Raw genomic sequence first — 144,179 nt, forward strand, 5'->3', positions numbered from 1 at the left:
TTTTTGGGATCAAAGTTTTTACCCTTGTACCCAAAATTGGATTGTGAAGAGGCTCTGGACCCTCCCTCCTGAGCAGGTTTTTGGGGGCCCTATAGAAGACTCTTTACTTTTCCCTTTGGATGTCTCAACACTCTTCCCCTGAGGAGTCTTTGTGACCCCTTTCTTTTGGTCACCCCCTGTGGAAGTCTTGGTCACCCTAGTCTTGACCCAATGGTCCGCCTTCTTTCCCAATTCTTGGGGAGAAATTGGTCCTAGGTCTACCAGATGCTGATGCAGTTTATCATTGAAACAATTACTTAACAGGTGTTCTTTCACAAATAAATTGTACAGCCCATCATAATCATTTACACCACTGCCTTGAATCCAACCATCCAGTGTTTTTATTGAGTAGTCAACAAAATCAACCCAGGTCTGGCTCGAGGATTTCTGAGCCCCCGTGAACCTAATTCTATACTCCTCAGTGGAGAATCCAAAGCCCTCAATCAGGGTAGCCTTCATGAGGTCATAGGATTCTGCATCTTTTACAGAGAGTATGAGGAGTCTATCCCTACACTTTCCAGTGAACATTTCCCAAAGGAGAACACCCCAGTGAGATCTGTTTACTTTTCTGGTTGCACAAGCCCTCTCAAAAGCTGTGAACCATTTGGTGATGTCATCACCATCTTCATGTTTAGTTACAATCCCTTTTGGGATTTTCAACATGTCAGGAGAATCTCTGACCCCATTTATGTTGCTGCCACCATTGATGGGACAAAAACCCATCTCTTGTCTTTACCTTTCTATGGCTAGGAGCTGTCTCTCTAAAGCCAATCTTTAGGCCATCGTGGCTAGCAGGAGGCCCTCTTCATTGAGGCTATCGTCAATGATTCCAGATGTGCTGGACTCTCCAGTGAGAGAAGCAGCATCTCTGACTATCACTTGTGGAGACAGGGTTTGAGGGACCCTGTGCTCCCTAACTAGGACTGGAGGTGGAAATTCCTCCACATCACTAGCTTCCCCCTCTGGGAGGTTATCCTCAGAGGGGTTGTTCTTAGCAAACTCTGCCAAAAGCTCCTGGAGCTGTGCTTTGGTAGGGTTTGAACCAGTTTTAATCTTTTTCGTTTTGCAGAGAGACCTTAACTCTGACATCCTAAGATGCAGGTAAGGGGTGACGTTGAGTTCCATCACACTGTCTTCTGCATTAGACATTATGGGGGTCATTCTAACCCTGGCGGTCGACGACCGCCAGGGCTAAAATGACGGGAGCACCGCCAACAGGCTGGCGGTGCTCCCATGGGCATTCTGACCGCGGCGGTACAGCCGCGGTCAGAAACGGGAAACCGGTGGTGTCCCGCCGGTTTCCCGCTGCCCTAGGGAATCCTCCACGCCATTGGGATTCCGACCCCCTTACCGCCATCCTGTTCCTGGCGATTTTCACCGCCAGGAACAGGATGGCGGTAACGGGTGTCGTGGGGCCCCTGGTGGCCCCTGCAGTGCCCATGCCAATGGCATGGGCACTGCAGGGGCCCCCTAACAGGGCCCCACTAAGATTTTCAGTGTCTGCATAGCAGACACTGAAAATCGCGACGGGTGCAACTGCACCCGTCGCGCCCTTCCCACTCCGCCGGCTCCATTCGGAGCCGGCATCCTCGTGGGAAGGGGTTTCCCGCTGGGTGGGCGGGCGGCCTTCTGGCGGTCGCCCGCCCGCCCAGCGGGAAACTCAGAATAACTGCGGCGGTCTTTTGACCGCGCAGCGGTATTCTGACGGTTCTCGCTTGGCGGGCGGCGGGAAATGACCCCCTATGTTTCTAAAAGTTGGAATACTTTTTAAGAATCTAAAACTATCTCTAGAACTTAATTAAAACTTTTACAAAACTTTTAAACTCTAAAAGAAATGCTAACAGGGACTAACACAAGGCCCTAGCAGGACTTTTAAAAATTTAGAAATATAGCTCAAATTTCAAAAATCAGTTTCTAATGACAATTTTTGGAATTTAGTCGTCCAGCAAATGCAAAGTCTTGTACCCCACCGCTGATCCACCAATGTAGGAAGTTGGCTCTGTATGTACTATTTCAAAGTAAGAAATAGCATGCACAGAGTCCAAGGGTTCCCCTTAGAGGTAAGATAGTGGCAAAAAGAGATAATTCTAATGCTCTATTTTGTGGTAGTGTGGTCGAACAGTAGGCTTATCAGAGGGTAGTGTTAAGCATTTGTTGTACACACACAGGCAATAAATGAGGAAGACACACTCAAAGATAATTCCAGGCCAATAGGTTTCTATATAGAAAAATATATTTTCTTAGTTTATTTTAAGAACCACAGGTTCAAGATTTACAAACAATACTTTAAATGAAAGGTACTTCACTTAGGAACTTTAGGAACTTTGAATTAGCAAAATAGCATATACAGTTTTCACACAAATGGCAATAAGCTATTTTAAAACTAGACCAAGTGCAATTCTCAACAGTTCCTGAACGGAGGTAAGTGTTTGTTAGATTTGCAGGTAAGTAAACCACCTACAGGGTTCAAAGTTGGGTCCAAGGTAGCCCACCGTTGGGGGTTCAGGGCAACCCCAAAGTTACCACACCAGCAGTTCAGAGCCGGTCAGGTGCAGAGGTCAAAGTGGTGCCCAAAACGCATAGGCTTCAATGGAGAAGGGGGTGCCCCGGTTCCAGTCTGCCAGAAGGTAAGTACCCGCGTCTTCGGAGGGCAGACCAGGGGGGTTTTGTAGGGCACCGGGGGGGACACAAGTCAACACAAAAAGTACACCCTCAGTGGCACGGGGGCAGCCGGGTGCAGTGTGCAAACAGGCGTCGGGTTCGCAATAGGTTTCAATGGGAGACCAAGGGGTCTCTTCAGTGATGCAGGCAGGCAAGGGGGGGGCTCCTCGGGGTAGCCACCACCTGGGCAAGGGAGAGGGCCACCTGGGGGTCGCTCCTGCACTGGAGGTCGGATCCTTCAGGTCCTGGGGGCTGGGGGTGCAGTGTCTTTACCAGGTGTCGGGTCTTTGAAGCAGTCAGTCGCGGTCAGGGGGAGCCTCGGGATTCCCTCTGCAGGCGTCGCTGTGGGGGCTCAGGGGGGTCAACTCTGGCTACTCACGGTTTCGTAGTTGCCGGGGAGTCCTCCCTGTAGTGTTTGTTCTCCACAAGTCGTGCCGGAGGCATCGGGTTCAGAGTGCAAAGTCTCACGCTTCCGGCGGGAAACGTGTGTTCTTTCAAAGTTGCTTCTTTGTTGCAAAGTTGCAGTCTTTGTGGAGCAGAGCCGCTGTCCTCGGGAGATCTTGGTCCTTTTAGATGCAGGGTAGTCCTCTGAGGCTTCAGAGGTCGCTGGACCCTGTGGAACGTGTCGCTGGAGCAGTGTCTTTAGAAGTGGGGAGACAGGCCGGTAGAGCTGGGGCCAAAGCAGTTGGTGTCTCCGTCTTCTCTGCAGGTTTTTCAGCTCAGCAGTCCTTCTTCGTCTCAGGTTGCAGGAATCTATCTTGCTGTGTTCTGGGAGCCCATAAATACTCGATTTAGGGGTGTGTTTAGGTCTGGGGGGTTAGTAGCCAATGGCTACTAGCCCTGAGGGTGGCTACACCCTCTTTGTGCCTCATCCCTGAGGGGAGGGGGGCACATCCCTATCCCTATTGGGGGAATCCTCCATCTGCAAGATGGAGGATTTCTAAAAGTCAGAGTCACCTCAGCTCAGGACACCTTAGGGGCTGTCCTGACTGGCCAGTGACTTCTCCTTGTTTTTCTCATTATCTCCTCCGGCCTTGCCGCCAAAAGTGGGGCCGTGGCCGGAGGGGGCGGGCAACTCCACTAGCTGGAGTGCCCTGGAGTGCTGTAACAAAGGGGGTGAGCCTTTGAGGCCAGTTCCTGCAGTGGGAGGTGAGAAGCACCTCCACCCAGTACAGGCTTTGTTACTAGCCACAGAGTGACAAAGGCACTCTCTCCATGTGGCCAGCAACATGTCTGGTGTGTGGCAGGCTGCTAAAACTAGTCAGCCCACACTGGTAGTCGGTTAAGGTTTCAGGGGGCACCTCTAAGGTGCCCTCTGGGTTGTATGGTACAATAAAATGTACACTGGCATCAGTGTGCATTTATTGTGCTGAGAAGTTTGATACCAAACTTCACAGTTTTCAGTGTATCCATTATGGTGCTGTGGAGTTCGTGCCTGACAGACTCCCAGACCATTAGTGCTGTAAGGCCTGCTAGAGGGGTGACTTATCTATACCTATAGGCAGTGTGAGGTTGGCATGGTACCCTGAGGGTAGTGCCATGTCGACTTAGTCGTTTTATCCCCACTAGCACACACAAGCTGGCAAGCAGTGTGTCTGTGCTGAGTGAGGGGTCCCCAGGGTGGCATAAGACATGCTGCAGCCCTTAGAGACCTTTCCTGGCATCAGGGCCCTTGGTACCAGAGGTACCAGTTACAAGGGACTTACCTGGATGCCAGGGTGTGCCAATTGTGGAAACAAAAGTACAGGTTAGGGAAAGAACACTGGTGCTGGGGCCTGGTTAGCTGGCCTCAGTACACTTTCAAATCATAACTTGGCATCAGCAAAGGCAAAAAGTCAGGGGGTAACCATGCCAAGGAGGCATTTCCTTAAAGGCATCTAAAAGGGTGCCAGTGCAGGGGCACAGACAGGAATGTGCTGCATTGCCTTCAATAGGGCGCATTCCCTATCATGCAGTGCAACACAGCAAGGTGATTTGCTGCTCTGCATTGCGTGACATCCCCATAAACAGGCCCCTGGAGGAAGTCGCACCGCACGATTACACGACTGGACTTAATCTGCACTGCAGGAACATTGATCTCTAAATACAAGAGAAGACTTTAAGTATTGGTGTAGTGTTGATTTTGACGGCTAACCTTTGACATTGTGTGTAAAAAAACGTTGTTTAAACTTTCAGCATTGTATTTGATATACCTGCTTGCACTGTCTATATTTTCCATTCCCTACACTGATATGAAACTTGATAATATTTGCTGAGCTGTAGCATAATTGAAGTTGATATGGTAACTGTGAACACCACTTAGGTATTTATATACTTTGTTGATAAAGAAAGCTATCTTCAATATCATGCAATAACATTCCGTAGTTCTGCATACATTCAATGTAACAGGTTGACAACTGTAATATTAAATTATATTGTTTGCACTTGGTAATCATATGTTTGATATAAAAAATGATCTTCATGCCATACTTGTCTAACAACAAGAAGTCTGTTCCAAGGAGATTCCACTGACTTCCCTATGAAAGTGATACAATGAATATTGAATCCTTCATCCCAACAGATAGCTTCTTGTGGAAATAAACATGTACAAACATCCTTAGTCCTAACTCCTCATCCCTACTTCTCATTCCTGCTTCTCACCCATCATCCCTACTTCTCAACCATCATACACCATCCCTACTTCTCATCCATCATCCCTATTTCTCTTCCATCATCCCTACTGATGGAAGATGGATGAGAAGTAGGGATGAGAATCAGGGATGAGGGATGGGAAGTAGGAATGATGGAAAAGAAATGGGGATGATGGAAGAGAAGTAGGCATGATGGAAGAGAAGTAGGGATGAGAAGCAGGGATGAGTGATGAGAAGTAGGGATGATGAAAGAGAAGCAGGGATGATGGATGAGAAGTAGGGATGAGTTATGATGGATGAGAGGCCGGGATGAGGGGTGGGAAGTAGGGATGATGGATGAGAAGTAGGGATGATGGATGAGAAGTAGGGATGATGTATGATGGATGAGAAGTAGGGATGATGGATAAGAAGTAAGGAAGATAGAAGAGAAGCAGGGATGATGGATGAGAATTATGAATGATGTATGATGGCTAAGAAGTAAGGATGATGGATGAGAAGCAGGGATGAGAAGTAGGGATGATGAGTGAGGAATGAGGATGTCCTAAAATGGATGCTGTACACGTACAAAAAAATATAGTTCATAATCCTATTGAATCACTCCTTGTGGAAATAATGTGCAAAAATGTAGTTTCTAATACTAATGGAGGAGTCCTTGTAGCAATATCTATATACTTTTCAAGTGTTGTGTGAGAATATTTCTCTGATTCCAATTATGTCATTGGTCAACTTCTCAAAATAAGTTGCAAACCCTGGCTGCCACAAATGCATCTCATGATTGCCTCACAAGGTCGCTCTGGGACCACAAGAAACTATACTCAAAGCATCCAGTATGGCAGCCACTGTTTGCAAGTTCTGTGAGAGTCCTGTTGCTCCATTGGACATCTCGTACTTTCATTTTCTCAGGTGTTCACTGAGGTACACCCCTCTGGGAGGCAATGTTGTTGTTCAGGTGGCACCAGTGCTCTTCAAACTTTCCAACTACTTCTGGTCCTTGAATACATGCAAGTACAAGAGCTTAGAGCAACGTGTCACACAGGATTGACATGGAGAGGTAAGCGTGTGGTGCAGTATCCTGACAGGGAAGTAGTCAGAGAGGTATAGAGAGAGATGTGAAAATGGGTGCGGTCAGGTAGGCCCAGGGATAGGAAGAAAGAGAAGCACAGAGCTAGAGGTAAACGGAGCGAGGTTGATATAAAAAATGTGCCAAAGGTGAGAAAGAATAATAACTTTGCTCAGAAGGGCCACAGAAGGTGGAGCTCTATGCAATCACCCTCTTTGCTGATGTCTTACAAAGACCAGAACTCATCAGTGCATCACTGGTACAGAGGTGTCCTATCAGCTTTGAGAACATAAAAAATGCAATAAATTAAACATTATACTTTGATGACTGCTTGACAATGTCTGCTACAGTGGACACAAAGAAATTAGGGGCATATTTACAAGAAAGTGGCTCGTTGGTCCTGATGTGCTACTTTTGTTGCGTCACCCCTGCCCCACCTAACAACACCATGATTGCACCGTATTTACAATACGGCGCACAATGGCGTTCATTAGGAAAGAGCATAAAAAATGTTGATACTATTGTGGCGCTTTGTCACAAGGCCTCCTTAATACTGTGATAGCATAAAGAAATGATGCTAGGGCAGCTCAAGGCGGCGCTAGGGGCTTGTAAATATGCCCCCCACTTCTTTGCTGGCCTTTAGCTTTGTGTGACACAAAATGTATACTCTTAAGTGCTCATGATTTTTTGCTAGAAAAAGTATTGCTGTGTTTAAATATAATTGTGTATTTATTACACCAGTATTCTGTCCCACTCACTACCCACTACCCCCTTTTACTTCAACATATTGACAGACACATTATTGGTTTCATGTTCAAAAAAACAGCATGGTCTATTGTAGGATTCATTAAAGATTGAATGACAGTCCAATAGATGTAAAGGTGTTTTCCTTGAATGCTTTAATAAGAGCAGAGTTGTTAACAGGGACAGGCTACAGACAAATCTACCCGGGTGGAAATCGGCTTCCAATTAATAGACAAATGTAGGCAAAATTAATGGGTCTGGTTTTGGTTTAGGCGTCAGATCAAAATCAAATCTAATTAGAGTTTGTAAAGTGCAACTACTCAACCATAAGGTCTCAAGGCACTAAGGGGGGGTTTGCCCTCTGAGCTTCAGTTGAAGAGCCAGGTTTTAAGGTAATTCCTGAATTTAGGAAGCAATGGTGACTGCCTGAGGTGCAGGGGCAGGGTTTTCCAGCTCTTTGCCACGAGGTAGGTGAAGGATCTTCCACCAGCCGAGGTTTTCCGTATGCGGGTTACGGTGGCTAATGCTTGTTGAGCGGAGAGGTCTGGTGGGGAGTAGAAGGCGATGCAGTGGTTGAGATAGGCATTTCCTAGGTTGTGGAGAGTCTTGTAAGCATGGATGATGAGCTTGAAGATAATTCTTTACTCAATAGGAAGCCAATAGACGTCTCTTAGGGGATTTGAGATATATTTGCGGCAGGGAATGTCCAGGATGAGTCTGGCGGAGTTGTTTTGGATGTGCTGTATTTTCTTCAGGTTCTTCTGGGTGGTATAAGCATAGAGAGCGTTGCCATAGTTGAGTCTGCCGGTAACCAGGGCATGGGTTACAGTTTGGCAGCAGTCCTTTGGGATCCATTTTTAGATTCAGAGAATCCATTCGGAGAAGTCAGAGTGTGTAAAAGCAGGAGGATGCAACTGAGTTGACTTGGCGGGTCATGGTGAGCGATGAGTCCAGGATGAAGCGGAGGTTGCATGCTTGGTTTGTTGGGGTGGGTGGGGTGCCGAGAGTCAGTGGATGGCCACCAGGAGTCGTCCCAGGCTGATATGGATGGTCCCAGGATGAGGATCTCGGTCTTGTCAGAGTTGAGTTTGAGGCAGCTGTCCTTCATCCAGGCGGCTACAACTTCCATCCCGTTGTGGGAATTCTTCTTGGCAGTAGTGGGGTTTTCTGTCAGTGGAACTCCGCAGCTGATCTCCGTAGGTTCTGACAGATAAGGCGGGAGTCTGACTCTGTGTTCTGCCATACAGGAAGGAGTGTATCCATTGTAGGGTCTTTCCACGAACACCGGCTGTGTGGAGCCTGGAGAGGTGGGTGAGGTGTGAGACTGTGTCAAAGGCGGCCAATATGTCCAGCAGGATGAGGGCTGATGTATGGCCACAATTGAGGAGCGAGTGGATGTCATTTGTGGCAGCGAGGAGGGTGGTCTCCATGCTGTGATTGCTCCGGAAGCCTGATTGGGAAGTGTCCAGGATGTTGTTGTCCTTGATGTGCTTACAGAGCTGAGCGTTGATGGCCTTTTCAATGACCTTTTCTGGGAATGGCAGCAGTGAGATTGGGTGGTAATTCTTGAAGTCCAGGGGGTCGGCAGTGGGTTTCTTCAAAGGGGGCGGATCTTGGCGTGCTTCCAGTCTTCTGGGAAGGTAGCTGTCTCTATGGAACAGTTGAGGGAGTGTCAGAGCTCGGTGTGATGGATGTGTTGGCCTTGTTGAAAATATGGTGAGGACAGGGCTCTTTAGGGGCTCCGGAGTGGATGCTGCTCATGATGGTGTGGGTCTCGTCTGTGGTGAGGGTGGTCCAACGGTGGAGGGTCTGTGGTGGTTCGATGAGTCAGATCTGGGAAGTTGTTGGAGGGCTCCGGGGGGGGGGCCTTGGGATCCAAAGCTGCTACATATGTCTTTGATTTTCCAGTGGAAGAAGTTGGCTAGCCTGCCGCTGAGCTCTTGAGATGGAGGGATGCTTGCCATTTCTGATTGGGGTTTGGCAAACTCTCTGACCATGGCGAAGAGCTCTTTGGTGTTGTGAGGGTGGAGCTGACCCGGCCCTGCAGGGCGACTTTCCTGGTGACTCTGATGAGGTGGTGGTGGCATTTGGTGGCAGCTTTGAAGGCCTCAAAGTCTTCTGGGGACTTGCTGTTCCTTCATCTTTTCTCTAGCCATCTGCTGTCGCGTGGGCTCTCATTATCCTAAATGAGACTACTGGATTTTGAGGCAGCAGGATCGATACCGGTGTGGGGGACTGAGTCTGTCCCACTTGTAAAGAACTCTGTCACCCTAAATCCGGTTTTTGCTCCGGCTAACTAGCAGTACCTCATTTCTCCCAGGGGGAGGAAATGATTAGGCAGCCGAGCGCATGACATCTTTGGAACTTCTCAGGGAAGTCGTGGTCACTCAGATCCAAACCAACTCTCTCATTTACAATATGGTCTCATATACAAATGACAAAGACAGTATAAGTTTTATATAATGTTTTAATAAAACGACTGTATTTTAGATAATAAGGCGTGAGCCGCAATAACCAGAACAATACAACATAGTAGGATTGAAATAATCACCAGGAGAGTAAAACATAAGAACAAAGCTATCATATTGCCTAACAGTTTCTACTCTCCCTCTGCTTGTTCTATTTAGAGCACAGCATGTTAAGCTTCAAGCTTGCCTTTCTGAATCACTGGGGAGACATAAGCCCTCATACCTGAGCAAAGGCCTGTGATCTGGTTCAGCATCTGCAACAAGGCAGTCAGCGTCTAGCTGTGGGTCTCTGGTCGGAATCTCCCTCTTGCATGTATTGGGACAAGGAAGTGATTTTATAACTAACATGTCATCGTGATCACAAAATGTCCCTACGCAGGAATGCCAAATCTAAACTCCTACCACGTCTATCGGCAATGTACCAGACTGTATCCTTGACTGAAGCACAGAGTGAATATGTTATGAAGAACTCCAGTGCTGAAGTAGGCAAAACAGTGTGATATGAATAAAAAACAACACCGTAGAACTGGCTATTTGAAAAATAACAGTACAAAGCCTAATAAAAAGCATTTAGAGCAAAGTGCACAGAGGCTCTAAGCTGTCAGCAAATGAATAAAATACATTCAGGGCAAAGTGCACAAAGGCCTAAAGCCTGAAGCTAATGCGCAAAATATACGTAAAACTAACCACACTACACCCTCCCCTTGTCGGAGGCAAGTGGTTCCAATAATATAAAAACATGTCCCAAATATAAACAATATATTTCGACAAGGTAAGAAGACAACAAAGTCATAAATTTAGAAAACATGTGACGATAAAGCCAAATTCAATATAGTGTCAATTTTGCCGAAGAAAAAAATCCAATTGTTAGACAGAAGCAATAGAACGTAGGAGCTCCTCCACTTCGATATATGTTAATATCGGAAGATCCACGCCACAAAGTACCATGGAGCAGGTGTGTTCCAAAGCCCCAAAACCATTCAGGGTGGCACCCCGTGCAGGGCCAATGAAAGAGACAATACCATCTTCCTCCAGGAAGGGAATCTCATAAACCGCTTCACGAAGCAAACGCAACCATAGTGCACAAGTCTGGGAATGAGCCCTAATCAGGAACATCAACAGATCAGGATCGACCACTGGAGGGCGCTGCAGTGAGAGACAGAAAGCTAGTGCATGTTCAGACGAGCACCAAAGGCACCGAAACACGGGTTGCACACAATCCAAAACCGGTCTGAATGACAGAGACCAGTCACACTCCAAATGGCCCAGGAGTGTAGCTCCAAAATGCTGCATCACGCGTTCACGACACAGCTGCGCTGACGGGAGCAGCAATATAGGATCTCGTCGTGGCGGGACAGCCATTGCGAAAAAATAGCAACAATAGCAAGACTCCAGCCACCAAAGCCAAAGTAATCGGGAAACCCCCAAAAATGCTTCCGAAAATAGAGTGTATAGCCGAAGGTATCAAACCGAATATGGAAGAGAAGGTGTGAGCGAAACCAACACCAACGGCTTTGAAAAAATGAGCAATACCAGCAGTGCTGGATGCATTAAATATACGTCCCACAAGTTCACCGAAGTGACTTGGAAAGTTAGTATTCAAAAGGGACTGTATCTCCGCCGATGACCTTGCCACCTGAAGTGCGTGGGTCTCACGAGCAGATGTAAGGGCCACATGCTTTTGAAACAATAAAGCTTTCAGCCGACTCAACTTGTCGAAATCAACCTTGGAAGTAGCAATACGAGGCCAGATGTCCGCTACCTCCCTAATTTGAGTGGGGGGAAACAACACATTCCCGCAGCACGTATCGGCCTTGTTGACAACGACAACGTAAACTATTCCGGCACGCATGCCACAGCAGCGTTCACTGTTAAGAACAATGTAACTGCCATTAGAAAGCACCTGGAAAGTGTTTTTAATAACCGGGACTGGAACACCCTTCAAATAACAAGCTAAGTTAGCAATCGAAGCGTTACACGCTCCGTGCAAGGACAGCTGTTTACAAACCATGGAATGGCTGACAGAAGCTTCGCATTCGCTACCGCTAAGAAAAACCTCCCTCAAACCATTAACACATCTGTATTGAAAGGGAAGCTCCCACACCTCGTGTATGTAACTGTCTCCCAATAGTTCATATCTACCCACCGGAATGTGCTTCAAACAAGAAGTAAATTGCAGAGTGGAGATAGGCAAATTAATAACCCCATGAATCAACCACTCAGCTGACGGAATCTCAGCCACCGTGAAAGGCAGTTTCTCCAATTTCTCAATATTCAACATAACATATGTCGCTTCCGTTTTAGTCATCAACTGTTGTTGACGAGTCAAATTAAAGGAGATAAAGATCTCTCTGGCACGAATGTGCTGCCATGGAACGCGACCCGCCTTCAAGGTCTGAAGAGTCCAACCCAGCTGCATGATGGACCGTGTCTGACTCTGCCCATGATATAAAGAAGACATGTCCGATTTAATAATATCAATAGCAGAGGAAACAATGCTGTCAATCGTGTAAACACGGTCAGAAAGGGTATGCATGCCATTATCAACAACAGACAAAGTCTGCAGCAGATTTTCCTGATCAATCTGCCTCAACCGGGCTGCAGCCTCCTGTTGTGAAAGTTTCCAAATCTCATTATAAACTTCATATAAAAACCTTTTCTTCGGAGGTACCTTGGGACCTGACAAAAAATCTTGTAAATCAGTACCATTAGACAGTAACTTGAGATGTGACTTAACTGCATCCAGCGTGGATGACTTCAACCATTGTTGACAAAGCTTCCCCACGCTGTACGTAGTTATAATATCAGCATGTTCTGGTGAAATGTAACGAGGGTCTGCCCTACTAGTCCTGAACCCCCCTGAAGAGGTGACAAAACGTTGATGACACTCATTAGTGTCTATGGGCCATAATAACCACCCGCCCAGATGTAACGATGAAGTGTTAAGCGTACCATTCTGGACCCAATGCGTAAATTCACTAAAAGTAGCATTCACATAGTGCTGCCAGTTGTTTAATTTGGAAGGGACAGGTATACTAGGCAAATTCAACTCTCTAATTGTCGCCAAGCCCAAACAGCTAGTCTGTTGTACCGTGTCATTGAGGAAAATCATCTGCACAGGGATAAGACATGCTCTAAATAATGTATCCCTGCCTTGCATCTGCCAATTTTTCGTACCTCAAACACTTTTCAAGTCAACAGTCTTTAACCAGTATTCATACCCCTCGACCGAAAGTTTAGATACAAACAAATTTGAATATAGTAATTTAGTATTGGTCAATAAAATTTGCTTATTAGAATACGGTGTAACTTTAAAATAGTAAGACTTAGCATTCCGCTGATCATGCCCAGAAAAATATGCAAATTTATCATAATACGTTTTCGAACTCCCTTGTGGAGGAGTCGAGCAATGTTCCCATTGCACATAATTAAATATGGACTTAGGGCTACTAGCTTTATGAATAAAGTGGTGTCCATAATAGTTGTAGCAAAACATGTCACCATGATTATCTCTAAATTGGTAAGCATCTTCATCGTCATAGACAGTATAATATTGCAAATCCGTTAGCATAGAATCTACTGTCTTCACATCCCAATCATCAGAAACAATGCCTGGTATAACAATATCATTCATTGATAACTTGAGGACATACGGTATTTGAATCAATTCAGTAGGACCATATATATCAAACATTACTTTATCCCACACAATCCCATCCGGAATCGGTATTGCAGAAATGTTCACATTGGACAAGTCTCTTCGAACCATATGAGACGAAAAATGTGGTCTCAACACAGTCTCCACGTGCTCAATGTCCGATCGATCAGGAAGAAAATGACCATGTATTACCAGAAAAAGTAACCACAAATCCCAACCATAAAAAAAGAGTCATTACAGCCATAAAAAGCCACAAATAGTTCCAAGGAAAAACAAAATATGTAAGTTTAAGCCAACTCAGCAGCTTACGTGGACCTCGGACAGAAGACATCGAGGACGAAGAGCTGGACACTGCTTCATCAGCGTCGTTGAAGCAGCCAGAGGCAGTTCTTGCAAAAGGTGCAATTGTGAACAAATAACCAGAAGGAGGCTCTCTCCTAGGCACGCTATAAACCACATGTTCAGAAACATCAGTAGAACGTACAGCAACTTGATCAAAAGATTCCATATTAATCGTTGTCTGTGGAACAATTGCAAGATCATCTTCCACCCTCCCCAAGCTCGGAGAGGAAATAGCGTCGGTGTAAATCACCTGCAGCGGGACTTCTTCCCCAGTAGTGAGAGGGATGCCGGAACTACTGGGTGTCCCTCTTGGTCTGCTGTGCAGAATCGGCCACATGTTGTAACTTGACATTATCAATAGAAACAAAGCGATTTCCTTTGGCCCCTTGCAGCGGCGGTAAAATCACAGTTCTCGTGCCGCTCACCCCTAACACAGGGACAGGTGCTCGATAAGAAGGACCAAATTATTTCTTTACTGCGACCTTTTCACGCACTAGATCCCCAATCCTGGGAATCCAACCAGTAGGTGTTACTGGCTCATCCTTAATTCCTGAAGAGGCAGCACTTGCAGAAGAGTTATCTTCACAGAATTGTTGTAAATCCTGCAAAACAGTGACACGATCATTTATGTCAAAGGGCGTAACTGCCGCCTCCACACCAGGACCATCTAGATCAGGAACATACATTTGTGTTCCAAACAGGCACTCATATGAAGTACGACCCCCCAGTGACCGTCTAGGCAAGTTATTAAGTGCTCTCTGTACTCCATATAGGTGGGCTAACCAACTACGACCCGTACCTATAACTCTGGCCGTTAAGGATTGCTTTAAATCACGATTTAAACGCTCCACGACAGAATTTCCCTCGGGATGAAATGGAGACGAGAATTGGAGTTGGACCCCCAACGAACCCATGGTGTCCCTGAATGCCTTAGAGGCAAAAGCAGGGCCCTGGTCCGAATGAAAAGCCGCAACTGCAAATGTATCGACAAAGATGCGCAAATCTTTAATAACAGTCCGAGCGTCAGCCGAGCGTTGTGGCCATACCCACACAAATCTGAAGCACGAATCTACAGCAACCAATATATATTTGTATGCACTATCTGGCGTCAACAGACCACAATGATCCAAGTACACACACTGTAAAGGTTTGTTTGAAATCAGAAGGGGCGTCTGCTGCGGGCGTCTAGCCGACGAAGCTTTAATTTGTTGACAGACGTCACAACAAAGGACATACTGCTTCGGCTCTTTATAGAGACCAGGCCACCAGTAACGAGCCTGTAAAAGTGAAATCGTGGCAGCCACACCAGCATGTGCAGATGCCACCCCCTCATGTGCTGCAGATATTAATCGAGGTCTCTCAATTCTATTGGGTAGTTCACGAACACCAATGCCTGGTATAATAACAACAGCATGTAGCGCACTACTCAAGCAGTAACCATATTTAGAAGGAAATCCTTTAGGAAACAGCGTGCCATCAGCCGTAGCTTTTATGGCAGCCGAAATCTCTATGTCTGGTTTGGAACTCGAACGAGTCACTGCGGCCACAGTGGCGACAGCCAATGCCGACTTTGCGGCTTCATCAGCCAAAGTATACTCAGCAACGTGTATTCCAACGCGCTGGTGTCCAAGTGTATGCACAACATGGACCTGAGGAAGCGTTTCTTTCAGATCCGCAACCTTACCCTACAACAATTTATGTTTAATGGTGTTGCCTTTAGAATCTCTGAACCCATTCAACTTCCAATAATGCAGATATTCATTGAAAGACTGAACACAGTAGTAGGAGTCACAGACCAGCAAGGTCAAAATCGCAGGATCCGCGTGCTCCAACGCTAACAATAGAGCTTTGAGCTCAGCCAGCTGTGCCGTGCAATCTCCCAAGGTTTTAGTATAAGTATGTCAGGGGGAGAACACTTCCCCCTCCATAGTGCCGCTCACCACCGCACATGCAGCAGAATACTGTTGTTTAGTCCCAACCGCTGGTTGCGCAGAGCCATCGGTATACATGACCACTTGATATTGGTCAATAGGCAATGTGCCAGCAGGAACTGGGTACTCTATTTCATATTGAAGAAATTCTTGAGTCTGCAGTTTAGGGTCAAATATATAATCTACATCAGTGGCTGTCAAAGACGTAGCCCATTGTATCCATCGCGGGTGTAAAGCTTTCGAATTAGGAACACTCGCTTTTGTAACAGCCTCTAAGGCCGGAATCGGGGAAACGACAATGATGCGTTGGCCCTGGGCAAGCGGTCTTTCTTTGATCACAGCCACCTGTACTGCAGTGAGTATTTTCTCAGTCTGTGCAAATCGTTGTTCTGCAGCAGAATACAAGTGGGACTTGTATGCAATCGGGACTGTCTCACCCTCATTAAAGGTGACATACGTAAACCCAACAGCCCCAGGTATCACCCTGATGACTAAATGTGTCTTATTGTCCCGTGTGTAAGTGTTTAACTGCTAAGAGATCAGTCTGTAATTCTCGCAGTATGTGTGTATGCTCAATCGTCCAAAATCTACTCGAAAAATTCGGGCGAATCAGTTTGTATAAGGGTTTTATACGCGTAGCATAATCAGGAATGTAAGTTCTGCCAAAATTCAGAAACCCCAACAATGACTGGAGCTTCCGAACTGTATTAGGAGGCTGCAATAAAGCACATTTCTCCAAAAAATGTGGCGCTAGGCTCTTGCCCTCACTCGATAACTCATATCCCAGGAAAATGACGCTGAGGAAGGCAATCTTTGATTTCTTAAGATTAAACTTATAGCCAATATCAGCAAATCCCACAACAATGCGCGCTACGCGCCTTAGATGTTGCAGAATCTCATCGTCTGTCAAATATATGTCATCAACATATGATAACGCTTCAGGGTCCAACTCGTGCAGCATTTCAGTCACACGAGCCGAAAACAGTCCTGGGCTATTTTTATACCCCTGAGGCAAACGACAAAAAAAATTCTGAGAGCCAAACGCACTGAAACTGGTATAGTCCCGACTTTCGGGCGCTATATTATGGCAGAAAAATCCATTCGAGATATCCAACGTTGTCTTGTATTTTTTACGCACTATATTGTTCATAAGCGCTGCGCTATGTGAATTCTGTATTGCATATGTGCGCGTGTGACTATTCAAATGTCTGTAATCCACCACTATCCTATATGAATGGTCCGGTTTAGCAACCGGAAATAAGGGATTATTCATCGGCGAGACACAGGGCTCAATTACACCCTGGTACTCCAATTGCGTAAGAATTTTCCGAACCGATGCCCTTGCCTCAAATTTAATAGGATACTGCGGCTGTGGCTGAGGTGTGCCCTTTATTGGAATTACATGATAAGGTGATTGTCTATCCCACCCCACGTTATTTCTATATAGGGCGGGAGCCTGTGCTAGAGCCCATGTTTTACCATAGGACTCCGCTAGCTCTCTCGGAACAAGTGGTGAGAAGGAAGGTAATATAACATCCTCCCCAACCGGACAGTCGCAAACAAAGTCAGGGGGCCAATCCTGTTCGGCCAACAGAACATCATATGATTTTACCACATGGTCCCAAAAGATGGCGTGTACAATGCGGTCAATGTCCCCTTCTAATCGTAGAGTCACCTGATATACTCTATCAGGATCAGAGACTCGCATATCCGCCGTTTCGACTTGTATGAAGTCATCAGTTGCTTTCACCTCCAGATGCTCTAGAAGACTCCGGCGAACTATTGTGACCTCTGCCGCGTTGTCTAACAGTGCTAATGCCCATGTCTTGTTCGTCAAGAGAACTCTCTTCTTGAGCGGCATGTCTAACTGAGACTGCTGCCACTTTTTTCTTTTTCAATTGCTGTTTTTGTTGAAGCGGTTTCTCTTCTTGTTTAACAGAAACCTCCGCTGAGCGTTGTGAATCCTGTCTCGGTTTCACGTACTCCATCCTCCGCTCTGACCGCCCACCTCTCTCACTTCTCTTTTCTGAGGAGTCCTGAAAGGAACGATATTGGCGTGTATCAGTATATTGATATCTATCAGGCGTCTTCAAATTATCCCTATTCCTGAGATTATACCTATTCTGCAGGGTCTCCGGTTGCGGAGACTGTCCCCCATCTTGTTTAGGTGTTTGCTGTTTCTTTTCCCAGCACTTTTTTGTACCCTCAGGTTGCTGTTGCTTAGCATTATCTTTATTATTTTTACCCTGCAATTGGGGTTTCTGCGGTCTAGCCCCTAGGCTATCGCGACCAATACTTGAATATGTCTCAGCTATTATTCTCGGAAGTTCCCGCTCTTGATTAATCTGCGGAACATCCCGAAGACGCATTCGCACGGCTAGTGCTACTGCCTCTCCCTTGAGATTACTCAAAATAATAGAAGAAACTGCGGCAAAATTGCCCATCAACTGCATGCCCAAATCTAAGGCTGGGGCAGCCCCATATTCATCTTGAATTTGTTTAAGCACTTCCGGTAAATTAGCCAAAGTCGGTGTACCGTGTGCCGTAGTGTAGAGCGCGGCAAACACCGTGCCCCAAGTATTACAAAGGTCCACCGGAGGAACCATCCCATACGGCAAACACATCGTCAAAATTCTATGTTTATCCTGAGGTCCCGTATGGGGAAATACTGCTTACAGCGTATACATTTTTTGCGCCAGCCAAAATGGAGTCTCCTCACGTTTAGCCGGTGCCTTGCCCATAACTGAGTGTACAGTGGCCGGATTGATTCCCGGAACCACTGCTTGTGGGTGCGCCAGAGCAGCACGCGCTGCATTAGTATTTAATGTCTGCATCACAAACTGAACCAGTCTTCTATATGTTGTTGCTAAGTCTATATATAAACGACGCACATCAGCCACTGCCAAATTTGCAACCGCAGGATATGGTGTGTAAGTAGCCAATAAAGGCCAGGTCGGACCATCATTACTCAACGGACCTAACCTCACCTGTGCTACTGTATGTGGGAGGGCGCCATCAAGCCAATTATGGTGTTCTTGATAAGATAGAGGTATCTCTAATTAAGCGTAAGCCCGGTATTGTCCAGGGACATTCGCAACAGTGTATTCGTGAAAAGTATTTGTACCCCCATCAGCTGCTGGAAATATGACCCAAGAATAAAAAAGTTCTGTTCTATAGGCTGCATGGGCGTCCACCACAAAAGTGACTGGACCCCCCTGGACTGTCAGTCCATGTGCTATCAGATGTCCTGTGAGCGGGTGACGCATATTGATTGCTATATTCACTACATTAGGATTCGCCATTTATAAAAAACAGCTCTAGATCAGGGAAGGCACACCAATATCGGGGTTTTTCCTTTCAAAGTTCAAGCTTGAACAACCAACCACTAAGCAATAGGACGTACCTATCCCGTGGTGGCGGAAACCCTCAGCCCCACGGACGTCTCCGCATACGGAACCGAGGAGTCAAAATATATATGAGACTGAGAGAGTCAGTCGGACCTAAACATTAGAGCCAGACCAATCGTTGGCGGCGCCATGTCGCGTGGGCTCTCATTATCCTAAATGAGACTACTGGATTTTGAGGCAGCAGGATCGATAACGGTGTGGGGGACTGAGTCTGACCCACTTGTAAAGAACTCTGTCACCCTAAATCCGGTTTTTGCTCCGGCTAACTAGCAGTGCCTCATTTCTCCAAGGGGGAGGAAATGATTAGGCAGCCGAGCGCATGACATCTTTGGAACTTCTCAGGGAAGTCGTGGTCACTCAGATCCAAACCAACTCTCTCATTTACAATATGGTCTCATATACAAATGACAAAGACAGTATAAGTTTTATATAATGTTTTAATAAAACGACTGTATTTTAGATAATAAGGCGTGAGCCGCAATAACCAGAACAATACAACATAGTAGGATTGAAATAGTCACCAGGAGAGTAAAACATAAGAACAAAGCTATCATATTGCCTAACAATTTCTACTCTCCCTCTGCTTGTTCTATTTAGAGCAGAGCATGTTAAGCTTCTAGCTTGCCTTTCTGAATCACTGGGGAGACATAAGCCCTCATACCTGAGCAAAGGCCTGTGATCTGGTTCAGCATCTGCAACGAGGCAGTCAGCGTCTAGCTGTGGGTCTCTGGTCGGAATCTCCCTCTTGCATGTATTGGGACAAGGAAGTGATTTTATAACTAACATGTCATCGTGATCACAAAGTGTCCCTATGCAGGAATGCCAAATCTAAACTCCTACCACGTCTATCGGCAATGTACCAGACTGTATCCTTGACTGAAGCACAGAGTGAATATGTTATGAAGAACTCCAGTGCTGAAGTAGGCAAAACAGTGTGATATGGATAAAAAACAACACCGTAGAACTGGCTATTTGAAAAATAACAGTACGAAGCCTAATAAAAAGCATTTAGAGCAAAGTGCACAGAGGCTCTAAGCTGTCAGCAAATGAATAAAATACATTCAGGGCAAAGTGCACAAAGGCCTAAAGCCTGAAGCTAATGCGCAAAATATACGTAAAACTAACCACACTACACTGCAGGTGCACCTACAGTGTGGGGAAGAACTAGCTGGCCTTCTTGAAGAGGTGTTTAGCTGAGGTCTACAAAGGGGTGCTATGATGTGGCGCATTCAGAGATCCATTGGTGGGGGTTCTGCGCTTAGATGTCAGCATCTGCAGTGGAGGGCGGGGGAGACTTGCTGAGGGTATTGGAGAGCTGTTCCTCTGTGATCTGATTCCATTTTTTGCTTGGGGCTCAGAGTGTGTGGAGGTGGATGCTCGGTGAGGTGATGGTGAAATAGATGGAGTGGTAGTCAGTCCAGTGAAGTGTGGAGATGTTGTCAATGGTGATGATGTTGCTGGTGGAGAAAATGGCATTGAGAGAGTGTCCACAATGTGTGTTGATGAAGTGACCGGGTGCTTTAGTCATATTGCGGTGAGGTTGTCAAGCACGGAAGCGGTATTGTTGCTATTGTCAATGTGGTAGTTGAGGTCGCTGAGGAGGAAGTAGTTTGAGGAGGGGAGAGCGTGAGGAGAAATTATGTTGCCGATGGAGTTGCTGAAGGCTGGATGGGCTGTCGATGAGGGTGCTGCAGAAGGTTGACTTGGGTGTGGTGTGTTTCTGGAAATGGAGGTGCTTCATGAGGGAGGGTGTTCTTCTGTGTTGGTTTTCAAGCGTAGGGGGGATTTGTGTAAAATGGGCAGGCCACCACCTGGGAGAGAAGGTCAGTCTTTGCGGAGCAGTTTGTAGTCACTGGGGATGCTGGGTTTGTCCAAGTTTCACTGAGAAAGGCTATGTCCAGGTGGGTGGAGTCCAGTAGGTCCCAGAGTTCTACGGCGTGTTTGTGGAGCCAGCGAATGTTGAGGAGGATGCAGCTGAGATGCTCTGGGTTGGTGTTTAATGGCTCAGCGGCGGGAGGGTCCAGTACTTGGTGTAGGTTGAGGGTGCTGTGGCAGTGGAGGCAGGAGAACGGTCCATGGGTGTCTCTGGGTGATGCGTGATGGCAGGCGGTGGATCTTCCTGTGTTCAGCGCGTAGAGGGTCTCTGTATTGTAGAGATGAAAAGTCGAAGCACCAGGGTTTGTGGCGCTGGGCATGGTCCAGGTGCGGACGGACACAGATGGGCTTGCCTTTGGCGCACCTTTAGCTCGTCAGTGGTGCGCCAGTGGCACTGCCGTGCAGCGGATGCAATTAATATGTGATGGAGGCGGGGGTCCAGTCAGCTGGGAGGCGGGAGGGCGGGAAAGCGCATCGGGCCCGCAGGGACAGCAGCAGCACAGGAAATGGGGGGAGAGTGAAAGGCTGAAGGAGAGAGAAAGAGACAAGAACGAAAGAAAAGAAAAAAGAAAAATGAAAAATGACAGAAAAATAAGTAGAAGTAAAACAAGACAGCAAGATACTTACATACAGATGACAACTAGGCCACCAGGGATGAGGCGCAGGCAGGAGGCTGTGGATGGAGGTGGGTCTCGATCTGAGAGTCAGGCAGACTCTCAGTTCGAAATGCAGCAGTGGCAGCAGCAACACGTGGATAAACGCAGAGGAGAGCGAACAGGCACTGACCAGGAGGTCAGAAGAGTCACCCTCTCAGTGTGCAGCGGCTGCCATTAAGAAGGAGAAGAAGGTGAGGAATCTGGTCAGCTGTGAGGGCAGGAAAGCGCTTCGTAGGGAGGTAGGGGGTGGGCCGCATGGGCAGCAGCGGCGCCGGAAACATGGGGAGAGTGAAGGGCTGAAGGAGAGAGAAAGAGACAAAAAAGAAAGAAAAACTAAAAATGACAGAAAAATAAACAGAAGTTAAAAAGAGACAGCAAGATACTTACATACAGATGGCTACTAGGCCACCAGGGATAAGGCAGAGGCGGGAGCCTGCAGATGGAGGTGGGCCTCGAACTGAGGGGCATAATTATACTTTGTTCAAAAACGTTGACGCACATTCGGCGCAAAATGTGCACCATATTTATACTATGACGCCCGACCCAGTGGACGTCAAAATTCCTCCATGTGTGTCACTTTTTGGATGCGGGAAACTGCCTTGCGTTAATGACATGCAAAGTAGGCATTCCCGTCCAAAAAATGACTTTAAGGCCAGTGCGCCTTATTTATACTCCCCCGTCATTTTGACGCACAGGAGGAGGCGGGCCTTAAAAAACAGCGCCCAGCCTGATGTGCGCTGTTTTTTAACGCCTGGGTGAGGGCAGGGGTTAAGGGAACTGTGGGCTCACTTCCATGATCTCTGACCATGGAAGCAGTCCAGAGGTGCCCTTCCCTGCCCCCAGGGACACCCCTGCCACCCTCGCCCACCCCTGGAGGACACTCATGGATGGGGGACCCATCCCAGGTAAGTACAGGTAAGTTCAGTTAAGTATTATTTTATTTTTTAAGTGTCATAGGGGGGCCTAATTTCGGCCCCCCTACATGCCACTGTGCCCAATGGCCATGCCCAGGGGACAGAGGTCTCCTGGGCACGGCCATTGGGCAAGGGGGCATCACTCCTGTCTTTGCTAAGACAGAAGTCCGTTTCAAGGGGGGTTGTGCGCCAAAAAATGGCGCAAGTCCGGTTTGAGCCATGATTTTTTACTCAAACCTGACTTGCACCATTTTTTGACACACAACCCCTATTTTCCCCTATGCCGGCGCTGCCTGGTTTGAGTCATTTTTGTTTACTCTGACCAGCCCGCAGCGCCGGCTAACGTCAATCCTTAAATATGGCGCCCGCATGGTGCGTAGGAATGGCGTGAGCCAGAGGTAAAAAATGTTATGCAAACCAGCGCCAGCGCTGGTTTGCGTCAAAAAGTATAAATATGGGCCCGAGAGTCAGGCAGGCTCTCAGTTCAAAATGCGGCAGAGGCAGCAGCAGCAGCAACAACAGGGGGAACTGCACAAAGGAGCGCGAGACGAAGCTGACCAGGAGGTCTCTCCTGCTTTTGATTTGACGTGTCTGCTTTTGATTTGATAGCTTTCCCACTGATGGCTTTCCTACTGATTCTTGGGTTTGTCATGTCCAGAAATATTTCAGCCGATGCTTGGGTTTGTCCTGCCCAGGAATACTTCAGCCTCACAGTTTTTATTTGATTAGTTATATCCCTCATGCTATCTTGAAAAGAAGACTTCCCTTATTTTATCCCAACTTGTTCTGCTTTTGCATGTTTACCAAGTGCTTACTTTGATGATGATCAAGACAAATATGTAAATGCAAGATAACACGTCTGATATTTTTTTCAAGAAAACAGTTTTTGATATGCATAAAGAGCTACTTCAAGATAAACACGACATCAAAAAGAAAAAGAAATTGTTGAAAAATGAAGCCGGACAAGTTTGATAGTGTGCATACATACTTTTTGTGATCCTGCTGTGAGAAAATATGGCCCATATTTATACTTTTTGACGCAAAACTGCGCTAACGCAGTTTAGCGCCAAAAAAATTAGCGCCAGCTAACGCCATTCTGAAGCACCATGCGGGCGCTGTATTTATTGAATGGCGTTAGCCGACCGGCGCTGCCTGGTGTGCGTGAAAAAAAACCACGTACACCAGGCAGCGCCGGCGTAGGGAAAAATGGCGTTTGGGCGTCCAAAAATGGGGCAAGTCAGGCTGAGGCAAAAAAAAACGTCTTAACCCGATTTGCGCCATTTTTTTTTGGCGCCCAGACGCCATTAACATGACTCCTGTCTTAGCAAAGACAGGAGTCATGCCCCCTTGCCCAATGGCCATGCCCAGGGGACTTCTGTCCCCTGGGCATGGTCATTGGGCATAGTGGCATGTAGGGGGGCACAAATCAGGCCCCCCTATGCCAAAAAAAAAAAAAAAAATACTTACCACAACTTACCTTTTCTTCCCTGGGGTGGGTCCCTCCATCCTTGGGTGTCCTCCTGGGGTGGGCAAGGGTGGCAGGGGGTGTCCCTGGGGGCTTGGGAGGGCACCTCTGGGCTCATTCTGAGCCCACAGGTCCCTTAACGCCTGCCCTGACCCAGGCGCTAAAATCCGGCGCAAATGCGGGTTTTTTAGTCCCGCCCACTCCCGGGCGTGATTTTTGCCCGGGAGTATAAATCCGACGCAATAGCATCGGAGTCATTTTTTTAGACGGGAACGCCTACCTTGCATATCATTAACGCAAGGAAGGTGTTCACGCAAAACAATGACGCTAACTCCATGAACTTTGGCGCTAGACGCGTCTAACGCCAAAGTATAAATATGGAGTTAGTTTTGCGTCGAATTTGCGTCGAAAAAAACGACGCAAATTCGGCGCAAACGGAGTATAAATATGCCCCTATGTGTTTTATAATACGTGATGAAAGGCACATTTCCGAAATTTGGGCTATGTTGGTCCCAGTTGAAAGAATATGTGTTGTTTTCAAACCAAGGAGTAAAATAATACTGTGAAGCAGTCTGCAGCTGGAAAGAAATGTGGGTGCTATTTTGCAATGGAAAACTTTACTTTTATTGTGACATTACACAAACTCTAACGTAGGTGACAGCTTCTGAAATTAGTGTTGTTCATTCAGCAGATTATTTTGGGTTCCCAATCTGGTCACTCACAGCACGCACCCAACTATGGGCAGGACATAGGCAAGACTGCTGTCACGCGCCGGATTTTCTTTTCGATTTACACATGCACGTGAGTCTGCATGCATTCTTATTTTTTCAAGGTCTAGGCTGGAATTGGAAGCACAAATTATGCTCAAGCTTCTTTTGCTTTTATTTGAACACTATCTCAGTACCACAGTAAACAAACTACATCCAACATGGGTCAAACTTCCACTAAAAACACATGACCAAAATCCACCAATCAGTCCTTTTGAATAAAATTCTCTGCATGGTAAATGGGTATCCCTACCATGAGTGCCTGAGACCATGTGAAACTGGTATCCCAACTTTTATGTTTGGCCCTGGTGTCATGCTTATCTAGCATGTGCAGAGAGGTCTATGCTTGTACCTGGTATTGCAAGGTTCGTAACCTATTCTGTGACCTGGAGGGACACTCGAAGTGCATGTACGGAATGTGTGTAGCACATGAATGGAGGTTGGACTCGGTGTGTTGTGGGAGCCTGGGAACTAGGACCAGTATGGCCCCTTCTCCATGCCCCTAGTTCAGCACAGCACAAGATGGAGGATAGACATAGCTTGCCCACACAGTGGAAGTGTATTTAATGCATTCCTGTGTTTGGAGGGTGTAGAGCCAGACACTGAAGTGAGAACGCTACCATTAAAAAATCGATGAGGACCTTGTATGGAAAGGGCTGCTTATTCTTCCTGGGCACTGCCATGTTAAGGTTGGAAGCTGTGAGGGTTGGGACTTTATTCTGCTTTTTTGTCTGTCCCTGATTACTGCTTCAGGAAGGCTGACCCTAGCCAGCTGCAGAGCTCTAGCACTCCAATGTGCACTTATTTTGAATACTCCTGCTTGGCGCTAGCCCCATTTCTACTTGCTGTGACAGGAAATACATTGCACAAAGCTTGTGTCTGGGAAACAGTCAGAAAATTACGTTTGAATGAGAACCACCCAAATCTGCTTCCGATGTCTTAGGCAGTGGATCCATGTCCCTTGGCTGTAAAATACATATGAAGTGGGGTCCAAACCACCGCACTTTGTTCCTGTTTCAAGTGCCTCATGACCAAGAAAAGGTAGCGAGCAACAGCATACGTGAAGGACTTCTGTGTGACAAAGCTGGTGTCCGCATGGCAACCAGTCGTCTGGGAAATCGCTTGAAGTTTATGAGGATACAAGGGTCTGCCCAGTGTCTAGAAGATTTCCTGCTTGCCTGCTGTGAGATGGAAGGAGGCTGCCTGACCCTGCAGGAGGAGAGACTTTCCAGAAGGGAAAGCCCAGCATGTTTCCGGTGTGAGGGGCACTCAGAGCAAACTGACAGCCCTAAAGGACAAAGGTGGTCATTCCGACCTCGGCGGTCTTTTTTTCAGACCGCCGAGGCCGGGGGAGACAGAATACCGCCATTGCCGGCGGTATTCATGCCTCCCAATTCCGACATTTCCGCTGGCCCAGCGGAAATGGCACATCAACATTGCCGCCGGCTCGTAATAGAGCCGGCGGCAATGTTGATGTGCAGCGGGTGCAGTAGCACCCGTCGCGCATTTCACTGCCCGAAATTCGGGCAGTGAAATGCGCGATGGGGCTATGCCTGGGGGCCCCTGCACTGCTCATGCCAAGTGCATGGGCAGTGCAGGGGCCCCCATGGGCACCCCCAGTCCCCTTACCGCCAGCCTTTCAATGGCGGTGTTTACCGCCACGGACAGGCTGGCGGTCGGGGACTCATAAACCGCTGCCCTGGGGATTATGCCCGCCAGGCGGAAGCCTGGCGGGAAAGTGGAGGGGCCGGCGGTATGACCGTGGCTTTTCCGCCACGGTCAGAATTGCTGGCGGAACACCGCCAGCCTGTTGGCGGTGTTACCGCCAACATACCGCCGGCCGCCAGGGTCGGAATGACCCCCAAAGTGATGTTGGTTGGTCTCCATGACCAAATCTGACCCTGACCCTGAATTGAAGGCTCCTTCCTTTCGGTTGTCAACAGACCCTTATGCTTTATCAAGGTGATGAGATCTGTTGTTAAAACCCATGGAGTCCAAGGACATATGTATTTGGACTACATGATTCTCATGTTTCAAGAGATCCATGCAGCAGCTGATCATCACAATTCACCTCCTGCAGGATCTGGTGTTAATTATAAATGGGCTGACACAGAGCTGATCCCCAACCAATAGATGGAGATCTTAGGCTCTCAGACAGATGCTTGATCAGGGGCTCTTTTGCTTCCCAGTGCTAACATCATACAGAAAAGAAGGAACTGAGATCCATGTGCAGCAAGAACAAACCTCTCAAACAACTAGCAAGGATTATGGGCCTGTTATAATCGATTCAGGCAATGTTCCCAGAATCCTCCTACACAAAAGTCCTGCTATACGTGGACAAGATTTATCTTTCTGGAGAAGCTACACTGGAAATGATTAGTGATTAGCACCAAATCACATATGCTGAACCATTTTCGTACCACCCTTAAACATCGTCATTGAGTCTGATGCCAACAGGCAGGGATGGAGTGCCGGGTGCTGAGCCCTGAACACAGGTTAGCACATTAAGAACAGGAATTGAGTCTCCACGTAAAGTACCTGGAGCTACAGACTGGCTCCTCTGTTATCAAAATTCTCACAAGGAACAGCTCAAGCTGCTGTGCCACCCTGAACTGACAATCTTTCAGAAATACACTGTATCAATTAACTGGGGGGCAAGGGATCCAGAATCCCAGTGGAACTAGCAAAGGATTTTTGACATTATTGCTTCAGTCACAATATAACAGTGAGCCCTACAAACATGGAGATACTTGTAGCAATTGTAACAACAAGTTCCTGAAAGACTCCATTGAGTGGAATATGAAAACCTCCATTTTTCAGTTCTACCTCAGAATACCATTGCCTAAATATTGCCTGTCAAAAATATCATGGCCTAAACATCGTTACCAAAAAGCTGCAATATTTAAGACACACTATTTTTGTTAGATGTGATTTAGGCAACTATATTCCAGTACTATGGCCTTTTTCAGGCTGTGATGAGCCTTTGGGGTTCTTGCCTTACTGATCTGTTTGTGTCCCGCCTCACTTGCCAGCTTCCTCATTTTTTCAGTTGGCGACCAGATCTGAAAGCTCGAGCTACAGATGCCTTCCTCCAGGACTTATCTAGAGGACTCCAATATGTCTTTTACACCTTTGTAATGATTCTGAAAGTCACAGCATAAGTCGGGTGTCACCAAGCAGATCGGATGATGATCACATATTGGTGGAGATGTCAGGTGTGGTTTCCAGTGTTCTTAAATGTCTATTGCAATCACTGTTGCTGTGGCTCAGATGCCTCTTTTTCCGAACAATACACAGAGGCTTCAGCAGCCACTTCTGGTTCAAGCTAGCTACATTGATCTATGGAAATGTTCTGAAAATGATGGAGAGCTACTGGCCCTTTGCAAGAATCTTCTGAATTTATCCTGTAGACCTCGGCCAAGGGCATCAAGAGCTGATATATGTTGGCCAGAAGTAAATGAACCAATTGATGTTGAAAATGGAATTTCGATCTCGATGGGGTGGACGCAGATAACATTAAGAATTTTTTGCAAATCAAGGAAATTCTGGGTTTGTTTACAGGGCAGTTTAATTATACTGCTCATTATTATCAGTGAGTCAAGTTATCACTATGAATCTTCTGGTTGATGAAAATCCTTTTATAAGAAACCCCTTGAAAAAGCTGTTATGTCTTCGGATCCAGAATCAAACTCCTCCTCTTTATGAGACGCTAAGAAAGTGTTAACATTTTTGGAACATTGGCCCATGAATGCAGATCACTACCACAAACAGTGGTCAGAAAAAGTGTTTCTGTGCATTTTGTCTTTTTGCAGTGTCAGATGCGAAAGGCCACATTAATGATATTGCCTCTTCCTTAGCTCAGGTAGAATCTGACACCCCTGTACTGGCACAAACCAAAATCCCAATTTATTATTCGCTGATGGCACGCTGCTGATCTCAAGTACCCCAAGTGGGCTGCAGAAGCTCCTACATTGTTTTGAGGAATTTTGTCTCACTTGGGGTCTGGAGATCAATGCTACCAAAGTCAAGATGTTGTCATTCAGTCCCCGTAAGCCTCTCAGGAAGAATACCATTCTAGGGGGGGGGGGGCCTTAAGCTGGTGGACTCTTTTACTTATTTGGGGGTTTTGTTTACTGGCCATATTGGAAAGCTGTGGCAGCTAACGATTTTAGAAAGGCTTAGTCTTGCAAACTTGTTAGCGACTTCCTGGGCTTCAAACCTTTGATGAAGCGCAAGTTATTTTGGGATCAGGTAACTGACCCTGTTGATAGGAAATTATATTTCCAGTTAAGAGTGGGCACTCTCCTGTGGAGCTCTTTTACAACTAGGTGTTCTGGTGGGGCCATTGACGCACGCCCCACCTGTTCCTCTACAACGGAGAGTGTCGCCCACATATTCTTTGCCTGCCCAGCTTATGCTCACCCTTGTAAAATTTGGCTAGCTCTTATTTGCAGACACTTGGGTACCCACAGTTATTTTGTTGCTCTTTGCATCTTAAGGTCTGATTGTAGTTCAACATTTGCTATTCCAGTAGCCAGGTTTTTGGGCACGATGTGGTTACTTCGCAGAAAGGAATTAACTCTTTTAGCCAAACCAAATTGATGATCCTGTTTGCCCTGTTTTTATGTAAATATGTAATGGTTGCCGTCTTATTGGCACACCATGAATGCAATCCTTTCTTTTTTCTCTTTTACTGCAGAATTGGGATGTTTTATGCTTTTGTAATGTCAATTTTTGTACCGTACATGAAATATGAACCTGTTATGTAGCGATTGTAGAGTTTTAAATATTTATTCTGTATTTTTATATATGCTTTGTACTTTTCTGGCCCTGGTGGCCGAACTAATGTATTTTGATTGATTGAAAGTCCACAAATTGGAGGGGAGGCTTTCAATTATAGCAAAAAGGACCAAATCAGCCATCACATCTATTTCGTATACAGCCTTTTGGGCCAATTCTAGACTGTATATTGAAAGAATACGAAGAGAGAATGCAGCAGTTTCAGCATAAATGACCCTAACAATTCCTGATCCCGTTTGTTAAACTCTTTGCACTGGTTTCAACAGCTATCTCAGCATGCTGGGTGAAGAGGGTAATGTCACAAGCCTGAGAGGTGGATAGGTTTTCTTGGGATTCAGCAAGCCAAGTCAGTGCCAACAGGCGTGCATTGTGAGGACAGATTTAAGCCATTCTATTGGCATCATACATGGCATCTAAGCATTGAACCAGCACAATCCTCCCCGCCTGTGATAGAATGCAAAATTTCCTAGCTTTGCTGTGTCTAACATTTTCAATTCTACTAAGGATACAGAGGCGAGGAATATTCCTACAAAGTTTGATGTATCACTAGGTTGCTATTTTGCATGGACTTTATTACTGTTGAGTTAGATTGTCCTGGAAGCAGTAAACAAGAAAGGGGGTGGGTAGTGGTGATAGAAAGGGGCACACTTCCCACACGTTAAGCAAGTAAAGTCAATAGTAGTTCATGTCGAAAATCATGCAAACATGGGGTGGGTTATGGTGCTATGCGGTAAGATGCTCCACTACCCAAGAGCATACGGTATGCTTCCAAGAAACACTAAACATGAAATTTAGCACAGAAGCCGCAACACTCAAAACAATGTTCACAATAAAGATCTCCTCCAGTTGAGTTGGTTGTAGTGGATTCCTTTAATTAGTAGACAAGGGCATCAAAAGAGATCGGTTGAGCATTGATCTATAAATACAGCCAAGTAGTCAGTTGAGCATAGTTCCATAAACACAGCCAACACTTGTTTCGTCACAACAGGTGACTTTTTCAAGGCTGCAAAATATACAGAGATGTAGTTGCCCAGTCCAATATATCAAAATAGAAGATGATAGCAAAGTGGTTGCACGTGTGAATTCACTTAATAAGGCATGCGCCCATAATTATGTGACGGACGGGTGTTGACGTGCCCGTGCAAATCTGCACAAAGTGGCTTTGAAACAAGGCAATCTAGCCAGATTAACCTGTGTAAGTTAGCAAGAGCCACCTCTTCGAGTGTACCCACCACATAGCAGTGTCCTGATATCTATCACAAAGTGAGTAAACCATAACACCAGCACCGGGGCATTGGGAATTATGTGCTGAGAAAGCCCTAACATGATCAGACCAATTAGTGGGAGACCACGTATTAAAAGAAAAAGAAAATGAAAGGCGTATAAGGGGTAGTACTAGGTTGGTAGTACCTCCTTTCAGATTGGATTTTTATTTTGTTTTTGAGTTTCTTTTAAATGATGAAAGGCCCATTTCTGACATTCAGGCTATGTTTGGGAGGGTTTAGGCGGTTTTCTATAAGACTAGTAGACCTGAAGTAATAGAGCTAAATAGACATAAAAACAGAAAGAGCATGAGAAGAGACAAAGGAGAGGGACACGAAAAGTGAGTGTCTGTGAGTAAAAAGAGATGTAAAGAGGGAAGGAGAGAGTGAGGGGGAGAGCTGACGAGACAGTACTGGAGAGGGAAAAGAATAAACAGGGAGTCCAGGAGGGACAGAGAGCGGGAGGGTGAAAAAGAGAGAGATTTAAAGAGAGAGGACAGCCTGTGGAAGTGAGTGAGGGAGACTGGGAGAAAGAAAGAGACATAGTAATTTATTAAAGAAGGGTAGAGAGTGGCAAAGAGGGGAGGAGGGGAAAAGACAGAGAGGAGGACGAGGAAGTGGAAGCAGGACAAACTTTAGTGAAGCACAAGGTACTGACTGCCTAGTCTCTAGCGCTTGAACTGCTGCTGACACTGAGTGAACTAAAGCGCTAGAGGGAACATAAAGTTACTGGACATTGTGTGAGGGGGAAGCTGGCATCAGTGCCAGAGAGGCACAGCCATCCCTTCCTGAGCTGGGATGGGTGCTCTGTAATGACACTTCCCCTAAGTGTGGCAGTGGTGTACAGAGAGGCACATTGAGCAAGAAGTGGAAGGGGTGGGAAGGCCGAGGGAGGGAGGGGGCGTATAAAAACTCCTGACCAGTATGTGCGCCTGGTGGCCAAAGGACCGCATTGATCGAGGTCAGATGCGCAAGCCTGATGTTTTAAAGCGCTTCTGAAACCAGACGAAAGTGAACCCCCCAGAGCCGAGTGAGGGCTTTCCGTTCCTTTGCTGAGGATGGCCGTGCTTCTTGGCACTGTTCTGCTTGTGGCGTGCCTGGCCTCGACGAAAGGTGAGCGCTTACATGCTTTGGTCGTTTTGTTAAACATTTATTCGGTGAGTACAACACGGGCGCAGTTCGGAAAGGAGGTGGGTTTTGATTTTTAAGCCAAATAACTTCAATTCATTTGGGAATTGTGCAACTCCTTGGTCTTAAACTAGGAGTGAGGAGGGAGGATACTATGCCTCACGCATAGTCAGTCAAAGGTAGGGTAGCTCAGTGTACAATGCACGCAATGTGGATATCTATGTGTAACCCGAAGGTAGGGTCACCATGCATCCGGGTTTTGCCGGGACAGTCCCGGTTTTTCACTTGCTGTCCCGGCATATTTTGGCAACATTGGCTTATGTACCGGTTTTTAGAGGGGGGCGGCTGAAAACAGTGAAAGGCACTTTTTTGATGTTCTAAAGATGTGGTAGTTAGCAGATGTTATAAGTAAGCAATGCAATTAAGAGGTATGATGCTGTTTTTCAAAATTACTTATTATTTATTTTCCTAGTGCCTCTTCTGTGTTCTTAAGTTGAAGAGGGCTGTCAATCAGGGGTGCTCAGTTGACGTAAAATTGTAGTCCTTTTTCTATTTTTGCAAAATGTCCCGGTTTTTTGTTCTAAAGATCTGGTCACCCTACCTGAAGGGCACCGTTTGCTGTTTTCGGGATCTCATCCTTCTGTGTCTAGTGGCTAAACTGTTCTTAAAAAATCTGGAATATGAAATGAGCGCTGCGCGCGCTAATTTAAGACCAGGGGCCATATAACACAAAGAGAGGACTGAGTGCGCTAAATTAAGATGCGGTCTCTTCCTGAGTTTTGGGTTAATGGTTTTTCAGCAGGACCAGCTCTGTTGTATCATGTAGACAAGTAAATGGGCACTTGTTGGGGAATTTTTAAGACTTGTGCTGGTTTTGGCAGGAAATGTTGTAGCAACTTTTGTTGACGAGCCTAAACAACAAAACACAGCACAATAAAATACACAAAGCAAAATACAACACAATTAAAACATAAAATGACAACACAACATACATTGCAATAATGCAGCACAGAAACATAACACCAACAAAAAAAACACACCCGCCACAATAATAATCCACACAGTTAGGCACAAACTTTCTCGTCAGACATTGCTTCCTTCAGACACCTGCGTTCTTGATATGGTAGCCAAAGATGTTTACACCAAGAATTAGCTGAAATTACACCCCCACCCCCCTCAGCACTCAAAAATGGTTTTGGCTGCAGCCTCTGCATTCTATTCACAGACTCTGCAATCGACAATAACAATCTCGTTGTTTAAGCAAAATAGTTTGAGTGTGTACACGTAATATGTACAAACAAATCTATAATATTCTGTCCCAGCTACTCACTGACACCCTACCCTCCATCACACCCTGGCACGTGGATCTCATGTCGGGGTCGCGAGGGGTTCCAGCTGCGAACCCTAGCACGCCCCTTGCGACCCCTGACCTCGGACGGGGTGGGTGGGGTGCCTCAATAGAGGGGCAGCTCCTTCATAGTTCGCCCTTACGGATGTCCGTTGGGGCGCCATCTTCTGTGCTCTCAAGTTTTTATTACACTAATAGTGAAGACAATTACATTTTTCACCATTATTGTATTAAAATGGAGTACAATTAGCTGACATAGGACTTTTCCTTTATAGTAAAAATGTTTTTAAGTGTGTTTTGTGTGCGTTTGCAGGTGGGAGTGTGTTTATGTGAGAGTCTGTATGTGTGAATGTGTGTGCGTACGAAAGTGAAGGTCAAAGGGTGTGTGATGTCACTTCCGCTACCCCTTGTATTTTCATGAACTGATGTCCATGCCTGGCATCCGGTTCTATGCAAAACATCTCCTACAGCCATCACAACCATCTACAAGGTACACACCACTACCACTTATAAGAAGCCTACAAGTTCCCCATTGCAAATCCAAGCCTAGAATTATATCCCTACTCCAAACTTCCCCTTTCCAAACCCCTCCCTGTTACTTTGCACATACTCCAAACTCCCCGTTTCCAAACCCCTCCCTATCGTTCTACCCAGTGCTTAATTTGTGCTTGTTGTTTCCGGTGCTGAGCACCGGCACTTATTTCTGAGGGCCGGCTCTTAGTTTTCTGTCTCAAGATGGAGGAAGAGAAAAACGAAAAAGCGTCAGGAAGGGGAAAAGCAGGAAGCTACAAGAGTGAGCTGAAGGGGCAGGGAGTGGCTATAAATGGACTGATGAGGGCCGAGGTAGCTTCAGAATTACGCTGCCTCAGTATTATGTGCTCACACTTTTAATTGCAGCAGCTGCGTGTTTAACAGGAGAGCTTTGAGCACCAGCACCTTTTTATTTACAAATTAAGCACTGATTCTACCCCCAACTCCAAACTCTGCTAAACAAGCATGAGATCAAGAGCACAAACCTAACTCAGCCAATGCAGAATTAAATCCCAAAACACATTTACTAATCAACTAACTACTAATCTTTGGTTCCGGAGCAGCATGCTGATTGCCAAAAAGGTGCTCCAATGCCTCACAGGGGATCGTAAGTGGCATATAAACACATTTCACAATTTTTGAGGCGCTACTGCTACAACAAAAATGTTCTCCTTAAACCATATTGCTGTCTCTTGGTACTACAGTATATTCCTATATGAAAAAAAGGATGACAGTTTGGAGGATGTAGCTACTGTCATCATCTAGAAACTATTACACTCTGTAGTGTGTTAATTATTGCAATGGCTATTTGCATTTGATGAGAAATGTAGACTTATTCCCAGGGCTGGCTTTAGGGCAGTGCAACCGGTGCAGCCGCACCTGCCTCTGACTTTGGTGGCCGGCTTGTGTTTAAAAATAACTTTGGGTTTAAAAGCACATGAACTTCCCTGTGTCCTGCAGTTTTCAGACAACAATAAAAATGTCAAGATAACTCTAGTGACTGATGTTCCTACCAGTGAGACATTGGAAATTTGTCTAGTGCCAGTTTTGGCTGCTCATAAAGTAGTACAGAGGGTTAATGTGCCTGCTGCAAAGAACGTGTAGCATGCAGATCACTGGACCGAGTGTGAGTGAACTATGGGTAGCGCTATAAAAAAATGAAATGGTTGTCAGAGAGGGGCTATGGAAAGAGGAGGTGCACCGTCGGTGGGTGGTAGCGAGGGACTTCATGGAGAAGGAGGTCATTGGGGCACTAGAAAAGATTGTTGCGCCGGGCACCACCAGCGCTAAAGCCGGCCTTGACTATTCCGAATGTTTGCCTGGTTGTTCAGTTCATGATGTGCAATGGAAGATGTAGGCGCTAATGACAGAAAGAGTCAGAAAGAGCTGAGCATTCTGCAATGTAATGGACAAAGTGAGCCGCAAAAATGGCTTAGCGTGTCCTATGCAGGAGTTAGATGACCTTCGAAAAAGAAGCTGAACTTATTGATTGAACTGTGGGGTTTGGTTTTTAGGGAGCAGCTGTGGACTTTAGATCTAGGAGGTCTTGAGCTGGATCCCCGCTTCCCCTTTTCGCGATACTTTGTGATCCAGTGAAGATTACCTCCCGTTCTTGTGCCCTAGTTTGAAGACATCAAAAATTGGGAGATCTAAGGAAAAAAATTGAACTTCTGCATAAGGATGTACACAGTAACTGGATATTACAAGGTCACATTACATAGATCTGAGAAATTACATGGCTTCACTTCGTGTCACCCCATAGTTGGACCACAACCTTGTGACCTTCATATGACCTTGCATTTATCTGGCCATTTTGAAAGGTATATTTTCGATTGGATGTGCGGTATGCTTCTGGTCAGAGTCTGGCTTGAAGTAGTGACCCTGTCGCCACATTGCTCCTTCTCCCATTCTCTTCCTCTCTATCAGCCTTTCTAACAGTGACACCCTCTCTCCTGCTTCTCCTCCCTCTTGGTTACCCTGCAGACAGATGCTGGTCCCTCAGAGGTCCTTCTGCACACCGCAGATGCACATGCCAGGCTGCCTGAAGCTAACCAGTCCACCCCTAGAGATCGTCTTTGTCTCGCAGTGTTGCCCCAGAGCTTCAGAGTGTCTCCAAGTATCACAGTCTCCTGGTGCTCTTGTGTCCAATCGCCTATCTCTTGATCTCCATATCTTCCTTCTCCATGTCTGTCTAGAGTTTGCCTGTGGTCTTCTCTGGGTCTCCCCAGTACTTCCTCAAGTCTCCCAGCATCAGTGCCTACAGGGATCCGTGCCTCCATTATACATGTCTGTCAACGTCCATGTCTCAGTTTCCTTATCTTCCAAGTCCATGTTTACCTAGAGTTTGCCTGTGTTATGCTTTGGATATCCCCAGCATTTCTTGTGTCTCCCAGCGTTAATATCTCGAGGTGTCCATGTCAGCCACTACCCATGACTCTCAGTGTCCATGTCTCAGTATCCATATCTTCTTTGCCCAGGTCTGCCTGGGTTTTACCTGTGTCAGTCTCTAGGTCTCCTTAGAATATCCCAGTATTTCCTGGTGTCTTTCAGTACCAGTGTCTCCAGGTGTCCATGTATCCCACGGTCTATGTGCTTCAGCACCCACGTCTTGGTCTTCATATCTTCAGTGCTTATGTCTACCCAGAATTTTCCTGTGTCAGTCTTTGGACCTCTCCAGAATATCCTAGTATTTCCCTGTGTCTCCCTGTTTAACTCACACACGGTGTCCACATCTCCCACTGTCTCTGTCTTTCAACATCCATGTCTTGATGCCCATATCTTCCATATCCATGCCTAGCCAGAGTTTCTCCGTGTCAGTCTCTGAGTCCCCCCATAATATCTCAGTATTTCCCCATGTCTCCCCGCATCAGTGTCTACAGTGGTCACTGTCTCCCACTATCCACATCCGTGCCTTATGGTCCATATCTTACGTGTCCATGCCTACCTAGAGCTCTTCTGTGCCAGTTTCTGGGTCTCACACCAGAATATCTCAGTATTTTCCAGTGTCTGCAAGAATCACTGTCTCCAGATGGCTGTGTCTCCCATTTATCATGTATCTCTCATAAGTCCATGTCTTAATATTGTTATAGTCCGTGTCCATGTCCATCCAGAGCTTCCCCTGTCACTCCTTGGGTTGCCCTACAATATCCGAGTATGTCCCTGTCTCTCCCAGCCTATGTGTGTCTTCAGGGCTTCCAAGTGTCTCCAGGTGTCAGAGTCTCCTGGTGTCTGTTTCTCCCATTGCTCCTGTCTCTCAGCGCCCATGTCTCGGTGTCCATATCTTTTGTGTCTGTGTCTACCCTGAGTTCCTGTGTGAGTCCCTGGGTCTCCCCAGAATATCCCATTATGTCCCTCTGTCGCCCGGTGTCATTGTCTCCTAGTGTCCATTCCTGCTAATGTCTTTGTCTCCAGGTATACTTTTTCATCATTTGCTACATGTGAACGCGCCAACTTCCACTTCATACAAACATCCTGAAGTTGTGTATTTAATCTGTGCTAATGCGACCCAAGATGCTTTTTATCATCATCTTACATATTTCATATGGTGTGCTATTTTGGTCCATTTTGTTTGTGGAGGTTAGTGCTGATTTATAACATGGGTCAAAATAGAACACAACAACCAATATACATAGTAAACCAGTAGCAATAAATATAGCACACCATAACACATATATAACACACCACAACAAATATATAGCACAGCACTGCAAAAATATAGCACACTACGACCAATATATATAGTTCACCACTAAGGAAATATATAGCATACCACTACAAATATATAGTACACAACTACCAATATATAGTACTCCACTGCAAATATATATAGCACACCTCAACAAATGTATAGCACACAACTACCAATATATAGCACACCACTACCAATATATATAGCACACCACAACAAATATATAGCACACCACTACCAATATATATAGCACACCACTACAAACATATATATAGCACATCACAACAAATATATAGCATACCACTACAAATATATATAGCACACCACTACAAATATATATAGCACATCACTACAAATATATAGCACACCACTACCAATATATAGTACACCACTTCAAATATATAGCACACCACTACAAATATATATAGGACACCACTACAAATATATATAGCACACCACTACAAATATATAGCATACAACTACAAACATATATAACACACCACTACCAATATATATACTACACCACTACCAATACATAATGCACCACTACCAATATATACCAGATGACTACAAATATAGTGCACCACTACAAATATATATAGCGCACCACTACAAATATATATAGCACACCACTACAAATATATAGCACACCACTACATATATATATGTAGTGCACCACTACACATATATAGCACACGACTACAAATATATATAGCACGCCACTACAACTATATTTAGTACACCACTACCAATATGTATAGCACACCATTACAAATATATAGCACACGACTACAAATATATATAGCACGCCACTACAACTATATTTAGTAAACCACTACCAATATGTATAGCACACCATTACAAATATATAGCACACGACTACAAATATATGTAGTGCACCACTACAAATATATATAGTACATAGTACACCACTACACATATATAGTACACCACTACCAATACATATAGTACACCACTACCAATATATATAGTACACCACTACCAATATATAACACATCACTGCAAATATATAACAAAATGACATGTTGATCTTCCTCCATCAGAGAAGAAAGCCTTGAACTGTGGGGGTTCACGGGATTCTGTGTTGACCCTTTTGCACGTTAATCCTTACGATTCCCAGTCTTTTACCCACATTTTGGGCCATCTTGTTTGGGGAAAACCAGATCCAGTCCAATGTTAAAAAGCTCCGGATCACATTCGATGCGCGTCTGACTTTGCTCAACCAGATTAACTCCGATATTAGATCCTGCTTGCATAAACCACGCATGATAACCGTAGTGAACGTGTATTTGCATTGTTGCACAAAGAAAAGGTTCCGAGCACTTTCAGCAAACTAGATTGGGCATTTGCAGCGCCATCTACTTGTGTTCCCCTTAAAAGTGCCTCCCAAAGCTGTCGCCAGTTCAAACGCAGCAGCTGGGCTGGTTCTCAATCCGAAGACGTTCCTGCTTCTATGCCTAATCATGGGCGTCATTTAGAGGTCGCCAGGGTCGCACGACCCCCGGCACTGCCTTAGCGACCCCTGGCACTGCCTTAGCGACCCCTGGCATTGCTTTAGCGACCCTTGCACCGCCTTAGCGACCCTTGGCACTACCTTAGCGACCCCTGGCACTGCTTTAGCGACCCTTGCACTCCCTTATCGACCCTTGGCACTGCCTCAGCAGAGGAGGCAAAATCAGTGCCAGGAACACAGAGGCAGCTCGTCCTCAACGTCAGTTGGGGCTTCACCCTTTGTTTTCCGTCAATTGTTTGTTACACTAATAGTGAATAATAATATATTATTCCCTATTAGTGTAGTAAACATGCAGTACAATTAGCAGAAATTTGCCCTTCCAGCTGAGGTAAGTAAAACATGCTTTTTAAATGTATGGTGCTTGCGTGCTCGCGGGTGAGAGTGTGTTTATATGAGAGAGAGAGTGTGTGTAAGTGTGAATTTGTGCCTATGTGTAAACATCTGTGTATGAGTGAAGGTGGAGGTCAAAGGGTATGCGATGTCACTTCCGCTAACCCTGGCATGTTGGTGAATTGACGTCCATGCCTGGCTTCCGGTCAAACAGATGATTTTATTTAGAACTGTCTTTCTTTTGCTCAAGGCTACATATGATCCACGCCTTAACCACTTAACTCAGAGATGTGCCTATTGCCTGCCTCGGCATAAACGTAGAAGCGAGAAGGCAGCTTTGGTGAACACAGCAACGTGTTGGCGATCTGCTCTTGGAGGCCGAGCGTCTTCAATAGCGGAAGCCAAGCACTGGCAATCTGTACCACTTTCTGTCCACCTCCGAGATTCCTTACCAAAAATCAGGAAGTTAATAAAACCTGGCGCTTTCCAGAGTAGGCGTCGTTTCTGTCCGAGCTTGTTGCCTCCAGAACGTCAGACAGTTGTTTTTTAATTAGGTTTTAATGCCAAGAAACATTTGGGGGAATGTTCACGTATATAAATATGAAAAATGAATTAAATAGCATTTGTGTGCAAATTAGCATAGATTAGTAGCAGTGTACTGGAAAGTTTAGGTAGTCTGGCTCTGGAAGCTGATAAATACATTCGGGTCTTACTCATATATAATTAAGGTCCCTACAGCTAAGCTATGCACGAAATAATGAATGATTCTGATGCCTTTTCATATGTGGTTTTATGACAGCCACTTGCTGCAGTCATAGGCCAGGACCTTCCCCAAAATATGCGTTGCTTTAAATGGGCCGGTCCTGTCCGGCACAGAGTACCAGCACTTTTTTATTTTGAGAGGGAGAGTGCCGGAACTTCTCAAGAGAGGTGTAATACTTTTAATCGGAAAGTGCCAGCACTTTTCAGAAACGAGTAGATATTCTGGACCAGGGCACCTACTCATCTGTGTTTCCATTTGGAGCCCTGGATAGAAGAATAAAGGAGAATCAGGGTCACCAAGGAGCTGGTGGGTTAGGGATGCTCTCAGCTGTCAGCATCATACTCCAGGAGAGGCCTGGACCTCTGAAGCATCCGCCCCAAGTTTAGCGCTGGTAGGAGACACTTCTATTCTCTCAGCAACTACTTCGAAGGCAGTCATGTTTTTGTGCTGAAGCTGCATTTAATTTATTTATTTTCAAGACCATATATTTTAAATAATTGAAGTAAAATTCCTGCTTTTTGTAATAGGCTGATTCCAAAAACCATAGCTATTTCCCAGTCCTACTGCAACGTCAAGAAATCGCATTCCTGTGGATAAGTCCAGTGGAAAAGAGGGGGTGCAAGCGCCATAATTTATAACAAGCATTGCCAAATTCAATAGGTCTGGCTTATAAATGCACTCTCAAAGTAGACCTAAAAGTCGAAGTACGTTAATGATTGCCTCCTACTATCTATGCTGCTGCCAGAGAAAAACACCATAAAGTGTCAAGTTATCCAAGACTTTAATAGCAATGCACTGTCGTATGAATGCCAATTAAAGTTCAAGCCTAGGCAGCTGGATAAATAACAAAAATGATCACAGTTGTGTGGAGGACAAGCACTTTTTGTAAAACACCCAACTTCTGCCCAATCAAAACATGTACTCCTGGCTACCAACATGAGGGCGGAGCCAAAGCCTCTCTCTTTGTGGTTCTCACATAATTGTCTAGCGACAGCTGCGCTGTCTAGCCAGACCGTAAAAAGCATAATGGAAGGAAAAACACCTTTGATTTAAAAACAGTAAACAGTCAATCAGATGATGCATTTATAACATTTTCTATACATATTGCAGCCTCAATTTCCAGTATGTATATCAGTAAGGTTGCAACATTTTACCTTGGGGTCCAGAAAACAAACACCAACCTTAAACAGCAATAAAACCCTTCTTAATTTTCTAGCTCACAATTTATCTAAAGACGGAAAGAGCTCAGCACCCCCTAATGATTCCAAGATTAAATAAAAATCACATAAATGTAGACAATCTGTTTTTAGCGATGCCGTCCTTAATGAATTCCTAGGATGACTCTGACTGGGGAAAGCAACCCAACCAGTCTTTGACCCTTTCTCACTGTGAAGGTGTTTTATTGAGTGAATTCTTTCAACAGATTCACAAGTCCAACTCAATTCACTGTTGTTGAGATCTTGCCAACAGAGAAGAGATATCTTCTTCAAAGGGACCAGCTCTAATCAAGAAAGCATTTTCAGGCCTTTAAACTTGCAGTTAACGTCCAGCATGTGTTATTCACTTCTCTGGGCATATCTTGGCTCATAGACCCCGATGGAACACTTAAAATGTATTCTAGGCATTGTATATTTTACAAATGTACATAACATAGCAAAGGGTATAGCAAGATAAAGCCAACCCACTTTCTCACTTCAACCACATGCACAAATAAGATTCCCTCTTATGAAATAAAATATCCCTCACACACTTTGTGGCATGCTTCATCATTGGGCCTATCTCATTTATTGACATTTATTCTGGATGGGCTCGACCACTGAATGGGCAGTCTCAATATTATAAATAGATATCAGAAGCGTGTTTGGACCGAAATATAAAATTTTCCATAGCAAACTGAATTACTATTTTATTAATGGTTTGTGGGAAATATTTATTTTAGGTGAGGAATGAGTGATGGTAAGATGTTGGGAAGTCAACTAGGTACAGCCCGAACAACAACAGGACCAATACACAGCCCATTTTAGAGCCATTAGACACCATCATCTGAAAAGAAAGAAAACACTGCCCGTCGATCTCAATGCTCATAATGCAACCATCTCAAGATGGTGAATCTCCTTCCTGAAATATCCCATTGCTGCAGCTTGTACCACAACATCTCACAATCCACCAGGTCAAAAGCTTCATGAAAGCCGACAAAGCAAGAGCATAATAATCCACTGACATCTATGGCATCAATCCTAGGGAGAAGCAATGATCCACTGCTGAGTGGCCATCTCAGCTCCACCCTAGTTCTGCTGGGATTAGTTTTTTCTCAGTAAGATGAGATAGGAGAAGCTTTGCATAAATGTTAACAGCTACTTATAAAAGACTTACGAGATGATAGGAGGAGAGCTTTGCTGGGTCACTCTTTTTCAAAGTTGGCTTGATTATGGCTTCTTTCCAAGATTTGTGTATCAACCAATATAATGGAATGGAATGAACAGTGGACCAGAGTGGGGCACTCCACCTATCAACATTGTTGATGCAGGGAGACTCTCATCCTGCATCTGGGCCAAATTCATCAACAGTTGGTGATCTTTATAGAGGCCTCACAGTGCCCCCCTCCTTCACCCTCTAAGCCATGGCATGCCATTGCATGTCTTGCAAAATGTGTGCAATGGCATGGGATAGGAAATAGTTACATGCTAGGGAAAGCCACTCTGCTTTCCCAACAGGCCTCTGCAGCTAGCGGGAGGCCCAACCGTTCAGAGGGGCCCCTTTGAGCCCAAGACCAATGAATAATATTACAATTCGGAGACCCCTGGGTCCTTCATTACATTTTGCAGGGGTACCCCATCATTGTGCGTTAAGCCACTGGATCTTTATACCTGAAGGCAAGAGTTTACTCTCATGTGCTGTCTACATGCATATCAGTGCCGCTGTCTGACCAGTCACTTAACTGATTCGGCTCTTCTTTTTAGCAATGATTTTTTTCAAGAGACCCGTGTAATGTAATGTAAGATAATCAATGTTGGCTTCCCTTATAATGGAAGCATTTCCGGGTTATACTTGACCTGATGCAAAATAAATCACACAGAACACCTCCCAGTTCGTATGCACAAGATTTGAGTTAGGTGTCAGTCAGACTTCTAAAAATCTGGGATAAAATGTACTATTTTTAACAAAATGCAATCTAGTGCAGCAACCAAAACTGCTGTGCTGCGTTGCACGAAAGGGAGTGAGCAGGAGATATGGGGCCAGATGTATCAAAGGGTTTTACCCATTCTGTGTCTATGGGAAAATGTGTTTGTACATATGGCCCACGGTGCTGCTGCTCTCTCCTGGGCGCTGCTGCATTTTCTGGCTGAACCATAGTGCAAAGGTTTCTGTGTAAGCGCAGCATGGGTTTTGTACTGGAAGTCCACCATTCCCACGCACGTACTATGCTCCCACTTACATGTAAATGTTTCCCACTGTGTATGTGTGCTGTGCAGTACAGAACACATGCAAACTTAAAAACATTTGATGAACAGAAATCCTTCTCCTTTTTTGTGCCTGCCTCAAGGAGGTATATTTTTTGGCACAAAGCCATGTCTGCAAATGTTTGTAGGTAGAGCTGTGGGTCAATAACTATGGGTTGTTGCATGCAAACACCCATGCACCACCCAAGGGACAGCCCCCTGATGCAATGCAGCCCACAGTAGTGTATAATGCTACAGTGAGTTACTTTTAGGCACGCTGGAAAGTAAATTCCAAGTTAACAGTCTGCATTGGTTTGCTTCACTTTTAGAGCCTTTGAACCAGCACAAAGTGTCCATAAATCCAGTCCCTGGTTTAAAATTAAGGAGGGGCAGAGGGGCACGTTGGGGGTAATGTTGTTTACAGGCCTGCCTGACAGTTCCTAAGCAAGCTAAACATTATGCTTGAACTATATATGTGGATGAGGAACCATGTAGTGGTGTAACAATAGTCCCCGCAACCCCTGGGTTGCAGATGGGGGGTGGTGGAGCGTGCCGATGGGCCAAGCTCCACAGGCTCCCAACACGCTCTGTCCACGGGCGCAGGCCAGAGGGCTCCTGGTTGGGACCAGGGAATGGGGGCAGGACTGGATATAGGGTGGTCAGTCGGTGTACTGACTTTAGTGCAAGCGCTGTGTTTAGAGTTAACTTATGGTTTAGAAGCACGTGAACTGGCTTGTGCATCCAGCAGAATTCAGGCAACAATAAAAATGTCAGGATAACTCGTGATTAATGTTACTGCTGGTGAGAGATCTGTATTTTGTCTAGTGGCAGCTTTTACTCATCAAGCAGCACAGAGGGATAATGTGCCTGCTGCAAAGAGTGTGTAACCTGCAGATCACTAAACTGTGAGCGGACTATGAGTAGAACTTCAAAAAAGAAAAAGAAATGTGTGTCAGAGAGGGGCTGTGGAGAGTGGCAGTGGGGGGATTCGTGGAGAAGGACGTGATGGGACGCCAAAAAAGGACTGTCGCACTGGGCGCCACCAGGGCTAAAACCGAACCTGCGTGGGGGGGTGGGGGGGGGCCTTGATGTATTTTGCAGAGGTGGGGTCGCGACTCAAGTTTTCTTACGCCACTGGCATAATGGCAATAATATGGGAAACGTGAAACACATATGTTGTGTATAGCTTTCCAAAATAAAGTCAGCTTTCAGCTGCAACCAAGCGCATTCCTGGAGGATGGATTGCCCAAGAAGGAATCATGCACGGCTGGCAAGAGAGGGGAGCACTTGGATTCAGATCCCAGCCCTTCCCACATGAATCCTTCCCAGTGTAAACAGGGATTTCGTATCATTCCTCGTACGCAAGTTTTGCAACAGCTGGAAATTAACAACCTCAGCTAAAGAATCTACCGGGTGCGCCCTTGTTCGCTGGAACTATCTAGAATCTGCAGCACGTCCGTTGTTTACGTCTTTTATCATCTTTAGAGAATAGGAAATGTTTTCCCCCAAGTCCTGGGTGCTCACAAACATTTTCCCAGGGGCCAAAAGGTTTTGTCTGTGATTTGACCGAGGTCTGCATTGATGCAAGCTGCGGGGGGGGGGGGGGGGGGGGGGAAGGGGAGCAGGGACGGTATGGTGAGCTTAGGTAGAGGAAGCAAAGCCCACGTGACTGAATTGTACAATGTGAATCCAGAAAACCTAGTATTAATCCCGGCTTCCCCACTTTACAGAATGATGCGATCTTATACAATTGTTTAATTTCACCTTCCCTTCATTTTCTTCATTATCATATATAAAAGGACATCCAACTACATTACTTCTGGGTGTGCATTGTACTAAACCTTCTCCTGTTTTTGATTTAATAAACCATAATGTTTTTCATGTATAATAGGAGCTCAGCCTAAAAAGTGTACTTAATAACTGACTTGCATCTTAGTTCACTATTAACACTATTGTCAGGGTGGGGGGGGGGGGGGGTGAGGGAGATTGAATGTTTGAAAAAGATTGCTCTTTAAAAATATTTCTCTGCAATGATGTAAGTTGATGTGCTAAGGAGGAAAGGTTGTGCAATCTGGATGTTAATGAAATACAATTTTTAAAATTTAAGGGGACTTTATCATATTTTTACACTTTTGCTGCAAAATATCTGAAACAATAAAGGTGTTTCTGAAGTCAGATGTTGGGTGCAGGATTACCTAGTTACTTCCTTTATGTAACTTCGATTACTGTAATCTTTCAATAAAGGTTTGCCTGTTCACTTAAATTCTTTCTCAATGTTAGTGCTGAGTTGAGTAAACAGCAGCCCAGTGTTGCTGTTTTGCAGTGGGCCACAGGAAACGTCCTGAACAACGCATTGGGAACAACGCAGATGTTTCCCACGCAAGCGTAAGCACGCTTGCCGGAACAACACATGCCTTTTTCTCTGCCTTAACCACGTATGTGCTGAACTATGCCTATGCGTGGTTAAGGCAGAGAAAAAGGCAGAGTGGATCGGTAGAGGACTCGGTCAGGTAAGTGGGGTTGGGGTAGTTTTTAGGGGCAGGGTGGATAAAGGGCTTAGGGTGGTGGTGGGGGGGTTGGCCTATTTTTTTAGGGGCTTAGGGTGGAGGTCACGCAGGGTTGGGGGTAGTTGTTAGGGGTGGTGTAGATAAAGGACTTGGGGGAGGCTCTTTTTTTTTAGAGGCGAAGAGGGGGGATGTTTGGGTTGGCTTTTTTAGGGTGGATCGGACAGTGCACAGTCAGGTAAATGGGGCTGGGGCACGGTTGGGGTAGTTTTTAGGGGTGGGGGTGGACTAAGGGCTTGGGGTGGGGAGGTTGGGCTATTTTTTTAGGGGTGGGGGTAATTTTGTTTTTAGGGCGGGTGGGGGGTCGGGGTAGTTTTGTTTTTAGGGGTGGGGGTAGGAGAGTCAGGGTAGTTTTGTTTTTAAGGGCGGTGGTGGGAGGTCATGGTAGTTTTGTTTTTAGGGCGGTGGGGGGTTCGGGAAGGTTTTGGGGCTCAGGGTGAGTGGGGGGTGTAGGGGTAGTTTTGTTTTTAATGGTGGGGTGGGGGTTGGGTATTTTTGTTTTTAGGGGTGAGTGAGGGTTTTGGGGTAGTTTTGTTTTTAGGGGCAGGGTGGGGGGTCAGGGTAGTTTTGTTTTTAGAGTGGGAGGGGGGTCGTTTTTCTTTTTAGGGTGGGTGGGGAGTCAGGAAGGTTTTAGGGCTCAGGGTGGGTGGGGGTGTTGGGGTAGTTTTGTTTTTAGGGGCAGGGATTGGGGTAGTTTTGTTTTTAGGGGCTGGGGTGCGGGGTCGGGTAGTTTTGATTTTAGGGCGAGTGGGGGATCGGGGAATGTTTTAGAGCTCAGGGTGGGTGGGGGTGTTGGGATAGTTTTGTTTTTAGGGGCACGTGGGGGTTGGGGTAGTTTTGTTTTTAGGGCGGGTGGGGGGTCGGGATAGTTTTGTTTTTAGGGGCGGGGTGGGGAGGTCGGGGTAGTTTTGTTTTTAGGGCAGGTGGGGGGTCGGGTAGTTTAAGTATTAGGAGTGGGGTACTTTTTGGCCTTAGGGTGGATGGGGGGTCGGAGTAGTTTTGTTTTTAGGGGCAGGGTGGGGGAGTCTGAGTAGTTTTGTTTTTAGGGTGGGTGAGGGGTCGGGGTAGTTTAAGTGTTAGGGGTGGGGTACTTTTGGGCCTTGGCATGATAGAACCACGCATGCTGTTCCCACACATGTCTTTACTAGGCGTGCTTTTACAACAAAAAAATCATTGTAAAGGCATGCGTGGTAACAACACGGTCGTTGTTCCGACCGCGTTGTTAAGGCATACGTGGTTCCTGCATAGGTTGTTCCATCATACATTCGTGGGCCACGTGTAAAGGTCAGGCGGGCTGCATGCAGCCACTGGGCCATACTTTGAGTATCACTGCCCTAAGTTTAAAGGGGCCACACAGTGTAGAGAAGAACGTTCTCTTTACTCAGAGCTGCATGTCTAACTTTCCAGACTGTTGCCTTGTTTGATGACGTTGGCTTGGGTTTTGAGAGGTCATCATTCCCCGCCCCCTTAAGTATGTTTTGCACATACGCTGATGTTTTTTTCACTTCACAGTGGCAGAGAGATAACTTATTTGGCTAACTGGAGCAAATTACTGGATCTTGTGACGACTATAATTTTAAGATTTTTTTTTCTCTTAACCATTTCTTCAGCTTCTGTTCTTAGAGCCTGTGTAACGGTAGCTTGTATGAATATTTCTTATTTAATTGATTTGAAACGTTTCAATTTTTTGCACAAATTATTTCAATTTGGTTTAAAAGTAAATGCGATCCTATCGGTCTAGAAAAACGATTGTCAATGAATAATTGCTATTTTAGGGTTTCAGAATAGCAGAAAAAAATGTTATTTGACACACGATTTAAAGCAGGAAAAGAAAAACATGTCGGAGTGTCAGTATCTAAAAGAGGACATTTAGATATTTAGTTGCTATCCAATCATTTGTCCATTAGCACAAGTAGAAAACCCTGTCTCATTTAACATTTTATTCTGGATCCGCCAGTTTTGTTTTTGTCATTCTACTTATAGTCTTGAAATGCCCATCAAGGAAAATGCTGCCAGCCAAAAAGGCATGGCTGAAGGCCAGGGGGCGCTGCAATATGCTATTCCCAATGTTCACCAAAGTCACACTGCAGCATATCACAGTGACCCACCACACAGATGGCACTGTGCCCATGCACTATCCATCATCCATCGGCCCAGTGATGCACAACAATCCGTGCTTACCTCATGTGCAACATCTACTCCTCTTGTGATGTGCATCACTCAATGAACCCCGGAAGCGCATTAACCAGTGCTCACCCGAGGTGCACAATTATAGCTCTGCTGGAGCACTGCAACGTGTTATCTTGCATGCCCTGCTTTGCCTGATAATGCACATCACCTCGTGCTCTGCTGATGAACATCACCCAGTGCCCCTGCTGTACAGTGCCATGTAGGGTTGTTGCTTTGTGTGGAGGGAAGCCTGATTTATATGTTTGTTTAGTGAATGGGCCCATATTAAACGTTACTTTCAAAGTGTGTAGGTGTTTGGTTTATTTGCCTGCATGGATGTGTGCTGATATGTTAAGTACTCTGCATCCATGGGTGGTGCTATGGTCTGTAATTTTGCATGCATAAGTGGTGATATCCTATGTACTTCTACATGCATGGGTGATGATATCCTATGTACTTCTGCATGCATGGGTGGTGATATGCTTCGAACTTCTACATGCATTAGTGCTGATATGTAATCTACTTTTGCATGCATGAATGGTGATATGTTATGTACTTCTGCAAGCATGGGTGGTGATATGTTCTGTACTTCTGCATGCATGAGTGGTGATATTCTATGTACTTCTGCATGCATGGGTAGTGATATCCAATGTACCTCTGCATGCATGGGTGGTGATATGTTATGCACTTCTGCATGCATGAGTAGTGATATTCTATGCACTTCTGCATGCATGAATGGTGATATGTTATGTACTTCTGCATGCATGAGTGGTGATATCCAATGTACCTCTGCATGCATGGGTGGTGATATGTTATGTACTTCTGCATGCATGAGAGATGATAAGTTCTGTACTTCTGCATGCATGAATGGTGACATGTTCTGCACTTCTGCATGCATGAATGGTGACATGTTCTGCACTTCTGCATGCATGGATGGTGATATGTTCTGTATTTCTGCATGTATGAGTGCTGATTATTAAAGTCTGCATGCGCGGTTGGCGATATTTTACATACTCTTGAAAGTGAAAGGACAAGGAGAACTGGGCAGTCCAGAATGCAGTTTCCTGATTCATACAATAATAACAAAAGGGGATACTGTTCTAAAATCTCTGTTACAGGTGTCCATTTAGGGTCCTGAAACGTTTCTGATCAACAGGGGCATTAGCATGTAGAAGCAACTGCCCTCACCCACCCAAAGGTGGCATGCTTCATTATCACCTGCTCCTCGTTGGGCTGGCACAGAAATGGCCAACAGACCCCTCAAACGGACTCTTTGCCAGAGATAGTTTTGATTTAGCCTTAGTAGTGTTAGTAGGGATATAAAGTGTATTCCTAGTATATCAGTGGGAAGACTGGAATGAAGTTGATCTAAAATCGACCATAGATATTTCTAAGGGAATATTTAATTTAAATGACAATATCTATGTCAAGGTTAAAAAATGATGGAATCCTAGGGAAATGATGATCCTCACTTCCCCTGGATAGAAATGGTGTTGTCCAATTAATTATGTTAGTTATAAGTACAAAGTCAACATGCTTCATGTCTATATCATCAAAAGAGATTGCCCTTTCTTCAGGACCGAAGCTATATGGGTGCACCTGATCTTGACTCAAGGAGTGTGTATGCTCTTGATACAGATGACCCGGTAAAAACAAAGAACACAGACATTAGACATACAACAGATATTGGCACCACAGAGGTGGTATCTTTATGATCACACATTGGAAGCACACGCACACCTTTATGGTTGGTGTTGTGCAATAAAAACAAACCATATTCACGCAGCCGTATCTAAGGTTAGTTATGAGAGAGAAACATGTGGGAGAAACACACACATTCTCATAGGGACATAGTGGAGAGAATTGGACCCTTGTGTATTAAGATAAAGGACCCTTGGTGATTGTGGTCATTGCAGCGTCAATGTTTCAAAGAGGCATCTTCAAATAAAACCATGAAGGTGCTTCCACCACAATAGCGATATGTTATGTACTTCTTCATGCATGGTTGGTGATATTTTATGTACTTCCTCACACATGGGTGTTGATATGTTATGTACTTCTGCATGCATGAATGGTACAAAAGCCGAAACTATTGACCTGGTCAATGCTTCTTTCATATAACATTTGCTAATACAGATCTTTAAGTTTAAGAAGCAGGATGCAGTAGTACCCACCTCCTTAATACTCCTTTGATTAATACAAGAAAGATGAATGGGAGTGTTAGGCTTTTCATCCTTGGCGTGGTCTCCCTTAACTTTTTGCCTCTGTTGCACAGGTTGTTGATGTGTGCTGAACTCTGATTTTGCTGTTTTTGTTACTCTAGGCACTTTACCACTGCTAACCAGTGCTAAAGTGCAAGTGCTCCTTTACAAAATGTGTATGTAATTTGCTTATCCATGATTGGCATATTTGATTTATTAGTATGTCCCTAGTACAGTGCACTAGAGGTGCCAGGGCCTGTAAGTCAAATGCTACTAGTGGGCCTGCAGCACTGGTTGTGCCACCCACATAAGTAGCTCTGTAATCACGTCTCAGACCTGCCACTGCAGTTTTTGTGTGTGCAGTTTTAACTGTAAATTCGACTTGTCAAGTGTACCCACCTTTACAAAATGTGTATGTAATTGGCTTATCCATGATTGGCATATTTGATTTATTAGTGAGTCCCTGGCATAGTGCACTAGAGGTGCCCAGGGCCTGTAAATCAAATGCTACTAGTGGGCCTGCAGCACTGGTTGTGCCACCCACATAAGTAGCTCTGTAATAATGTTTCAGACCTGCCATTACAGTGTCTGTGTGTGCAGTTTTAACTGCAAATTCGACTTGGCAAGTGTACCCACTTGTCAGGCCTAAATCTTCCCTTTTCTTACATGTCAGACACCCCTAGGATAGGCCCTAGGTAGCCCCAAGGGCAGGGTGCAGTGTATGGTTAAGGTAGGACATATAGTAATGTGTTTTATATGTCCTGACAGTGAAATATTGCTAAATTCGTTTTTCGCTGTTGCAAGGCCTGTCCTTCTCATAGGTTAACATGGGGACTACCTTTAAATATGATTTAAGTGCAGACTCCCTTTGGGAGTGGATGGACATGTGGAGTTTGGGGTCTCTGAGCTCACAATTTAAAATACATATTTTAGTAAAGTTGATTTTAAGATTGTGTGCTTGAAAATGCCACTTTTAGAAAGTGAGCATTTTCTTGCTTATACCATTTCTGTGACTCTGCCTGTTGGTGGATTCCCTGTCTGGGTCAGTTTGACAGTTGGGCTGGTTGCACCTCACACTAGACAGTGACACAAAGGGAGCTGGGGTGTAGCCTGCATATCCCGATGAGCCATCTGTGCTAGGAGGGAGGGGAGGAGTGGTCACTCACTCCTGAAAGGTCTGTGTCTGCCCTCACACAATGCAGGCTCCAACCCCCTGGTGAGTGTCTGGGGCCTGGCCTGGGCAAGGCAGGATTTAACATTCAAAAGAGACTTTACTTTGAAGTAGGCCTACTTCAAAGGAGAAATTGGGTATAAGAAGGGCACACAAAACCACAGACTTTAGAAACCCTTCTGGAAACAAGAGGAACCTCTGTCTGGAGAAGAGCTGAAGAGCTGAGGAAGAAGAGCTGTCCTGCCTGTGACTGTGCTTTGTGGAGCTCTGCTGCAGTTGCTGCTTCTGCCAGAGTAAGAGGGCAAAGACTGGAATTTGTGTGCCTTCCATCTTGAGAAGAAATCTCCAAGGGCTTGATTTAGAGCTTGCCTCCTGTTGTTTGAAGTCTAAGGGACAGCAAAGACTTCTCTCTGCCAGCACCTGGAGTCTCTGGAGAGACTCCTACTCTGCCCTGTGGTGCCCATCCAGTTCCTGGAACCCTGAAAGGAGAAGCTGGCAGCTAAAAGACAAGGAAATCCACACACAGAGCGCTGTGCGGGGAAAAGATCAACACAACTCCGATATACGGCTGAAGAAATGACGCGCCGCCGGCTCTGCAGCTGAGAAACGACGCTCGCAGGAAACGCGACCGAAGAATCAAAGCACAGAGCAGGAGAAACGACACGCAGCATTGCTGACGGAGGCTGGGAGATCACATCCCGCGCTGCGGGTTTTCGGATCATCGTGCGGCTGGATTTCCGACTCAAGTGGAAAAACAACGCAAGGCCTGCCCGGAGCCAAGAGTGCTGACCAGATCGACGCATCGCTCTCCTCCGGAGAGAAGAAAGGACGCGCCCGACCCGGCGAAAGGAGAAACGATTCACGGTCCTGCTCGTGAGTGGAATTAACGCATCGCAAGCCCTTTTTGACACGTACTCGCCCGTGCGTGCTTATTTTTGACGCGCCCAAGTTACTTTTTCATGATGACAGCGTTAGTGTGTGTTTAAAACTACGTAAAGACTCTTTTTGCATTTTTATTGATAACTTGACTTGTGTATTGTGGATGTTTGTCATTTTGGTCTTGTTTTGTTTAGATAAATATTCCCTATTTTTCTAAGCTGGTGTTGTGTCATTTTGTAGTGTTTTCATTTAGTTACTGTGTGTGTTGGTACAAATACTTTACACCTAGCACTCTGAAGTTAAGCCTACTGCTCTGCCAAGCTACCAAGGGGGTAAGCAGGGGTGAGCTGAGGGTGATTCTCTTTTACCCTGACTAGAGTGAGGTTCCTTGCTTGAACAGGGGGTAACCGGACTGTCAACCAAAGACCCCATTTCTAACAGGGAGAAAGAGCTCTGCTATGATTACCACCTATGGCCTTTAGGTTACAGAGAGACTCTGTAATACAACACATTATCTCTCACCCATTTCTTGCCTGGATTAACCAGGATGATACAGTGCTTAGGGAGAATATATTGCACATGGTAAGGGTTGGTTAACTGCCTGTGTGAGATGAGAACTCAAGAACTGGTCAGGTACTCCAGTGGCCTCATACCAATGCTCAGAGACACTGAAAGGCAAACTCCTTATAGCTACTTCTGGGCATCTATTATTAGATTAATCAATACACATAAAATGATGTCAATATGTACTCCTAAGTGCCACTGCCCCTTTCCATTGCTTTGTCTCTTGAAAAAATGGTGAACTCTACTCAATCCACAGCCCATGTTTGCTTGCATCCTATGATTCCTTGTCATGCATGGGAACACCTCTTTATTCACTCACTCGTCCCCTGATCTTTCCTCCAAACCTCAATGCTCTGCCCCCCTCTCCTCACAGTCTTGTCCAACGGTTTCTGCTAGACTCTGTGCTTAAGTGTGAACCTGCAACACACACTGCATAAGAGGTGTCACAAACTTGCATGATCAAACCAGTTCAGATGTTCCATGATGTCTTCTCACAAAAATATTACCTTCACTAGGTTTTTATCTATGTTGAATTCCTCTGGGAGAGAAACTGAAGACATGCCCTTGTGGAATTTGAGGCACAGTGTTATAAAAATAATACTTTAGAATGTTTGTCAAGGGATATCCTCTTTTGATGAATATGTGATGTTGTTATCTTTGCTTGAGTTCAATGATGACAAATTTCTAGCAAGTCAAATCCTGCATTTCTATAGAAATTTCCTGAAAAAATGGCTGAGTTTTGAAGGGAGAAAGACCTACCCGGAGTGCACCACCCTGTCCATGGTCAACATTTTCAAGATGACACTAGGTTCTTCCACTATAGACTCAAGATCTTATACCCGCATGAGGTGGCCCACGTTTCATACATTTCCACAGGAAATAAAGAATGTTGTTTTGGTGTCACACAATGTTTACTTTGTCTATGGCAATGCTTGATTATTGTGGCTCACTAGTCACCCGGCTATCGAGGGGCTGGTGGTTGGTGAGTGCTATTTCAGATCTTGGGATTTTTTGTTTGTACGCATTGAACAGGGTGTGATGCCTCCTGGTAGAAATCCCTTCAAACCCCCATTCTCATCAGTTGCCCAAGTAGGAGTTATTTGATTGTGCCTATGAGTGACATGGGCATCATTTTGTAGTAATCACAGGTAGCATTTGCTATCCCTCACTACTACTTTTATACCAAGTCTGTAAGAGACATGACTTCCTTCTACAGAATTCATCTTTCCCTTCATAACCCCTCCCTCTCCATCCCTGCACCTAATGGAAGGTGATAACACACACAATGAAAGCCCAGCCAGGCTGCTCCTCTCTTTATCAATGTGTGTCTTCCCAGGAACTGCCTATGTAGAAAATGCACAATGTTACTAGGCAAGCTTATGAGGCAAAGAAGAGGTGTCAAGGTGGAGATAGGCACCATTTTAGGAGAAAAGTTGTATAGTAGGAGGACAATGGCTCGAGGTAGAAAGGTACAGGTTTAGAAGAGTGGCATTGCCTATTGGAAAAACAATTTCCTTGTACAATGAGGATAGGTGGGTGGGTATTCAGGCAGAATGATTGTCTCTGCACGCAGGTATACGTTTACCACTTATGCAGCAGGGCACAAGTGTAAATAAAGAATTGGGGGACTCACCAAGTTAGACACTATGCAAATGACATCTTGGCACATGACATCAAGTGCATGACATTGCATGTGGCATCATAGGAAGTGGCATCACAAACCATGACCTCACAGGAAGTGACAGCTCAAGAAGTAGCATCATGTCTTAAGACATCACACATGTTTAGCAAGTTTATCATGATTACATTTGACCACATTATGAGATTTAACAATTTCGATTTTGGATCAGGATTGTGCCAAACCAGAGACACAACCATGAAGCAAAAGGTGGGCCTCAGATTATAATTTTTTTAAATAAATTCCGTCACAAAGAAGTTGGCAACAAGGAGAAATGCAGCTGTGTTTATTATGCACTACAAGACTGGGAATGTTATTTTTATTTTTGGTATTTTCGTTAAAATGCATCTAGACCACTACGCCAACTACGTCATGTTTTATCTTTATTTGCAGCTGATTTTGCTGTCATTGCCCCGCATGACGTCACTGGCACGTGGAGGCACTCAGTCACTCTCCCATGCACCTACTCGCCAGTGGACCACGCGCCGCAGAGGACGGTTTGGCTCTTCGATGACCGGAGACTTTTCGAAAGAGATGAAGCAGGCGACCATGTCTTCGTGACTAGATACAGAGAGCGGCTGAGCCTCCCTCAGGACCGCCAGGGGAGCAATGTCTCTCTCACCATTGTGAACCTTGAGATTGATGATGGGGGAGTGTACACCTGCAAAGTCTCTTTGATGTTACCAGGCAGCAGCAACCTAATCACCAAAGAAGCCAGCACACATTTAATTGTGAGAAAAGGTAAGTACATGCTCTGCACCTTCTAATGTTATTTGGCTGTCATCATAATATAATCAGCAACTGAGATGGATTGATGGAACACCTATGGCTCTAAATCTTTTCTACTACATTTAAAATTAAGACATGCAAGATACACCTAAAATGCACTCATGAAAGAAAGCCAAGCTGGCATTAGACAGCTGCAGTTAAGTCTGCATGTTATCTTGAGGGTCAGAGTGTTTTAAATACAATAATATGTTGGATGGCAAAACTCAACAAAACAACAAGTACCCCAAGAAAAGAAACCACTTTAAACCTCTCCGCTTCCTTCAAGACCACCGAACAGATCGAGTGGTCCCACTTCAGATGTGTGCTAACTATGGCATGATGGCCAACAGATGTCTCCCCGGCCTCTTTAAGGCCTGTATTGAAGATACCTAAAATACCGAAACGATCTACAGCCGTAGTTCTCAACCGTTTGACTTCTGTGGACCCCCACTTTATCATTACTTCAACGTGGGGACCCCCACTGAATCATTATTGGAATCTGGGCGTCCCCTTATTGAGTCACTACTGGAAGCGGGGGATCTTGGCCTAAAATTATCTATGATTTGAACCACAAAACAATACACAAAAAATACAGAAACAAGCATTCATCAAACACATTCTCAAATGATAACACATTTTATTTGTTTTTAAAACAAATATAAAAAAAACCTTTTAATTTCAATAGCAAAGTTGAAGCTTTTCTAAATTCAATTGAAGCCACTTATCACCCATGCTATATTCTGTTTGAAGCACCTCCAGTGCTCCCACAAATCAATCTGAGGATTCTAATTTGTTTATTAGTCTCCAATTTCAAATTCTTTGACACTTACAGTATTTTTTTAAATGTTCAATTGTACATTTAGCCACTTTATTTATATACATTTTATTAATCTGTTAATATTATTTAATTTTCTAAGCAGACACCGACCCCTTCAGGAGGCTTCACGGACCCCCAGGGGTCCCTGGTTGACAGGCTGGGAACCACTGATCTACACGACAAAGCACAGGTGCACCAAACACTCCTGAATTCAGAAAATTAGAAATAGCAAATAGCCGAGGTGTGAACTTCTATGGTAGGGAAGTGAGCACCATATACAGCTCTCCCATAACCTCTATTAATGTTTGTGCTCTAGAACTCTCTCTAAAAAACTAAAGTAAAAACGAAAGTAAAAAAAAGGAAGCTCGAGAGAAAAAACAAATTCTCATGAAAAGTTGTTACTAACACTTTAGTAACGTAGGCAAGTCCATGAATTGCTCTTACACTGTGTTGGGAGTTACAAGCGTACAACTGCTCCACCAGAAAATAGTTAAAATAGTGATGTCTGTATGGTAAAAACAAAATCCATTAAAAATGTTATACCTAACTAAAGGAATGTGGTTAGAAATAAAACATACATATAAATAAATAAAACGTGTTTATATGGAAGAGTATCCTATTTGCAAAGCAGGTTAAAAGATTGGCAAACAACATTTTGGTTATACCAGAAGTGTTCACCAGAGGGCGCCAGTGTGCTAAGTGCATTTACAGAGGCTGGCTAGTCTTGGGAAAGTCAACTATTTTTAAAGCTGCATGACAATTCTCTCTGGTGAAGTTATAGTCTTCATGTCCTTAGCTAGCACGTTAGGCATGGTAAAGGGGTCTCTGGTATTTTCTAAAAGAAACCTTTCCCTTGGCTTTAGTGGTTCTTTTCTGTCCATTTGATGTTGGAATAGTGGGTATAGACTGGATAATATAGGAGTGTCAGAAGCCAAAGGTCGGTTACCAAACGAATGGAACTTAATTGTCATTTGGTGATTAAATGACCATTGCAGATCCAGTGAGTGACACACAGTTCAGGCCCAGGTATGATGACAGTCTGAATCCAGCTTTAGGAAAGTCTTAAAATCACAACTACTCTTCTTTTAATCACTTTAAAGTGCATCTAGCGGCCTGGTGGATGTGTTGTCTTTAGCGCCGGAAGGCATGGTTGGGTGGCAATGTGCTATACAAGAAAACCACTAGAATAGAAGAAAATGACACAAATCTCACACTTCCAGCAGTCTCTAGCATCTCTGCTCTTCGTGCATCTAGGAGGTACTAAATTATACAGATTTGGCGATACTAGCATTTGCTTCAGTGCACAGGAAGTCCAAATCTGCAGAAAGCATGCCTGTAGCCCCTGGGTGATTGAGTGATCAAGTTGGACTAATTCTGGTCCTTAAATTCTGTTTATCAGTAGCACTGCCCCAAGAATCAGCAAGTATCAACGTGACTCATCTCAGCAAACCATAGAAACCTGCAGTCGCAGTCACCACCTCTACAAACACCAGCGGGGCAACAGCACCACAGGAAAGATGGGAAAGGAGAGAAGCAACTTAAAAAAGGTCAGACCAGATAATGATGAAAGTGGCATACTTCGCACCTTCCTCAACTCAGCCCCCATCTGGTTCAAGGTGACTGTTGCAGGAAAAACCCTGGAGCTGCAGGGACCATTACAGGGACCCTATAAAGATCTCAGGAACCCACCAAACAACCAAAAGAGCTTTCACAGGACTTTCTGAGAGTAGTGCAAGAGTTCGACTTCCATTGGTAGCCATTTTGGGATGCAGAAGATTTTTCAGCCATGCCCTCCCACTCTTAACCAACAAAACTCCAAGCACATAGAAATCCAAGAACAACCAGACAAGCAGCAATTCTCCCACACATCCAACCAGCAAAGGAGGCTCAGTGGCAAAAGAGGAAGACACAGAGCTCATGTTCTCTGTATCTCTTACTCTCTTCTTCCTCTAGCCATTATCCAACAGTCCGGACAAGAGCACTTTCACAACACATCTCTTTCCCTTTCCTAAGGTGCCTTATTGCAGACAGCAATGGATGAACAGACACTGCAGGTGCTTCCTGTCCATTCATCTTTTTTGGACCCAGTCAAATCCTCAAGATCCTGAGGTGCAATAAGGTCAATGAGTCTCTACGAGGCACTTATTAGGTCAACGTGTGGATTCTAATGCATTTGACATGTGATTTTCAAGTATAAAATCCACAAATGATGAACAGACGTACAAATGCCTGTGGTAGACATTCATGATGGGTTAGGACTTTGGCTGCTTGCAAGAGCTCCTCAACATGCTTTCGCATCCCATATGCATGCAGAGGGAATGACCCTGTGCTCAGATAGGAGCAAACTGTGCTGGTCTGTCTAACTGAGGACGAGGAATCCTCGTATGCCCAGACAGGGTGAACTAGAACCACCTCCAGGATAGACAGTGATAAAAACCAGATTATGGTGATTTATGGGGACTGTGGAGTCAAGGACCCACAAATAATTCATGAAGAAAGATTGATAAAACTGCCTGAACAGCCTGAGACTGAGGAGTATGTCTGTGTCCCTTACTAATGTGTGCCAAACTAGAGGAAAATGGGAACAGGACTGTTCAGGAGGTAAACAAAACCATTTCACCTCCTGGACTCTGCTCACCGTGGCCAGATGCCACCTGCTTCCTGTAAGAAGCTGGAAAGGTGTTGGGTATAGCAGCATGGCAACATCTGCATGGGAGACACCTACGAAGATGCAGGTAAATGTCGTCTCGCCTTTATACAAATACACCAAAAATATTTTACAATGTAGAGTGGGCAGGTTTGTTTGCACTGAAAACAAGTGATCAAAGATTGGGGACACCACCTGATGGAGCTTAGATATAGCAGCTATGAATGTCTGAGGTGGATCAAGAGAGACTATGACGATCTAATGATAAAAGTTTGTGGAACTGGGACTCTTTCCAATTCCTGGAGACCTTGGATTGGGAAAAGGTATATTTAAAGGAGGATTTGAGGCCTAGCACTTCAAGAATAACTGGGAATTAACGAGGCTATAATAGAGGAATGGTGTCCAGGAAACTGGCAAATTTTCCTGAGGCAAAATAAGGTCCATAAGGTGACCACCGTGAAGAGTGGCCACTCATGCCACCGTTAGCAAGTCTGCTATATTAAAGGAGAGAAGGGAAAACAAATTTGTGGCACATTTTCCAGACAGGGATATGGATAAGTGTTGAAATCGGAGCTGTGAATAAAGGCAACGCCATCGTCATGGTGCCCATTTCTGTCTGCACCGATTATTTTGTAATTTCAGCACCAAGGGGGCCAAACATGAGATTGGCTTCAACAAAGTGCCATATACATTTAAAGAACACATGATTAAATCTATCATCCAAGATGTTATCTAAAGTTTATGCTGAGTGTTTAACCAAAGAAAGTATATTTAATGAAAGCACCCTCAGCTTCTTGGACCTAAAATTAGAGAACATAGGAAATTGGGCAGGTTTGAGGGAAAATTAGGAAATGAAAATGGTATTTGGCTGAGCACACACAAGTTTGCCTTTGGCATGCCACAGACGACCTTGCGGCGCAGTCGCTGTGTAAGGCAACTTGTATATAGTGAGGGTCCTCTTCAGAAGCTCAGTACGGTCAATGACAACTAAACCGCCAAGGTGCAGCGGTACCACCCTCAGAAAGATGGCACCAGAAAGAAAAGACATTGGTGAATATTGTCAGTATTAAGAACTAAAATAGAGCTGTAACACAAGGGGAAAGAAAATTGAAAAAATGGTAAACAGGGCACGCCCTGTATCCCTCAAGAATCTGGATAAGTAATATTGTCAACAATAAAGGTACTTTCTGAATAACTTCGAAAACATGTTTTTAAATAAGAGTCAATACAAGCATATGAGACAAGGAGAGGGTGTTGCTGCATATATATTTATACATCATCAATACCTATCAATTGAAAGCATAACCCATAAACTTAATTCCAGGCAAACAGTCGCACCTCTTGGCACTCCAAATGAAGAAAACACTACAATAAAGGTACTAATCAACAACAGTGGAAAAATGTCAAGCAAAAGAATAATATAAAACATAAGCACAAATGCAAGAACAAGCAGTGGAGCAAAGGCTTCATCAATTATTGCGGTTCTACGTACATATAGAGTTTGCAGCAGTCAAAAAATATTATAATTGTCATCGTTTTGACCCCTAAATCTAATTACATCACATGAGGTCTTCCTCAGGACAAGAAAAAGGTAGCACCATATGCAGGGATATCACCCAATGATCAAAAATAAAAAACAACCTCCTTGTGACTGCACAACTCTTTAAAGAACACCACATCATGACACAGTAACAGGCTTCTCCTGCTCCCAGAACTCAGTTACCCATCAATCAGTTGTCAACTCCATCTTTGCCTTTGAACTTGTAGAGCTCAAGTGCTTTCAGCTAAGCTTGTGCTACACAAATTTCACAAACATACAAGCATGTTGTAGATTTGAGTCTGGCCATGGATGACTTGTTCTTTCATTCTTCCAAAGTGAATGAAACATATACTAATAAGGTGGATGACCAATCCTCTGTTATCAAAAGCACAAACAGATATTTAAGTAGAAAGATGTCTTAATTTAGTGTTCATTTGTGGCACCTCCGTAGGACCCGCCTGCCATGAATTAAGATCAAGTCAGGACAAACTCAGCCTTTAAACCTTCCAAGCTTGATAAATTAACTGCACAACTGTAGTATAACACTCCCCCCACCATCAGTCTACCTCTACAGCACTCACCGCATTGCATTGCTCACCCATCTGCAAGAGGATTAAGTACACAATTCTGTACACAACTCACCACACAAAACAGACCCTAGAGCTAAGGGTCATATGTGTGAATGTTGTTTTGCATTTTTTCAGGTGTCACTGCACAGTGCATCTGCCTTTGTAAATGCAGAGAGACTTTTAACTATCTACAGAAGATCACTGCCATTCATAGTGGTCATTGTGACATGCAACCTACAAATTGTGAGTTGCAAGGCGAGCGGGAGTGGATAAAGACCCTCTCCCCACCATGTGACTTATGAATATTAATGAGAGCATGTGGAGATGAACGGTGCTGGGTTGGTTTCTGCTTCTGGTTTCCCATTCTGGTCCTGGCTGCATTTCTGGGAAACTTTGGGAATGACCCCCTGTGAGTTTGTGCTGCAATAGTACACTCAGAGCATCCTTAAAAATTAGACTGGTAGTTATGTATACTAGCCCTAGCAGAACTATTAATTATGCTGGAGCAATCAAAATAATTTTGCGAATTCTGTGTTACTCTTGTGATGCGAAGTTTTTAAAAACTAAACGATTGTGTCTGATCCCGTCATTCATAGTAATCTGGGGCAAATACACCTACCGCAAGAGCACAGGAAGAGAGCGCAAACAGCCTGTGTTCGTGTTGTGTTTTATTTAGAGCTATTTTTCTTAGCACAAAATGCATTCTTGGGTTAATTTTGGACACACGGGTACACTTTGTGCTAAGAAAATAGAACTAAATTGTTGCTTATGCTCCAAGCATAATTTTACATAATTTCACTGTAATTTCATGTAATTACGCAACAGTAAATTACACAAGTTTTTCCCACTCCATTATTATAGATGATGTGCAAAGTCAGCGTTCTGCAGTAATAAAGTCGCTGACCCTAGATCCACTACTAAAATATCTTAGTTTTCACATTTCTCCAGGGTCCTCATTATTAAAATTTTCCATGCAATTATTTATAGTTAAAAAAATACCACATTTCTAATGACTAATCTGGATGGAGTGGATACTGGTTAAGACTATACGAAATGAAAAAGTCTAGCTTTTCAGTTTTCTCTATATATTAATTAATCTTTTCTCCTCTTTGGCATTGTAGTTGCTGTGACTATACCTGTTGTTCAGCCAGACGGATCCTTGTTTGAAGTTTTTGAAGGAACTATGTTGAGATTTACATGTTTCGCAGAAGGATCACCTCCAATTACATACAGTTGGTATAAACGTGGGATGGAAGGAACCAGAGACTACTTCCAGACAAATGAGCCTTCCTTCATTATCAAAAGCGCTCAGAGTTCTGATTCTGGGACCTACTACTGTGAAGTGGAAAACAAGATCCCAAAAAAGACAACCAAGAAAAGTCAAGTGTTCGAGTTGAATATCACAGGTCAGAAGCACAATACACAGCATCAGTGCCCTTGAGCAAAGGGACAAGTTTGAGAACATTGCACAATATTTCTAGACTGATTAAGAGAACAATGTTGCCAGAAAATTTGCAAGAAATGACAGATTTCTTGCCCACGTATTTGGCGGTATACCTGCCATATTTAGTGTACCCTTGGTGGCATACCTGCCTTGGTAGAGATTCCTTTTGCTGTATCTTTGACTTTTCCTAGGTTTAGTGCCAGCTCCATATGACATGGTGGTGGATCTTCTGCTTAATCGAGGATGACTGCATTAGATCCAGATGTTTGATGGAGTTACCTCTGTGATAGTGTGCTTGAAGGAGTAGCAGACGTACATCAAAGACTGCTCAAGAACTTCAGGCCCATCTCCCTGCTCCCATTTCCAGCGAAAGTCATTGAGAAAGCCATCAACAGCCAACTCGCCACTTTTATCAAAGACCACAACATCCTCAATGCCTCCCAATCTGGATTCAGAAAAAAGCATAGCACCGAAACAGCCCTTCTGGCTGCAACAGACCACATCCGTTCCCTGTTGGACAAGGAAGACATGGCGGCACTCATCCTGCTGGACCTCTTGCAGCCTTCAACACGGTCTCCCACCACACCCTGATATGCAGACTTCACAAAGCCGGCATTAGAGACAAGGCCCTCGACTGGATCCAATCCTTCCTCTCTGGCAGAACTCAACAAGTGAGACTCGCTCCCTTCCTTTCAGACCCCACACCTACCACCTGCAGAGTTCCCCAGGGATCCTCCTTAGGCCCCACGCTCTTTAACATCTATATGATCCCACTGGCTGCCATCGTCTGAAGCTACGGAATCAACATCGTCTCCTATGCTGACGACACCCAACTCATCCTCTCCCTATCCAACGAACCCAACACAGCCAGACACAACTTCCGTGAAGGCATGGGAGCAGTCACCATCTGGATGAAAAACAGCTGCCTTCAACTCAACGTGAACAAGACAGAAGTACTCTTCATAGGCCCTCAACCCGACACGTGGAACAACTCCTGGTGGCCAACCACCCTCAGAAACCTGCCCAACCCGACGAACCAAGCCCGCAACCTCGGGATCATCCTGGACTTCAAACTCAACATGGACTGCCAAATCAATTCAGTCACGTCCACCTGCTTACGCACTCTCAGCCTCCTACGCAAGAACTTCAAATGAATCCCCCACAAACACAGAAAGACCATCACACACGCCCTCATTAACAGCAAACAGGACTATGGCAACGAGCTCTACGCCGGGCTCAACAAGAAACTCACCTGCAAACTACAGAACATCCAGAACGCCGCCGCCAGACTGGTCCTCGACCTGCATCGACCCTGCCACGTCTCTCAACACCTGCGCATACAACACTGGCTTCTCATAGAGAAAAGAATCACCTTCAAGATCCTCACCCACGCACACAAAGCCCTCCACGACACCAGACCAGCCTACCTGAACAGGCGACTCAACTTCCACGTACCCCACAGGACCCTACGCTCAGCCGAGCTCGCTCTCACCGAAGTACCCCGCATCAGGAAAACAAGAACAGGGGGACGCTCTTTCTCCCACCTCGCAGCCACCGCCTGGAATGCCCTTCCACTCCACATCAGACAGACCACCCCCCTCCTCAACTTCACGAAGGAGCTGAAGACATGGCTTTTTGAAGAACCACCTCACTGTTGACGCTATATGCCCCCCCCAGCGCTCTGATACCCTTGCGGGTGAGTAGTTGCGCTTAATAAACACTGATTGATTGATTGATTGACTGATCAAACGTATGTCTTATGTCTTATATTCTGGTAACTGCCATAGATGGAGGCACTGAAAATGTGCCACCACTTCGGAGGTTATAGTTGAAGTGATATCAGTTTGTGGGTGAAATTCCACCTGTAGTGATGGGCCCTGGCAGACACACCACCAGATATATACGTCTCCAAGGAGTATCTACTCCCATTGTAGAAACCTGAACTTTCTATCAGAAAACTCTAAATATGGCAGATTCCATATGTTTGAGCAGAGGTTTTCAAAATAAAGTGGGGAGGAAAACTGAGTGATGGGCAAATTGGAGACCATTCTAGGATCTGGATCCTTTATCGGTAAAGCTCTGCCCCCATTCAGCAGTCAACACCATGTTCAATAGGATTGCCCATCCTTCTGAAGTCTTACAACGTCTTATAAGGTGCACAGAAAGAAGGGATACAGATATGTTTGTATATTCTTTTGAATATGTTTACATGAGTTACTAGATGTAGCATATTTGCACCTGCTTACAGGTAAATTAAGGTCACTGTGATGCAACATGTCGTTGATTGCAGATCACAGTCTTTAGCATTTAATGGGCTGCAGAAGTTGCAGGAACAGTAATGTTTTCAGTCATATCTTTAAATGGAGAAAGTATGTGGACAAGGAAGTCAGATTTGCTAGCCTGAAAGTCCTTGCAACTTATACAGTATATTTTGAGCTTAATGCTTACTCGTCTGGTAGTCAGTCCATATCTGTTAGGGCAGGGCATACCCTTCAACACTTCTTTAAAAGGGTGAAGGTTGAATCTGGTAAACCACTCAGCATCACATTCAATGTGGAAATGCAAAACAGATTGCTCAGTGGAGCAAAAGTTTCTGGGAGGCAGTAGTGGATTTATCTCAACTGGTACCACACAGTTTTGATAACAGCATCCTTAAATGAGATGCCAGAGAAAGCAAAAAAATCATGCAATTGGATGCAGTGGCTGAGGATGGGTAAACAGCCCCAAGCATTCGCTAATGCCGGCAAAGATTGAATGTTATTTTGGTTGTAGCTCTAACAGGTTTAGTTTGAAGTAGACAAAAGACATCCAATATTAGATGTCTCTCTCAGCCAGAATCTTAGATAAGGAATGTCATGTGCTGATGGCACTATGAGGTATCGACAACACATTCGTGGAACCTGATGCCCTGAGAGGGTTGCAAGGCCCCTATGGACTGTATGTAAAAATTTAACAGTAAGGAATCCTGAGCATCCACACAGGTAGCAGGAAGGATTGTGATCTGGAATCCCCCATTTGAGTAAGCCGCTGATGCTGATGAGGTCAATCACTTTTTAATGGAATGCTATGTATTGACTTGATGGTCTCACCTTCAGCAGGAAGTAAGCAATGCACATATTTACAAATGTATGTCGGAACAAAGCATGCTGGAACAACGCATGCCTGAACAACGAGGTCGGAACTACGACCGCGTTGTTACCACTAATGCCTTTACCACGAATGCCTTAACAATGATTTTTGTTGTAAAGGCATTCCTGGTAAAGGCATTAGTGATAGGCATGCATGGTTCTAATACTAAAAATACCCGAACCCCCACCCCGCCCCTAAAACTAAAAATACCCCTCCCCAAACCTAAACCACCCGGCCCCCCACCCCTAAAACAAAAAATACCCCAACCCCCCCACCCTCGCCCCTAAAACTAAAAATACCCCTCTCCTCCCTCCCCCGCCCCTAGACCTAAACCACCCCGACGCCCCCTCCCCTAAAACAAAATCCCAACCCCCCACCCTGCCCCTAAAACTAAAAATGCCCTGACCCCCCACCCCGCCCCTAAAACTAAAACCCCAACCCCCACCCCTGCCCCTAAAACTAAAAATACCCCGCACCCCCGCCCCTAAAACTAAAACCCCAACCCCCTACCCCCGCCCCTAAAACTAAAAATACCCTGACCCCTCAACCCCTAAAACAGCCCCAATTTCATGATTCATCGCGTCGTCCTCCTCAGCCGACTCCCTTCTTCTGTGCCTTAACCACGCATGTGCGTGGTTCAGCACATGCGTGGTTAAGACACAAAACAACGAAGTCAGGGTTAAGGAAAGCGTTGTTCCGCTTTCGTTGTCCACGACTTTGTTGTTTAGGAGTCATGGTTCAGGGCGTTTACCTGTATTTACTGGTGTCAGAAATGTGGTCATATTTTCCAAGACTGCCTGATAGACATGCTGTGCATTCCTACCTTTTGCAATTTGACAACATCACCCCAAGGACTACCCATCATAGTGCTCAAGGCTGTCATAAAAATGGTGTTTGTGATTCATGATTTGGCCCTCTTTTATATCCAGGTGCTGCTGTTTCAACAACAACCAACCCACAGATACGAATGGGTAGTACAGAACGAATGACCACTACAGAGCACTCTCAAAGTATAAGATACCGAGAACATCATGGCACCAGTGCTCCTTCATCAACAAAAGGTACAACTTTCATCCAGATACTTGTGTGGCCATTTTTAGAACTCATACTGCACTGCATACGATCTTAGCCTCTAAGATTTTGATTTTTTTTTCAGATACCTTTGTTTGCCATGTTTGAGAATTGAGGGCCTGGTTCACATACCACATCTGGTGTGCAAAAAGTGGCATTTAATTGTGTCATTTTCAGATCCTGGTTCACAGACTCAGTGTATGGAAACATTTACCCCACTCAAAGCCCTTTATAATATTTGCGAGACCGTCAGCATTCATGAACATTCCCACTGGTTGTCACACAAAATTTTCACAGTTATGTCAGCGTCAAAAAAGACGTAAGTCTGTGTGAAAATCGGGTGTCAAAATGTTCGGAATGTCGCAGGCCAGCCAGCTCACACGATGGCACTGTGTGACACAGAATATCAACCCCCTTCACCCGGTCACACGGCGAGGAGCTGATATCACACGGTGGCATGGAAAACGACCTGAAAACCACTGTGAACGGTGGTTTCCAGCTCATTTTTGGAGGCTTCGAACTGCCAATGTACATTAATGAATGTGGAAACACCCCAGAGACATCAGCAACAGCCTCAGCAATCTTTTTGTCTTTTTGATTTTTTTTTTGAGGAAAGTGTTTGGGGGCGGGGTTGGGGGCCAAGTGCCTATTAATGTGCTTCTCGGCATGAGGTACCACCCCCTCCAAGACCCCATCCCCTTCTCACACGGTGTAATTTTCTAGTTGGCAGGTCTTGTGTTGACTAAGGTAGTTCTCTTAATGGTAATGGTTTGTTTAGTTGTTGGGTATCCTGAAATTCTGGCATGACTCCAGCATCTGTGGTCCAACACTACCAGGACATTGCTCATAATGTCAAGTGATTCATCAAAAAGAAATTTGAAGAGAAGCAACTACACAGTGCATGGTAATCATTGTCTCCCATTGTAAGATGTATTCCAGAATGGTCAGGTTTTGTGTTGAAAGATTGAAAATGAAAATACCATTCTTAAGAGAGGTAAACAGGACTCAAATCTTTACCCCTCAAATAGTATTACCTGTGTATTGACCCACTAATGTTGTGCACACATTTACCAAATTGTGCAAAGTTTAATTGTATTTCGCAATTCTGCAATGAGATATATTTGTGAATCAGAATAAATATGAACCAAAAAGTTTACACTATAAAGTTTGCTCTCACAAAAATTTAAACCATTGAACCTTGGTGTATACTCAGTACCTGTAGCAACCTGGTAAAATTCAACTTTGCTAAAGTACCAAGTCCACCAGGTCAGGTATGCAAATCCAATTCTACAGGATGTTGATACAGACATTTTCACCCATTGTCCTTAAACTACTCCCCGATTTACAATAAAATGTCCTGCATAAGTCCACTTTATGGAAGTTTGAAAAATGCTCTTCTTTCCAAAAGGAGAACTCGTTGATTTTGGTGGTTTGTGGTAGGAATAAGTGTGTTTTAAATTCGTGTTATTTGCTCTTTTGGGCAGTTACATGAAATTATGGTAAAATCATGTGTAAATTGCATGAAATGCAAGTCCGTGAATTAAAGCTATATTTGAGCGTGAAATTCTGAAATTTTTGGAGCGAAGCTGCATTTATTCAAAAGCACTGCAAACAGCAGCCTCTTGTGTTCTGTTTTTCCTGTGCTTTCATGGCAAATGTTCACCACGAAAGACGTAACGGTGTCATTTCAGAAGTGTAAAGCAAAATCCCCAAATTTACGTGGATCATGCTAGCATAATTTAAATTTCACCCAGGCTTAATTTGCAAGAAGTTCGACCAGAACGATTCTATGCAGCATGTTCTGGGTGTTTGCAACACGAGCCCTCCGTGGTGATCACGGCAATGCCTTCACCATCCAGTTTCCTACACACACAATATAAATCTAACATGTTCTCTACTGTTTTGTCCTCCAATGATGATCCTTATTTTAGGTGTCAAACGTTTAGGAGAGTACTGGGAGTTTTAAAACACCTACCAGACAGGTTTTAAGACGATTCTGTATTTTGACAATCTCGATTACATTAAGGGCTAGATGTATCATGTATTTTTCCAGTCCCAAATCGCCCCGTTCTCAGAATTGGACCGTTTGCAAACAGAAAAATGCATTTTGGTATGAATGAATTCCAAATCACAATTTGCTTAGAAATCACCAAATTGCAATATAGAACTGGAAAAACATACCACTTTGTTATTCGGAAGGGGTGTGTTCAGAGAGTCCCTTCCTAATACCAAATCACAGAGGTAAGTAAGAATGTTTTGTGACCGAAATGGGGTTGTAAAACATTCACAAAGGAACCCCTTCCCTTTCGTGAATGTTTGTAAAATATTTTTAAGAGCAGGCAGTGGGCCCAAGGACCACTGCTTACTCCTAAAAAATAAAAACCAAAACTTTTCTTTTTTTTTTTTAACCCCTTTGCTGCCAGGCCTTTTCCCCCTCAGGTGGCAAGCATTTTTTGGGCTATTTGGGGCAGTTCGCGCTTAGGCCCTCATAACTGTTTGGCCACATAAACTACCAACACCAAATTTGCGTCCTTTTTTTCCAACATCCTAGAGATTCTAGAGGCACCCAGACTTTGTCGGTTCCCCTGAAGGAGACCAAGAAATTAGCGAAAATACAGCAAATATTTTGTTTTTTTCAAAACAATGTGAAAAAGGGCTGCAGAAGAAAGCTTGTGTTTTTTTCCCTGAAAATGGCATTAACAAAGGGTTTGCGGTGCTAAAATCACCAGCTTCACAGCTTTCAGGAACAGGCAGACTTGAATCAGAAAACCCAATTTTTCAACACAATTTTAGCATTTTACTGGGACATACCCCATTTTTACTATTTTTTGTGCTTTCAGCCTCCTTCCAATTAGTGACAGAAATGGGTGTGAAACCAATGGTGGATCCCAGAAAGCTAAACACTTCTGAAAAGTAGACAAAATTCTGAATTCAGCAAGGGGTAATTTTCCATAGATCCTACAAAGTTTTCCTACAGAAAATAACAGCTGAAATAAAAAAATATTGAAATTGAGGTGAAAAAAGAGCCATTTTCTCAATGTTTTACTCTGTAACTTTTTCCTGCAATGTCAGATTTTTTAAACCAATATAACGTTACGTCTGCCGGACCCTTCTGGTTGCGGGGATATACAAGGCTTGTAGGTTCATCAAGAACCCTAGGTACCCAGAGCCAATAAATGAGCTGCACCTTGCAATGGGTTTTCATTCTATACCGGGTATAAAGCAATTCATTTGCTGAAATATAAAGAGTGAAAAATAGGTATCAAGAAAACCTTTGTATTTCCAAGATGGACACAAGATAAGGTGTTGAGGAGCAGTGGTTATTTGCACATCTCTGAATTCCGGGGTGCCCATACTACCATGTGAATTACAAAGCATTTCTCAAATAGATGTCTTTTTTACACACTGTCTTACATTTGGAAGGAAAAATTGTAGAGAAAGACAAGGGGCAATAACACTTGTTTTGCTATTCTGTGTTCTCCCAAGTCTCCTGATACAAATGGTACCTCACTTGTGTGGGTAGGCCTAATGCTCGCGACAGGAAACGCAACATGGACACCACATTTTTACATTGAAATCTGACCTGTCTTTTGCAAAGTGCCTAACTGTGGATTTTGGCCTCTAGCTCAGCTGGCACCTAGGGAAACCTACCAAACCTGTGCATTTTAAAAACTAAACACCTAGGGAAATCCAAGATGGGGTGACTTGTGGGGCTCTCACCAGGTTCTGTTACCCAGAATCCTTTGCAAACCTCAAAATTTGGCCAAAAAAAAACACTTTTTCCTTCCATTTCGGTAACAGAAAGCTCCGCAATCTGACAGGAGCAACAAATTTCCTTCCACTAAGCATTTCCCCAAGTCTCACGAAACAAATGATATCTCACTTGTGTGGGTAGGCCTAGCGCCCGCGACAGGAAATGTCCCAAAACACTATGAGGACACATCAAAATTACCAAATACTAAACTACCCGTTTTTGCGGGGGGAGACCTGCGCTTTTGGTCCTGAGCTCGGCAGCCATAAAGGGAAACCTACCAAACCCAAATATTTCAGAAAACTAGACACCTGAGGGAATCCAGGGAGGTGTGACTTGCGTTAATCCCCCAATGTTTTCTTACCCAGAATCCTCAGCAAACCTCAAATTTAGCTAAAAAATCAAATATTTCCCACATTTCTGTGTGGGATCACTGCACAGGGACAGATTTCCTACCACCCAACGTTCCCCTCACTCTCCTGGTAAAAATAATACCTCACTTGTGTAGGTGGGCCAAATGCATGTGACAGGGAAGAGCCAAAAACATGAAATTGAGGGGGAACCAAAGCGTGTCCAAAAGGACAGTTTGAGAAAAAAAAAATTAGGCTGGTTCAGAATTGTTATCGGTATAGATGAGAAAATGCTGGGTGGTTGGAATTTTGTGGATTCCAGCAGATTCCGGAAGCTTCCATCACAAAAAAGTGGAAAAAAATTGTGATTTCCAGCAAAGTTGAAGGCTTGCAGGGCATTGTGGGTAAGAAAATGGTGTGGGGTGCATGTGAAGCACACCATCCTGAGCTCACCCAGATGTTTAGTTTTCAGATGTGTCCAGGTCTTGTGGATTTTTCTACATGGCAGCCTCCCAAAGTCCAAAAAGTGTAGCCCTCACCATTCCAAGTGGCCATACCCCCACCCTCTTATTTTGAAAAATAAATCTTCCCTGGCCTCTGGTTGGCTTTCTGCCCCCTTTGGGGGCAGATGGGACTTCCAAAAAAGGCCGATCTGCCTCCAAGGGGGGCAGATATGGCCAACAGTAATGTGCCCCCATGGGGAGCGACCCTTGCCCAAGGGGCTGCCCCCCCAAACAAAACACACACATACACACACACCAATCCCTGGTGCCTAAGTGGTTTCTGCACCCCCTGGGAGCAGATCGGCTAATAGAAATAGGCCAATCTGCCCACAAGGGGGGCATAAATGGCCTAAAAACAATTTGCCCCCCCCTCCCCGGGGAGCGACCATTCCCTAAGGGGACGCCCCCCCCCCCCCTTATCAGTATAAATAAAAAAAAAATCCCTGGTGTCTAGTGGCTTCTGTCCCACCGGAGGCAGATCGGCTTAATTAATATAGGCTGTTAGACTTGGCATCCTTGGTGTGGTCTCCCATAACTTTGCGCCTCTGTTTCCCAGGTTGTTGATGTGTGCTGGACTCATGTTTTGCTGTTTTTGTTACTCTGGTCACTTTACCACTGCTAACCATTGCTAAAGTGCAAGTGCTCCTATACAAAATGTGTATGTAATTGGTTCATCCATGAATGGCATATTTTATTTACTGGTAAGTCCCTAGTACAGTGCACTAGAGGTGCCCAGGGCCTGTAAATCAAATGCTACTAGTGGGACTGCAGCACTGGTTGTGCCACCCACAATGGTAGCTCTGTAAATATGGCTCAGACCTGCCACTGCAATGGCTGTGTGGGCAGTTTTAAACTGCCAATTTGACTTGGCAAGTGTTCCCACTTGCCAGGCCTAAACCTTGCCTTTTCTTACGTGTTAGACACCCCTAAGGTAGGCCCTAGGTAGCCCCATGGGCAGAGCGCATTGTATGTTTAAGGTAGGAAATATTCTTATGTGTTTTACATGTCCTGACAGTGAAATACTGCAAAAATCGGTTTTCACCGTTGCAAAGCCTATCCGTCTCATAGGTTAACATTGGGGCTACCTTTAAATATGATTAAAGTGTAGATTCCCTTTGGGAGATGATAGACATGTGGAGTTTGGGGTCTCTGAGCTCACAATTTAGAATACATCTTTTAGTAAAGTTGATTTTAAGATTGTGTGTTTGAAAATGCCACTTTTAGAAAGTGAGCATTTTCTTGCTTAAACCATTCTGTGACTCTGCCTGTTTGTGGATTCCCTGTCAGGGTCAGTTTGACAGTTGGGCTGGTTGCACCTCTCTCTAGACAGTGACACAAAGGGAGCTGGGGTGTAGCCTGCATATCCTGATGAGCCATCTGTGCTAGGAGGGAGGGGAGGAGTGGTCACTCACACCTGTAAGGGCTGTGCCTGCCCTCACACAATGCAGGCTTCAACCCCCTGGTGTGTGTCTGGAGCCTGGCCTGGGCAAGGCAGGATTTCACAAACAAGAGAGACTTTTCTTTGAAGTAACCCTACTTCAAAGGGCAAAATGAGTATTAGAAGGGCACCCAAAACCACAGTGTATAAAGATCACTTCTTTATACACGAGGAACCTCTGCCTGGAGAAGAGCTGAGGAAGAAGAGCTGCCCTGACTTTCACTGTGCTTTGTGGAGCTATCCTGCAGTTGCTGGTTCTACCTGTGCAAGAGGACAAAGACTGGACTTTATGTGCCTTCCTTCTTGTGAAGAACTCTCCAAGGGCTTGAAACTGAACTTGTCTCCTGTTGTTGAAGTCTCAGGGACAGTAAAGATTTCTCTCTGCCAGCACCTGACGCCTCTGCTGAGACTCCAGCCCTGCCAAGTGGTGCGCCATCCAGTTCCTGGGGCCTTGAAAGGAGAAGCCGGCAGGCCAAGTTTAAGAAATCTACGCACAGACTGCGTGCGAGGAAAATTTCAACGCAACCTCCAGAAAAACAACGCGCTGTCGGTTTCCCTGCTGAAATCGATGCTCCATCTGCAGCGCGGCTGAGAGATCGACGCACGCGGCTGGGGAAACAACGAGCAGCATCGCTGACAGAGGCTGGTGGGATAGCAACCCACACTGCGTGTTTTTTGGATCACCGTGCGCCAGGATTTCTGACACAAACATCACTGGGCGTGTAAAAACTACGCAAAGCCTGCCCGGACCCGAGAGTGCCTGTCCAGATTGACGCATCACTCTCCTGCAGAGAGAAGAAACGACACACGCTGACCCGACCCAAGGAGAAACAACGCACGGTCTCGCTCATGAGTGAAATTGACGCATCGCAACCTTCTTTTGACACATCGCAAGCTTCTTTCGATGCACACTCGCCTGTGCGCGGTTATTTATGATGCGATCGTACTGCAGGAATGCACTTTGAGACATGAAAAGGGAAGGAAAAGCCTTTCCTTTTCATGCCTTTCTGCCTCCCCTGCCCCCAGTATCGAGGAGAAACTAATCATTAACATTGATGAGCAGGTCAAAATGCGACCCACTAGTAATCGCTAAATGAAACTATATGAGTTTCATACATTAGGAATAGCGATTACCGTATTCTGATTTGCAGAGAATCACAATTGCATAATCGCTATGTCTAACAATGACACATCTGGTCCTAAGTGCCTACCAGGCCTCTTCAAAAGGCATATGGAATAGTCTCTGCACTTGCATGCAAATCAGCGTTTGGAAGTTCACTACTAATAGCTGCTTTTTAGACCCTCAATGATTTGCCCTAATTTCTTTCAAAAGTGTTTTACAATGGATCAATAGAGGTAAAATATCCAGATGGTACTAGCTGGTTTAATGCATTTTAATCACTGAACTAAGGGCTTGATTATGACTTGGCGGAGTAGATTACTCCGACCCAAATTTGACGAACATCCCGCACGCTGTATTACAAGTTCCATTATGTCCTATGGAACTTGTAACTCGGCAGGCGGGATATCCGTCACATTTGGGACGGAGTAATCCCCTCCGCCAAGATCGTAATCAGGCCCTTACTGTTTTTTTTATCTCTGTGACTCATTTGTCCAACCTTTTATGAGCTTAATTATGTTGTGAGTTTGAGAGATGAACATCAGCTGAGATGTATATTGTTTGTATCAATGGACTAACATCTCTGGCAAAGATGTTTCACGTCACAATACTTCAACCACTGTTACAGGATTTAACCCACACCAAACGTTTATATTCTTTTATCAGATAAAAGCGGTAGACAAACAAGCCATAGTACTGAAGTTCCAAGAATAATAATTGGTACCACCAAAACAGCTGGCAAAACAGAAAGGGCACAGACTACAGACACTACAAAAAGGCAGACATCTGCTGGTAACAAAAGAACATCTAATGAAGGTAAATATAAACTGAAATCACTTTGTCGAAAACATTTGGGAGGTCGAACTCTGGCAGCAGTGCTTAACTTGTAAGAATGTAAGTGCCAGGGCCCTCCTCATGAGGCCACTGCAACATGCACCACCCATTGCCCCTGCCAGCACTGCAAGTGTCATACAACTACTGACCATCAAACGCCTACTAGTGTGGCAATTCAGACTATCCCTTGTCCCCAAAGCTGTAAGAAAGGCATGGGCAGCATTTATTAGCCATTGTAATGTATATTTAATTAAGAAACACATGTTGTTGCGTTCTCATTTCAATCAAACGGACTGTCATAAGTGCCAGTGTTGACAATTAAGTGCTGGCGCAGAGCACAGCAATCCACCGGCTCAGATTAAGTACTATCAATTAAGCACTGGAAGTATTAGTTAGTTGACAACTCGCCTAATCAAGACATCAGTGTATGCACCAGGTGCTAGTGCTCAAGAAGAGAGGCATTTTGCATTAAATACAATTATTCTTCATTGTCCTGGCAGGTGGGAAAGGAATAGGCTGCCCATTTTTCAGCTCATCCATCTAATTCTGCTATTTTTGCCACGTGGCCTCTTTAAAGTGCAGGCCAAAGATTTTACACATTGGTCTCAATTTACATGGAAAAGCAGAAAATTAGAGGAGGAGTCCTAGAGCACCATCTGGACGTACTATAACACACTTTGCAATTCACAAAACTAGTGTAATGGTGTGTCTGGGAAGTCAGCCCAGGCATAGATTTCCAGTACTATTGCATCTGTCTGTAACCTTTTAACGCTTCCTGTCCCCCTTGTGTGGAATTGTATGCCGTGTACAATTCTACACAGTGGGAAAAGCAGCCGAATGCACAATTTTTGTTTTCTTTTCTCTCATCATGGGGAAAACATTTTTTATCCAGTGGACAGAGGTCTTCCCTACCCCCAACAAATCTCAGAGTAATCATCCAGTAACAGTATTGACTTGTATTCCTTGCTTTACCAATGTGCATTTAAGCCCTGAACTGAAGAACTCCGATCTAATTTAGATCTTAATCCAGATGCCCTTAGAACATTTCACTTTACTACGAAACGTCCAACCAGTGGGCCACATATTGTCAATTTTTTAGATTGTTTTGTTTTGGAGTGCATGTTTTTAACATATTTACAAAATCCAGCAAGACCTGCTGAAACCTTGAGAAATCAGACCAAGACCTGCTAAAACCTTCAGAAATCAATTGCTTTAGGGTTAAGCCTAGATTTGAAGTAGGGATTCACAAAAGAATCCTACACACATCAGGAAATTTACCATTCAATAGGGATGCCACTGTTAGAACTGGCATCAATAACATACCAGCATCAACATTCTTCACAACCATCTTCAACATTATCTACACCGTCTACAAAGCTTCCACAACTGGCAACCTTGCCTATCTAGCTGACAAGGTCACCGTTTTGTGTGGATCTAGGGGCACCTGCATCAAGGACACCTTACTGATCTGGAACAATACCCTGCTGTCTAACAGAACAACCTCAACCCTACTCCACTGTAGGAAAGAGACGGTGATGCACTTTTTTAAAGAACACCACATGATCAATCAATAAATTAGTATTTGCCTTTGAGTCTGTGGAGGTACCTATTGCCTTTTGACTGGGTTTTTGCTATAGAAACACCACATAGGTAAATACTTACATTCTCTCAAAGATTATTAGTGGAGTTAACTTTATAAACGAGCACCAAGAATATCTTAGGTGTTTTTTAACCTTGCTCACTGACTTATTTGAATTAAATCTGCTCTTTTCACTTCTACTTATAAGCAACCTGCATTTCTTACTGTTCTCCACCGCTCTCCTTCCAGAAGCTGACTTTCTTTAGAACCTTTAGCTCTGGAAGTGTATACTGTTCTCTGTATGCCAAGTTGTTAATAGAATCATAGATTACACCAACTGAATGCAATTTAGTCCAATAACATTCATATTCTTTAAAATTTTGGTAACAATCTTGGATTTTAATCACTCAAAATTAGAAGAATGGTGTTAGAAATTGGGTCTCTAGTTGGCAGAGATATGCACCCTGTCCAAGTAGGGACCACGATCCTAGTCAGGTAAGTCAGATAAACACATTTAAAATTAACCTGTGCTCATCCTCTGATAGCGTGGCACAGAGCAGTCAGGCTTAGCTTAAAAGGCAACGTGAAAAGTATTTGTGCAACTCTTAATTACAGTAATGCTATGAAAACACAAAACAGAGGCTCCACAACAGTTTAGGAAAATGACATATCTTTATCTGGTTAGAATAAGACCAAAACAACAAAAATACAATCATTATTTCTCAAGTGATACTTAATTAAAGCAGGTATGCAACTGTAGTGCTTCTCCTAGAGTTATTACCATAATTCTAGTCCAAGTACATCAGACTCTGTCAGGGGATCACAAAGCAGGACTGTTCCAGTGAGGTTCTAACACGCCTGGTCCTTAGTAAGTAAACATTCAAGGGGACGCTTATAGGCAGATGAACCTTTTGGATCACATGGAATAGCCTAGCTATGTAGTGATCATTGGTACTAAACAATGAGCAAATCCAATTACTAATATTAGAATCAAAAAGATATAACCATCAATTCATGAATAACCACAACTCCATCAACCGTTTAACAATTTTTTATTTCCCTATTAGTTACAATACTAAGTCATTAATGAGATAAAACTTTATTCAACTTCTCAAATTAACTCATCAAATGAACACCAATGCATCATCATCTAATTAGTGCTTGAGAAATCATATGCTCAACTACTTAGCATAACCAATAAAAATGAATACGAAGCATCAATAACAGAGTTCAGCAAGTAGTTTGTTAGTCATTTGTCACTGTCAAACGTCACCCCTTGGGGACCTACCTAACCAAGATTAGCATCAGCATGTTGGACTTCATGCAAAATAATTTAGAAAACATGAAGTTAGAAAACATCTTGCTACGAGGAAAACTATAAAACATTGCAGTTGGTACCTAGAAGAAAAGGCACAAATTAGTCAGTCACATTATCAAAGCTACCTATCCACGGAATGGATCAGCAACAAAGTCAGTCTTCGTCTTCAGGTCATCAATAGATCAGCAATGCATCAGGCTCTTTGAGTGTGAGCACAATGACAGAATCTCGAACCGCGTCTCCTTACGCCATCAACGTCTCACTCCTATTCTCCTGCATCTGAAGTCTTAGCCCCTTGTCATGACTTTTTATTAGGGTCTCCCAGCCATCCTCCTAATTCCCAATTGGTCAGTCAATCAGCAGATATAGCTTTAACCTATAATATTAGTTCATCAAGTCTATAACTTTTAATATTAGTCATTTCTCAGCATTGGTCTACTATATGATGTCCTCATCATCCGGCTCTTCAGGTATCAAAATTGTTGCATGTTCCTCTTAAGTCAGTGCTTCCATTGTTCAAGTCCTGGGAAAGTACATTTAGCCTACTCTACACATAATTGTATAAAATTGTCTTCATCATCTCCTGTCCGTTGGTACATTGCAGATAATTCTAGCTAACAACTTTAAAATCGGGCAGTTCAGGGTCAGACCATGCATTTGCTTCTCTACAGCGCGTTAGTATTTCAGCCCTTCTTGTGCGGCCTGGAAAAAAAGGCTAGGCCTTATCCACGGCTAAGTTAACTCTACAAATTAATATAAAACATAGGTTATACATTTCAATATGACATATTACTACATCATTCTTATACATTTTCATTAATTCACACAATTTCAGTTATATTAGTACAATCTTGTTTATGTGGCTGACATGCCCCGTGGGCACATTTTCAAATGTGCACATTATTTCTCTATGAGTTCTCCATTGGTTAAATACATAACATTCATTAATCATTTTCTAATTAGCATATTTGCGCCATTAGCGACACAACAACAGTGTTTCAACAAGGCCCTCATGGCCGCCCGCGACATGCCAATCAGCCTCAAGGACCACACAATCTCAAAGTACCGTCGTTCTGACAGCAACAGCCAGGGTATTGGTCTCCTGGGTCAGGGCCAGTCTTATGGCAATCTTCCTGAGCTGAGTAGTCACCTGACGACAGTCAGGCAGGTTTGCGGACTGAAGCAGACAAGCCCGGCACTCCAAAAGGGATGCAGGGTCCTGATGCAGCGATCTTGCTCACAGTTGGCCCCGCTCTCCTGAACACGACTTTGGCTGGCACTCCATCACAAAGGAAATCCCTGGTTGTCAAGGTGACATTGGGGTCCGCACACAAAGCGTTCCCTCTGTACTGCGACTTCAGCTTACTCACAAAATGAGCGATTACGATCGATGCAGAGCACACATCATAGTTTGGACTTGGAAGTGGAACAGCAGACGCTGAAACTTTGCAGAGTGTAGTGCTGGAACTGGTGAAAACAAAGTCTTTTAATGGCCCGAGACTTTGAAAACAGGGGGCAAGACAACAAACCCTTGGAGTTCTTGGGTAGGAAAAAGGTTGTAGAGGGCAGTTTCAATTCTCCCTCACTGCCAGAGGCAGTAGGCAGCAAGCCTACACAGCAGAGCAAGTTGCAAAGTGGAAGTCCCTCCTGGCAGCGCAGGTCCTCTTCTTGGCAGTCTCCTCAAGACCCAAAAGTGAACTGATTTGGTGGGGTTTGGGGTCCAGTACTTATGCCAAAATGTGTCTCTGAAGTGGGGGCAACTTTCAAAAGAACTCTTTGAAGATCACAAGGTCTCTTCCCTTCCTTCCCTGCTCCAGACACTTTAAAAGGGGGTGGTGGTGCAGCCCTTGATGTGAGGAGAGACACAGACCTTTCAGGTGTAGATGTCAGCTCCTCCCTCCCATCTAGCCCAGGAAGATGCACCAGTCTGCTCATGGGCCATCATGATGCAAATGTCGCACCCACGTTTCATTTGTCCGTGATTGTCTAGAGGGAATGCACAAAGCCCAGATGCCACCAACCTCAGATGGGTATTCAGAGACAGTTGGAGGCACAGAATGGTTAAAGAAAGAAAATGCCAACCTTCAAAAATAACATTTTCAGACTTACAATTTATTATACAACTTAGCCATAAGTTTTTATTTCTGTCTTTCACGATTAGAAATGACACTTAAAAGATGATTTAAATCAATCCCAATGTTAACGTATCGGAGGAATAGGCCTCGCAGTAGTGAATGTGTTTTCACTACCTGGACATGTTAAACTTTAAAATACATGTCCAACTTTTTAAATACAATACACCCTGCCCTTGGGGCTAACCAGGGCCTACCCAAGAGGTGACTTATATGTAATAAAAAGGAAGGTTTGAGCCTGGCAATTGGGTGCACTTGCCAGGTTGAAAGGGCAGTTTAAAGCTGCCCACACAGGCTCTGCAGTGGCATGCCAGGGACATGTTTGCAGGGTTACTGTAGAGGGTGGCACAATCAGTGCCACAGGCCCAGTAGTAGCATTTAATTTACAGACCCTGGTCATACATAGTGCACTTTACTAGGGACTTAAAGTAAATTAAACATACCAACTGTGGATAAGCCAGTATTACCAAGTGGTTTTATAAAGATTCAAGAACATTTGTCTGGAGTTACTACATGATAGACAGTAATAGTGAATCTAGCATTTTTATTAGGATTCTAAGTAGTATTAGTGAAAAAGTAAAAAATAAAAACAACACTTTGAGGCATATTAGGCCAGTCTGCACGAAGCACTAGATATAATGAATTCAACACACTTTCTGAGTCATCCTATTTTAGTGTCTGAATATGCCTGTTCTCAGTTACTACCTTATTGTCGAGTAGGAACATGAGTTATTCACTTCTCAACATTTAACTTGTCTTTCAATTACTGTCTACATGTACACAATCATAACTACTCAGTAAGAGCAACATATAGCATACATCTTCTTACTGTTATTGAAACTACTGCAGCTCTACAAAGATTTCTCTTTCCAACGCTTGAAATTAGCCATTTCTTCTAACACACCCTACACCCTTTATATATATATATATATATATATATATATATATATATATATATATATATATATATATGCTACAGGCCGCCAAAGCACTTATGTTATTTGTTGGAGCATCTGTCAGAATATATTTCCACGTACCAATTGCTATCCCATAACAACATATATGGGAGATTTCAATATTGACTGAGGAAATGCTAAATCACATTTGCATATAGAACAATGGTCAACTTACTTACAGCATGAATCAACTATGCTTGCACCCGACACATGCATCACAGGAAGAATCCTAGACCTCATTATGGCCTCTGCAGAAAGTATCCGATGTCTACCCCTGAACAAGGTCAATTGATCAGCAACTTTCCAATAAATTTTTACATCCCTTATAGAGTTAGAGATGCAGAAAAACTCTCAACATTAAGAAAACAAATTGGATCATAAATGGAAAGAACTTGATAATAAGGGCCATTAATAATTTAGTAATTTTGAAACTAGATACGTTGTACCCCAATACCAAAACTGACACCATGTTAGAATGCTATTGTAAAATAATAGAAGAGTTTGCCAGTTCTGTTGCACCAGCATAATATAAATATCCCAAAGAAATACCTGGCACACCATAGTTCATTTAAGATATTTTCATACTCAGCAGAGTACTCAGATCTCTAGAGAAGAACTGACAAGCTGAAGAATCACAAAATGCTAATGCATCCTTAATATAGGAGTACAAAACTAACTCTAGAAATGCAGTGCAATCTGTATTGAAGTTCATGTGACAGATGGAGGTTAGGCCCAAACCAGAGAAATCCAATCAGTTCCTAGCATTCTGTTCTGATAAAGCTGCAAACATCAAAAGGAACACAATCATCTCAACAATAAAACACAAACTGAAAACCCTAAAAATGTGGGAATCCTTCACAGAATTACTGATGGAGGAGCTCATAATAATAATAATAATGCTAATAATAATGCTAATAATAATAATAATAATAATAATAATAAAACAAATGCATCCAACTTACTACTTTCAGGACGCAATAACAGCAAAAGTGATAAAAGTTCATTTAGCATCATACTGACTATTAATTAAGGTCTTGGTGCAAAAAGGAATATATCCAAGTGATCTGACGATTGATCAGATCACACCAATTCTAATCTCCAAAAAAACAGATCAATGCAGACCTTGAGGCCTGGACAATTACATACCAGTAACTGATCTATCCTTGTTAGGGAAAGCAACTGTGAAATTGGTAGCCGTACAACTTAATAACTAATCAAAAATACACTGCTGGGTTTTTCGAGCAGCGACATGCGGGGAGGGAACATGGCGGCCAGCTAGGCAGCTGAGCCGCGAGTCCTCTGCATCGGGCGAGCTGACGTGACGGCAGCAGGAAGCAGCAGGAAGAGGAGGGGCTTGCCGGGCGCGCTGAGGCAGCGTTAGTGCCGGCGGCTCCGACCGGAGCTTGGAGAGATTGTTTGTAGAATTTGTGGACGCGCTTTCTTTCTCTGTGGAGGTTTTTTTTCTTTCTATTAAACCCCTACCACCTACCCCCTAGGAATCCTGGATGTTTTTTTTTTGGTTCTAACGCTTATGCAGAAGACATATTTCTGGGCAGTATCTGACATTATTGATGCAAGAGCCCTTCTCAAGGTGACAGAGACTGTAAGATTATTGTGCCTCTAAGTAGGCGGAAGACTCAAGGTGAGCCTGGCCTCCTGGGGAGGGGGGGGGCCTCTGGATAATTTTTTTCCTCTTTCCCTCCCCTCCCTGTTAGACAGTGAGAGGGTGTACTCACTGTATTTAAATCTGGCCCATACCTTTGTTCGCGCCGCGGCTTTGGCAGGAAAATGTATAAATGATGGATTATGTGGAGAGAGACATAGGAGGTCTTATTCTACCTCAGGTGTGTGGAGCGAGGCGGTAAGGGGCGTGCGTCAGGGGAGACGATACACCTCTAGGTGCAGTCTTTGAGGTCCGAGAACACTCTTTGGAGCGGATTTAATAGAAGTAAAAAAGCAAGGAGGAGAGACAGCTGCTCCAGCATTAATGTCACCGGTCAAGCATTATTTGAAAGGTCCTCAGGTTGGTACTGGTAAGCTTGGGGCAATTCGGAAAGGGAAGTCTGGATCCCTCGGGCCGGAGTGTAACATAACCATGGATAATGCATGCCTAATTAAAAGGAGAGGCCAATCTCGAGTAAAGGGGAGTTTGGGGGAGCTGTAGAACTATACAGGAGGTGACTCCGGGGGAAAAAGTGCTACCCCAGGTTCAATAACTAAATACTTCCAGCCAGGCGTGGCAGAAGTAAGTGAGATTTCCCCTGCTCCCATGGAAGCACAATCGGCCTCGAGGGGCTCGTCGGTTCAGGAACGGGATTCCCCGGAGGAGTGGGAGGCACAGATGGCCCAGTTATCTACAATAGGGGGTATTTCTTTAAGGGGCAAGGAAGATTCCTTGTCCGTACAGGGTCCCCTTTCTGAGTCTAATGCCTCAGCCCTTGTGGAGCCCAGTAATGGGGGAGTGCATGAGCTTTTGCTTTCCCTCACGAAAGAGATTCGGGAGAGGTTTGAGATTTCTGAAAGCAATCAAGCTAAGATACAGGAAGCGTGCATGGTTTTGGAGACTAAGATTAATCAGTTAACAGATCGGGTTGGCAAGATGGAGGAGGCCATTGAGCAGCAGAAAAGCCAGGTGTTGGCCAACTCTCAAGATATTTTGTATCTTAAGCGTGCAGAGAAGGCTCTACAGGACAAATTAGAGTTTTTGGAGAACAACATGAGAAGAAACAATATTAGAATTCTTGGAGTACCGGAGGGGGCAGAAGGAGCGGACCTCAAGGGATATTTTGTTTCACTGATAAAAGATACAATGCCGGGTTTAGCACACCTGAAATTGGAGGATGATATTCAAAGGATACACCGAGACCCGTTCAAAAAGAACACAGGTAGGAAATCCCATAGAAGGATTCTAGTGAATTTTGCCACTTATTCAATAAAACAGAAGATTTTGTCTGAGGCCTTGAAGGTGGGAAATTTTGTTAAGGATGACTGGTCCTTCAGAATACGGTCAGATGTTTCCAGAGCGACCTTGGACAGACAGTAGGAGCTGGGGAAATTAATGCAAGAGCTTCGCTCCTTTGGGGCAACGGTGCAGTTGAGGTTTCCCGCGGCCCTGCGGATTATGTGGCAGAATAAAACTCATAACATAAGAGAGCCAGAGGAGGTTAGGGCCTTTATAGAACGGATAAAGTCGTCGCAATAATGTTATTGTGTTGGTATGATTGAAGATTGCCCGGTGTGCGGAGGGCTCTATGGGATAATTATGGTTGTCCTATTTAAAGAAGGGAGGGTTCCCACGGGTGGTTGGGGTAAGGGTATAAGGGGATCGGGTGAGGGTTGGGGAGTGTGTTGTTTTGGGTGTGGGTGTATGGAGGGAAAAAAGTTAAAAAATATGAAAGTCCTCAATATGGGTTTTTCACGAATAAAGAAGGGGAGCATTAAAGAAGCTTTTTTTTTCCTGTTTAGAGGATGGGTAAGCAGGAAGGTTTACTATTAAAAATAAGCTCATGGAATATCAACGGGCTAAGGGTCGAGCGTAGAAGAAGGAAGATTTTGGAGTTTCTCAGGCAGGCGGATGAGGATGTGATTATATTACAAGAGACGCATCTCTCACGAGAAGAATGGGAAAATGTATTTAAAAATACACAATGGATATTGTGGGGGATAGTGACTAATCAGTTATGCCCGGTTAAAGGTGTCGCTATTCTTTTTAAGGAGAAAATAACGATAGGATTATGCATAGGTGATGTGCACGTTGACTCAAAGGGTAGATGGGTGGTGGCTGAGGTTTGTTTTTCTGGTTTATGGCTTACGATTGCAGGTTATTATGGTCCCAATACGGACGATTCTACTTCATTTATAGAACTGTATAATATCCTTTTGAAAACTAAGTACCCGGTTGTGTTAGGTGGGGACTTTAATATATTATTGAACCTGGTCTTGGATAAATCCACCACCCGGGCGACGGGTAATTCCCCTAGATGTAGGTTACTGGTTAAACTGGCGATACTCGACCTGGGGCTGGTGGATGTGTGGCAGGTTAAGGGGGGTGTAGGACCCAGATTTACTTTTCATAATAAGAAATATGGGCACAAGTCCAGAATAGACTTTTTTTTAATTGCAAAATAGCTAGATAGGGAATGTTTTTTCTATTGTGTATGCCCCGGTACATCTATCAGATCATGCGGCTGTTAAGTTGTATCTCTCCTTCATGGCGCAAGTTCCTAGGCTCCGATGTACAATAAGCCGTTCATTATTATTGGATGACCTGATTATTGAGACGTTTAGAAAAGATACAAGAGAGTTTTTTTAGGTGAATCACGGGTCTGCTAGTTTGCAAATTGTATGGGATGCATATAAAGTCTATATAAGGGGGAGGCTGATTAGCTTGGCTGCATTTAGGCGTAGGGAGGAAAGAGAGAAATTATGTAATGCTGAGACTAGAATAGCTATTTTGCAGGACTCTATACAGGCCACACAGGGAATGGAGAATAAGGATCAATTAATGTTACTTGAGCAACAATATGAAAAAGCCTACTTGAATTTAGAGTGTTTATTAGAAGTTCAAGAAAGAAAGAAATGGGAAGCTAGTCAGTATGCGCATTATGAATACGGGGAAGGGTGCAGTAAATTATTAGCTTGGAAAGTAAAATCTGACCATTCAAAGAAACACATCTCTTCAATTAGGTCTAAGGTTACCGGGCAGATTTGTGTAGAAAGATCAGAAATAGAGGCTGCTTTTGTTTCTTTTTTTCAAAATGTGTATCTAGATGAGTTGTGGGAATTCTGAGGAGCAGATTAGGGATTTCTTGGCTACGGTTAGGTTGCCGTGTCTGGAGAACTCAGCTCTACATTTCTTGGAAGGAGAGCTAACCGGGTCTGAATTAATTGAAATTTTTAAGGGTTTGAAGAGAGGAAAGGCATCAGGCCCAGATGACCTCCCGAACGAGTTGTACTTGGTACTGAGGGAAGAATTAATTCCGGCTCTATTGAAACTGTTTAACCATATGCTCTTGGAAGGGGGGCATGCACCGAGTTCTTGGACGGAGGCGGTAATCTGTTTGATTTTGAAGCCCCGTAAGGACCCAACACAGTGCTCTTCTTATCGGCCTATTTCACTACTTAACTCAGACTATAAAATTTATACAAGTCTGTTATCTAAAAGGCTGGGGAAGGTCATCCCGGGATTAGTACATCCAGATCAGAAAGGGTTCATTAAAGGTAGACAGCTACAGGAATTAGTTCATGAGTTGTTGGCGGCAATAGATTTGGCCTTAGTAGAGAGGCTCCCTCTGGCAATAATAACTTTTGACGCAGCCAAGGCATTTGATCAGGTAAACTGGCTATTTTTGCAGGTTGTTATGGAAAGGTTTGGATTAGGGACCATTTTTATTAGAGCAGTCAAAGAACTATATAGGTCACCAACAGCGAAAATTCTGATTAATGATGTGCTTTCACAAGAAGTAGCCACTTTTAGAGGGACGCGTCAGGGTTGTCCCTTGTCCCCTTTGTTATTCGATTTATATATTGAGCCGCTAGCAATACTGCTGAGAAATAATGGGGAAATTCTTCCCTTTCAGAGTAAGAGCTGGGACAAGAAGGTTGCATTGTATGTGGAAGATCTCATGATCTACACTGGGGATCATTCTTTTTCACTCCCCTCAATTAAGTTGGTGATAGAAGGTTTTGGTAGAATGTCAGGTTACAACGTTAATGTCGAGAAGACAGAGATTATGTGTTGGAATATGCCATATGAATCCCCGCTAGTTAAACAGGAAATTAGATATTTAGGAGTTCAGATCACAAAAGATTTGGGGGACTTGGCAAGGACGAATTTTGAGAAAATAAATTTCGAGACCAAGAAACTCCTTAGAACATGGGTGGCTCTCCCGCTGTCCTTAATAGGCAGATCCAACATTTTGAAAATGATAATTTTGCCAAAATTCACCTTTTTATTTAATACCATCCCGTTGGAATTTAAGGGCAAGTGGTTCACAAAATTGCAGGGAGACTTCTCTTCGTTTGTCTGGGCACAAAAGGGAATTAGGATATCTTGGAAAAAGTTGTGTAAGAAGAAGGAATGTGGGGGGTTAGCAACACCTGACTTTTATAAGTATTATTTGGCCTTTCAATTTAGGAATAGCAGAATTCTTTTAAACAAAAAGTCAGAATATACCCCAATGTGGGAAGCCTTGACTGCATATGTGGAGGAAGGGGCTGAGTTTTTTTTGTAAAATTTGGGCACCCAAGGTTTTTCAAAAAAGTCAGACTTAAGATTCTACGGCATGCCTGTAAGATCTGGCTACAGCTTTGCAATCTACTGCGGATAGCTTACTATTCTGGTTTAGCTCCAATTTGGAATTCACCTGGTACCCCGGTATGTCTTCATGATAAACTATCAAATCCACTGAAAGTGAGTGGGGTACTACGGTGGGGTCAGATTATAGAGGGTGCGAACCTGATACCATGGGCTACATTTTTGAAGAGAGCGGGGGGTCTGTCTCTAAATTTAAGTACTATCAGTTGGCTAGCTGGATTAAATCGTTACAAGAAGGTTAAATTGGTAGATCTTGTTGGGAAGAGAAATTAATTCAGAGATCTCTACCTAAGGAAATTGTGTTCTGGTATCAAGCCTTGCTGGAGGCAGTTGATCCCCCTCTCCTGCTCCAGAAATCGGGAGAGGTTTTCCCAAATATGGATATAATATCGATGTGGCAAAAATCATGCTCAATTCTTCGGACCACGGTTAAATCAGTGGCAATGAGGAGGAATCATTTGTTTACTTCGCACAGAGTGTATTGGACTCCAGTAAGGCTATCCCGTATAAGCAAAACCCAGAAAAAATGTCCACGGTGTGAAGGTACTAATGCGGATGATATTCATATGTTCTGGGATTGTTCTGGCTTAACTAATTTTTGGGAAGCTGTGCAGAATGTCTTAAATAGGATATTTGGTGAAGAAATAACATTGAATTCTGCTTTAGTGGTATTTGGAGTCTGTGAGCTGAGAGACCAATCACAGCAACGACTTTTGTTTGTTTTGATGCTTATTGCCCGGTGGCAAATCTGCCATAATTGGATACGTTCACAACCCCCTACAGTGCAGGAGTGGTTGAACTCGATAGATCGATTATATAAATTGGACAGAGCCGGGCCTATTAGTAAAAGAGATGTTTTTTGGGTGTGATGGGAAAATATTTGTCAAATTCTTACTTGACTGGTGTTTAGTTTGGTCACGAAGTCCGATGATTATATTTGATCCCCCCTTCGGTACATCTAGTCCTACTGTCCATCTAGGATACTGGGCGGAGATGGGAAGGATTTGCCAAGGTTATAAGGGGATCCATGGAAAAGAATGTCAGGTGGAATGGCCCGTTGATATTAGGGGGCTAGATACCTGGGGCAAACAGTCATGGATCCTCTCGCTACTGGCACGGGTTGGTGAGATGAGGAAAAAAAAAAAATACACTGCTGTCTCCGTTTCAATCATGATTCAGACCTGAAATTGCAGAATTGAAACAGAGACATGGGAAGGCTAAAACGTCTCAATAATATTCAGTAAATCCTGAATGAAGGTAAGGCATGCCTGCTGGTGCTATTAAGAGTACCAGAAACAGACTACAAAGTGCAAATATCAAAGGAACACAATCATCTCAGCTCAATAAAACACAAACTGAAAACCCTGAGGAACAGACTACACAGTTGACCACAACGTTCTATAGTACTCGTATGGTTTAGCTCATTCCTGTACGGTCTCTCCTAGCTAATTAAACCAGGAAATGAACTGTGGACAGTACAGGTAATGTGCACTCTTCCACAGGGATCTATTCAGTACTTAGACCTTGCAGGACCTAAAGACAGGCACTCAGTTACACCAATAGGCAGATGATACACAACGTTACCTAAAACTATCATGAATAAAATACATCATCACCTTGCAAAATGGACTGAAGGAATTACATAACTGGATGAGATTCAACTGTCTCAAATTAAACTCTCTGTATACTGAATCCATGGTAATCTTTCACAAATACAATACAAAATTGAACTAAATCTATTCTCAGAGCTAACAGGGAAAGGCTTCTCACCAACACTTTCTGCAGCAGTGAAATAACTGGGATACTTCATACTTGCTTCATTGCTGATAATACCCCATATCAACAAACTGACACAATCAGCAAACCTACACAAACGTGAAGGAATAAAGTACCCTCTTACCAAAGAGCAACTGAAGACACTGGTGATGTGCAAATAAACCCCAAGATTTATATTGGCAATGTCATTTTGATGGGTGTTCCTGCAAAAGTACGGACATCTATCAAAATGACCCTCCATTCTACCACTCCTTTGGTTTCAGAAAATAGGAACTTTGACTACATTAGCCCAATTCTGACGAACTTACTTAGGTTTCCGTTGTACAATTGTTGTTGAATTTACAATCAACTGCCTCACCTTTAATGCACTACATATAGGTAGACTGGGTCACCTAAGAGATATGGTGATTTCAGGAAGTGTAAGGGACTCCAGGAGCAGGACCACCCTCCAACTGGCAGCATTGAACAAAAAACCTTGTAAATAGGATGTGGATATTTGGGCCCTTATGCTTACTAGAAAGTTTAATTCTATTCTAAAGGTGGGTAAATAGGAGCAGGAGAAGCTAAACTTATCCCCTGCAACAAAGAGAGCTAGAACATCACAAGAATGATCACTTACATCTCTATTAAAGAGCACACAGAAACTGTTTGAACAAATGCTGCTAAAATGCCTTCACATCTGGGCAGGGGAAAATTAGGGCCAGATGTAGGAAGCAGTTTGCACGTCGCAAACAGCGAATTTCGCTGTTTGCGACGTGCAAAATGCACTTGCAATGCACAAAACCCGTTTTGCGATTCGGTAACCTGGTTCCCGAATCGCAAAACAGGTTTGCGAGCCGTAATTAGGAAGGGATGTCCCCTTCCTAATTGCGAGTTGCAGTGCAATGCAGGATTGCTTTGTGACCGCGAACGAGGTCGCAAACCAATCGCAGTTTGCACCCTTTTGAAATGGGTGGTAACACATTCGCAAAAGGGAAGGGGTCTCCCTGGGACCCCTTCCCTATTGTGAATGGCACTGCAAAAACATTTTCAGAGCAGGCAGTGGTCGTATGGACTACTGCCTGCTCTGAAAAAATGAAACAAAAACGTTTCATTTTTCGTTTTTATAATTCATCTTGTTTTCCTTTAAGGAAAACGGGCTGCATTACAAAAAAAACCTGCTTTATTAAAAAGCAGTCACAGACATGGTGGTCTGCCGTCCGCAGCAGGCCACCATCCCTGTGAATGCCACCACTCGCAAGGGGGTCGCAAATTGCAACCCACCTCATGAATATTCATGAGGTGGGCCTTTGCGACCCCCTTGCGAGTCGCAGATGGTGTCAGGGACACCATCCAACATTCCAAATTGCGACTCGCAAATTGCGAGTCACTCTGACTCGCAATTTGCGGGTCGCAATTCGGAATATTGCTACATCTGGCCGTTAAATCCTCACAAGTAGGGGAGGGGAAGATGGCATTCAAATAGGGAATTATGTATGTTATTTCTAAGTATTGCACTGTGAGAGCAGCTTTTTATTTCTGGACTTCCCCGTCCTGCAGGCAGCATTTAACAACATAAACTGCAATTTCAAGTACTGGTTTCAACTATTCTGGGAATCCCGAGGGCAGTGCACACTGATAACGTTGCTTGTGTAATATTTTGCCTAAATGGAGAACTTACTGAAAGGATTCCTTTTACAAAAGTTACCACTTTGGATACAAATTGGCAATCCCTCTGTCAGGATGCAGCATTGGATTTACTTTCCATCGAGCGCTAGTTCCACACAACACGCTACTTTCAGACTCATCACTCATGAGTCTGTTTGTCTTTAAGAGTGGAGGACAAAGGAAGGGTGTGCAAGGACTGGGCATTTCTTGGACAGGGCCCTTGCATCTTTGAAGGGTGTGTTCCCTGAAAGTTCTAAATAAAGACAAGAAGGACTACATTTCCAGGAGTAGGAAGAAATTTCACAAGACTTGCGGAAGTTGGCATCATCTTGAAGCAGAGTATAAGTTCATTGTGGTCCATAGCATCCTTACTAGGCAATTGTGATACATAGTTGCTGCAGCCAGAACTTGTTGTTGTAATCCTGTTATCTATTTCTCCTTGAAGTCAATAAAGACATCTGGGACCCAGAGAAGTATCTTGGAAAGAATAGTCTAGTACTTGTGTGCTTTACAAGGAGTCATCCATAGTGAAATCTACTGCACTGTTTATTCTGCAAAGAATCAACTGTGTGAGTTATGAACAATGGCAAACGTCAGGGAAGTATGTTAGCACAGACGTATTGTTGTGTGGTATGCAGATATCAAAGATAATGAATACACATCAGACCAGGTTTAGAAACTACTTATAAATTAGTAACAAATGCTTTCATGCTACAGTTATCCACTTGTTGCCTTATATTGAAAGGTAAGAACATAAATGGAAGTACAGATTTACTATTCTTAACTCCATCTCTACATAGCTTGATTATATATCATCAAGGTACATATGTGGAGTTAGGTATAGAAAATCTATACATACTTGCCTCTCGATATTTTTTGTACTCGATAATATGATTGCGATACTAAGGTATAATGAAATTCCCTACTTGAAGGACCCACAACTTTACTCTGCACTAGCAGAACATAAAATACAGAAAAATGAAAAACCAATACAACAAAAACGAATATTTTGAATTGGCATTAACAGATGCTTTAATCTTCTTGAATTCATAAACTTGATAGCTTTTTCTGCATGCTACTGGGTTGTTTAGTTGTGATCTGTAGTGGGCCAAAGACCATGTATGCTATGGGTTGAAGAGTGGTCAGATCTTGAGAGGAAAACCGATCCACTACATAATAAGTAGGATCTTTGTATCACTTGACTAGCATCTCAAACAAATTCTTCATCACTGTTTCAGTAGTAGACGTTTACATTATTTCATCAGGTGATGGTGACAGACGCACACATCAAAGTACTAAAGTTCCAAAGACAATTACAAGGACCACTGAAACAGCCGGCAAGAAAGGAAGGACACGGACCACAGACACTCCTGAAAGGCAAGGAGCTGCAGATAACAAAGCTCCAACATCCACCAGAGATAAAGCTAAAGTAAAGTCACTTGGACAAAAACAATATTACAGTGTAACCGTGGCCATACTAGGTCATTGCTAATAGGAGAGTACTCCGAGGCCCTCATCACAGTACATTTACCTAAGAAAGGGAAAAACACTTGCAGAAATGTCCATAAAGAGAATAATTATTTAAAGGTCTTCTTCGTTGCTCAGATGAGAGGGAAACAAAAGACATGTTGAATATTTTTCAGCCCATCCGGATAACCTTGACATTTGGACCACAGAAGTGCCAGGTGGTAATGCCTCCGATGAGGAGACCTCTGTACCATTTCCCCTGTCAGTAGCTGTGCTTTTCTGCACCTACCCCACAAGCCAGCAGAGACACCCACTGCCATTTACTGTACAAAGTGATCAGAATTAGATAATCAAAAAGGTAGCCTAACCCAGGTCAGAGTTTTCTCTTTTGCCTCAAGTATGCCACACTAACTCAGCAGTTGTAGCTGGAGGTTAAAGGGAGAAGGGCCAGTGGGACCACCTGTGTATTTTGTAGAAGGAGGTAAAAAGGAGAAGGATTAAAGGGAGCATGTGTATATCAATTGTGCACCTTGAGTATTTGAGTGGTAGTTTCAGCCTGGTGGTGGCCATACTCAAAACCTGCAGATTGAGTGATGCCGAGATAGCTTTCCTTACTTGTTCATCTAATTTAGTGTGAGGTTGTTTATGTTGTTACCATAATCGTTCTGATTGTGTTGCAGTTCTTCATGTTCGTAGTCTGTCCTTCATCCACCAGAAAGACATCATGATCCAAATTATCGTTGCCTGCTAGCAGGCTCTTCTTCTCCAATCAAAAACACATAGGGCCCAATTTACAAAGATAAAGTTAGACCAAGCGTCAATGCTAGCCTATGAAGGGAGCAGGCCTCACAGTAGTGTAAAAACGAATTTAGGAGTTTTACACTACCAAGACATGTAAACTGCACAGGTACATGTCCTGCCTTTTACCCACACAGCACCCTGCTCTAGGGGTTACCTAGGGCACACATTAGGGGTGACTTATATGTAGAAAAAGGGGCGTTTTAGGCTTGGCAAGTACCTTTAAATGCCAAATCGAAGTGACAGTGAAACTGCACACACAGGCCTTGCAATGGCAGGCCTGAGACAAGGAAAAGGGGCTACTTTAGTGGGTGGCACAACCAGTGCTGCAGGCCCACTAGTAGCATTTAATCTACATGCCCTGGGCACATACAGTGCACCTTACTAGGGACTTATAGGTAAATTAAATAGTCCAATTGGGTATGATCCAATGTTACCAGGTTTAAAGGGAGAAAGCATATGCACTTTAGCACTGGTTAGCAGTGGTAAAGTGCGCAGAGTCTAAAAACCAGTAAAAATGAGGTCAGAAAAAGAGTAGGAGGAAGGCAAAAAGTCTGGGGATAACCCTGCAGAAGGGCCATTTCCAACACTTTACATTTGTGATTCGGGTCCCATACAATTATAATTTTTGCAAATGGAAACTATGTCATTTCCTAGCAAACACTGTGTTTGAAATTGTTTATACCCAAGTGCATGTGTACAATACAGCCACAAAAACTGGACCTGGAAATATTTGTAAATTCAACAATCCAACCCACTCTTTTAAGGTTGACACTTAAAACATTGTAATCCAGGTGTTTCTATTTGAGTTATTATTATTCAGTAGTGAGTGCTGAAAGAGAGCTCTGAGGGTCCTGTTTTTAGTAACCCTGGTGCAGTGCAGATATGAAGTTGCACACATTTCATACTGACCTGGCTATTGTTCCCCATATAAATGTCACTAATATGCAGTACAGTGTAACACTTGATGGCACTGTGTGAGTTGTGTGGTCTGTAACATTCTGTGAGTTCTAGAACTTGTTAAATGTAAGTAATAGAGGGATACATGTTAAATGTGTCTAAGATTCTTTGGCAGTGAGAGAACAATAGCATATGGGCAATTTATCACAGCTGCCTGAGAATAAGCTAGATCAGTGCCTGAAGTGCCCTCCTCCCAGAAAGTGCATTTAAGATCTCCTGCTTTAGAGTTTAATTATTTTTATCCTGGAGTTGACCTGCTGTTTGACTGTGTTCTCTGTTTTTTCCATTCTAAAATAAAGTATCTATTTTAATTGAAGCATTAGTTTTAGTACAGATGCATTTGAATAAATCATGAGAAGTAGAGAGAAACAGAGAAAGCGTATGTACAATTCATATTACAAGGAAGAACACTGTTGTATGCATTGTGTACACAAAATATACTTTATTTTAACCTTTTTTTACTTTCCTGTTCATGGCAAATCTTCACAGACTATTAATCAGATTTGATCCTGAAAATTATCTGTCTTTCATTTGCATTTGTTATTCTTTTTGTGAGGGATAACACATGGGTCTCTCACATACAGATTCTATGATCTACAGTTAGGTAGTTCATGTGTCATAATAGGTGCAAGATCTAAAGAGCTCTCTTGTAGTCCACCAGAGAACCGTCACTCATCCACTTAATTACTCATTCTGGAATTCACTCACTTGGTCATTCACTCAATCAGACACTCACTGATCTCCACCAGCAAACCAGTGTGCATAGCAGTGTCTAATTCATTTTTACTTATCATGTTCTTTGGTAACCTTGTCTTCTCTTGATGTAGGTCCTGGCGTGTCCTCTGGCTCAAGTCTGCTCTTGATCATCATGGTCATTGTTCTCAGCATGGGTGTGCTTGTCATCCTGGTTGGTCTTCTTGTAACACGGTGTAAAAGGCGAAAGAGAACTGGTGAGTGGATTGGCTAATGAAACTGGACTTTGTCAGAAGACATTAGGGACACTGCTATATTTTTTTAATGATTGGGAAAGTCAGGCATGATTTAAATCCTTTGGATTTGGTTTTCAAGGTAGCCTGGAACATTACAAACAAACATAAAGTTATTCTTTTGGGGGTTTTGATGGGTGGACTTGTCACAGCACAAATTATTTATAATAAGGACATAATGTCCTTGTACATAATAACATCTGAGGGGGTAGGAGGCCCCATCTCAAATATCTGATATATCCAACAGTTTCTGTCAGGTGTGGATGATATGGATAGTCCAACTCCATTCTAGAATTTGGGGTCCAATTCATGCTCCAATTGGCAAAGAGAGATCAAGTATAGTAGCATTTTAACTTTCAAGTATCACTTAACTATAGTTTCTACTAATTCATAGTTCCCCGGGTTATTTTTAATTTACACTTTCGGGTAAGGTCACTGATGTGGCTTCATGTTTTAACAATTTAAAACACCTCACAGACGTGTGTTGTCTCAGTGTTCGGATTAACAAACAGTTCACTTATTGTAATGGGGAGTCTTAAACACCCCAGGCCACGAGAAACAATCTCTCGCATGAGTGCCTTTATGGAAGACCCACAGGGATTGTGGTACTTGAAGTCCTAATATCTATCAGCATTATTTTCCCTAGTCAAACACAGTTAAAGTATGATAACCTTTAACATTTTGAGCTTCATGAAATCGGCCAATGTGTTTTGCTGTTCTTTATTTCCTTAGAGATTCTGTAGATTACCTTTGCAGACTATACCTCTGATGCTGCTTGATATCTTCAACAATACCCCAAGAAAAGCATACAGCATTGACTTCAGGCTCCTAAAATGTAAAGTAACCTGGCCAAGACAATGTATTTTCGTTAAAAAAAATACCCATTCCAAGTCTGAGTGTTCCTCCAACTCAAACCAACAATACAGCTTGGAAACCACATGACATCCTAAGCAGCTACTTGCGCAGAATGAATCACAATGCAACTGCTTTCTACAGCACTCACACTGATACAAACACATGCAATTGTACTTGACTAGAGAGTCCCTTGATCATGACAGCATGTTGTTGACTACTTCATACCTCTCATTCTCATTTACCATCTTAAACCTTTGTTCTTCATTAGTGTTTAATGTTATGTATGTATACAACTGACACCCACTTCTCTCCGTCTGCTCCTCTCTTCATCTATTTAAATATAGGCATTGTGTGCCGCACAGCAGATGCACCCATCTGTACTTCTCCACACTGAGAGAGCATGGTATCCTGGGGTACAATTCTAGGGTTTTCATTGGCCTTCAGATCTATTTACTCTGGGGTGTGCTTGTGTCCTTCAGAGAACCCGCCACCCTAGTTTTATTACAGTTTGGGCCCAACCTTCTCAAGAGCCTTCTCCTCTTATTTTCCTGTAAGATTCAACTGTTGTTCCTTAGTAGTAGAATCAAACCTTGTTACAATGAATCAAATGGTGAAGTTATTCTGTTGGCTAAAGATGTCTGAGAAAGTGCGTTTCCTACAATCCAGGATCAGGAGTTCTAGGCTTTGCTAAAGAACCTGAAATCAGGGATACCAGCAGATCTGTGCCCAGTGTTGGGCTTAGCAGTCTTGTCATCAGCAATGACTCCTGCTGTGGCACCTCTCCTAAATGTGTCCTTTTTTGCTGTAACTGTGCCTCAAAGGAGGAAGGAAGGGGTTATTATGACATTAAAGAACCCCTGCATGGGTTTGTAACGTGTGTATTATAATACACATTTGTTAATCAATTAGTTAGCACAGTCTTGTGCTGTGATGTAACCTTAGAACCTCTGGTATGGGGCATTCTATGGAGTGGAATTCTTGGAGTGGAGGAAGCTGGTGGTGAAGGATCCTCAGCCTGTACGATGAGTCTGGGGCTGCTAAATAATGAACCTACATCAAAGTAATTCCGCAGTGGTTACTACACCTGGATGTTGACATAGAGACTAATCATAAGCCAGCTTCTTTGCTTCCTGCACGTACTAAGGCCCTGATTTATACTTTTTGACGCAAATCTGCATTAGTGCAGATTTGCATCAAAAAGTATAGCTCTGACTAGCGTCATTCCAAAGCGCCAGCCGGGAGCCATATTTAAGGAATTGCGCAAGTCAGTGCTAAGGCCCGGTGAGAAGCAAAATTAATGACGCTAATCGGGTGGGGGAGGTGTAGGGAAAACTGGAGGTTGTGCGTGACAGAATGGCGCTAGTCAGGTTAGAGTCAAAATAATGACTCTAACCTGACTAGCAACATTGTTAGATGCACAACCCTGATGGACATGACTCCTGTCTAAGTAAAGACAGGAGTCATGCCCCCCCAGCCCAATGGTGATGCCCAGGGGACTTAAGTCCCCTGGGCATGGCCAATGGGCTCAGTGCCATATAGGAGGGCCCAAGTTAGCCCCCCCCCCAGCTCTTTAAAAAAAAAGGTAAATACTTACCTCTACTTACCTGTACTTAGTTGGGATGGGGTCCCCTTCCTCCGCTGTCCCCTTGGTGTGAGTGGGGGTGCCCCTGGGGCCTGGGAAGGGCACCTGTGGGCTTATTCCATGGTGTTCCACCATGGAAATTAGTCAGCAGGTCCCCTAACGCCTGCCCTGACCCAGGCGTGAAATAATGGCGCTAACCAAGCTTAGCGCCATTATTTAGGCCCGCCTCCCTTCCGTGCACCATTTTTGCACGGGAGGATAAATAATTAATTTTTTGCCTGGGAACGCCTACCTTGCATCTCATTGATGCAAGGTAGTTTTCCGAAGGCAAAAAATGACTTTAACTCCAATATTTGGTGCTAGACATGTCTAGCACCAAAATATAAATATGGAGTTAAGTTTGCGCTGAATTAGCGTAAACAAAAATGCAGCTAATTCAGCGCAAACAGAGTATAAATACGCCCCTAAGAATAGAAAAAAGTGCTTGTTTTACTGGCTTACTGATCATCTAGTGGAACTAAACTTGCTGGTCAGTGCACAGGTGCTCTTTCATCCTGAGATGAATACTAAGGCCCAGTGCTTAATTCGTAAAAAAAGGTAAGTGGGACCTTTGCGGGAAGCCATTGCAGCTTGCACCACCCATTGCCCCTGCCAGCACTGCCAATGACAGAACCAGCACAAGTACTAACAATTGCACTGCCACAAGTGTGACAATTCAAACTATTCTAGGCCAGCCAAAGCAATAACAATGGTGTGAGCAACAGGTGTTATTAATTTTTAATGTACATTGGCTGATTAAACACTGTTGTTGTGACAGGCTCTGCCACCATGTGGTGGACTGTCCCTAGAGCCGGTGCTGATAATTAAGTGCTGGTGCCAAGCACCGGAAAACACCACCTCAAATTAAGCACTAATGAGGTCTCACTGATCTCAGTTTTAGATAATCCCGGAATGGGCCTAGTACAGGACATCCTGTGGTCCCAATCTTGCTCGATCTTTTTGATGCCATCTACACAGTGGATCATACTGAATTAATCCACCATTTGGTTGTAGTCGACCTATGGATCTGACCCTTTCCTGGTTTGTTCTTTTCTTTGCAGAGGGAAATAAGTCTCTGCTTCTTCCTCCTTTTTCATCCAGATCTTGGCACATCATGTCCAGATCTTCCCAGGGTCTTCCCTGAACCCTGTTTTGTTAAATGTCTGCATGCATCTCTTATCAGACATAATTAGATCTTGCAGGGTGGACACAATGTCATACACTGATGGTACTCAACTGATCTGCATCAGGCTTCCATCTAAGCGTGAGAAAATCCTCTATTCCTGCCTAGGAGTCACCCGGGCATGGATGACCAGCAATATGCTCCAGCTCAATGCCATCCAGACAGAGGTCATAATTTACAAACAGGAGTGTTGTGGAACCCTCCCTTTGGCTGGTGGAGATAGGTTCCCCACTCTCAATCGGATGTGAGCATGGGGGACAAGATAAATGCAGTATCATCCTCTGGTTGCCATAGTATTTAGCTACTTGAGCGCTGGTGTGGGTGACAGGATTCTCTCCAGGCTGGGCTATGCAAATGCTTGCTATCTAGAGTTGCCCTGGCGATGATAAGAACATTGCAGGTCCTCAAGAACATGTCAGTCAGAACTGTTGTCAAACTATGCAATAGGCTGGTTGCCCAACTGATTGAATTCAAGACACTGTTTTGCACACTAGGGGACTGCAAAAGGCCTGGAGTTGCAATGTTTGTTTGCACCCATTTTCTGTTCCTTCTAGACTTTATGATATTACAGAAGCGATTACAAAGGACTGTGAGACCCATCTGCAATATGGATGGCACAATTCTCACTGGGCTGACGTGCTTCAGACTATTTACCAGGCTTCTTTTAGGTACATCCATTCAGGCACATTGTCCTGCTAGGCATTCCAACAGCTGTAAGAGAAAACTCAGAACACCCACTCCAAGGCCATATTCAACTCTGCCATCCAATGGGACCTGCAGAAGCATGCGCACAGTGCACTCAGACCCTCCTGATTATGACTAGAGGAGGGCAAAGCTATGCTATTATGTACCAAACATTCCTGGGTTACTGAAATGACATGGTTTTTCACAAGCATTATCCTTTTGTAAGTGAATGCAATTCGACATATCTTTCCCTCTTACATTTTGAGTGACTTGTCACTCATGAGGCAACACTGAACAAGGTATGACTAACCAGTTCCTGCATGATATTGTGCTGAAGAGGGCAGGCTTTAGCGCTAGGGGAGCCTGGTGTGACGGTCTTTTTTGGCACCCCTACTGACCTCTTTCTCCATAAATTTCCTTGCTACCACCCTCCAACAATGCCCCTTATCTCTCCATTACCCCTCTCTCACACATGAGTTTTATTTGCTTTATAGCACTACCCCTACCAGTGTAGGATGTCATATTACTTTACATCGCACTCACCTCCTCCTTCATCTATGAACCTCATCCTCTGTTCTGGAATTCAGGAAAGGACTCAAAACCTGGCTGTTCAACTAAACCCCTTAACAGCTCTGTTCTCAGTGCTTGGATATCCTCCAGGGAGATAAGCTGCTCTCTACAAATCCTGATTGATTGATACAGTACTATTTAATCATACATGTGTAAATCAGTCTATAGTAAATTTTACATAAGACAATGAGGATTACAAGGTGTAGGAGTCACATGTCATCCTTATTGGTAAGCAGTGTATTTTAAGAGTATTTTGTCTGGAGAAGCACAGACTCACAATTTAAAATGTACCTCAGTGGCTGGGTGTTAGTAATTGGGCCTCTATTTGGCAGAGGTGTGCGCCCTGTCAAGTATGGACCTCAATCCTAGTCAGGGTAAATCACAACACAGCCTATTTTATCTCCCCCTCCGGTAGCTTGGCACAGAGCAGACATGCTTAACTTAGAAGGCAATGTGTAAAGTAGTTATGCAATAACTGATACAGTAACACAGTGAAAACACCACAAAAGTACTCCACACCAGTTTAGAAAAATAGATAATACTTATCTGAATAAAACAAGACTAAAGTGACAAAGATCCAATATACACAGGACAAGATATCACTTTTTAGATGTTTAAGTAGGTCTTAATCCATAGGAGTCAATAGATGTCATTTCTTTAGAACAAAGTTCTTGGACTGCGTCAGAAACATAGACGCCGCGGGCCACAGGGGAGGTGACACATTGGAAAGCAAAGCAATGCATCGACTCCTTACTGCTCAGAGGAGGCGATCCGTCAATTCTTTCCTTACAGGAAAGGCGATGCGTGGTTTCCAGACGCAGCCTCGGTTGCTTACTCCAATGAAGGGTTCATGACAAATCGACACCCAGGAATGGTGTGTGGAAAATCCAGACACTTTGTGATGATGGAACCACAATGAAACAGGCACCGCGTCGATTCTGCAGGTGCTGCATCAATCTTTCAACCACAAGACAGACAATGCATTGTCTATCTTGTGGTCTCTTTTAGGTGAAGTCTTTGATGGCCCTGAGACTACTTAACAGGAGGCAAGCTGACAAGCCCTTGAAGATCACTTGTGGTGGGAAGGCAAAGTCCTTCCAGCAAAGTCAGGGAGCAGCAGGGCAACAAACAGAAGAGGAATTCTTCCAGAAAAGCAGTCCGATTGAGTCCTTTGGGCAGCACTGCCGTCCTTCTGAAACAGTTCAGTTGTAGGTCCAGAAGTGTCTGACTTTAGGGGGGGTCACAGACCCAGAATATATACCCAAATGTGCCTTTAAAGTGGAGGAGGCATCAAAGAGTTGTTTTGAAGTGCACCAGTTCCCCTTTCAACCCAGATCTGTCTGCAAGGAGATCTGTGGGAGGTTATCAGTCGTTTGTGTGGGGTCCAGCCTCTACCCTTTGAAATGTAAGTGAGAACTCCTCTACCCTTCCTGCCCAGAAAAAAACATCAGTACATAGCTGAACGCAGTGTCCCGTGTTTATGGATGTCTAGGTGGAATGCACAAGGGGAGCTATCAATCAGTACAGACGGAATGTGTATTGGTGACATGTTGTAAGGTACAGAGTCCAGTAAGTGCAGGGAAATGCCTACTTTCTAAAAGTGGCATTTCTAAAAAAGTAATGTTAAATTCTATTTGACCAGTAAGCAGGATATTTCACTACCATCCAACCATACCAAACATGACAATGCCCCTCCTACCAGATCAGAAATTACCACTTAAATGTCAAGTTTCCAATGCTGGCTTATGAGAGGAGCAGGCTGCACAGTAGTGAAAAATGACTTTGTGAGTTTTCACTACCAGGACATGTAAAACGTACAAGTACATGTCCTGCCTTTTACTTACATAGCGCCCTGCCCTATGGGCTACCTAGGACCCACCTCAGGGGTGACTTATATGTAATAAAAGGGGAGTTTAAGGCTTGGAAAGTACTTTTAAATGTCAAGTCAAAGTGTCAGTGAAACTACACACACAGGCCGTGCAATGCCAGGCCTGAGACATGGTTAAGGGGCTACTTATGTGGGTGACACAATAAGTGCTGCAGGCCCACTAGCAGTATTTAATTTAGAGAACCTGGGTACATATCGTGTAATTGGCTAGGGGCTTATAGGTAAATAAAATATGTCAATTGGGTTGGGGACAATTTTACCATGTTTAGGGGAGAGAACACAAGCACTTTAGTACTGTACAGCAGTGGTAAAGTGAGCAGAATCCTAAAACCAGCAAAAATGAGATCACAAAATAGAGCGAAACAGACAATTAGTTGGGGGAAGACCCCTAAGGCTGTCAGATCTAACACTGGGATTGGCTTTGTTAGTTAAAAAGTATTTCTACCCAAACAAACCTTTTTAGAAACATTAGAATAATGAAATGCTGAAGTAAAAAACATAATGCAACTCTTTGATGACAGTTTATAGGTCAATACACTATATTAGTATTCTAACTCATGAACTACAGGTAACAAACGGAGGTGCTTCACGTTGCTTTGCAATGGATTTGGTGCAATGTTCAGTTAGGCTGGTGCAGCACCTTTAACCCTACTTCCAAGACTCCAGGACTGGATGGACAATACTTGAAGGATCAGGACTCATTCAGGCTGGATCCAGGGGCAGGTTCAAGATGGTTGGAGCCTTTTCTGTCCCTCAGACTCTGATAAGGAGGCCCGCTAACTAGCCCTTGGAGTTACTCTGGTACTCCAGGGAGGAAACAGAAAAGCAGGTCTCAAGCAGCAGGGCAGTGCAGTCCCAGGGGCCCAAGACAGGCTTCAGACAGCAGGGCCGGGCAGTCCTCTTGGTGCAGCTGGGCAGTCATCTGAAGTACATAGCAGGCCACAAACAGCAGGGCAGGCCTCTGAGAGTCCTTACGCAGGTCCAGAAGTGATCTGAATAGTTGGTCTGAGGATCCTATTTTTATACCTTCTTCGCCCCTTTGAGATGGGAGAAGCTTTTGGAGTTTTCCTCCCAACAGAAGTGTTTGGAATTTTCTGCCTCCCTGTCCTGGTCCCAGGTTGTCTGGGGACACATTGACCTTGTGGGAAGCCTTTGTGAGTGTGCTGTGGCAGCCCTCTGATGTGCAAGTGTGGTAGCTGACAGCTCCACCTCCCATTCTATCTAGGTGGCCCATCCGGCCACCCTCCAGTCTCTATTATGTGACTGTTTGGGAGGAATACACAAAGGTCAAATGCCATTTATACCTAGTCATGTGACACAGGAGCAGGCTGCAGGTACCCGATGGTTAGGACAAGAAAATGGCAACTTTCTAAAAGTCAAGTTTTCAGAATTGTGACTTAAAATCTGAATTTACCATTCAAGAGGGGTTTAAATAAAAATTCCTGAGACCAAACGTAATATTCCTATCTACTCCCAAGCAAACGTTATCACTTAATAAATGTAATAAGGAAACCCAATGTTATACAATGCGAGAAGTAGGCCTTGCAGTAGTGAAAAACTAATTTAAGATCAGGACATGTAAAACTTAAAAGTACATGTCCTTCAGTTTACATACACTGCACCGTGCCCTATGGGCTACTTAGGGCCTACCCTAGGGTTGAGCTATATGTATTAGAAACAAAGGTTTGGGCCTGGCAAAAGGTTTAATTTGCACTGTCGAATTGGCAGTTTTAAAACTGTACTATAGGCTGCAATGACAGACCTGAAACATGTTTTGATACTTAATTCAGTGGCACAATAAGTGCACAGGCCAACTAGTAGCATTTAATTTACAGATCATGGGTACCTGTAGTACAGATTTTCTAGGGCCTTTAAAATAAATGAAATGTACCATTTGGGTGTAAGCTAATTTCACCATGTTTAAATGTGAGCTCACAAACCTTTAGCACTGCTTAGAAGTGGTAAAGTGCACAGAGACCTAAAAGCCAACAAAAATGGGTTCAGAAAACAAGAAGGTTAGGGCAAAAGGTTTGTGATGACCCTACAGAGAGGGCCAGGTCCAACACCATGTGATAAAGACATGTAGCTTCAGTCCAACCAACACTTTGCAAAAGGAGAACAGGAAGCTCTGCAAATGATATGGAATACATAGTGAGGACCCACACAACACTTTGCCTACCTAATAAAAAATGTATGCCCCCTCTTCCAAATTAAGACACATACTTGTGGCCTGGTCAGATGACGCTTCAGTCATTCTCTAAAGATAGCTCTATCAGACCAGATAAGGGAGTAATTATTAAGTATCTAGGTGCACTGCCACATGCTGAGATTCAGGAAGAAGTCTTCTAAGGATTGTTTGTTCCAATGTTCTGCAGTTGGTGTTAGAGGATTATAGATGAAGGACAGGGATGAAGGTAAGCACTACGTCTGAGAATAATACTCTATAAGTATGCATCTAATGGTCATCATGGTCACCTGCTGTCGCAAGCACTATGAGCAGGAATGGCCAGGGCAGATCATTTGAGACTCAAGCAATGCTCAGCTATGGAAGAACAGCAGCCACTGGTTGCGTGAATAGTTTATCAGGGTGCGTTAGTGTATTCCTAAGTTCACAGCAATTTAAAAAACAGGTAGCTAGCATTTTTTGTTCTGTTACACAGAACACTCTCTACAGAAAATAAAGTTATTTCAATAATTTGACTTATTGCAGACTTAGCCTCAAGTAGTTGAGGTCCACTTTCTCAGCCTGTTCTATGGCAGCACAACCATCCCAAATATGAGTTATTTTACACAGAACTGTAGGGTCCACAGAGCAGTAAGGTGTCAAACATAGAACTGTAGGGTGTCATACACAGAACAGCAGTGTGTCATACATAGGACTGTTGGATGTTATACACTGAACAGTAGGGTGTCATGCACAGAACAGCAGGGTGTCATGCATAAAACTGTTGGGTGTCATACACAGAAATGTAGGGTGTCATACAAAGAACAGTAGTGTGTCATACAGAGAGCAGTAAAGTGTCATACACAGAACAGTAGGCCGTCATTCATAGAACAGTAGGGTCTCATACACGGAACTGTAGTCCAAAGAAAAGGTAGGGTGTCATGCATAGAACTGTAGAGTGTCATATACAGAACAGGAGGGTATCATATCTAGAACAGTGGGGTGTGATATGCTAAACAGTATAGTGTCATGCATAGAACAATAGGGTGTCATACACTGAACGGTAGGGTGTCAAACACAGAACAGTAGGCTATGATATGCCGAACAGTAGGGTGTGATATGCAGAACAGTAGGGTGTGTTACAGAGAACAGGGGTTTCAGACAGAACAGTAGGGTGTGAGATGCAGAACAGTACGGTATTGTTAGAAATGGGGTCTTTGGTTGGCAGTCAGGTTACCCCCGTCGAAGCAAGGACCCTGACTCTAGTCAAGGTAAAAGAGAATCACCCTCAGCTAACCCCTGCTTACCCCCTTGGTAGCTTGGCACGAGCAGTAGACTTACCTTCAGAGTGCTAGGTGTAAAGTATTTGTACCAACACACATAGTAACTTAATGAAAACACTACAAAATGACACAACGCAGGTTTAGAAAAATAGGAAAAATGTATCTAAACAAAACAAGACCAAAAGGACAAAAATCCACAATACACAAGTCAAGTTATCAATTAAAAAGCAAAAGAGTCTTCATGTAGTTTTAAACACACACTAACACTTTTAGCATGAAAATGTACCTTAGGTGTGTCAAAATAACCCCGCACGGGCGAGTGTGCCTCAAAAAGGGCTTGCGATGCGTCGATTTCACTCACAAGTGAGAACTTGCCTCATTTCTCCTTTCGTCGGGTCGGGGCACCTCGTTTCTTCTCTCCGCAGGAGAGTGATGCATCGATCCGGTCAGCACTTTGCCACTGATCCGAAAACCACACAGCGCGGGTTGCGATCTCACCAGCCTCCATCAGCGATGCTGCGTGTCGTTTCTCCAGCTCCGTGCATCAATTCTTCAGTCGCGTTACAGGCGAGAGTCGATTTTCAGATGCAAAGCTGGCAGCACGTCGATTTTACAGCCGCAGATCTGAGTTGCATCGATCTTCTGCCTGGATTTCTTCCTCTTAGGCTGCCAGCTTCTCCTTTCAGGGTCCCAGGAACTGGATGGGTACCCCAGGGCAGAGCAGGAGTCTCTCCAGGTGCTGGCAGAGAGAAGCCTTTGCTGTCCCTGAGACTTCAAACAACAGAAGGCAAGCTCTAAATCAAGCCCTTGGAGATCTTCACAAGGTGGAAGGCACATAAAGTCCAGTCTTTGCCTTCTTACTCTGGCAGAAGCAGCAACTGCAGGATAGCTCCACAAAGCACAGACAGGGCAGATCTTCTTCCTCAGCTCTTCTCCAGGCAGAGGTTCCTCTTGGTTTCGAGAAGTGTTCTAAAGTCTGTGGTTTTGGGTGCCCTTCTTATACCCAATTTCTCCTTTGAAGTAGGCCTACTTCAAAGCAAAGTCTCTCTTGAATGTGAAATCCTGCCTTGCCCAGGCCAGGCCCCAGACACTCACCAGGGTGTTGGAGACTGCATTGTGTGAGGACAGGCACTTTCAGGTGTGAGTGACCACTCCTCCCCTCCCTCCTAGCACAAATGGCTCATCAAGAAATGCAGACTACACCCCAGCTCCCTTTGTGTCACTGTTTAGTGTGAGGTGCAACCAGCCCAACTATCAAACTGATCCAGACAGGGAATCCACAAACAGGCAGAGCCATAGAAATGGTGTAAGCAACAAAATGCTCACTTTCTAAAAGTGGCATTTTCAAACACACAATCTTAAAATCAACTTTACTAAAACATGTATTTTTAAATTGTGAGCTCAGAGACCACAAACTCCACATGTCCATCCGCTCCCAAAGGGAATCTACACTTTTATCAGATTTAAAGATAGCCCCATGTTAACCTTTGAGAGGGACAGGCCTTGCAACAGTGAAAAACAAATTTAGCAATATTTCATTGTCAGGACATATAAAACACATTACTATGGTGGTCATTCTGACCCTGGCGGTCTTTGACCGCCAGGGCGGAGGACCGCGGGAGCACCGCCGACAGGCCGGCGGTGCTCCAATGGGGATTCCGACCGCGGCGGTAAAGCCGCGGTCGGACCGGCACCACTGGCGGGGTCCCGCCAGTGTACCGCGGCCCCATTGAATCCTCCGCGGCGGCGCAGCTTGCTGCACCGCCGCGGGGATTCCGACCCCCCCTACCGCCATCCAGATCCCGGCGGTCGGACCGCCGAGATCCGGATGGCGGTAGGGGGGGTCGCGGGGCCCCTGGGGGCCCCTGCAGTGCCCATGCCACTGGCATGGGCATTGCAGGGGCCCCCGTAAGAGGGCCCCTACATGTATTTCACTGTCTGCTGCGCAGACAGTGAAATACGCGACGGGTGCAACTGCACCCGTCGCACAGCTTCCACTCCGCCGGCTCGATTCCGAGCCGGCTTCATCGTGGAAGCCTCTTTCCCGCTGGGCTGGCTGGCGGTCTGAAGGCGACCGCCCGCCAGCCCAGCGGGAAAGTCAGAATTACCGCCGCGGTCTTTCGACCGCGGAACGGTAACCTGACGGCGGGACTTTGGCGGGCGGCCTCCGCCGCCCGCCAAGGTCAGAATGAGGGCCTATATGTCCTAACTTACCATACACTGCACCCTGCCCTTGAGGCCACCTAGGGCCTACCTCAGGGGTGTCTGACATGTAAGAAAAGGGAAGGTTTAGGCCTGACAAATGGGTACACTTGCCAAGTCGAATTTACAGTTAAAAACTGCACACACAGACACCGCAGTGGCAGGTCTGAGACATGATTACAGAACTACTTATGTGGGTGGCACAGCCAGTGCTGCAGGCCCACTAGTAGCATTTGATTTAAGGCCCTGGGCACCTCTAGTGTACTGTACTAGGGACTTACTAATAAATCAAATATGCCAATCATGGATAAGCCAATTACATACACATTTTTTTAAAGGAGCACTTGCACTTCAGCACTGGTTAGCAGTGGTAAAGTGCCCAGAGTAACAAAAACAGCTAAATCAGAGTCCAACACACATCAACAACCTGGGAAACAGAGGCAAAACGTTAAGGGAGACCACGCCAAGGATGAAAAGTCTAACAGGTATCATACACAAAACAGTAAGGTGTTAAACAAAGTACAGAAGGGTGTGATATGAAGAACAGTCGGGTGCCATAAACGGAATAGTAGTGAGTCATGCACAGAACTGTAGGGAGTCATGCACAGAATAGCAGGGTCTGAGAAACAGGATATCATGGGGACAGTAGTAGAAAGTAGATTGTACATCTAGTTATTACTTATTTTTACAAATGCTTAAAATGATAAATGATGTTCAAAAGCTAAGAAAAGTTGTACAGTCACACAATTATTTAGAATCCAGCTTTCTAGTTTCCAATATGTGCATTTTAGCCACTAGTCTACACCACAATGGCAGAAATACATGAGTAAAGATTAAGGGGCAGATTTAAGAAAAGTGGCACTGCAGCTAGTGCATCGCCACTTTCCTTGCACCCCTTAGCGCCCCCCGTACCGCCACCATGTGTGCGCCGTATTTAAAATATGCTGCACCATAATGCAGGGTAGGGGGCAGTAGCGTAATTTTTTTATGCTATTGATGTTCTCTGCAGGACTAGTGCCAAAACCAAAACCGGCATAATGTGACGCAAGAGTTTACAAAGTGGGGCAGTACATGAATTGCGCCACTTTGTAAATATGGTGTGTGGAAAATACCACATTAGCACCGCCTTAGCATAAAAAAAATGATGCTATGGTGGCGCTAAGGTGGCGCAAGGGGCTCTTAAATTTGCCCCTAAGGGTTCTGTACTGAAAAACAGGAGGCCCACATCACACATATATTTCTATACATAGGTGTGATTTATTCTTGTACTCTTGGCTTACTCCTGAATCCCAGTAGTTAACCAGAAATATTAACAAAGTAAGTAACAACAGGATCTTTGTGAATCATGCTAAGGGTGTTTGCCTTATCATAAAATGTGACTGTTGCAGTTTCTGTACTTCTTAATTGGATTCATACAAACACAATGGTACCATGTTTGAATAGGGCATGGAGTGTGGAAATGACCACAGTGAGTGTGAAAGTAAAAGCATGGCAAACACTGACAGTGCACAGGCACAAAGCAACACCACAGTAGTCTTTTGAGCTTCACCTGGTCTTAATTCAAAGATTCTCTAAATGCTGTAAAGTTCAGTCTGTTTATTGTTCACTTTAGTTTACTGTTTACTTCTTAACAAGTTTACTCTTTACTTCTTTGCAGATGGCATCTATGGAATTCCAACGTAAGTGATGTGCAATAATTTTACTTATGGCTATGAAGGCTATTTGCTTCTCGAGTATAAATCATGTTGTGGGTTATCAACAGTATCCATGAGGCATTTGATAAAAAATACACTTTTACACTCATTATTTGCTGGTATGAATTACTGTTGAGTAAAACCACCAGAGAAATATGAATACCACACCTGGCCTTTTTTCAAAATGGATATTCCCTGCCCCATTACCATGTGATCTCTCTAGAATACGGGGGAATGACCCATAACCCAGGGACCTGGGTATTCACAATATCAGACACAATATCAGACAGAGGGGGACCATCTGTGTCTGATATTTCATTACCATGTGAGGCAGTTACTGACTGTGTGTTGGTCGAGCCTCAGACGCCTTTGCTGTCAGTCAAAGAAGCAGCAGCAGTCCATCCTTAAAGGCGGATGGGCCACCGCCCCCTCTCTTTTCCTGGCATAAAGAGTGACTGTTAGGCTGAGGAACTGTCATCCTGACAGAAACTCTTTATACTCGGGTCAGGCAGGCAGGTGCTATGAATGAGCTAAATGTGCAGGCGTCTGGCTGCCTGAGCTGACCTTTGCCCAGCTGGAGATGCCACAGCTACCCTGGGCATAACCTCTTCAGCCTGGCAAAGCACCTTAAGGCCCTCCCCTCATGACGAGGGACAGCTTCAATGATAGCCTTGTTCCTGGGTGCTTTGAGTTTAATCCCTGAAATGCCCTGAGCCCGAGTGTCTATCTCTGACACCGCGTTTCAGAGTGGGATTGGGTCAGCATCTCTCACTGGCCCCTTCCCACTCTGTGATGAGGTAGGGACTGTTGCTTCCTCTCATTGGCTGACCTCAGGTCAGAAAGTGCGAGGAGACGGCAGTCCCAATCCTCCCGGAACCTCAGAGGCTTCCCAGAGGCACTTTAGAAGGTGAGTGTTATGTTTTTACATTAATGCTTGGTGTGTGAATGTATGTAAGAACGTATGTGTGAGTGTGTGACGTGACTGTGTGTGTGTGAATGCATGGGCGTGAGTGAGTGTGCATGTATACTGAGACGTGACAGCGAGTGTCTGCTGCTGGATGGTATGGGGCGATCCCACCCATCCTCTTCCATCTGTGACACAGTGCTGGATGATCCAAACCTTGGGTCGCCAGAAGGGACCCCTTGCCTTTGGTCCTCCCTGTGTGAGGTCTTCTATCTCTATGACACCCTATACCAGAGTGATGTGGTCAAGGTTCAGAGGCAGCCTGCCTGCGAGCACCTCATTCTGTTTGGCAATCAACATACTGTTACCAGACTCTTTAAGGGCACTTTTTACGACAGCCCCTCTCGTACAGAAGCTCACCAGCCATCTCACTGACCCTGGCCTCCTGCTCTGACACAGATGCTTGCCTCATCCTTTCTTCCACAGAAGAGATACAATGTTTAAAGGCATGAACAAAAAGAGCACCACCTGCAAACCAGCACATGGTAGTTAAGATAGCCCCACATTGTTTTCTCATGAAAAAATATACTCCAGAGTACACAAATGATAACGCATCTGGACCCAGAGGAAATCATTTGAAACATGGCAATATATGCTGGGTTGTTCACTAAGCCAAAATTGGGTCCTCGCCTCACTATGCCACTAGATTCATTCTATCCTAGCTGATGAGCGATGATACCCCAAAACTGGCCCCAGGATGATTGTTTTTGGACCACCCCAGTTTGGACCCAGCCATATGCAAATCAGTCTTGACCCTGTTCCCCATGGGAACAGTCCATCCCGAACTGCCAGGCCAGGTCCTCCCTGAACCGGAAACAAGCATCCTGGGACGGGTTTCAGGGTATCACCCTTCATCAGCTTGGCTAGCTTGAATCCAGTGGCACAGTGAGCAAGGGACCCACGTCTGGGCATACCCTTCCCACTTAGGGCAACTTTAACAACACAAAAGGATGATGGACGGAGTGTTGAAACTTTTCAAACACTCACCCCCAGTCATACCCATACGGAGCAAGGTCAAGACTGCTTTGCATATGGCTGGGTCCAAACTGAGGTGGCATGGTGTGCAAATAAACCTTGGATTTAGACCCAGATCTCTGACTGGGGTGAATGTTTGACATTGTTCAGAATAACATTTGTTCTTTTTGCAGGTTGTTCAATGAGGCATTACTTCTCCTTTCCTAATGTTCCAGCAGCTTCTTTTCTTGAGCACATATTCTGAGAAGCAAATTAAGTTGATATTCCTAGGTTCACTTCGGTGCATATCAAACATCCACATAAATAAAAATTGACTTTTTGTTTCATATATCTGTAGATAATCTCTGTAGTAATGGTTTGCAAATGTTTTCTTGGATAGACTGTTGTGGTAGCAGTTTTGTTTGAGATATTGTGTTTTCTAAATGTACTAGACTTGTAATGTGGGTATAAACCATTCCTCGCCAAACCTGACTGACCCTCTCTCCATTTCATTTTAGCATGAGCGAGCTCAATGCTCGAGCAAATCAAGATGTCCCAATAGTGAATGTCTGTCAGCTAAACATCAGCCCGATCAATATCTCTGAGAACAACAGCTGCCCAACCAGTGACATGCGTACACTCAGGATGCAGAACGATTATCAACCGGTGATGACCAGCGATGACCAGAAGCCCGGAAATGACTGTCACGATCAATACGCTAACGTTCAAAATGAATATGAAATCCTGTTGAATGAAAGATAAAGAGTGCAGGCAAAGAACGCTTATGAAAGGCCCACTTTAATCCTCTAATGTGCAAAACATCCCAATTAGTTCTCCTTATGGTCCCAGCTAGAAAGACTTCTTGCCCTTTCCAAGAGCTAATGCATTTCACTCAAAGGACCCTGCAGCTGAATTAACTGCAACAGGGTTTTTCATTGGTATTTTGCTGTCAAACTGTCTGATTGGTGGATATTAATTTTGTATCTCATCTGCATCCATCACTCAGAGGAAGACTGAACACACCGTACTAGTCATGCTTGGCTGAAGCAGACAGAGGAGTGTAAATAATATTGTTTGCTTATTGCCAGAATGTCCAGTTTCCTGCACTGGGTCACTGTCAATCAATGGGGGTCACTGTCAATCAATGGTTCAATCAAAATCCTAAATTCAGGCGTGACATGCTTGCATGCCACAAGCCATAAACTTTGTGTTCTGACAGATCACATAATTCTTAAGAACATAATTTTGGCTAAAATCAATTCTGATTCAATGAGGTTGATACATGTTATAGCTGTCTGCCATATCAAGCAAGCCACAGTCAGCCAGATGCAGTCTCCGGCAAAGTGCCGCTTTGCGCATGTACCGGGGTGCTTGTGTCAGGAAGCAGGAAACCTCAGATATCAACTAATGGAAAATGTAACAGCTGTAAGTGTTGAAGACCCCTGGTACTTCAAAACAGATGAGACTAAGAAAAGTATCTGGCCATTGTAAGCTACTGGTAGTCCTTCACACATACAAGCAAAAAAAGAGTGCATGTATTGTTTATGTGAGAGTCCTGGACAATAGAAGTAAGTGACCTTGCAAAAGATTGTGAACATGAAAACATCTGTTTTGAAAGCACTGTTCTGAAGAAACAGAAAAGAGGCCAAACATAATTATTTTAGTACATTTGACTTATGTATATTAATATTTACATCTGGAGATAGGAAGGGAGTGGGGGTGCTTTGCTTCCACAGTGTCAGAGAACAAACTCTAGTGATGGTGATACTACACCCCGGTGCAAGGTCTAGGAGTCTGGTGAATCAGAAGTGTCCAGACCCACCCTCCCTCTCTGCAGTTGTGGTCTTGCAAGCTGCATCACTTTTGACAAAAATATCATGGCCAAGTACACCTTCATGCCATTGCAGCTGGCTGCCTCTGTCTCTTAGGAACAACCCCCAAAAACTAGTGCTTTGTTTCTGTGAAACAATCAGTGCCCTTGACAAGCAGGGAGTTTTCTCCTTGATGATAGGCCTAGTTATTAGGTAGAGTGTAAGCGTTCAACCTTGTGTATACTTTTAGTATACTTCTTATGGCTTAAAGCAATTTCATTTGTTGGTTGCAGTGTCATTTAGAAATTCTTGCTCGCTAGTGGTCAGTTCCGCCTTTTCCTCCCTTCTTTTTCTGTTTCAGAGCAGTGACCAACTACTGTATTATTACACTTTGGTTTCTTTATCTGTTACTGTGACTGACTACTTTTGTTATTTCTTTGTTGCTCCCTATTCACTGTGGGTGTTTTAGGCTGGTAACTGCCTGCGTTTTATTGCAGTATTCCATTCGTCCCATGTCGCTGACATTTGTTTTGGCTTTATTACAGTGCTGTCCTTGTTTACCTCTGGCACCTTGAACATTTGCTCCACCATTACATCTTTAGTAAAAGGTAGCTCCTAGGCTTTGTTTTTATTTAATGTTATTTTACCACTGCCTGGGGTGTAAATAATATTCAGTTAATATTCTGTAAATAATAAGTCTGTTGATTAATGTTCTTTCAGTACAGCCCAGCACGCACGCTGATTTAATCTTGAAGCAAGCTTATTTTTGCATGTGTTTAAAATAAGCTTATTTTACAAAGAAACATCCAGTACCTAAACGTTTAGCTCACTGCTCAAGAAAGCCACAATATGCCCTCTCTCGTAGAATGTAGCTAAACCTAGAAGCAATGATGTGAAACGTGCAGAACCATGCATTTGGACTCTCTCCAGGGCCCCACCTGCCAGTCCTCATGACATCCGCACACAGGGCATTGCTTATCTCCTTTATTGTGGCCATACATCTTCTCAGGCTGCTCTGCTATTGTTAACTTCATTAGAGCTTTGTTGAAATGCAAGGCAAGAACACTTGCAAGACTTTTCATTCTGTTAGCATAAAAAGACAATACTTTTCCAGAACTATTTTCCAATTTCTGTTCAGACTTTTACACAACTTGAGGTAGTGCAGTCATCTTCTCATCTCTCCTCAAGGGCTTGCAGTGATGAGCCATGAACGATGGGTCGAGCGCATGCATTAGTCCTCCAAATTAATCACGCAGCAGTGCTCATTGGTGCATCCTCATTCCAGTGGAATCGTGCTCTACTCAATCTCTATATTTAAGGATTATTCGTCAGGTTATCAGTACACTACAGCCCGGGCACAGTGAAAGCTTAAGCTTGGCCTGAATAGGAAGTTACAATATAATAATTCTTGATGCAAACAAGGCGTCAACATCTGGGTTCAGCAAAGGCAGCTCAGTGGGCACTAAGAAGCGGCTTTGTTGTAAACAAAAGCCCGCAAAATGAGGGGGAGGGTCCATGGCTATATTCTACCACATTATTATCCACAGGCAGATGCCCAACAATACACCCTTTCCCTGACATATTTATCAAAGGAGGCCTTCAGCTGAAGCGTTCTTGACACTTCAATAACAGCCACACTCGTGTTGTGGCTAGAAAAGAGAAAGTGCGCCACAAGCCATTGTGCTTCCGTCTATACTTACCACAAAATTAAGTGTTACAAAAATTGTAATTACGAGCCTCCTCTAAGGCTGAAAGCGGGAAGGATGAACTGCACATGCCGTGCAATCAACGCAACAGCCGTTTCTTTCTTGGAAATGGCACAGGCCTTGGTGCCAAAGGCAAACGCAGCATGCTGTCCACCATTCTGTTCACTCCCATTTGCAGTCCTCGTTGGTCCTCATCTTTGATAGGAAAAGTACACATCACTGCGACAGCCACAAATCAAAAATGTATTCTTGCAAGACAGAAAAGCGTTTTACTATGCAGCATATATTGCAAGTGTTTTGATGTACTTGGGGCGTGAGGGGATATCACTACTTGTTTGGCATGATTTATAATGAACAAGAATGTACAGTAACTATATGCATTCTTGCTCAACTTTATGGAATGTATACCAGCATTCTATTTTTACTCAATTTAAAGCAGTAGGTATCGAGGATTCTGTGACGTGACTCAAAAATATATTCAAATATTTTTTCTATGTTCTACAACCAACGCAACCAAAAACGTTACCATGTTGTTTTTTATTGAATCAGTACATGCCAGCGCTGGTCGAAATTTGATCACATGTTGCAAACTGATAAAAAAGCATGGTTTTATCTCTCTATCTCTCGATTCAAATAATGTACTTTTTAGGTCGAGTGCGCAAGCTCTTTGGCCTGTCGTCAGTATTGTGGGTTTTTAACCAGGCCCTCCTCATGCCCATCACCTTCACTCGTTAGTGCGCTTGCCTTTCAAAAATTCTTTGATGTTATTGGTAAATGCTTTACGTTTGTCTCACCTTGAGGCGGTTTTGTAATCGTCTTGTAGACTGCCCCTGTTACATGGATAGTTGCATAGTTGCCGATCTGTTTGACTGTGAAGGAATTTCTTTTTTCTTTTGTGTCTTTTGTGTCTCTCCTTCGCAGTCATGCTCGTGACAGCCATGGCGCTTTGAATCGGATCACTTATGTCAACTGTTTTACTTTTCATTTTTTGGTTGAGAAAGCTGTGCGAGTGTTATTTCCACCATTTTCTTTTGCTCTGGTGCAAGTCTGATGCTTTATTTCGCATTAGGGCGGAGAAGCCTTACCCCCCCACCAGCAGCAGCCGCTGCAAACGTCTTACTACAAAACAATAATAAACTATGTTTATTATCATTTTGTAGTAAAAGAGGCGGGGCATTGAGGATGACGAACACCGAGGAGGAGTGCTCAGCACTCCCCCTCATTGCGTATGAATGTTTGGCTGGCCGTCTCGGGCCGGCAAAACACATAGGCACACTGTGCTTTCTTCAGTGCACTGTGTTGCCGGGCTGGAGAGACAAGGCACAGGCTCCAAGTCTGCCTGGGAGTGCCCTGGCTGGGCGCTCCCAGCCAATTCTAACGCTGCTCTGAGCAGCATCAGGATTGGTGCAGAGCTGGCGGGGAGCCTGTGCCTGCAGCAGACGAGCGGCGCGGTGTTGGCTGCAGCTGCGGCAACGATCCAGGTAAGTGTTTTTTTAATAATCTCCCCTCTGTCCCCACGCACCGCCCACCCCTAAAAACTACTGTGAGCTACTCCTGTGTGTGTGTGTGTATATATATATATATATATATATATATATATATATATATATATATATATTTATATTTGGTTTTTTTTTCATCTGTTCTCTGCTACCACAGAGTAAAAACCTGATTCGGCTTGTGAAGATGGGCTTTAATCACTCTTTAATCTATTCTTCTCCCCTTTATTAGTTCTGCCTTGACAGCAGAATTGTAATCTACGTATTGTTTCCAATTCTTTTGAATGGAATGTTCTTGGAATGTTTTTTGGCTGTGCCCATTGTATTTCTCTTGCCTCATCCTATTGGCTGTTTGGTATATCACAAAATTGTTCACCTCGTGTGGTTATATAAAGTAATAATAGTTTCTTTATTTTGTTTTTTTACTGCAAAAAGCTTTTTATTAATGTTTTATTCAAGACTTTAAATGTAATCCAGACGTATTGGTTTTGCCAGGACTTGTTTCCCCTAAACAATGGCATAAGCGAGGGTGAAGGATTTTTTTTTATTTTTTTATACTAGACTAGGTTCGCTAGCTCTCGATTATTGACCTACCTGTAGATTGCAGTGTTTCCTGCTTTCTTTCATGCTTCTGTAGTTTTCTTCAGTAAATATTGTTTGGCACAGGTAAATTGCACAAGGGCTTAGCTTTCTTTCCGTTTTCTTGGGCATACTTTAAAACATCAATACACTGGTAACTCGAGAGCATTTGGTACCTTCACTCAGGTGGAAACCTTAACTTGGGATGCTAAATGGCAACATTTTCATTTTTGGCTGCAGATAGAGGAAGAAGGTAAATGGAAGTGCTTTAGTTATATGCAGGGCCACTGGAATTATGTGTCAGGAGAAGACAAAACTATCAGGCAGGGTTCACCAATTTATGTGGCAAGAACATTCCAGGCATGAATTTACAACACCAATAACTCTAACTCAAGCAAATGCGAGATCCATTGCATTGCAAATGCTTGTATTTTTTTCTGGCGGGTCCCCCATGCTTCGCAAGATGGGTTGTGCAGGAAAAACATCCATGGGATGGTCAATTCTAAATAGGCAGGACATTGGTGTGATGTGGTGACCAAATGGTAGATGGGTCATTGAGTCGTAGAGTTCCGAAAGTGGAACAATGTGAGTTCTGGCTGTCGGAAACCTAGAAGATCCCTTAGGTCTAAATCCTATAATGTTCCACTTAGTATGAATATATACTTCTAGATGAGAATTTCCCACACATTAAATGCTTTGCAGAATTGTGAAAAATGCTTGTGCCATGTTTTGTGTGTAAAACTGAATTTGTTCAAACGTGTGCTGACAATGTCTATTATAAACAAAGCATTTCTTCTGAGAAAAACTGATAATTTTCTATAAAAAAATAAAGGCGATAATATAATTGTTGTTACTATTTTTATTTATGTACTTTTTCTACATGAACATTATTTAAATTGATGTTTGATCACCTTACAGAGAATTGCAAGAACAAATTACTTTACAATATCACATCAGATGTGCGAGAAGTTTGGTCAAAATTCACATTTTGTTATTGTAGATTTTGGTAAACTCAGTATGTGGGATAGTGCTCTGAAGTTATGGTTAGGGCAGAGCTTCCACCAAAAAGCTGTTTTTTGCTTTCTTAATAACTTTGGCACTATTCTTTCCAAAAAAATATACCCAGTTTAGGGATGGCATGGCTAGCTTCATGCCGATCCATTGGAATCCATGCTCAGCAAAAAGCTTGATGTGAAAGTAGATCTTGGCTCAGAGAATTGGTCTTGGTTTGGTTTGAATCTGGTAATTTTTAATTTGTGCAGATCTAACATGTAGGCAAAGTTAAAGGGGGAGTCAAAGAAGTGCTTGTTTGCTAATAATGGTGACATAATAAGGTGAATTTGCATAGAATGTGGGGAGAATTTAGGATGTCAATTCTTCTTTATGTCCTACAAGTCTCATGCAGCCCAACCCAGGCAAAGTATAAATGTGGGTAAAAACATTTTCATGTGCTAAGAAATTTGGTGCTGTTTAATTAATCTGCAGAAGATTTGGCAGGCTGTTAGCAGGTTAAGCCCAACGCTAGAATCCCACAGAGCATGCAGATTCAGCAAGAGGGGGAAGGAATTCAGCATTATAGGGATTTAAAAACCATTGCTTTACACATTACTTTGATACAGTTTCACAGATCTGCGTGACACTTGACCAACAATTAGCATGTATAGCTTACTTTTATTCTGAGTTTCTTGCAGATCTATCAATGGGAGCCCGCAGACAAAAAGGAATAAAAAATATGAATTTGCTGATAATATGGCTCTGTTTATTGAATCTGAGCAATTTATTGAAGGCTGTTAGCAAGATAAACCCAGTGCAGGAAATGTCAGATTGCAATGATATTTGCTATGGGGAGACAAAGTTAAAATGTTATCAAAACATCATTGATTTGCTAATAGCTTTGGTGCAATTTCATAGATCTGTATGAAATATGTCAATCAAAGGGCACATATCAAAGTATGCTGACTTTAATGAGCATGCATCAAGGCGCATGATTAGAGGGATGAGGGATAAATAGTGTTCATTTGCTAATAACGTTGTAATCCCTTGACAAATGCAAGCACATTTTCTTTGGTATTCACATTAAGTTTTTTGTTGATATATGTCCAGGGCTGGATGATGTGTAGGTTTGTCAAGTTTCCGTCGGAAGGGGTGACTCCTCCCAGAACCCGGGGTGCCACCCTTCACTTGATATACATGTGAAAAGTAACATGTTTTGCCCTAGGTTGGTACCACATAGGAAAAAATTACACAAAGAGCAGACTGATGCCCTTCGTAGTCTTGGTAGTACTTAATTGAAGATGATAAATTGATGCAAGTGATGGAAATCAAGACATCAAAATGACCTTGAACCAGGATTGAGAAAGAGCCCAGCATGCATCTTCCAGGACAACAAATACAGCCAGGACAAAGTGCAGGAAAAGTCAGAGATACAAATGATAGCAAGTAGGCGATGAGAGTGATGAAATAAGGGAACGAATATGCTGCGATACATCCATCTTGCATTGGTCCCTCCATATGTAAGGTCTAAGAGGAAATTACATCACAGACGTCAGGCAACAATCACAGGAAAAGCCACCATCCGGGGAGGAGTTATATACAAGGCTAACAATGACTACGCCTACAGAGCTATGGCATCTTGTTGGTACAAGAAGAAACCCCTGCAAGGTACCAGGCCCCAACCATCACCTCTCAGGGCAGATGGTCCACAGAAGTTGCAGAACACCACTCTGGGTGTTCTGAATAAGAAGTAATCTAGGATTAGGCTCGAGACAATTTTAAAAGTATGTATGTGCATGATATTATCTGATCCCAGCATATGCTATCAAGAGCTACCAAGTTGACCAAGTTGTGTTGACCCTCTCCGGCTTTAAGACGAGATAACTCATCCCATAATAAAGCATGCCAGGAAATTTGAGTGAGGATTTTTATCTAATGATAAAAGAGATCCTTTGTCAGACTCAAGAAAATTTCCAAGACACTCTCTTAGTTCTGAACAAATGTTTGTCCTGTGACTCACTGATGCCTTTTTGTGTTTAGATATAAAAAAACACCAAACATGCAAGAAAACTGGTCTGGATAAAATTGAGTGAAGGCCCTGCGCACTCACCCACTAATGTCTGTTTACCCACCTGACGAAAGTTACATTCAGAACCAACAATAGTAGTGGAAAGTCAAAATGTAAATATAAACACACAGTACACCATAAATATTTGTTTCATATTGTTTCTTTATGTACAATATAATATTGTCAAATTCAATAAAAAAGTCTACACATCAGTCATGAATTAAGTAACAATCATCGTGATCTCCTAGTTAGATAAACTTAACAAGCACCGAAGTTGCCGACACGAGTTTCGCGGAAATACCGATCAGCTTCTTCAGGGCATAAATAGGTCATTTTGACTCATATACTTTAACCAAGACCTGAAATTCTGGAGCAGATCATCTCACAAGAGATGAACCAAAAGCAAAAGCTGTTCGGGGAGGAGGTGGTCCTTGCCTACACAGATTCTCATTGCTCTAGTCTCCCACACTGTCAGCAGAGCTCACACAACAATAGCCTCCCTGCGTAGCTTCCATCTGCTGCCAGTGCTTAATTTGACTCGGGACTCATTTTTGGCGACCGGCACATATTTTCCTCCATCAGACTTTGACCTAGAGCAAGACAGAGAAAAAACACACGGAGGAAGAGAAACACTGAAAAACCTGTGCTCAATGGAGGAAGTGGAACCTGCACAAGTGAGATAAGGGGACATGGGGTGTCTGGTAACAGATTAAAGAAGTATGAGGTGGAATAAGACTATGCATCCTTGGTATTTGGCACCCTAGACATCTGATAACTCTACCTGTGAACTTTGGAGCAGAACTTTGGGCTCCAGCACTTTTACAAATTAATCACCGGCTGCAGCTCCCATATAGTCTCTCTTTTGGCACAGCCTATACCAGCTTCCCCACAAATACAGCCTGCCTGGTTTCTGCTTCATGCAAAAGGCCTACCATGGGACCCTGAGAGCCTGTGACTAATCCCAGTAACCAACAGTAACCACTGTATTAACCATTAGCCTTGGGTTTTGGAGTAGTGTGCTACTCTCCATAAAGCGCTTTAACACCTTGTCAGGGGTAGTGAGCGCTAAATAAATGAAATTAAAATTACAAACATAGTGGGTTCCCATTTTTAGGAAATTATTTTTTATTAAAAAAAGTACATCTAGATTGCAAATATGTTGATCTAAATTGATCATTTTCCTCGAAGACTGTCCTGCAATCTTCACTTAAAAACATAACATGCTTCCTGTTATCTACCTACTACCTGTTAATTCGAATGGAGGATTGTCAACAGAACTGCCTTAAATGCTTGGTATTTGAAATAGCGACAGAACAGCTGTGGTTGTGGTTTATACTCTATGCTGCTTGCATTTTGTTGCACATGTTTTAATTACCTTTTCTTTGCAATTCAGGACAATTGCATTCTGCTTTTATCCTCGGTTTTGTTTGCTATGTATTGTTAATTATTTTTCAAGGTATTTTGGCCTTATTTTACTCCGGCCTGCATTTACATAGAGTCAGGAGTATATTAGGAGTCACTACCAGAACCTAACCTGTAATTTATGGCAGGAATGCAGTCAGTAAAGGTAGGTTGACAGCTTATCATTGAGGATATATTGATCCTAACGTGTGCTTAACTAGTACACTGGCAAAACAAGAGTTTGTTGCAATGTATCATAAACATAGAAAAATGCCAAAACACTTTAAACACGCGCAATAAAAAGCAGGAGCTTTGAGAGAGTAAGCTAGATTCTATTTGTAGAGCAGAGTAGATTTAGCTGCAACCGCTGATGTCACAATCATGCCCTATATGTATTCATAACACAACAAAATAATGTGTGATTTAATGTTACTCTAATGAAAAGTGGTGCACTCGACATCTATAATAAAGTGCATTCACTGTAGTGTTTGGAAAATTGTATTCAGTGTGCCTTAAACTTATTAAATGAAATGTAATCATTGAACATATTTTCATAACCATCCTCATGACGTGAATGCATTTGAATTAGAAACAATAACAATTCATATGATGTGTTCGCTAATGTTTACAGTTCAATGTTGAGAAACGTAGTTCTGTACCACATTTACATTCTTCTATTAACCATTGTATTTCATGTATATTAAATGTAACATGAAGCTAAATTTGCAAGAGTCTAATTGAGATTTATATAATTATAGAAATTAATATGTGCACAGTATAATGTGGAATTAAATGTGCATTCGTGAATAATGTTTTAACGTTGACATGACCAGGCCTGAATTTCTTTAACGCAAGAACATTTTTCTATTTTCTACTAATGTTTCATTTCATTGTAGGTGAATTCACACAAAATGTTAGTTTGGAATTAGATGTGCTATTGTTTCACTAATAGAGAGTCTGGGATAAGAACCTTCAAAGAAGATAAGTGTGAGGTGTCTGTCCCTTATTCATACATGTTGCAAATGATGTCTAGAGGACCAAGGACAGGAATGTTCTCAGGACTGCTCTGGTAGAGAAAGCTCATCTAACTAGTTAAACCTTGGGACAGGAGAATACAATGGAGCTCGTGATGGTGTGATTGGAGGTGTTACCTATTTGTATTTTGGGCTATTAATTAGGGCTCACTCTGATTGCACAACACTTTCCCTTGGACTTTGGGAGGTGCAGACCTCTGACTATCCCTTTTGTCCTCCATGCATTGCTGAGTGTGAATTAGGCTTACAATGACTCTCTAAGAAGACTCTTGACCAAGCTTCTGAAATTCTGACACCTTCCTTTTTACCTTCCTCTTTATTTTTCCATTCATTTTTTTCTCCTCACATTTTATCCTTATGCCTTTTTCTAAATAGACCTTCCTTTTTCATAGTTTACACTTCCTGGAGATTTCCCCTATCCGTCCATTGATTTATTTCGCTAGATGCTTTTAACTTGCACTTATGTGTAAGAGAAATGATCAGCAATTATTTTCTGAGCACCAATGGCCACATGTACGAAGATCCGCTTTTGCGACTCACAAACTGCGAGTCTTAGCGACTCACAATTTGCGAGTCGCAAAACCAGATGTACAACAGTGTCAATGACACTGTCTGGGGTTCGCAATGGGGTCGCAAATGACCTACCTCATGAATATTCATGAGGTAGGTCGCAATTTGCGACCCCATTGGGAATGGCGGCACTCACAGGGATGGTGGCCTGCTGGTGTCAGCAGACCACCATGTCTGTGATTGCTTTTAATTAAAGCAATATATTTTTTTTTAAATGCAGCCCGTTTTCCTTAAAGGAAAATGGAATGCATTTCGAAAACAAAAATGAAAAGTTTTCTTTTCATTTCTTCAGAGCAGGCAGTGGTACGTGGGACCACAAAAATGTTTTCACATGCATTCACAATTTGCATGCGAATGGGTTAGCACCAATTTGAAATTGGTGCTAACTGCAATTGTTTTGCGACAGCATTCGCGGTCACAAAACAATCATACATACCATTTTGATTCGGTATTAGGGAGGGTAGAAAGTTACCAAATCGCAGTTTTGGATTTGTACATCCCAAAAAGCATTTTTCTAGTTGTAAATGGGCCGATCCTGCCAATCGGCCCTTTTGCGACTAGAAAAATGCTTTGTATATATCTGGCGCCAAATTTTGTTATTAGTAATCTGTATTGCTGTAATCGATTTTCTGGTTTGTCTTATCCTAATTTCTTTAAACATCTTCCATCAGAAGATTTGGCTATCCAATTGTCATTCTGAATCTTTACAGTATGCTTTTAAGCTTTATTTACATTAACCTGAGTGTTAATTTGTAATAAAACCCGTTAGCTGTATTTCCTATTTGAGTATTCATTATATGGCCAAATTGGTTACACTGTAATTTTTGATGGCTGATTGTTACCTAACTTCCTAGTCAATCAATTGGCAGGGAGTAGAAGACGTGGCAACCTCAAGAAAAGAGCATACAAATGTTCCATCAAATCTTGTAGCAGTGGTTTGGTTTTCCGCTGGGAGTTAGGGTGTCCCATTATGAAATTGCCCACACTCAGCCCAAAATTCTAAGCACAGGACTCGTTTGACTGATTAATGGAGTTCCAGAGTTGTTAAAAGTTAGCGAATGTGTGAGTATCAATAGGGTTGCAAGATGCATTTGCTTATGTTTAGATGGTGGTGTTTTGCACTCACATTGAATTTTTTGTGGAGACATTTGAAGTTGTTGTGTGAATGTAGCTCCTATTGGAAATAAATTGAGATGGTTGTCGGGTCCGTCATGTCCTAAGAACCCAGGACCTGAGAAAGGTGTTGAATACACTTTGTTTTTCTTGTCTGCTCTTTGGAGGTGCTGGTTGTGAGACATCATCAACAGCACCACCAGAAAGGGACTTTTTTATGAGATTGTGAGATGCCGGTATAGGGATTCTCAAGTGCACAGGTAGAAACTGTATCAATCTGAGTAAAATCCACTGATCGAGGTTTCGTTCGAGAGTTCGTAAGAGTAGGTTGGAAAAATTAGCTCTGAACCGTTTTTGAAGTGATTGACTACCCAGAACCTTTAAAGGAGCACACAAAGTTATTGTTGAAAAATCCCTTGGATCATTTTGCGCATAGATTTTGGATGAGAGAGTGATCATGAGAGAAATTGTAAAGGAGGGTAAGCTGCTGCATGGAGTGAGATCGATGTCACATTGTGCCACACTGGTAAAGGTCTTTTGGTGTAAAGCTGCGCTGGTATTGGTAGACCACGTCACAGAGAATCATGCTGGTGTCGGTTGTGAATGCCGAACAGAGGATTGTGAGTGAAGAGTTACTTCCTGATTATAAATGAAAAGTAAATTTTTGGATATTGAAATTAAAGCGTTGCGCAGTCTGATGAAGGGAGATGTGATTATTTGTGTTAGAGTGGGAGAGAAGACACCTCCCAAAGGTATGCCAGGTTATTATGTAGTGACAAATGTAGGGCTTCATACATGTCTTTGGCTTGAACAATGACACAAGGTCACTGAGAATGAGGGTGCACTGGCATTTCCATGCAATGGAACTCATAATTTGAGAATCATTCAAAGTTTGAGACAAATTCTGTAGGAGATGAACCTGTGTCCTAGACCCATACAATATGAAGCTCTTAATGCTCGGGAATGCATAGCTCATCAGAGACAGAAAGAGAAATATGAGGGAAAGGTTAGGAAATTGCTGTGTACTTGAGCAGATGCAAAATGCTGGCCATTAAAAAAGACCTTTAAGGGCTGGAACACAGTCTCCTAGAAGCAATTTCTGCTAAATGACAGCTGAACCAATTATCTCAATTTCAGGTAGATGGTGTAGAAGGAGGTCCCCTGCGTCAAAAGCTGCTAAAACATCAATCATCAATTAATCTTTTTTTTATTGCAGCTTTATGTAACACAAACTCGATCCATAGTCCAAACGTATTGGAGCGTTTTCTAAGAGCACCAGTTACATTACACAAGTACACATTCATTTTCTTTTTGCTTTTTGGCACAGGTAATTATAAAGCAATGGCTGGTGGCTACCTCATTCCTTCTTTGGAAAATGAGTCACGAAGGACTAAGAATAAGATTAATTCTAAGCTACTTGATCCTCTATGTGTTATTGAATCTATGTTAAAGTTACTATTTTCATAAGTTTTTTAGGGAAATGTGGAATGAGAGAGAGAGAGAGAGAGAGAGAGAGAGAGAGAGATAGAGAGAGAGAGAGAGAGAGAGAGAGAGAGAGAGAGAGAATGAATACTGCTGAAGATGGTCCTCCTGTGAAAAGGATGGCAAGGGGAGTATGCTAACCCTTCTGCACTGGACCTCTCGAGTTCTAGTGGCTATGCACACTCCTTCAGTCAGAAGAAGTACTCTGGGCCAGGAACAGAGTCGCCATCAGACAACCATACATGAAAACTTCCCATCAGCCTGAGTTGTGAGTCCTTAATGAGACATATCAAACAATAATTACTACCACGTATTCTTTAGTCTTTGCTCAGATGATTCCAAAATATTTATCTGTCCTTAACATTGTGTTACCTCACACAATTAGTCCTTTTCCTTTAGCCAAGGTTTACTTAGTCAAACTCAAAGTGCTAGGGTGTCCTTGAAAAAAAGGGTACTTCAAAAAAGGGTGCATTCGAAAACTAGAAGTTCCCAGTTAGTGTTCTAACCTGAGTTTAATTTAATGACCATAATTGCTGGACCATTGAAAGTCGGTGAGAGAATGATGGTCACTGTCAAGATGATGAGGGCCAATTGAATGACCAAGTTCCAGGGTTCCAGATAGTAGGAAGCAGGGGTGGAGTGCCAGGTGGGGGTCACTGATCCCAGCTTCCAAGTGAAGGTATCCAGGTCACTCTTTTCGCGGGGAGTGGGGCTTGCAACCAAAAGACAGCACTGAAGGGAGACACAACCCTCTCTTCAGACAGATCTACTAAGTCAATCAGGTGTCTGTGTTGAAAGCTGTATTTATAGCCTGCCACAAAAGTGTTATTTGGAGCCTTATAGAACATTACTAAGAGTTTCTCATCAATTAGAAAGCTGTCTCCAGAGGGAGGCTGAGGCAGGAAATTGAAGCTTGAGTAAACAAACACCTCAAGCAAAGGAGCCTTAGTGAAGATTATAGAGTGTTTCCTCTCCATTAGAGGGATGTCTTTGGCAGAAAACTAAGGCAGGGAGCAGAGACCCTTAATTAGATGTCAGGACAGCTGAACAAACAAATATAAAAAAAAATGACCTTGTCAGCAGTGAACAGCGCTTTTAACTAATCAGCACCATCTATTTGCATTACCACTTAGGGTAACACATCTTTAAACAGTGAATAGCAGAGTGTAGAATAAATGGCACGTATCTAACTGGAAAAGGTGATGATAAAGGAGAGCAAACAGCACATGCAGATTGGGGTATGACACTAGTTTCATGGAATAAATCAAATGGATATAGAAAAGGGGACTACTAAAGAGGCTAAAAAGGGCCAGGACCTGGACACTTTGCAGGCACGTGATCACAAATAGGGATGAAAGGGATTAGAAACTGAACAACAGGCAGTGCTTAATTTGAGCCGGTGGTTTCCAGTGTGGGGCACGAGCTCTTATTGTTGAGGGCCGGCACTTATTTTGGTGCCTCAAGCATTTACTCTGAGCAAAAGACACATATGGGAAAGACGGAGGAAGAGAAAAACGAAATAGCGTCACAAAGGGAGAAAGCTGCAATAGTGAGTGAAAGGGTCAGGGAGTGGCTGTAAATGGATTAAAGAGGCCCAAGATGGCTTCAGGATTACGCTGCCACAGGATTCCATGCTCACATATTTAAATGCAGCAGCCGCGTGTTTCAAAGGAGAGCTTTGGGCACCGCACATTTTTTTTACTAATTAAGTACTGGGAACAGGTGTATGGAACTAAAAGCGCACAGATTCTAGACCACACAGTAGAGTTTTGCCTTCAAAAACTCACTTCCGAGATATGGATACACTTACAGTGACAGTATTTTAGGCCAAAACAATATTCAGCAGATGCCTGGCAATTTGTCATTTAGTAATTGTAGCACTCTGATTCCCTCAATCACCACCCAATTATCGTGTACCCCCACAGTTGATTAGTTGATCTTTTTGATTCACCTTTGGTTAAGGCTTTCCCCTTTTGTCCATTCTCCCTTGCTGCGTTTGTTTTACCAAGTTATCTCCGGTTAATTACTTGCCGTCTTGTCTACAGTTCAGCTGGTCTTATTGGTTCCCTGAGTCTCTGACTGGAATCCATGGTGGTCAAATGCTCATGATAGCCAGTTCCACTGATAAGATGAGTAAGCCCAACTTGACCTCTCTTCATACTGTTCTGATTCTAGGAGTGAATTAACAGAATTTGGTGACGCTACGTTACTTTTGGAATGAAGCATTCCAGCCAAATTCTGCAATCCCAGTGTGGTGGATTTATTTTCTTGTGAGACTTCAGCAATTCAAGTGAGATTTGGTGTCTCCTAGTGACATTTTCGAAGATGGGTGGTCACAAGCGATTGAGGGCTGCTTCTCAAGTAAATCTGCTGCCACTCGAGTACATTTTCTGCTTGAGTGGCAGCAAAATCAACATGAATGGCCATGTGGTCTGGTGCTGTTCATGTTAATTTTGCAGTACTGTTCACGCTACTGGTGCTAAATTGTAGCTCTAAAAGTGTGGCATTCACATTTTCCACATGTTGGCAGAACTCTGTGTAATCTTGTGGAGTTTTTATGTAAATTCACAGAATTCAATGGAGGGAAACTCCTTGAGTTTGGCCCACCACTAGTAGATACTTGATACAGCTTTTATAGCTAGTTCTGGCATCTTTGAAGTTCTTTACCTCCAGTACCTTAGGCCAATTTGTGATCTTTGAAGATCTATTACTTGCCTGTTCTGGAGACAAATCCATCAAAGTGAAATTCTAGACCAGTGTTTACCTCTAACCATTTACCGCTCAGTTGCTACTGTGTGCATGTTGACCAACTGTTAGACCTGGTATCCTGGTGTGGTCTCCCCTGTCTTTTTTGGCTCTGCTTCCCATGTTTTTACTGTGTGCTGGACTCTGTTTTGCTGTTTTTGCTACTCTGGGCACTTTACCACTGCTAACCAGGGCTAAAGTGCAAATGCTCCCTGTGTAAAATGAATGTGTAATTAGCTTATCCATGATTGGCACATTTGATTTACTAGTAAGTCCCTAGTAAGGTGCACTAGAGGTGCCCAGGGCCTGTAAATCAAATGCTACTAGTAGGCCTACAGCACTGGTTGTGCCACCCACATAAGTAGACCTAAAGACGTGGCTCAGACCTGCCACTACGATGTCTGTGTGTGCAGTTTTAAACTGCCAGCTTGACCTGAAAAAGTGTACCCACTTGCCAGGCCCAAACCTTCCCTTTTTATACATGTAATGCACCCCTAGTGTAGGCACTAGGTAGCCTCCTGGGCAGGGTGCAGTGTATGTTAAAGGTGGGACATGTACTGATGTGTTTTACATGTCCTAACAGTGAAATATTTCCAAATTCGGTTTTCATCTTCTCAAGGCCTATCCCTCTCTTAGGTTAACATGGGGGCTGCCTTTAAAGATCCTTAAAGTGCAGTTCCCCTTTGAGAGCAGATAGAGATTTGGAGTTTGGGGTCCCTGAACTCAAAATTTAAAGATACATCTTTTAGTAAAGTTGGTTTTTAAATAATTTGTTTGAAAATGCCACTTTTAGAACGTGGGCGTTTTCTTGCTTAAATCATTCTGTGACTCTGCCTGCTCGTGTATTCCCTGTCTGGGTCAGACTGAGAGTTGAGCTGTTTGTGAATCCCCTCTAGACAGTGACACAAAGGGAACTGGGGTGTAGCCTGCATATCCTGATGAGCCACCTGAGGTAGAGTGGAGGGAGGAGTGGTCACTTACACCTATATGGGCTGTGCCTCCCTCACACCATGCAATCTCCAACCCCTTGGTGTGTGCCTAGGACCAGGCCTGGGCAAGGCAGCATTTTGTGAACAACACAGACTTTCCTTTGAAGTTTGCCTACTTCAAAGGCAGAAAGGGGTATAAGTAGTGGACCCAAAACCTTAGATTTTCAGATTTCCTCAAAATTAATTCTGTAGTCTAGAGGAACCTCTGCCAAGCAGAAGAGCTGGAGGCTTGTGGTATATTCCTGCTTGTGAAGAATCTCCAAGGGCTTGAACTGAGCTTGCCTCCTGTTCTGAAGTCTCAGGGCCATCAAAGACTTCCTCTGCCGGCACCTGGACTCTTTGCTGAGACTCCTGCCCTGCCAAATGGTGCCCTGTCCAGTCTCTGGGCCGTTGAGAAGTGAAGTTGGCAGAACAAGGACTGAAATCCATGCACAGCACGCCGTGCGGGAACATTTTTGACTCACCACCTGCAACACGGCTGAAAAACGATGCGCCACCCGCTTTGCAGCAAAAATCGGCGCTCCACCTACTTTGCGGCTGGGAGATCGACGCATCGCGGCTGGAGAAACGACGCAACACCTACTTGAGGCTGTTGATAACGCCGCAAACCCCACGCAGTGCGGTTTTCTAACACCATGCAACCGGATCGTCGCTGGGCGTCAAAGTCATTGTGAACCTGCGCAGGTCGCAGGTGCCCTGTCGGGAAATCGACACATCGCTCTCTTGCGAGTGAGAAAAACGATACATCGCCGAACCTGACCGGAGAAGAAAGTGACGCATGGCCTCACGTGCGAGTAAGGAATCGTCGCATCGCTGACTTTTCCGACACACGCTCGCCAGTGCGGCTTTATTTTTTACGCAAACCACGTACTTTGTGTGAAATCAACATTTCCATTGTTTTCTATGGAGTAAGACTTTTATTCTTTAGAAAATTCATATCTTGACTTGTGTATGTGGGGTTTTTGTTGTTTTGGTCTTATTTGATTTAGATAAATATTACCTATTTTTCTAAATATGTGTGGTGTCCATTTTGTAGTGTTTTCACTGTGTGTGTGTGTGTGTTGGTACAAATACTTTAGCCTGACTGCTTGTGCCAAGCTACCAAGGGGGTGAGTAGGGGTTATCTTGAGTGTGTACCTTCATTGCTCTGACTAGAGTGAGGGTCCCTGCTTGGACAGAGTGCAAACTGACTGCCAACCAGAGACCCTATTTCTAACACCAACCATTACATCCACATAGGGATCCAGGGCCAAAAGGGGTATTCAGCTAGTTGCTGTACTCTACACCTCTAGTGAGCTTGCTTTTTCCTCTGTATCTATCTTCTAGATGCAGAGTTCGGTCTGCAAAACTTGATGCATGGGTGAATAAAACCAATTATGTGATTATATTTTTACCAGGTTGCCTAAAGGGCAATGCTTCAGTGCAAGCTACAAAAATCAGGGTGGTCGGGTAAATCCTCTAAGTTAGGAATGCATTAAAAGGTGAACCCGGGGAGTAAAACTGGAGCATTAGCATTATTTAACATGAATAATTCTTAGTGGGACCCTGTTGTCTAATCAGAAATAAATCAGGGGTGAAGAGTTAGATTATTTTAGATTAGGTTGGATGAGATGAGCAGATTGTTAAAGAAATTTTCAAGTCTGAGATGTCACCAGTGACGACCACTCTCATGTAATACTGCATGCTGTCTGTGTATTACAGTATGGTTATGCCACTAACTCAGATCATATATCATACGGGTCCAATATTGAGCTTGGATAATGTGCTGGACATGAAGGACCAAATATCTAGATGATCCATGTTGACAAATCGGTACCTCTAAACAGAAAACACTTAAACATTTTAGGGCCAATCTTCTGATGTTCATTCAGGTTGGCAGGTATAAGTACCACAAAAGCTACTGAGAGGCCTACAAAACCTGTGGACAGACTTCCTGGCAAACAAATCATGCAGTATGTTATTGAGAACCTGGAGAGTGGCCCTTTTTTGATTTTCTCTGTTACACCAACCTGGAAAAGAAGACCTTTGGGTTCTTGCTTGTGGGCATAAAACGTTTGAAAATATTATACATTCCACTGGATTATGTCATGTGTGCAAACCTTTCAAGCTTCTTAATGTTTCGTCTGATCAGATTTTGAGGTGTATTTATCTTTGTGTTTTCTCTGTGTGCCTTACGGTTTGGAGTTAAAGAGGGTCATTTAAGGTTTATTGGTTCAGAAGTGTTGCAATAAATTAGCTGAACTACTTCCCTGCCAAACCACGGGTCACCCACCGCATTTAGAGTGGGGAAACCACCAGATTTCCACTGGTGAATCCTCGAATTGCCCTAACATCTGAAACTCTTGAAGCAACAGCCTGACAAGTAGTTCGGTGACAGTGGTGCACAAGCTACCCTATTTAGATGGGACATCTGTCACTTGTTTCTGAAAAGCAGAAAAAATTGCTGGGCAACCTGCATCAGCATGGCAGGCCACATGGCTCTCGGCTCTGAAACAAAGTCCATCTGCCACACCAGCCCCATCCAAAGGGCCTCATTTGCCCAAGGTGTTATGTACAGGCAAACAGGTGGTCATTTTGCCTAAAGGCTGTTGCTGTATCTCTGTACCTTCAAAGTTGGTTTGAATGAGATGATAGTAAGAATATGATGGGTCGTCTCCTAGTGCTAAGAAGCACTGATGTGAGTGAATTTCAAGGGCTGCGAACGAGGAGCAGCATTACGAGAAACCTTACATCTTTTACAATGAATTTAGAGGACTGGACTGGTTTCCTGGTCACACTTCCTAACGCCAGTAGATGGCAGTGATTGCTTGTTGGTGGCAAACAATAATCCTCATTCTCCAAATAATTGTTCTGAACCTGAAGAAAGGTTTTGAATTGGGGGAAGGAGCGAAGGTGCTCTCCCTATGGCTGATCAGTAGGACCACAAAGTGATTCAGTAAACCTACAGCTCCTGCTTTGTACCACATCCTCTGTTTTACCCTCACAAAGCCACTTTTGCCCATGTGTTGCATATCCGGCTTCAGCACAATTGGCCTTTGGTGTTCTTGCTAAAAAAAATCGCACCATCCTCGTGGAATTAGTCAGAATAGGGTAGTTAAACAATTCACATGGCGTGCCAGCTACCTCAGGATGGTTTCAAATGGCCACCACACAATCTACAAATATGAAGGTGCCTCTTGTCCCTTCTTAGGGTCAAACACATACATCAAAATGATTGGTTGATCAGGATGGCCAAACTCTCATATTGGACTGTATGAGGGTTACTCACTCTGCTCAAATAGGAAGAAAGTAGAAGATTTCTTAGAAGGGATCTCTGCTGGCTTTCTTGCACTGATTCTGGTGGCACATGTCTTGTGGTTTGAGGGCACAGTTTCAACCGGGTGAGCTCATAAGCTCTGGTCATGACAGAACTTTCATATCCACATTTCATCTACCTTGTTTATTATAGAGCTTCAAATAATCCTTTCTCTGGCGTGTTAAGGGTGGACTCCATCACACACTCTCTTCCATTTCTATGCATGAACAGTGACCCTGTGCACTAACAGGAAGGCCTGTGTTGAGTGCAACACTACAAATCATAAAATAAACAGCTGTGCCATGCGTACCACATACTAGTACACATGTATACGTGTTTGACTCTTGCGCCGACATGTATGTGCAAAGTAGCATTTGCTGCTCTTCTGGGATGCAGCTTTATTGGTCAGGTAGGCCACCCCCATGGTTGGTGCTAAGAGTTTGGGCAGCACTAGGCAAGGTGACATTGTGAAACCTCTGCACTTATCAATGGGAGAATTTGTGGTACTTGTATGATGAATCTGAAAACCCTAGTTAGTGGCACCCCAAGCAGATGCCCAGATTCATCTTTGACCTCCCATTGGCTCTTTGCCTCAGAATCCACTCTATGCTGTTCAAGGGCCTCTTTGAAATGAGATAAAATTGGCACCAAGAGACATGTCATAAGTGATTCCATCCTCTGTGGGATTTGAGAAACTGTTCGCTCTGAATAGCTGCAATTTATGACAGACATTGGAACAAGATGTCCGTGGAGGTTCCGTTTTTTCCATTCTCTCCAAAATTGTAGAACTGAACCCCTCCCTGGGGCATTTAATACCTACTCCAGAACATCTGACTTTCCTCAGACTGTCATAGAGTGACCCAACAAATCCAACATTCCCGTGCATTTCTAAAATATGATAAGTAGAATGATCATTTTACTGCAGAAATACCCCGATTTAATATTAAAGAAACGGGGATGGTCATTATTTGGCAACTGTTTGTCCAGTTAATTCTTGGTTATTTTTTTAGGCCCAATTTGTGATATTCACCAAAGCTTTGCTGCAGACTGTATTCATGTGTGGAAATGCTCATACATTTATTAGTGTGAAAGGCAGGAGTAAATGCATTTCCCAGTTTGAGATGAGGGGAGAGCGCAGTGGAAAAATATTCTAACTATTGCTAAAACATTCATCAATAGTATTCCTGCAGAAGTAACACATTTCGAACTTTTTCTCTCTGCCGTTAACGAGTCTTCCCATTTAAATTAAAAAAACAACATAACATTACGGCCAGGTTTTCATGACTCTGTGAGGTGTGCAAAGTTACAAAATTGACTGGCACCAAGTTTTAGAGCAAATCTTTTTTTGCGCAGGAAAGTTGTTAAAAAGGAATGCAAATATCGCTTTGGCTACTTCGTGTTACTTTGCAGTGTTGTATCCTAGTAACCAGTTCAGGGTTGTTTAGAATGTGGGTTTGGAATGTTATTGGTTGAAGGACGACGTGGGGAGAAGACGGAGAAGTCGGTGGAGCAGGGTGATTCTGTGAACTCTGGCAGGGGTTGTTCCTGTTTACTTAATAAAGAAGGGGTTGTTCCTGTTTCCTTAATAAAGAAGGGGTTGTTCCTGTTTACTTAATAAAGAAGGGGTTGTTCCTTTTTACTTAAAAAGTTTTTAAGTATGTCTCAGCTTATTTTGTACGTGAAGAGAGCAGCAGAGCCCTGTCTTCATAGGTGTGGTACTGTTCTGGTCTCTTCTTGGCAGTGTTGTGTGAAGTGGTAGTAAATCTGCCCCAACAAATGTTTGTTTTTGGGTTTACTTGCTGTAGTTAGCCTAGAGAGGGCATGCTTACCAGTTTAACAGATGATGAGTTTCACAGATTTGAGATACGCTCTGCTGAATATTAAACAGACTGTTGTTTCGACACCTGGAGTTTCTGGATGTGAGAACACCACTCCCAATTTTAAATGCTGGGAAATCGGGCTTGTTAAGTCACTTTGAGACTGCATTGCAAGCGCAGCCCAGTCTTGGTCCCCAGCGCAGTGGACACATCCCCTCCTTCCCTCAGCCACCCACGCACTCAGTGGAATAACAATAGCACCCGAAGCCAGTAGCGGCTCCTGCCACAAAGGTGTGGGGGTCGCGGGGAAGCGCACAGAGGGAGCGGGCCAATAATAAAAAAAAACGAGAGAAGTGCCAGGATTGCCTGAGAGGCACAAATGCCGCTCAGGGAGGGAGGAGGAGCCTGCACTTGGTCTCCACCTGGCTGTTCTAAGTGCGCATGTCAGTTTGGCTGGCCTCAGATAGCCGGCCAAACTGACACACACACTTAGAAGTGCACGTACCACTCCTCCTCCCTGGTGAGGCAGGGGTGTCTGGCCCTCCCCTCACTAAGTGGAAAAATAAAGTGATAATAAAATACCTTTATTGCCACTTTATTTTTCTGCTCTCAGCAGCGGGGCGATGCCCCTACCCATACTCCAGAGGAGCCCCACTGGCACTGTGCACAGGCACCTGGCCTGAAGGCTCCTGGTTGGGTTCCGAGCATGGGGACAGGACTGGTTTTAGGGTGGTGCGAACTGACCTTTGTGCAAGCGCTGTGTTTAAAGATAACTTATGGTTTAGAAGCACATGAACGTGCCTGTGCCTCCAGCAGTTTTCAGGCAACAATAAAAATGTCAGGATAACTCTGGTGATTAATGTTTCTGCTGGTGATTAGTTTAATTTGTTTAGTGGCAGCTTTTACTCCTCAAGTAGTACAGAGAGATAATGTGCCTGCTGCAAAGAACGTTTAACATGCATATCACAAGACTGAGTGTAACTATAAGTAGTGCTTCAGAAAAATAAATGTATGTCATTGAGGGCTATGAAGAGGTGAGGGGCACTTTTGGAGAGTGGCAGTGAGGTAATTTGTGTAGATTGAGGTCATTGAGGGGTTCCCAAAAAGACTGTCGCATCAGTCTTCACCAGAGCTAAAGCTGGCCCTGTGTGTGGGCCCTCTTTATGTACTTTGCAGGAGGGCGCCCTCAAATTTCATACTCCACTGCACGCACCATTCACCCGACATCAGCATCTCCTGCTCACATTTACCGCTCGCTCACAGCACCCAGGCAGGGGGTGGGATGGGGGGGGCGGGGTTGAATAAAAAATTATTTTAAAAAACTAACCTCATCTTGGCTTTTCCGTCGCCATCTCCTGCTGCCTCGCTCCTCTTGTCTTGATGTGGTGTCACAGAATGCACTTGGACACCAGCACAGGCTCCCCAGCAATCCTGGCGCTGTTTTCATGCTAAAACTAGCATGAAAGCAGTGTCAGGATTGGTTTTAGTGGCTTGGACTGCCACCCAGACACAACCCTTGGGTCTGCGCACTTTCTCCAGCCCAGCTGTTCACGCTGGAGAAACCTAAGTGCGCATGTGTGTTTGGCCGGCACCTGCCGTGGCCCAGCCCGCCCCTAACTTCACATGCTGCTGGCTGAGCCAGCAGCTGAAAGATAAAACGATAAACAAATATAGTTTTATCTTTCAGCTCCTGGCTTAGACAGGGGGGCGACACTCCTTCCCCATTGGGAAGGAGCGCACATGCCAGTAACACCAATGAATTAGGAAGTCTGTATCAAATTATGCCCAGAAAAAAGGGATATTCTCATTTATTTCCCAGTCCACGGTGATTAACTGGCAATAGCTAGATGCAGGGTTGCTGCCTGGAATCATTAATTCCTTTTCCCTGTCATTCGCAGGAGGGGTCTAAGTGGCACTTGACACGCATTTTGTTGCCTGTTTCATTTTTGCTGCTCTTTTTAAAAATCTTTTTTGCACGTTTTTGGTTGCACTTCTTGTTTCATGTTGCCTGGTTTTGCTGCCAGTTCTGTTGAGTTTTTTGCTGCATGTCAAGGAGTGTGCAGATATAGCCCTCTGATCACTGACCAGCAGCCACCCACCCGCTGCGGCTCGAGCACGTCTGTGAAGTGGAAGTCACGAGAGACAGTGTGTTTTTGTTGCAACAGTTCAAATTTGCACAACAAGCAACACGCAGCATCTTTTTAGAAAGCGGACCCGCTGTCTCAGCTGATTTAAAGTCCGTTGCGCAAAGATGTCCTTTCAGGGTTCCCAAAACTGTTTCCGCCTGAACAGGACAAGAGAAAAAAAAAATCATTTTTTCACCATCTTCGTATGTGTTATGTGGGAATTAAAACACATTTTCAGGATGACTGAAATCAAAACGGTCAACCGTTTATCCAAATTTTAATGTTTATTTACATTTGGACCAACAAACGCTGAAACGTTCATTATTTATTTATTTTTATTTCTTTATTTATTTTTGATTTCATTACATTTTGTTGTTGTTGCGGTTGCCAATAACTATAATGAAGATAATGATCTATAATCTAAATAATAATAGTAATATTATTAATTCTGTTCATGATTGTTGGTGGACTTGGCTCTCTCTGCAGGGTCATCCACAGACCTTTTTTGCCTTCACCATCTTTTCTGAACTCGCTTTTGTTGGCATTTAGGAGTCTGTGCACTTTTACCCCGCTAACCCTTGCTAAAGTGCATGTGCTCTCTCCCTTAAACATGGTAAAATAGGCTTACACCTGACTGGCACATTTAGGGGCATACTTCTACTTTTTGGTGCAAAACTGCACTAACGCAGTTTTGCACCAAAATGTTTAGCACTGGCTTGCGGCATTCCTGAGCACCATCCGGGCACCATATTTATGGAATGGCACAAGCTGGTGCAAAGGGTGGGCTAGCATTAAAAAAAAATGACTTTAGCCGGGTGGGGCTGGTGGCATGGGAGAAGGGGCTTTTGCACCAAAAAATCACGCTAGGCTGGTTAGAGTAAAAAAAGATGACTAACCAGCCTAGCTTCATTTTCTGATGTAAAATCATCCATACCACGTGACTCCTGTCTTAGAAAAGACAGGTGTCATGCCCACTGGCCCAATGGCCAGCAAAGGGGACCAGTGTCCCCTGGGAATGGCCACTGCACCCTGTGGCACGCAGGGGGCCCCAAGTTGGGCCCCTGATGGCACTTTAATAAAAATTGAAAAATGACTTATCTATACTTACCCTACTTACTTGGGATGGGTTCCCCCATCCTCCGGTGTCCCTCTGGTGTGGGTGTGGGTGTTCCTGGGGCTTGAGGAGGGCACCTGTGGACCTATTCCATGGTTTTTAAACATGGAAATGGGTCAACAGGTCCCTTAATGCCTGGTCTGACCAGCAAGCTTTGCACCATTATTTAGCCCCTGCTCCCACCCGTGTGTCATTTTAGCACAGGAGGATAAATATGGGGCTATGGGGTTAGCACCATTTTCTAGACGAGAACGCCTACTTTGCATCTTATTGATGCAATGTAGGTTCACAAATCTAAAAATTGGTGCAAACTCCAATATTTTGAAGCTAGACAGGTCTAATGTCAAAATATAAATATGGAGTTAGTTTTGCGGCAAATTTGCGTCAAAAAATTATGCAAATTTGGCACAAATGGGGTACAATATATGCCCCTTAATTTATTTATAAGACCCTACAAGGGTGGGATTATATATACCCAGGACCTGAAATTAAATGCTACTAGAGGTCCTGCAGCACTTATTGCACTTAACTAGCCCTTTCAACATTTTTCTGGGCTGCCATAGCAGCCTGTGTGTGTGCAGTTTAAAACTGTCATTTTGATCTGGCACAATAAACCTTTCGCCAGGCCTAAACGTCCCTTTTCAATACATATAAATCATCCCTAGGGTGGGCCCTAAACACCCCATAGGGTAGAGTGCAGTGTAATTAAAAAGTTGGACACATACGTTTTTTACATGTCCTGGTAACGAAAAACTGTTAACTTAAATCTTTCACTACTGCAAGCCCTATTTCTCCCATAGGATAACATTGGGTTACTTATTACATTGATACTTTTCAATTGGGACAAAGTAAGAAAATGAGTTTGATGTCTAAAGGATTGTAGTTTAAAACACTCTTTAATGGTAAAGTGGGATTTTAAATCACAGTTCTGAAAATACCACTTTTAGAAAGTTGGAACTTTCTTGTCTCAGCCATTTGGTGCCTGCAACCTCTATCCTGCGTCACATGACTATGTGTAACTGGACGTTGGGCTTTAAATATTGCTCTTTGACAGTGAGACAAAGGGGGAATAGGCGTTGGTAGGATGGGCCATCTCTGACTTGATAGAGGAAAAGAGCTGGCACCCACCACACACAAAAACTATGCCACGCACACACACAAAGGGTTTAACACTAGTTGAAAGTGTTCCCAGAGAAGCTGAAGCCAGGGCCGGGAGGCAGGAAATTCCAAGCACCTCTGAGGGAAGTTGTGAATTATAGAACTGTACCTGCATATGGAGGGAGGAATAAGACATTCAGGGAGTTGATGCTGTGTATGATTTTCTTGGAGAGACTTCTGCTGGCATCGTCATGGAGGATGTTTGGCCTGGTATATTTTATGAGTTTTCTGTCTTTTGTGTGGACTGAGTTCAGTAGCTCAAGGTCATCAAGGATTCTAGTTTTCCTAACTGTCTGTAGAACATTAGTTATGCATATGGTTTTTGGAGTACTAGGTCGCTGAAGGCTTTGACTTCGTTGGAGCATGGGTGTTCATATGTTTTTCCAGAAATGCTTTGAAATCTTTAGAAGTATGTTGATATCAGACAAGGAGTAGGCAGGGCTCCTTTAGATCAATGGAGAAGTTTTTGAAGAATCAAAAGGTTTGTTGTTCTATTTTGAACTAACCGTGGTGTGTTGGTTGGACATTGAGCAGGCAGGGAGATGGGAATGTCAAATTTTGCATTGGATGGATGGTGTGTCGAAAAGATAAGGTCAAAGATGTGGCCTTTGGAGTGTGTTTCTTGCTTGTATTCTCTTGGAGCTCGAAGTCTCCCAGAAGTTTCTATAAAGAGGTGAGGACATTTGAAAGATCACCATTTAAATCCTTTTTCCATCCTGATACCTCAGAATTGAGATGGAAGGTGGTGGACAGTGTTGTGAAGAATGGAAAGAGACTTGTGAGAAGCTTGGTTAAGTTGAGTATCACTTTCTTGCCTGGGCATAATCCGGGAAGATTCATTCAATACTCAATTCGTTTTGTTCATTTTAACATCTGGGAAATAGGCTCATCAAACAAAATGATATGTACAATCAAATAACTGGCCAATACTGGATATGTTTCACTTAGACAACAACCCACCCACCCACATGGGCACACATTGTATTTAATATTCTCAGTATTCCCAGATGTCTAGATCCTGGAATGCAAGCAACAAGTATGGACTGATCACTCCAATGCTTGTTTTTTACTCCTGGGCTATCTTTGTACTAACTATACTCAACAATCCTATTGTCCACAGCCTCCACAAATGTACTATTTGAAATCTCTGAACTCTGATGCCTTCATGAAGGCCATCCACAAACAAACAACAAAGTTGAATATCTTAGACCAAAGTTACCTTGGTGCTCAAACGGAATCTCAAAGTCAAATAAAAACTGCAAACACGAAAACATATGTTTCACTGAGGACCTCTTCCACCTGAAACACAAAGCCACAACCTCTTAGAGAGAATCAGGTACATCTCTCATCTTACAGCTAATTTGCATCTCAGCAGAAATCAAGGCCATAGCTACATAGTTGCATACATGAAGGTCAAAAGGTCTATGTTCAAGCCTCAATCAACAAAATCAAGAACTCATTCAATGAAGTGTTCAGAGTTTTCAAGGATCTTGTAGCACCAAAGCCCAGTTGCTTCACCATCAAACCCTCCAAATGACTTTATGATTCATTTACGCCGCTATTAACCAACAAGATCTTCACACTCAGAAACAGTATAAATACCTACCTCAGTCAACCCTCAAGTTTCAATTCACCCACCATTCGGCCTTTCAGGCATTTCTTAGTTCTGTAGCCCAACATTTGCAGGCTATTGCCAACCTTCAACAAATCTGCTCTACTCACTGACATCTGTGGAGCAAAGAATCCGGGCTTTCCAGCTCTTGCTCCCATTATCTCACAAAAATCCTTAGGGCCATATTTATACTTTTTGACGCAAAACTGCGCTAACGCTGCCTGGTGTGCATGAAAAAAAATGACGTACACCAAGCAGCGCCGGCGTAGGGGAATATGGAGCTTGGGCGCCAAAAAATGGGGCAAGTCAGGCTGAGGCAAATTTTTCGCCTCAACCCAATTTGCGCCATTTATTTCGATTCCCAACCCCCATTGAAATGACTCCTGTCTTAGCAAAGACTTATGTCCCCTGGGCATGGTCATTGGGCATAGTGGCATGTAGGGGGGCAGAAATCAGGCCCCCCTATGCCACAAAAAAAATTATTACTTACCTGAACTTACCTTATGTTCCCTGGGATGGGTCCCTCAATCCTTAGGCGTCCTCCTGGGGTAGGCAAGGGTGACAGGGGGGATCCCTGGGGGCATTGGAGGGCACCTCTGGGCTCCTTCCGAGCCCACAGGTCCCTTAACGCCTGCCCTGACCAGGCGCTAAAAAACAACGCAAAAGCGGCTGGATGTCATTTTTTTTGACCCGTCGACTCCCGGGCGTGAGTTTTGCCCGGGAGTGTAAATACGGCGCACATGCCTCGGAGTCAATTTTTTAGACGGGAACGCCTACCTTGCATATCATTAACGCAAAGTAGGTGTCCACGCTAAAAAATGACGCAAACTCTATGGACTTTGGCGCTAGACGCGTCTAACGCCAAAGTATAAATATGGAGTTCGTTTTGCGTCGGAATTGCGTTAAAAAAAACGACGCAATTCGGCGCAAACAGAGTATAAATATGCCCCTTAATATCTAACATTCCTCTATCAAAACCCCTCAAAAGCTCAGACATGTAAAAACAAAATGAGAACGTAGAGGTTCTGTCAAATTATAGACCTATCTCAGGTCATTCCATTGTTGTTTTTCCAGTGTCAACCCCCCTCCGCCAGAGCTCTGATATGGCGTTTTCTGGGTTGAACACTCTAAAAACTCTAAATAAATAAATATGACACCCTTTATCAAATACATATACAATGTTGATTCTGTTGAGTACACGCTAAACTGACTCCTATCACACGTTATTCATTGCAGTCTTTAGTTATATGCAAGAGGCAATCAATAAAGGTAAATACCTTTGACCAAACGCTGCCACTGCTGCCCCTATATTCAAAGACCACTTTGGCCGTGTTGCTCAACCTCTGTGGAAAGGGTATGGCCCTTGGTAGAGGCCTGCACTAGTACTTTGACCTTTAAGGTTGCTGAGCAGGTGATTATTTTGAGAAGCGCTCACTGGGGTTAAAGCAGATTTGCTTCCCATCATCAATGATGCCAAGGAGGTTGATTGTGGCTCTCTACACAGGCAACTATATGAGTCCAGGTCCCACTGTTCCTGTTGCCAGAAAGCCATGAGGCAGAGATATATATGGATACTACTCCATTAGGTACATGGGCATCATGGTTGTGGAGCACAGGGCCGGCTTAGCGCTGCTGGTGCTCTGTGCAACCATTTGTTTGGCACCCCCCCAATGACCTACTTATCACCCTCCAAAAGTGCCCCTCTTCTCTCCATGGGCCCCTCACATACATTTGTTTTACAGCACTGGTTGACTAGGAATTTAGGTCTACCCAAGCAAAACCTTTTTAGCAACATTAGGAATAGATAATGAAATTCTGGGGAAAAACAAACCACCCTAACTTTGCTCTTCAATTTGCATGCAGCTCTTTCATGACAGTTCTTAAGTCACTGTTTTGTATTAGTATTGTAACTTATGAACTTCTGTAACAAAAGGATATCTGTGGCAAAAACAGTAGCCCACTGAACTGTCCACATAAAATACACATTCTTTTCAGTAGGTGTATTAACCCTCTGTGCTACTTTATGATGAGTCAAAACTGCCACTAGACAAAACTCAGATCTCTCTCCAGCAGGTACACTAATCAACAGAGTTATATTGACATTTGTCTAGTTGTCTGAAACTGCTGGACACACAAAGAACTCTGCAGCAAGTGCTTTCAAAACCCTGTTATTTCCAAGGACAGAACCCCCATCTCCACCCCCTCACTCGAGGTCAGCGCCAGGTGCGACTTCACCAGTCGCGTCACCCTAAAGGCGGCTCTGATGGAGCAAGATATGGGTCCATGATGTGTTCTTGATTGAGATAGTCTGCCCCTCCCACTGGGCTCTGTGGCCAATGAGCTCAGTCTTCAGCCCTGTGGAGAGAGAAATGAACTCATGACCTTATCTTTGGTCACCCACAGTACTCAGACCATATGACCCAAGGACCTTTATGTCTGTTGACATAATCATTGCCACAGAACCTTCAATTTCCGAGCCTTTGCAGTATTTCTTTGGGTGTCTTTTTTACCTTTTACTTTTTCAGGATGAGAACAGTCGTTTAACTGGTTTACAAATGGTCCTCCAAAAAGTGTGAGAATCTTTGTTTCACCCTCGAATCTTGTTTGCTGATCTAAGTTATTTTTGTCAGTAAAGGTGTTTTTCAACCCTTCTGGGATATCCCATGAGTATCGGTAATTGAGAAAAACAGCTCCCTTGACAATCAGTTATGTTTTCACTTCGAAAACGTTTGTGATATGTTGGGTGCAAGGTGTGGCCACACTGCACCCAGTCCATTTTCACCCTAACCCACCGAGCACAGCTTTCAGCCAAGAACTCTGGGCGTTCCCAAAGAGGATAGGGCCATATGTACCAAAAAAATGATGCAACATAACCCAGCAAGCCACCTTTCTGTGCTGTATGAAAGGGCAGGAACTGGCCATATTTAACACTATATGCTGCATTTCTATTCTTCACCTGGGCTGGTGCACATTTGGCTTCCTAGCACCAATGAAGGCACTCTTGCACCAGTGCAAGGGTGTCTACGATGTAGGCTGGATTGTTTTTATGCAGAAAGGGATACCGTCTTGCACAAAAACAATCCCCAGAGTCATTTACCTCTTCCTATGTGTACTGCAGAATGCAGCACACATAAAAAGAGGAGAAAACGAGGAGAAATAAATATATTTACTCTCATTACACCTCCCGTGGGGAGGCGTAGGATTTTGATGCATTCCCAGATCTGCCACTGATGGTAAATCTGGTAATGTCCCAAAATCCATGGGTTGATGCGTGGGAACACCCATGCTCCACCCATGTAACAACTCCATGGGGCAGAGTAAGACAAGGCAGCGATTTGCGCTTCCTTGCGTTACTCCGCCTTTACCAAGTCACGCAGGGACACACAAGGTGACTTTGTGTGGTTTGGTAAATATCATTCAAGGTTTTGCCCCACCCTTGCGCCCACAGTGTGGTACAAGTGCGATGCAATCCCATAATAAATATGGGTCTTAGAGTCTTACCCAGTATCCCTGCCCCAGTGCTCAGAAGGCACAACCTTTTTCGAAAGTCATGACCTCCAGCCATACAGTATACCCAATCATCCTGCACCCAGAGGTCATTTAACATAGTTTTAGACTATGCCCAGCCAGCTCTTGGACCTCCATAGTGTTCCTAGACATCCTGCACTCATAGGTCTTTTCTTATGACCTTTGGGTAGGCACACTGGTTCTGGATGCTGGATAATGCCCGTGACCACGTCCTGCTTTAGCGCTGCACATTCAAGCCTTACATTCTGAGCCCTGAGTGGCCATGGCTGAGTACATTGTGTGGACTTCAACCATTCCCTGCACACATCACACTTCTTTAGAGCTTGCTGAGCACGCTGATGTTAAAGTAGACTGACATCATAGTGGATTCTAAGTGTGGAAGGCGTCATATGCTGTCATGTGGACCTGGCCTTTGATAGCGCGTCAGAGCCTTGATAAGTAAACTTACAAGGAGACACGCCTAGGTCGATGAACCTTTGGACCACGTTCGGGAACTTCCCAGTACAAGATGTCTTTTTGTCATCACAAATCAATAGATCAATAACCCAATCAATAATTACAGTAACTAATTAACAAGATAATCAATAACATTCAATACGAATCAATAAATCGAACCCATCATGACCTTTCAGTCATGAATAATCACACCAATTTAATTAAGGATTAGGATATTTATTTCCCTATTGGTTACAATCTAATGTTATTTCTGTTAATCTCATTAGCAATCAATCTCATTAGAAACTCATCAATTCGTACTTAGAACACAAAATTAATCAATCCATAGAGAATATTCATTCAGTATTTAGGCACATCATTAATATAAAGCAACTCAGCAAAGATTTGTTAATATATGATTCACAAAGCAAGAACTCAGTCATTTGTCTATTTGCGTCA

At 43.8% G+C, this 144,179-nt stretch overlaps 1 protein-coding gene across 2 annotated transcripts; it reads left to right on the plus strand.

The window, feature by feature from the left end:
* Positions 1-31,597: 31,597 nt before the first annotated feature.
* Positions 31,598-117,078, plus strand: LOC138261417 (V-set and immunoglobulin domain-containing protein 4-like). 2 transcript variants are annotated; one of them, XM_069210354.1, is made up of 8 exons: positions 31,598-31,792; positions 55,061-55,408; positions 62,130-62,414; positions 66,511-66,642; positions 74,481-74,630; positions 94,425-94,547; positions 108,691-108,712; positions 111,164-117,078. In XM_069210354.1, the coding sequence occupies exons 1-8, from the start codon at positions 31,738-31,740 to the stop codon at positions 111,405-111,407; spliced, it is 1,359 nt and encodes a 452-aa protein (XP_069066455.1). In that variant the 5' UTR covers positions 31,598-31,737; the 3' UTR covers positions 111,408-117,078. The 2 variants fall into 2 exon arrangements, with proteins under 2 accessions (XP_069066455.1, XP_069066464.1); XM_069210363.1 differs by lacking the exon at positions 74,481-74,630 and having other exon boundaries at positions 31,599-31,792.
* The last annotated feature ends 27,101 nt before the right edge of the window (positions 117,079-144,179 follow it).

Source organism: Pleurodeles waltl, chromosome 2_1 (assembly GCF_031143425.1).
Source record: "Pleurodeles waltl isolate 20211129_DDA chromosome 2_1, aPleWal1.hap1.20221129, whole genome shotgun sequence".
NCBI classification, from domain to species: domain Eukaryota; kingdom Metazoa; phylum Chordata; class Amphibia; order Caudata; family Salamandridae; genus Pleurodeles; species Pleurodeles waltl.

Coding starts and splice junctions, on each gene's coding strand:
- LOC138261417 (XM_069210354.1), top strand. CDS start 31,738: ATGGCCGTGCTTCTTGGCACTGTTCTGCTTGTGGCGTGCCTGGCCTCG. Junction 31,793..55,060: donor GTGCCTGGCCTCGACGAAAG/GTGAGCGCTTAC, acceptor CTTTATTTGCAG/CTGATTTTGCTGTCATTGCC. Junction 66,643..74,480: donor TGCTCCTTCATCAACAAAAG/GTACAACTTTCA, acceptor TTCTTTTATCAG/ATAAAAGCGGTAGACAAACA.